At 39.3% G+C, this 144179-nt stretch overlaps 2 long non-coding RNA genes across 2 annotated transcripts; one reads left to right on the top strand and one right to left on the bottom strand.

The window, feature by feature from the left end:
* Positions 1 to 31122: 31122 nt before the first annotated feature.
* LOC132346118 (uncharacterized) lies at positions 31123 to 61695 on the bottom strand. Its single transcript, XR_009495834.1, has 4 exons — positions 61520 to 61695; positions 57782 to 57881; positions 56987 to 57146; positions 31123 to 31307 (listed from the first exon to the last, which is right to left on the bottom strand). It is a non-coding gene; the product is annotated as an uncharacterized lncRNA (long non-coding RNA).
* LOC132346117 (uncharacterized) lies at positions 60158 to 111761 on the top strand. Its single transcript, XR_009495833.1, has 5 exons — positions 60158 to 61013; positions 61099 to 61242; positions 106077 to 106294; positions 106863 to 106979; positions 111330 to 111761. It is a non-coding gene; the product is annotated as an uncharacterized lncRNA (long non-coding RNA).
* Positions 111762 to 144179: the final 32418 nt, after the last annotated feature.

The raw sequence follows: 144179 nt of genomic DNA, 5'->3' as shown, positions 1-144179 counted from the left end.
GAAAAGAAAACACACATCTTCACAAAACCATGTACACGAATTTCAGAACAGCACTTTCCCTAATAGCCAAGACTTGGAACCAAACCAAATATCACTCAGTTGATTAATGAGTGCAGTGAATCCCATACAACAGAATATATTAAGATATAAGAAAGAACTGATAAATACTACAATATGGATGAACTTGAGAAACATTATATTGATAAATAGTGAAATAAGCCAGACACAAAAGGCCACACATTGTATGATTCCATTTGTATGACACGTCTGGAATAACAAATCCTCAGAGACACAAAGATAATTGGTAGCTGCCTGTCACTGGAGATGTGAATGCAGGCGTGTGACTGCTAACAGGTTCTGGGTTTCTTTTTAGGGTGGTGAAAATATTCTAAAATTAGATAGAAATGATGATCGCACAGTTCTGTGAGTGTGCTAAAAAACACTGACATATACCTTAAAGGGGTTACGTGAGAGATTTTTAAAATAGTAAAGTACTCCAATGACTCAGTGGGTAAAGAATCTGTCTGCAATGCAGGAGACACAATATTTGATCCCTGCACCAGAAAGATCCTCTGGAGAAAGAAATGATAACCCTCTACAGTATTCTTGCCTGGGAAATTCCGTGGACAGAGCAGCCTAGCAGGATACAGTCCAAAGGGTCCTGAAGGTTGGACACGATTGAGCCACTAAGTACGTGACACTGTCTGACAAATACAAGGCTCTGAGCAACATTAGAGGTAATCATTAATTGAAATAGATTATTCTAAGATTTTTTTTGATGAGGACCATTTTTATTTATTTCATTATTGGAGTATAATTGCTTTACAATGTTGTGTTAGTTTCTGCTGTTCAACAAAATGAATCGGCTACATGTATACATATATCTTTGTTGAGCTTCCCTCTCACCCCTCTAGGTCTTCACAGAGCACTGAGCTGAGCACTGATGCTGACCATTTTTAAAGTCTTTATTGACTTTGTTACAATATTGTTTCTGTTTGGGTTTTTTGGCCATGAGGTACCTGGAATTTTAGCTCCCTGACCATGGATGGAACCTGTATCCCCTGTATTAGGAAGGCGAAGTCTTAACTACTAGATTGCCAGAGAAGTCCCTGAATAGAGTGTTTTGTCAATATGTCACTAAGAATAGAAACACAAATGAAAAAATAACTACATTTTCTGTGGGGGAAATAATTCACAGAGTATTTTACTGAGACGTGAAACGGGTTTCTGAAAGAGTGAACAATCCCTGTGTCACGTGGGAAGAGGACGAAATCCTGTTGTGCCATACGGGGTAGACGTGCAAAACACTGGTGCTTCCCTGCATTACTCAGGTGATAAAAAGCCATCACTTAAACAAATAAATCTCTAATACTCCCCGGTGGCTACTATGCAGAGCCACACTTGTGAGAAGCAGCCTGGTTACAAAGTGATGCTTTCTTTTCTGACAATTCTGCTGTGGTGACTTCCAGTCAGGGGTTCATGATGACGATCCGACCATGATTTATTTCCCTTTCAAGGGCATCCATAATAGCCTGGCCCTTCAGTGAACTCTGTTTTCAGCTGTCCTGGGGGGTGACGGCATGATTCTTTGAGGTACAGCCATAGGGTGGACTCTTCATAGGGTAGACAGACTATATTTTAAATCAGAGAAGCTCACACTTACCCTCTGAATTTGGTGCAAACTTCTCTCATGACTTTCAAGAGATACAGAAATTTAATACAATTTATTTGTATTTTAAAAAGCTTCCCTTAGTATTCAGTATGATAGACAATGGGGAAACTCCAATGGGATAAAGTTGCATGCACATCTGTGGCTCTGAGAGTACACAGGAGTGTACTCAGACTGCTAGCCCTTCTGAAACAGGGCAAAATCTGATTCACTAGGCTAAGGAGACAGGTTTTGTCGGTGAACAAAAGAGGCAGAGGAAGATAACACTGGCAGAAGATGAGTACAAATGAAGGCACACAGAAAGAGTTTCTTGAATGGCTAGGGAGGAAAGTCTCTGGATGGGAAAACAGAAGCATTTAGGTTCCTGGCCATTATCTACATGTGCGTGCTCAGTCGCATAAGACTCTTTGTGACCCTGTGGACTGTAGACTGCCAGGCTTCTCTGTCCATGGGATTCTCCAGACAAGAATACTGGAGTGGGTTGTCAGTTCCTTCTCCAGGGGATCTTCTCAACCCAGGAAACAAACCTACATCTCTTACGTCTACTGTACTGGCAGGTGGATTCTTTACCAACTGTGGTACCTGGGAAGCCCCAAGGCTTCCCCCTCATCTTCATGAAATTGTTCTTCATATGTGGACAAAGTCACAGGCAGGGAGAAATCATTTTCCACATTCAACACAACTCCCTTGAATATCTAGGACTATGACGCCATTCCCAAGAAGGTCAAGGTAATCATAGATGAAATCACTTTCTTGCAGCATCAACCTCTTCAAAAAGAAAATGCCAAAGCCTTTCCCTGTGGCAGAGAAACTAGGATTTCACCACACTGTCTATTTGTGGGTGTTTCTCTACCGCTATGGTTATTAATATGTCTGTTTTCTCTAAGGCTTAAAATTAGAACACCAGTCCCACGTTTGTTTACAGTTCAGCATGTGCAAGGCCTGAACCACACAGCCTGGCCACCAGGAAGCGTGTGTGCAGGGCACCGCCATGCTCCACGCAGAAAGCATCACATGGGGTGTGTTTAGACAGCAGAGCCCAGAAAAAGGAGCACACCGTAAACGTTGCCAGTCATTCAGAAACTGAGATATCTGGAAGTGATAAAAACTGCGATTGATAAAAGCTTCCCTTGTTAAATGTAGGCCACACATACTCCAAATAAAATATACCACTTAGGAAATGATTTGTGTTGATAAAACTTGATGGAGCTGTTTTTCCAAATGTCTTCTCCCTGCTGGGAATTTCACACTTTGGCAGGCTCTCCTCAGGCCTCTGCAAGTTGCCCATCTCCTTCCTCGACCTGACCTGGTGTTGTTTATACGGCTGTTTACACATTTCTTAACAACTTTTGCAAAGGGCCTTTAATGACTTTCACTCCTGGCAGTGCTTAGCTTTAGGCAAAACTCCAAAGGCTGCCAGTGTTGCTCTGTTTCTTTGTGCAGTGCCCTCCCCTAGCTACCCTCTGCACCCTACCCCTACTCCATCCTCCCCAGAGACAAGCCTGGAAAACATGATGCAGGTTTGATAGCTGTAGACGAGTGTTAAGATCTGAGCTGTGGTTGTTAGTAATGAAGTATGGTATTGCCCATTTAAATAATTCAATTAGAAAACTTCATCATGTTTCAAAGGGGTGCCATTAAAGAATCTAACATCAATCTTTGAGTCCATTTGAAGAAATAGCATGAAAGGTCCCAACTCCAATATTCAATGGTTGTAGAATAGAGGAGAAGTTCACCATCTTTCCTGGGCCTTGGCTCCCTTGTCTTCTAGGTGAAGGGATTGAATTAGATTGCTACCATTTTGCATTTGGCTATAGATTATGAAAGAGAAAAATTTGCTCCTGCAGAAGTCTTGCAGAATATTACCAGAAGAGAATTTGGCTTTTAGGCTAGAGTAATATTTTGGAAGGAATGATGCTAAAGCTGAAACTCCAGTACTTTGGCCACCTCATGTGAAGAGTTGACTCATTGGAAAAGACTCTGATGCTGGGAGGGATTGGGGGCAGGAGGAGAAGGGGACGACAGAGGATGAGATGGCTGGATGGCTTGATGGATGTGAGTCTGAGTGAACTCCGGGAGTTGGTGATGGACAGGAAGGCCTGGTGTGCTGTGATTCATGGGGTCACAAAGAGTTGGACACAACTGAGCGACTGAACTGAACTGAATATTTTGGAGTGTGCTGAGGGTAACTGACAGTCTAATTATATAATGCAGGCCATGAAAATGCATGTAAGATAAATTATCTAGAGTGATTTTTTTTAACTGGATGTTGCCAACTCTTCCTTTTTACTTTGTAGAGACCATTGTAAAGTCATGGAGAAACCAGGAATCCATCATGAAATGAAAGGGGGCAGAGTCAGGAAAGACCATGAGCATCTGGGTGGGCAGAGCAAGAATATTCTGGAGGAAGAGGAGTTCCATGTGTGGCGGGCAGGGTTCTAGGTACTTACAACAGAGCAGTGCCCGACTTCCACCACATTCACACCAGCTGAACGTGGCACTGCTGAATTCAGTGGCCTTCGTATCAGCAATGTTTTTATACCAAGAACATGACGCTCATAGAAATACCAAATAAAAATATCAAACTGAGTCTATTTGACCTTAAAGCAGTTTCAGAGATTTCTTATTTTGAAGAGAGAGTAAGACATGTTGGAATCACGTGATATTTCAAAACATGGCCATCGGTCATTGTGGCAAGTGGACTCACATATCTGAAAGATTTCAAACTATTCTAAATTCAGAGAAAGCATGCTAAAATGAATGAATGTTAATGTGGAGATCTCGCCTGTTACATGCCAATTACTAGAGGAATATTCCTCTCTGACTTGGCCACTCCCAAATCTTCATGATCTCATGATACATTACTTTGGTGGAAGTTTCTTAAAATGATGATGTGAGTGTTGCCGGATTCCCAGGAGGTATTTATTAGACATTGTTGCACTAGGCCTGAGAATACCAAAACGAAGACTACACGCATAGGTTATGTCTCTGTCTCAAAGAGCTTAAACTCTAAAGATAGAAAATGCCAGATAATTTTGAAATGCTGTAGAAACTCTCACTGAAGTTAGCAAATGCATCCATGAAGTTTATTTCCTTGAGAAAACTCTTTTTTTCTAAGAATTGGGGAACACATGCACTCTGAATGTTGTCCCTCATCACATATACTTGGGCTGTTGGTTAACCTAGATAAGGAAAGCAGCTTACTTTAAATGATTTTCTGTCTGGTGTTTTCTATAGCATTATCCATATGGATGATCCTTGCAGTAGTGGAATCTCTCAGTTCATTGAACTCTTCTCTTCTGGTGATCATGCCTCTCCCCTACCTTACTCTCTGGGTCATTACTGACCTTGTCATTATAAAAAACTGCAACTGTTTTATAACTTCTCCTCAGCAGGGTTTATCACTCTTATGGATTTGTAACTGCTGGGTATATTCCAGGTTTTTTTCTCTTTTTTCTCTTTTCTCTTTGACTTATTTCAAGTCAAATGTCTGACTTAGTCTCACCATTGTGCATTGGAGGTGTGTTTATGGCTGGGTGGGATGAGGATGGCAGATGTCTTTGTTTAAAGGTGGATGGTCCACAGGGAACGAAACCAGATCTAATAGAGAGGAGTGTACAGTGTTCTTTTCTAGGAGTGGGAGAAAAATATGATGGATGTATGGGACTTTCCTGGTGGTCCAGTGGCTCAGACTCCATGCTCCCACTCCAGGGGGCCCAGGTTTGATCCCTGGGCAGGGAGCTAGATCCCACAGGCTGCAACTAAGTGTCTGCGTGCTGTAATGAAAGATCCTGTGTGCCACAATGAAGACCAATGAAGACCAGAGTCCCCATGTGCCTAAACTAAGACCCGGAGCAGTCAGATAGATTATATATATATACATACACACACACACATAAGATGCATGTATATTTTTGAATCTTCTTTCTTTTTTACTTTTTAAATTATGAAAGTATGATGACACATTTATAGGAAATTTGGAAAATACAGAACAAAGTTACATATAGTTACATTATTTATTACAATTATTTTTTTAAGTAGAAGTAAACTCTGCTGATACCATAAATTAGAAAGAGATGAGTGATTAGGAGAAAAATAAACCAGGACAGGAGGATTAGTTACATGGGAGAAGGAATTTTGTTGTTGCTAGTGAAGACTTTGCTGGAATCAGGTGGAAAACATGAGAGGAAATCCTGATCCAGAAGAATATTTCACAAGATCCAATAGCTGAAGAATAGGATTTTCAGCAGAGAATTTACAGAAAGAAGAAATATTAGAAGACACTTTCCATAGTTAGTGGGAGAAAATTAACCAGTTTTTCTACTTTATAAAGGATGAGAATCAAGTTGGTATCAGATTCTTCATAACTGGCAGTGAATAATCTAAGCAATGCCTCTGAAGTTTTGAGGAAAACCTATTTTCAATCCGGAAAATATCAGCCCAGCCAAACTATTAGTTAATTGTGAAACCAGAATAAAGAATTGCAGAACTTAGACAGCTTACCTCCCCCAGTGTTAGTAAACAGGAGAGAGGAAGGCATGAGCTCCAGTAAACAGTGTATTTTGTCAAGAAGACAGGGAAGGGAGTCCAAGGATGACTGACCATTTCATAGAACTAGAAGGTAGTTAGTCTTAGAAAGAACTAGAAAACATTTATCTAGCAAGAAGACAGGACAATAGAATCTTTGGGGGTGGGGTGGGAATAAGGTAAAGTCCAACTTTAGGGGACATACTTGAGACATAGAGAAAAATGTAAGGATATGATAATAGTAAATAATGCAAGTGATGAGAGGAAAAGCACACTAGAAACTCTAGAGAAAACAATAATAAGTGATTAGGAAATAGCATGTTACTTGATACGACAATTATCGATCTGCAGAATCATAAAAGATGATGACATCGATTCTTTTTTTACATTTAGAATCAAGTTACATGCAAATACAGAGGACTTAACTATGAGTATAGAGATCAGTAGACAGGTTATTTACCTTGAGAATACAACAGTAAAAATATGTATGTCAGGAGTTGAGAACTTGAGAAATGAAGGCTGCAGAGCCAGAGGCAAGTGTAGAGCTCCTAACACCCTCTTCATACAAATAAGATGCCCAGAGAGTCCATGGATGATGCACATTTAGCTGCTGAAAACAGCATTTAAAAGACAGAGAGAGAACATTTCGGATCCATTTTGAGCATACAGTTAATAGGATTTAACAGATACGTGAACAGATATAGAGTGTGAATTAGATGAATTCACTAATGATGAATTAGAATAAAATATGGCCTCAAAAGTTTTGTCTCTGGATGAAGGAGACTGATGGCACCATTACGTTTGATAGATTCCTTGAGAACAGGTGCCATCTCTTACTGCACTTGTAGATGAAAGAAGCACAGAAATTGTGAGTGTGCATGAGAGAGAGAGAGAGAGAGACAGGAGAGACAATGACTGATTAACCAAGGGTGTGGTTAATCTCATCTCATGAAGGGAAGGGACAGGCTTAAGGACATACTGAGATTATAACCTTGAAAAAAAGGAAGACAACAGAAGATTCATGACTCACTAAGATTACAATAAATTTAGAGGAGGTGAAGATTAATCAGATAAGAGCAATAAGATTAATCAGATTCTCAACTTTGGCTGCACATAGAATCACCTGAAGAGATTTTAAAAATGACCATATGGCCTGGCCACACTCTAAGCCAATGAAGCTCAGTATCTTCAGACATGGAGCCCAGGCATTGGCATTCTTAAAGCTTTGAAAGTGATCACAAGAGCAGCCCAGGTTGAGAAGTACTGGGTTAGGTGATGTAGATTGTGCTGGTAGGAGGTGAGGCCACCCGGGAAGAGTCAAATGGAAAAGACCTGAAAAGAAGGAGAGCATTTATAGCAGGAAAACCAAATAAATCTTAGCAGAGAAGAATAAAAGACTTGGTCAGCAGCAGTGAGGACTCCCTATTGCACTGCAACCCGATTTTCCTACTACACCCTCTCAAAGGAGGATTCTTGATTTGGGGATGAACTCAGTATTAGAAAGAGTGATTTTTTTTTTCTTTCCCTACCAGCAAAGGGTAAATAGAAAAGAAGTGAGTCCCTACCAGCAAAGGGTAAATAGAAGAGAAGTGAGGTTTAAGCAGGCTGGTAAACAGGATGTTATGAGTATCAAGGGGATGTGTAAACCTAGGAGCTTGCTAGTGAATTGTAGAAAGATTAACAGTGAGGTCCGAGTTGGTAGGGATACAAAAGTCAGGATAAAGGGGCTGAAAGTCATGTGACAAGTGCAATAGATAAATTCAAAGTAAAGAAATATCTTGGAGGACAATAGATTTCGGTTGGAGGGATGTCATCAGAGTTTGAGCTGTTAGCAACTTAGATCAACTCTACATCTCAAGCATACCTATAGTGCTGAGTGGCTGAAATAAAATGAAAATAAAGGTCATTGAAGTCAAGGAGATAAAGGGGTTTTGAGAATCTTCAACAAGCTGTTAGAACCAGGAAGAATGATGTAAAAGTATAGAGTGGAGAAAGGTGATGGACATAAACCAGGGCACCTGCAGAAGATGCCAATAGGAATGGGGAAGGGATTGCATGCAGATGTGTGAGGGGCCAGGGAACACATGCTTCCTTTGGGATTACAATCCACTGAGAAATTTGCTTAACAGTTAGTAAAGTCATCTTTAGAAATTTTGGAAAACTGTAATATGTGCTGTGCTTAGTAACTCAGCTGTGTCTGACTGCGACCCCAAGGACTGTAGCCCACCGGGCTTGTCTGTTCATGTAAATTCTCCAGGCAAGAATACTGAAGTGGGTTGCCGTGCCCTCCTCCAGGGCATGTTCCCAACCCAGGGATCGAACGCAGGTCTTCCACATTGCAGGTAGATTCTTTACTGTCTGAGCCACCAGGAAAGCTCAAAATGTAATACAGAAGTCAAATAAAAATTTACCATCACACATGAACTCCTTCTCTGTAATGTAATATAGATAAGGAATATGTTCTGTTAATGAAGACATTTAGAAATATGTCTTAATGCTGCTTCTTGTAGGCTTCCCACGTGGCTCAGTGGTAAAGCATCCACCTGCAGGAGATGAGGGTTTGACCCCTGGCTCAGGAAGATACCCTGGAGGAGGAAATAGCAACCCACTCCAGTATTCTGGCCTGGGAAATTCCCTGGACAGAGGAGCCTGGTGGGCTACAGTCCTTAGGGTTGCGAAGAGTCATACACAACTGAGCAATGAAACAAGAGCAACAAGATAAAATAAATAGGATTAAATATTACACACAGTGGGTATTATCATTTAAGAATGAGCTAGCGCCCACAATAATAATGCTTTGAGAAGAAGGAGCAGTGGGGAGGAGAACGGAGAAGGAGGTGGGGAAAAAGCAGAAGAGGTAGGAGGAGAGGAATGCTATAGAGTAATACCTAGAATATGGCTCTGTATGTATACGTTTTAAGACCCACGTATGTGGTAGTAGCACAAATCAACGACTGGGCAAATATCATCCGATTCATGATACTGGTTGCTTCCGGAGGGAACTGGTGATGATGCCAGAGAATTTAAACCGTAGGTTTATTTTTTTCTATTTTAAAAAGTAAATTGTTTGAGGAAAATATGATCATATGATAATATTAACACTGGTGGATCAGCAAATGAGTGTTTGAAAATATTTTGTCTTGTATTTTTGGTCAAGTACATGAATACAAAGGAAGTGTTTGTAGAAGTATTTGCATTCAAAGAAAATTCCTTCTATGGCAACATCTGTGTTCACAGATGTTAACTCTTTAGATCCTTCCCTACATTCTTGAGAAGGACACTGTCCTATTTATTCCCACTTTACAGGTGACAAAACCAAGACTTTGGAGATATCTTTATCTTTTTGGAGATAAAAAGAAAGGGGGAAGAAGAGCTGGGGCACAATGCGGAATGTCTGTAAAGAACCTAACCCAACACTCCTTTCAAGAAAAAATGCACTTTATTTTACCCTTCCATAAATAATTTATATACACAATTCCAACTGAGTCGTGCTCACTCTTCTAAGATTTGTGCTTTCTGAGTTTGGCTCAATGAATGATGGAAAGTAGCCTTAGGCTGTGCTATAGGTTAGTATTTTGAGTCTGAGATTAAAAACAAACAAACAAACCTGAGATCATTTTCTTCATCTCTTTTCTCAGAACTTTTACCTTTTCAAGGAAAAAAAAATCCTAATTTCTACCTAATGCATTGTTTAAAAGGTCCTCTTTTTTCCAGTACATTCACTGTCACTCAAACATAAGAGCTTTATATTCTATTTCAATAGTTAACTTTTCTAGAAAACTATGAGTGTTTTATCAGTCCGCAAGAAGTCAGGATGGCAGGATTTAGGAACATCCCACTTGTCTAGGGAGATAGTCCGGTGAAGCTTTTATCTTTAGGTTGAAGCTACTCCCTCTCTACGACAACTAATTGTGGACCTGTATTTCATACCCATCATCAGCAAAAGGAGTAAACCGTTAAGTGGCACCAAATTAAAGAATGAATGTCTCAGTGACTGCTATGCTGCATTTACAGAACCAGTAGCCATTTGTAAGATCAAAATCAGCTCACTAGCTCCTTAATTCCAAGTGCATGAAATCATACAAGAGCTATGTAATGCACTGTGGTCAGAAGAAGAAGAAAATTTTAGTTATTCAGCTAAAAGGATGCTCAGTGCAGGAAATTTTTGCAGATTCATTTCACTGAAAGCAATAACACTCCTGGTGCTACTGAATTTGGATTGGGGTAACGAAATAATCCTGACTTATTCTACCTCTGTCTTTTGGATAAACCACTAAAAGCCTATTTTCCTTTCCCCATCTTGAAAATAACAATGCTGCTGCTAAGTCGCTTCAGTCGTGTCCGACTCTGTGCGACCCCATAGACGGCAGCCCACCAGGCTCCTCTGTCCCTGGGATTCTCCAGGCAAGAACACTGGAGTGGGTTGCCATTTCTGTCTCCAGTGTATGGAAGTGAAAAGTGAAAGTGAAGTCGCTCAGTCGGGTCCGACTCTTCGCGACCCAATGGACTGCAGCCTACCAGGCTCCTCCATCCATGGGCTTTTCCAGGCAAGAGTACTGGTGTGGGTTGCCATTGCCTTCTTAACAATAGTGGATTTTAATCAAATGAGATCATGAACATGGAAATATGTCAAGAAGGAGAAAGTACCAATCTAAGTTTAGCTGCTCCTGTTCATTGATGAAAATTATTATTATTGCTTTATTTTTATAAAGACTTTATTGTTTTAGAATAGTTTTAGATCTTCAGGTTTTCTGTACTGAAAAGTGCAGAGATTTTCCATACACTTCATGTCCCCAAACAAATACTAAGAGGCATATATGTTTACTTTTCAGTAATTTCCGATCAGCGTATATCCCTATGTAACCACCACCTCAGTCAAGATACAGAACATTTCCATCATTCAATAAAGTTCCCCTAGAGTCCCTTGGACTGCAAGGAGATCCAACCAGTCCATTCTGAAGGAGATCCGTCCTGGGTGTTCTTTGGAAGGACTGATGCTAAAGCTGAAACTCCAATACTTTGGCCACCTCATGCGAAGAGTTGACTCACTGGAAAAGACTCTGATGCTGGGAGGGATTGGGGGCAGTAGAAGGGGATGACAGAGGATGAGATGGCTGGATGGCATCACCGACTCTGTGAACATGGGTTTGAGTAGACTCTAGGAGTTGGTGATGGACAGTGAGGCCTGGTGTGCTGTGAATCATGGGGTCGCAAAGAATTGGACACGATTGAGCGACTGAACTGAACTGAACTGATGTATCTTTGTAGTCTTTCTCTTTTTGTAAAAAAAAAAAAAAAGATCTGATTTCAATCTGGAATTCATGTAAGATGTACACAAATACAACTATTTACTATCTGTATTTTTTCAATCAATATAATGTTTTTGACCTTCATATATGTTGTATTATATAAACACACACATGTAGTTGAATTTCAAAGATATATATCCCACAAAATGTCTATCCATTCACTGACAGATGGGCATTTGTGGTTATTTTCAATTTTCAACTATTTTGTATAAAACTGCTATGAAAAGTCCCAGTATGAGTAATTTTGGAAGTTATGTGTGTCCATTTATGATAATTATTATTCATGATCTCATATGAATGTGCAAGCCATACTTAAATATGTACTGCCTTATTTAACCCCCATAGCAGCTCTAAAAGGCAGGCTCTGTGGTTTTGTCCATTTTACAGATGAGCACAACATGCAGATAGATACAGATAACTATCTATCTATCTGATTTATACCTGTGGCAGTGATACAGAGATAGTGTCCTTGCCCTCAAGCAGTCCACAGTTGAGCCCCAGAACCAGTCAGGGGTGCAGACAGAGTGCAGCCTGATAAGTGCTTTGCCCAGGACTGACTTCGATCTGTGCTGTCATACAAAACCCTGCACTTTGAAGAGCTCCAAGTTTGGTTTAATGGTCTGCTGTTGCTTTTCTGCCTGGAGAAGAGCATGGCAACCAACTCCAGTATTCTTGCCTGGAGGATCCCACAGACAGAGGAGCGTGGCAGGCTACAGTCCATAGCATTGCAAAGAGTCATAAAGGACTGAAGCGACTTAGCGTGTGTGTGTCACAAATTCTTGATGATTTCTGAACAAAGCCATTCTTCTTTTTCTTCTTTCCCTGGGCCCCATAAATTCTCTAGCAAGTTCTAGTTTTGACAGAAATACAAGTGGTGTGTTATGAGGGTGAGGCATGCGGACAGTTAGAAAAGGGATCTTAGAAGAAGTTCTCCTTGAGTTTAATTTTGAAACATAGGAAGGAGTTTGCCTCCTCCCTCTCCTACTCCCCTCTCTTCTCTTTTCCTCCTCTATCTCCTTCTCTTCTCTTTCTCATTAGTCCTGGGGCAGAATGATATGGGCTTCGGTGTCAGAGAACCATGGTCTGGATTCTTCTTCAGACAGCAGGATACTCTTGGTTAAGTTACCAGCCTCCCCAAGCCTCAGTCTCCTTACTCAAATCGTGTGGCTAAACCGTTCTTGGAGGATTTGGCATATTATATAGAAAACAACTAACACTGTGCTTGCCTCATAGTAGGCACCGACCAGTTCTCATGCCCTTCACGCCAGCTGGCTTTCTGAAGACACCCTTCCCCTTGCTAGACTGTCAGCACCCTGAGGCAGAAGCTTGTGTCTGTCTTCCTCACACTCGAATCCCCTGCTGTCAGGATTCTAACCTCTATAGAGTGCCATTTAAGGATCCATTTGGTTTGACCCCAACTTACTTTTCTTGTTGTATCTCCTGCACACTCTTTTGTATCCTCTATTTTAGTCAAATTAAATGGCTTGTTCTTCCCTCACACTTCATCTACTTTTCTTTCAGCTCTGTCAGTACTCTGGACTCTGATTCCTCCCAATTCAAGCTGTGTTCATCTTTTCAAGCTCAGCTCACAGACTGCTGCCTCCATTAAGACTATTCCAATCCTCCCAAGCACACTCTTCTGACGTTATTGCAAATAACCCCCTTTCATGGCATTATATGTGTTGTGCCGACGTTATCGGGTTTCATGTATTATAAGATGACTTTTGAGGGTAGGGATGTCTAATTAAAGTTGATATATCTTTGGTTCATTCTCCTGGACCACAGAGCTCATCCAATAAACCCTGGAATATACTTGTGAGTGCATGAAAGAACCCTAATTCCCCTACTCTGGGGCAAGGGAATTACCTTAAAAGGAAAAATCCTGACAAGAAACTATACGTGACTTGGGGTGATCCAAAGTTGCAGTTCTGAAGTTGAAACTGGATTCCCCCAAGTGCCAGTGGCAAAGACAATCTGTGTGGAGAACAAATGCACCTTGTTTGTAAACAGAGTTTGCAAAGATAAACCCATATGCTTTTTGCAGCTGGAGCTCATAAGCAATTTCCCCAGGGTTCAGCCTTCAGTGTCGAGGAGTGCTCCCTGCAGATGAAGCCTTGCTGTGTTAATTCTTAACACACCTCTAGACTGGGTTACAATGTGGAAGCTCCACATGCTTCTAGGAGTTGGTTTGCCTGGAAAAGGTATCACTACAAGGATTCTTCTATGTCTGTTTCTTGCCTCTAACTGAGGGTTACTATACATACTTCTGAATATAGCTATATAAGTGGTCTGTAGATTTCTCACCGTGCCTTAGTCCCAAGTAAGTGGTGAGGCCCAAGCACCAGGTGATACTGCCCCCTGTACCTCTATGTTACACACTCTTGGTTAAACTAAACAGAATGGATTCTGTGACTCACAGCAATCACATCATAGTTAAAGAGTAGCAGCATCTGATCAATTACAAACTTTAGCAGGCCTTCTGTTCACCCTCTAAGAATTAAGATATGTTGGGTATAAAAAAGCTGTTCAGATGGAAAGTGGATTTCGCTCTCATTTTCTATGATATATCCACTTCTATGATGTATTCTTCCAGAAGAAGTACCCACTTGAATGCTGGTTCCAGAAATAATTTCTGTAAAACCCAAGGTGACTAGTCATTCTGGTTTGTCTGGGATAGAAATGTTTCCCAGGATGTGGGATATTCAGTGCTATAATTAGGAAAATCCCAGGAAAACCAGGACGACTTGGTCACCCTAATAATAGCTGGTGGCCTGAAAAAGTTACATAACAGAATCTCTTGCTCAGACACCAAAATTGTTCCAAAATATTTGTTTAAATACTGTATATCAACTCCATATAGATTTTTTTAGGCATATATAAATGTGTCTATGTTTCATCTTCATATCTTTTATCTCTATATGGCTATTAGATTGAATCACGTAAAATTGACAGAATTCAACTATTTTTTGACCAAAAAATTCTCACAAAACCCAATCTTTTCATAGAGTTCAACCTATTCTTATTTATTGGAGAAGGAAATGGCAACCCACTCCAGTATTCTTGCCTGGAGAGTCCCATGGACAGAGGAGCCTTGTGGGCTACAGTCCATGGGGTCACAAAGAGTCAGACACGACTGAGCAACTAAACAACAATTCTTATTTGTATCTATCATCTTAGGCTCTATGTTGAGCATCTTCCATGTATTAATATATGTAATTATCTAACAACCTTTGGAAATTGTGTGACTACATCATCTGATAACAAAGAAGCTAAGAGGTTAAGTTAAGCAAGATATATAACAAGTAACAGCAAATTAGATGCTACATTTTCCCACCTAAGACCAAGTATCCTCAATTCTTTTTTTTTTTTTTTTGCCAAGCCACCCAGCTTCCAAGATTTTAGTTTCTTGACCAAGGATTGGACCCATGCGCTCTGGAGTGGAAGCTCAGAGTCCTAATTGCTGGACTTCCATGGAAAGTCCCATTTTCACTAACTTGTAAGGTAGGGATTTACCGAACTTGTTTTGTAGATTAAAGCAACGACATAAAGAGAGTTTGCACAGAGCGCTCAACTTTTTTTAGAGATTATTGTCTCATCTCATGCTGCCCTTCCTGAGACCAGTTTTCTTCTAAAAAATGTACTGGCTTTAGGAATGACCTTGGTCTTCATGTGTTTAATTAAATACAGTTGTTTCTCAGCATTGTCTTGCAAAAAATTACAAATACAGAAAATTTGTAAGAAGTTTATAGTGAACACGTTTATTTCCATGCCTAGATTCTATCATTTTAACATTTTGACATATTTGCTTGATTGTATATCTATTCAACTGAGCATCTGTTTAACCATCAAGTCATTTTACTTTTTGATGCATTTCAAAGTGAGTTATAGACATCAGTAACTTTCACCCCTAAACATTTCAGCATGTATATCATTAGTGAGTTCAATATTGGTTTATAGTCTTTCCTTTTTAAAAAATTGAGACATAATTGACACATATTAGTTTTAGATGTTTTCAGGCTTCTTTTTAAAGGTAAAATTTGTGTGTGTGTGTGTGTGTGTGTGTGTGTGTGTGCTCAGTCACTCAGTGTCCAACTCTTTGTGACCTCATGGACTGCACCCCACCAGGCTCCTCTGTTCATAGGCTTCTCCAGGCAAGAATACTGGAGTGGGTAGTCATTTTCTTCTCCAGGGTATCTTCCCAACCCAGGAATCAAACCTGGGTCTCATGCATTGCAGGTGGATTCTTTACAGCCTGAGCCATCAGTGAAGCCCAAAATTCACATACAACACCTAAATATTAAATATACCATTTGATGACTTCTAAGAGACATGTATGCCTGCATATAATAGCCCAAACCTTTATAAAGATGGAGAATACTTTTATTATCCAGAAGATTTCTTCAAGCAACTTTCTAGTTGAACTTGACCCCCACTTTCACCTTCATGGGTAACTAATGTTCTGATTTTTTTTCACATAGATTAATTTTTTCTGCTCTGCTGCTGCTGCTGCTAAGTCGCTTCAGTTGTGTCTGACTCTGTGAGACCCCATAGAAGGCAGCCCACCAGGCTCCCCCGTCCCTGGGATTCTCCAGGCAAGAATGCTGGAGTGGGTTGCCATTTCCTTCTCCAATGCATGAAAGTGAAAAGTGAAGTTGCTCAGTTGTGTCCGACTCTTAGTTTCTGCTCTAGAACTCCATATAAATGGAATCAAACAATAAGAGCTAGTGTGTGTAATACTTCTTTCACCCAACATAATTATTTTGAGATTTTTATCCAAGTTTTTACACAAGTCATTGCTTTATTGCTTTCATTGTTTTCATATCCCCATTCAATGACATGATCTAGCTATCCATTGCCTTGTTGATAGGAGAATAGATTATTTATTGGTTGCTTTGTTTTTTTACTGTTATGAATAAAACCTGCACTGAACATTCTTTTATAAATTTCTGTGAAGACATATGGCTTTATTTTTCTTGGGTAAAAACCTAGAATTGGAACTATTCAATTACAGAAAGGTGTATGCTTAATTTTATAAGAAATTGGCAGACATTTTGCCAAAGAGTTTGTGTCCCATGAGTAATGCATGAGAATTCTGGCTGCTTTATCTCCTCATAACTCTTGATATTAATGTTTTTAGTCATTCTGGTTGCTGTATGTCAGTATCTCATTGTGGTTTTGATTTGCATTTCCCTGATCATTAATGATTTGGTCACTTTTTCCATGTGCTTATTGGCCATTCACATATTTTCTTCGCTAAATGACTGTTCAAATTGTTTGCTCATCTTTTTTTTTTTTTAAAGTGCAAAAGAGACACAGATGTATGGAACTGTCTTTTAGACTCTGTGGGAGAGGGAAGGGAGGGATGATTTGGGAGAATGGCATTGAAACATGTATAATATCATATAAGAAATGAATCGCCAGTCCAGGTTCGATGCAGGATACAGGATGCTTGGGGCTGGTGCACTGGGATGACCCAGAGGGATGGTATGGGGAGGGAGGTGGGACGGGGGTTCAGGACTGGGAGCACGTGTACACCGGTGGCGGATTCATGTTGATGTATGGCAAAACCAATACAATATTATTAAGTAATTAGCCTCTAATTAAAATAAATAAATTTAAATTTTAAAAAAAATTAAAAAAAGAAGAAAAAGAAAGCTACAAGGATATATTATATGACATGGGGAATATAGCCAGTACTTTATAATAATTATAAATGGAACAGAACCTTTAAAAATTGTGAATCACTATATTGTATACCTGTAATTCATATAATATCATACATCAACTGTACTTCAATAAAAATTTTTTTTAAAAAAGGAAAAAAAAGTGAGCATGAATTCTCAATGGCAGCCATATCACTCCCAAGTGGGCAAAAATTGGCTCTTGAGAGGAGGGGTGAAAACTTCTTAAGTATTACAATAGTTTGTAGCCATACAAAAGGCCACAATACATAAAATATATACAGTGTTTTTGTAGTATTAAATTTTAATGGAGACTGGGAGATTAGTGGCAAAAATGTTTAAAGAGTCTCCTAGGGGGATCTGTAATGAAAAAAAGGTTGAAAAACTCTGTGACTGAGTTGTGCAAATTTTTTTAATATATATTCTGTACACAAGTCATTTTTCTTTTTTGTTTTTTTTACAAGTCATTTTTCAAATGTATTTTAACTATATTTTCTCCCAATCTATGGCCTGTTTATTCATTTTCATTATTGTATCTTTTGACAAGCAAAATTTTAAAGTTTTATAAAGGTTATATTTTTAGTTTTTAAAAAAGATTTTCTGTATCTTGCCTATGAAATCTTTGCCTACTTTAAGCTTTTGATGAAATCAATATTTATAAATTTTGCAGATTTTCTTCTGTTGTTAATTTCCAATTTCATTTCATGTGGTAATAGAAAATATTTTGCATGATCAATCCTGTACATTTATTGAGACTTGCTTTATAGCCTAACATAAGATGGTTTGCCCTGGAAAATATTCCATATATACTTGAATAAATTGTGTATTCTTTTTTTGTTGTGTGGATACCTGTTAGTTCTAGTTGGTTTATAATGTTAAGTCTCCTATTTCCTTATTGATCTTCTGTCTATTTGTTCTGTCTATTATTAAAATAGCTGATTTAAAGTCTTTGTCTAGTTAATCCAACATCTGAGTTCTCTCAAGAACAGTTTTATGGACTGCATTTTTTCCCGGATATGAGTCTATATGAGTTAGAATTCTCCAGTAAAACAAAACCAATAGGGGATCTATCTGTCTACCTATCTGTCTAAATGTATCTTCTGTATATGCAATTGCCACATTCTTTAATTTATCCCAAGTTCAATTTCCCCATGTTATCACATGTGCTAGGCTATGTTCCCTTCTGTTTCCACTCTTTTACTTGTTTTTCACTTTGGTCTCTGCTCTTAAGGATATGACCCAGACTTCTTGGTCTTCTCAATGCCTCCACCTAATTGGAGAATTTTAGATTAATGGTGTAACTAATCATTTCCTTTTTCTGATCTTTGCTGACCCCTTTGACTATCCTGAATTACAACTATACTTTCAATTCTGGCTTATGTTTAATACCACCCACACCCTCTCCATTCATTTCTGATTTTCAGATGCATTTAGCTCCTTCTAATTTATTGGAAGAAGCTAATAATGTTTCTCAAAAAGGCAGTCTGATACTTTCTCAATTACATGCTCTTTCTGTATGATATTATATTATTTCCTTTTTCTATTTCTTTCTTACATAATTGTAAGATGAGCGACAAAATGCTTGGGTTTTCCCTGTGGGAATTACTGGGCATATTCATATTGTTGATGCTGAAAGACTGTCTTTTAATCTTTAGACTTCTCACTTCACTGAACTTGCATAAAAACTGCATGCTTTATGTCTATATACACAAACTGAAACCCAGAAGCACATAGAGTAACAATTCATTTCAAGAACTGGCTACTTTAAATTGCTAGCAAAAAATTCAAACCAGTAAGATCTTTTTTCCCCCTACACTCTTCTCTGAATTTGAAGATGTGTCATATAACACATATCTGAGATAGTGTGGGAGCAGCCTGGGAATGGTAACTGTGCATTCTTAAAACAACAAAAATGTCATGTAGCACTTTGGTTTAGATAAGTGAACATTTGGGCTGAGGACAAGATGTAGGCAGAGGATACTAAAGCTCCAACTAATTAGGGAGTTATCACTTGAAAAGTTACATAGCTCTGGGTCACTGAAGTTACAGCTATCAAAGGAAACTTCTGGAAGCCATCTTGCTTTCATTTCACAATCTTCTGATGACAGAATAAGCAGTATGATATGGTAGCACGTTCCTGGAAATATCACTGCCTTTTCCATGTCCGTGACAGAATACAAAGATCATGAAGAAACGGAAAAGCATTCCAATAGTTTGAAATGCTGTGACTTTTAAATGGATTCTATTAGAATTAACTAGACTCAGCTCAAATTACATAAAATTAAGCTCCTTAAAAATGATAAAAGCAAACAGTGCTTACTGTTCATTGAAACTAAAAAAAAAAAATTCAAAAGATTTTTGACATTTCTTTGTCTCAGAAAGTATAAAGACTTTTCCTAATGATCTTGGAAAATCAGAAGTTAGAGCAATAAAGGATGTGATAACTTTTTTGCTTTTAAAAAATTTATGAATATAATATGTAGGCATAAAGGGGCCACAAAACTCCTTTGTCTCTTTTTGTTTAAGCTACATTATTGTCATCTCTAATGTATAATAAATTGATACATGTTTTGGAGTCACACACATATACACATGCAGAATACATTTTTAGATGATGTTTACAATCTGAAATATGGTTGTAAAATATGAGCATTTTGACAACTAAATTTAGTATAGAAATTAAGATAAAGAAGAGGTTATTTGGGGATTCGGTAGTCAGGAAGAGTTCATGAAGGATGTAATCCTTGAAAGATGAACATATTTAGAGGCAAGCAAGTGGCACACCACAAACCAAAGTTGTAGGTTGCAACCTCGTTAAACAGGAACTGCATAGGAGACCAGTTTTGCTGTCAAAAGGAGTTCATGTAGAGAGTGCTGGGAGGAAGCGTCTTCTGAGGCCGTGCTGTAGCTACAGATCAGACCTGGTCTATATTTTGTGTCAGAAACTGTGAGCAGCAGCAGTGACAGTGCTTCAGCATCCCTGTTGCTTGTCTTGTCTGCCATGCTGCTCCTTCATGGCAAGACTTCCATGGCTTCTTTTGTTTTGCTATGCTATGCTAAGCCACTTCAGTCGTGTCCGACTCTGTGCGACCCCATAGACGGCAGCCCATCAGGCTCCCCCGTCCCTGGGATTCTCCAGGCAAGAACACTGGAGTGGGTTGCCATTGCCTTCTCCAATGCATGAAGGTGAAAAGTGAAAGTGAAGTCGCTCAGTCATGTCCGACTCTTAGCGACCCCATGGATTGCAGCCTAACAGGCTCCTCCATACATGGGATTTTCCAAGCAAGAGTACTGGAGTGGGGTGCCATTGCCTTCTCTGTCTTTTTTGTTTTAAATATCATTTATTTATTTATTTTGCTGCACTGGGTCTTAGTTGTGGCACCCAAAATCTTAGGTGCAGCGTGTGGGATCTAGTTTCCTGACCAAGGATTGAACTCAGCCCTCCCTACATTGGGAGTGTGGAGTCTTAGCCACTGAACTACCAGGGAGTTTTTCCCATGGCTTCTTAAATAGTTGTCTATCTCTCTGCTCCTTCTTCTTCCATTGCTTCTCCTTGCTGGCCTCATGCAACATCCTATCTCACCTCTCACAGCCTATTTACAATGCATATGATTGAATCCTTTTATACTGCTGGAGCCCTTTTAAAATTTAACTTCCTTTCTTCTGGAAAAGAAAAAGAAAATGAGGTAGTGTCCCAAATCACACAACATAGTAAGATTTAAAAATATTAAGACATTAGCACCAAAAAATATTTTAAATGCATAAATAAATAAAGGCAAAGGCAAAATAAATTTGAACTACTAATGGTGGATTTTAAATTTGGATCTCAGCAAGCAAAGTGCAGGGCAACAACACAGCATTTACAGGATTTACACAGCCTAGGACTCATTAATCTGTAGGTGTCTATTTTGATGTAGCCCAAAGTCTTCAAGGCTAGAAATAAAAAGCATACTAGCCCAAATTCTAGTCTTAGGTCTTTCAGTAATGGCTGTGGACAATCATGCAATCTCATGAAGTCTTAGTATCCTCATATGTTTTTTTAAAAAGTTTAGTTTGAACAGTCAGTAAAGCTCTTCCCAACTTGAACATTCACTTTATATACTCTGGCATATAAATTTAAAAATTACAAACATGTCCTTGAGAAAACCCAACTAGAAAGGAATGAAAAGTGAAATAGAAACTCTTCTAATGCAGGAGACATAAGAGACACAGGTTCAATCCCTGGGTCGGGAAGATCCCCTGGAGAAGGAAACAACAACACACTCCAGTATTCTTGCCTGGGAAATCCCATGGACAGAGGAGCCTGGAAGGCTACAGTCTATAGGGTCTCAAAAGAGTAGGACATGACTTAGTGACTAAACAACAACAACAAATGGGTCTTAACCCAATAGATCACTTTTAGGGAAGTAACCAGACGGGGTCATATTTAGCTTTGAATAAAAGAATGTGTATTCTGGTCCAACAGGATTGAGAATAGGCTCACAATTGTACAGGAGGCAGTAATAAAGACCATCCCCAAGGAAAAAAAAATGCAAAAAGGCAAAATGGTTGTCTAAGGAGGCCTTACAAATAGCTGAGAAATGAAAAGACACAAAAGACAACAGAGAAAAGGAAAGATATACCCATTTGGATGCAGAGTTCCAAAGAATAGCTAGGAGAGATAAGAAAGCCTTTCTCAGTGATCAATGCAAAGAAACAGAGGAAAACAATAGAATGGGAAAGACTAGAGATCTCTTCAAGAAAATTAGAGATATCAAGGGAATATTTCATTTAAACATGGGCACAATAAAAGACAGAAATGGTATGGACCTAATGGCTGCTGCTGCTGCTGCTAAGTCACTTCAGTCGTGTCCGACTCTGTGTGACCCCATAGATAGCAGCCCACCAGGCTCCCCCATCCAGAAGCAGAAGATATTAAAAAGAGGAGGCAAGAACACACAGAAGAACTATATAAAAAATATCTTCATGACCCAAATAACCATGATGGTGTGATCACTCACCTAGAGCCAGACATTGTGGAATGTGAAGTCAAATGGGCCTTAGGAAGCTTCACTACAAAAAAAGCTAGTGGAGGTGATGGAATTCCAGTTAAGCTATTTCAAATCCTAAAAGATGATGCTGTGAAAGTGCTGCATTCAAAATGCCAGCAAATTTGGAAAACTCAGCAGTGGCCACAGGACTGGAAAAGGTCAGATTTCATTCAAATCTCAAAGAAAGGCAAGCCAAAGAATGTTCAAACTACTGCACAATTGCACTCATTTCACAGGCTAGCAAAGTAATGCTCAAAATTCTCCAAGCCAGGCTTCAGTAGTACATGAACCGTGAACTTCCAGATGTTCAAGCTGGATTTAGAAAAGCCAGAGGAACCAGAGATCAAATTGCTAACATCTGTTGGACCATTGAAAAGGCAAGAGAGTTCCAGAAAAACGTCTACTTCTGCTTTATTGACTACGCCAAAGCCTTTGACTGTGTGGATCACAACAAACTGTGGAAAATTCTGAAAGAGATGGAATACCAGACCACGTGACTTCCCTCCTGAGAAATCTGATGCAGGTCAAGAAGCAGCAGTTAGAACTGGACATGGAACAACAGACTGGTTCCAAACTGGGAAAGGAGTACATCAAGGCTGCATATTGTCACCCAGCTTGTTTAACTTATGTGCAGAGCACATCATGAGAAATGCCATGGTGGATGAAGCACAAGCTGGAATCAAGACTGCCAAGAGAAATATCAATAACCTCAGATATGCAGATGACACCACCTTTATGGCAGAAAGCAAAGAAAAACTAAAGAGCCTATTGATGAAAATGAAAGAGGAGAGTAAAATATTGACTTAAAACTCGACATACAGAAAATTAAGATCATGGCATCCGGTCCCATCACTTCATGGCAAATAGATGAGGAAACAATGGAAATAGTGACAGACTATTTTTTTGAGTTCCCGAATCACTGTAGATGGTGACTGCAGCCATGAAATTAAAAGATGCTTGCTCCTTGGAAGGAAAGCTATGACCAACTTAGACAGCATATTAAAAAGCAGAGATATTACTTTGCCAACAAAGGTCTGTCTAGTCAAGGCTATGATTTTTCCAGTAGTCATGTATGGATGTGAGAGTTGGACTATAGAGAAAGCTGAGCACCGAAGAATTGATGCTTTTGAACTGTGGTGTTGGAGAAGACTCTTTAGAGTCCCTTGGACTACAAGGAGATCCAACCAGTCCATCCTTAAGGAAATCATTCCTGAATATTCATTTGAAGGACTGATGCTGAAGCTGAAACTCCAATACTTTGGCCACCTGATGGCAAGAACTGACTCACTGGAAAATACCCTGGTGCTGGGAAAGATTGAAGGCAGGAGGGGAAGGGGATGACAGAGGATGAGGGGATGGCATCACGGACTCTATGGACATGAGTAAGCTCCAGGAATCATTCATAGATAGGGAAGCCTGGCGTGCTGCAGTCCATGGGGTCACAAAGAGTCAGACACGACTGAGAGACTGAACTGAACTGAACTGATTCTGGTCCAACAGGATTGCGAATGGGTCACATGGCAATGTCCAGGGAGAGACGGAAGATGACTGCTCTATTTTCTACCAGCTCTAAGTCAGTTTTAGTCCCTCTCTCCACCACCACATCCTTATTCCTGCCACACCAGCCACAAGAAAATATACCAGTTATGCTTTATATCTTAAAGTGCAGGTACAAGCAATCATCTCCCTTTTATTCATACTCTAAGATAAAATTTTCCATCATCAAATGTAGGAATGAAACGGTAGCTTAAATACTTGTAGTTCTTACTCCACTGGGTTTTCAGTATTCCACTTATCATTGGGTTAAAAGTGCAATCAGAGAGTGTAGCTTTTCCTGGCATACTGTCTAGCAACATCTCCAGGACACACCAGCCTGTAAGTGATATTCTTCAGCACACACCACATTTTTCATAGTAGCAATTTTGCTTTCAGCTGATGAAGCAAGACCTTACATTCTTGCTGTTTGGGCAGGACTAAAAGATACCGTCCTATAAATGAAAGCAGTACAGCGCATCATGGTGTGGTAGTTCCACAAAGCAAGCATTATTATTTGATAATGTGTTTCACTGCAGGCTTCCCTGGTGGCGCAGATGGTAAAGTGTCTGCCTGTAATGTGGGAGACCCAGGTTCAATCCCTGGGTTGGGAAGATCCTCTGGAGAAGGAAATGGCAACCCACTCCAAGTACCCTTGCCTGGAAAATCCCATGGACAGAGGAGCCTGGTAGGCTACAGTCCATGGGGTTGCAAAGAGTGGGACGAGACTGAGCGATTTCACTTTTCTAAGTTTTCGATGAAGATTAGCTACACCCTTATTCAGAGGATCATTCTGAAAAACATTTTCAAAGGAGTACACATTCAAGGCATCTTCAGGAGAGAGGCAGAACCCATAGGGCTGGGAAGCCCACCTCTGATTCCTGGGTCCAGAATGGAGAAGCAGGGTTTAGGCTAACCCATAGCATCACATAACCTTCAGTTCAGTTCAGTTCAGTCTCTCAGTCATGTCTGACTCTTTGCAACCCCATGAATTGCAGCACACCAGACCTCCCTGTCCATTACCAACTCCCTGAGTTCACTCAGACTCACGTCCATCGAGTCAGTGATGCCATCCAGCCATCTCATCCTCTGTCGTCCCCTTCTCCTCCTGCCCCCAATCCCTCCCAGCATCAGAGTCTTTTCCAGTGAGTCAACTCTTCGCATGAGGTGGCCAAAGTTCTGGAGTTTCAGCTTTAGCATCATTCCTTCCAAAGAAATCCCAGGGCTGATCACATACCTTACTCTTCTCCAAATTGTCTTATAATATTCTTAAAGTCCAAAGAAGACATTCAGAGGTGTTTTTTTTTAATCACTTCCAAACTTTAATTACTAAATAGACAACAGAGATGTCCCATATATAAATATTTCTATTTTCATGTTAATATAGATTTTTGAAAATCTAAAAATCAAGTAATAAAAAATTTAATATCTTTTATATCCAAGAATCTTTTTAAAATTAATTAATTTATTTTAATTGGAGGGTAATTACAATACTGTGATGATTTTTGCCATATATCAACTTGAATTAGAAACAGAAAGCAAATACTGTATATTAACATGTATATATGGAATTTAGAAAGAGGGTAATGATGATCCTACCCTCAGGGGAGCAAAGGAGATACAGATGTAAAGAACAGACTTTTGGACTCAGTGGGAAAAGCGGAGGGTGTGATGATTTGAGAGAATAGCATTCAGAGGTTTTTAAAACATCCTCAATTCAACACATTCCTTTTTTCAACTTCCAAAAGGAATCAAACAGTTCCCTTCCATATGCAAAGTCCTTTTCTAGACTCACAGAAGGATAGAGAAAAGCCGTAAAATATGACCTTCCCCTGAGGTGACCGGGAAAATAGGAACTAGCTTTTCTGAGCTCTTAGTACATGCCGAGCACTGTGCATTTTCTTGTTTGATTCACAAGACAATTCTGACAGGTAGGTACTGTTATTATCCCATGTTACAGATGAAAATCCTGAAGTTTAGACTGTTTAAAAACCTCAGTAAACAAAACAGTTGGATTCAAATTCTAGCCAGCTGGCTCCAGAACGCATCTCTTCCATGATGCATCATCAGTGGGGTTGGAAACTGGTCTAAAAGGTTGCAGTGTGATGAACCAAAGAACTGGTGATAAACGCTGCCCAAAGCCGGTTGAATGCAGACTTTTTTTTTTCCCTTACTTGGGAATTCACAGATACACAATAGTCTCATAGTATTAGGGAAATACATAAAAAGAGTCCTGCACAAAAGTCTTTTGAGTGCTGCAGAGACTGATAAATATGCCCCCTCCTTTCATTCACACTAAATGTAGTATTTCTGCTGCTTAACATGGACCACAAGAACAGTAGGTCTTAAAGAGAAAATAGTTTAAATTTCTCTTTCTAGATTAATTTCAAACTGTGTCTTTATCCAGGGCTGACCATATTTATAATATCATGTAGTCACCACGGCCATTTCTAGACAATATTACTTCACGCTATCTGCCTGCAATGCAGAAGATCTGGGTTTGATTCTTGGATCAGGAAGATCCCCTGGAGAAGGACATGGCAATCCACTCAAGTATTCTTGCCTGGGAAATCCAATGGACAGAGGAGCCCGGTGGGCTACAATCCATAGGGTTGCACAGAGTCGGACACAACTGAGCAACTAAAACACAACACACTTACTCATTATGTTCAAGGTCCAAGAAAGGTGTTCAGTTTTCCTTTCTATTTCTAATAGCTCTGCTAGCAAAGCAGATGTTACATTTTTCTCCTTTTTCAGATATATACATTTGGATTTCCAAAGAACTCATGTTGGGAAAAAATTGTGTTCTTACTCATTGAAGTATGCCATTTTTTAAAGGCAAAATATTGTATCTGAAGAGTTTTAGGTGCAAAATTCAATGGCCCTTATAGCTGCTGATCAATCAGGAGAGGACGGCACTGTTAGGGTACTAAAGGACTTGATCTCCTTGGAGATTTTCCAGGCTAATTTTGCCTCTGGGGCTTACAAAGCACAATTCTGTCATAGATGTCTCATATGTGAGCTGTTAATGCCATGAGCCGTTAAAATCACAGGACCACCATTGCCCACTCCTGGAGCAGCAGCATTTTTCCAACTGCAGTCTGGTAATACTTGGTACAGATTTATCTAAGGAGCTAATTTTTTTTTTTTTTTTTTAAATGCAGATTCTTGTGATTCTACCTGAAGTCCTAGGTGAGGCTCTGGAATTTTCATTTTAAGTAATCTCAGGGCCTGCGTGCTAAGTCACTTTAGTCATGTCTGACTCTTTGTGACTCTATGGACTGTAGCCCTCCAGGCTCCTCTGTCCATGGGATTCTCCAGGCAAGAATACTGGAGTGGGTTGCCATGGCCTCCTTCAGGGGATCTTCCCTACCCAGGGATCGAACCTATGGCTCCTGCATTGCAAGAGGATTCTTTACCACTGAACCACAGGGGTAGCCCAAACAAGCTTCTCAAGTGACCTTGCTTTGAGGAATCCTGATCTCAAAGTAGTTCTGTGGGCCTCGAGAGAATTGCAAGCCAGTGTGCCTTCAATGCATACATTCTGAGAAATTCCAAAAGGTTTCAACATTGTTTTCTAAAGTAATTTCTGCAGAATGAAAATCCCGAGAGATGATTTGTAATGAACAATTAAATAAGTTAAATTTATTTATCCACTGTTAAATAAGTTTAGGAAAATTCCTTTCAAGAGCCTTCCTCTTAGAGGTTCCTAGCACACATATTAAAGGTTCTGAGACGTATTGCAGGAAATAAACCTGTGCAACTAAACCCAAGTGTTTCCCAGGTAGGTTACACAATAGGACTTTTTTGGAGGGGATAACACTTGCCATGGAACTAACAGTAGTCTTTAATCTTCCTTTGGAGGAATGCCAGTTATAGGCTCATGGTAGAATTTCCAGAGGAGATGAACTAGGTTTGGAGATCCAGGGACTCAGCTTTAATTCTTGTTTCTTAGGAATCGTTATGGAAAGGTGAGAAACCCTGTAGCTTATTCATTACACTTCACATCTGTGTGGTTTTTATAGTTCCACAGGCCCTTTTTCACACCTTTTCTCATTAAAGAAAAATCCTCATTTGATTTCTGTGAGCCAAGCAGATTAGGCATTACTATCCCCATATTACAAGTGAATAAATACATTTATAGAGGGTAGAGTTTGCTTTCTGAGGTCATGAAACTCTGCCTCTTGTGCTTTCTTCATAACATCCAAGCTTTGGAATGACCTGGCAGCTAAGGTTCCCAAAACATATCAGCCTATAAAATTTTGCTGAATTCACTAATAAGGTATTATCTTTTTAATGGAACTGGTAATGATACTGATCAGCTATTGGTAGAAAGACCTGTGAATTATTTTTACAATGGGGTGATAAATTGACTTGAACTCAGGTCTGCTGGTTCATCCCTCCTGTATCTATCTGGTGAAGTCCAAAGGTCCAGGTTATTATATTTAGTCATGTCTGGGGAGAGGGGTTTGTAATGGGGAATTTATTTTCCTCAGTGTAGTTCTGTTTGGTCTTTATAAGACATGAATTAAATTGCTCCTACACTATGTCCTGATCACATAAGCTAACGTATTCCTTGATGTAATTGTATTTCTTTTAGCAAACAAAACCAAGGATTTGGGGAACTTCCCAGGCCATCCAGTGGATAAGACTGCCTTCCAATACGGTGGGTTCAGATTCCATCCCTTGTCAGGGGGCTGAGATCCCATATGCCTTGAGACCAAAAAATAAAAACATAAAACAGAAACAATACTGTAACAAATTAAATAAAGACTTAAAAAAAAACCCCTAAGGCTTTTAGGGGTTATTATCTTAGTAACTTTAGTCTTCTTGTATTTTTGTGACCTTGTTTTTTTTTTTTTTTTTTACATTTTCTACAGCTTGACTTCTCTAGGGCTTATTCTAATTTCTTTCAGTCCCAAGACTTACAGGTTTTGATTCACAAACATGACTATCACAGAAATATTTAGACCAATAGCAAAATTATAAGATGATGTTTAAATACATCTGTAATGAATGATTCCAAACAGTGAGCATAGATCTGTGTGTATCTGGGGAAGTTTTCTGCATGTCTAACTTTCTTGATAATGTGGATAAATGACAGATTCCTCGATTCAATATATCTTCCCCTGCTCTCTCTCATATATCATTCACAATTCAGCTTTTAATTTTGTGACAAATTTAGGATATGAATGTAGCTTAGTATAAATTTCCAAGGATTATTGAACATGTGTAATTGAACAAATTTCCCCTAAGTTTTAGTTTCTATATTTTTTTCAATGTCCAAAAATTCACTAGGTTGTTCCCAACAACTTCTTTTCTTGTGGATTAAACTGGCTTTATTTTATTAGGAATTTTAGCTAAAAAATATTTCTAGAAGCAGTCTATTCTCCACCTCAACCCTATAATCTGTTTTGTTCTAACTGATCCAGAAAAAATAAAAATGCATCATGTTTGAAGTCTTCACCATTCGAGGGTAAACTGGGTCTCACTTTGAGTCATATTATATGTTCATTATATCTACAAAAACAATTTGGATAATAAAAGTGCCAAATGTTAACTCCAGCTATAAACATACAATGGCATATTTACATCATGCATCAAACTTTTCTAGATTTCTTTGCTTAGTGCTTCTCATCTTGCACTAAAATTCTTAACCCATTTGTTCCATGATTTATGGGATAGATTAATTATTTTTGATGAATAAAAATTGGAAACTTTAATTGGATGCTATTCGAGGTTTGGTTGCATTAAATGAATCTACTGGTGATCAAAAATGTATTTTTAAAGGGAGTTTAGGCTAATATATCAACAAATGAGGAGCTATAAACATGATTAATATACACATTAGACTTTCCTTATCACATTCTGCTGGCAGTTTTTATCCGGTCACAGCTGAAATTCCATTGAGATCTTTCTCCTTTTGTATAAAATACAGATTATGTGGAGACAGCAGTCTGAGCAACTGGAGTTTCATCATGTCTGCCCATTAATTATTAATGCTGTTTCAGTACTTCTTATCTATCACTGCGAGAGATGAAGGGCTGTATTTTTATAGTCAGTTTCCAGTAAGAAAACAGGCTGGATGGTGCCTCTGTACTTGGCAATACAGAAAGGATCAAAAGTACTTCCATTTTTATGGAACCTTGAAAAAGGAATGTTCTAAATCATTCACTTTACTATTGCCCTGAAAGGTGGTATGATTTTTGAAGCATAAATAAAAACTGAGAAGAGCATATGTCTAATTTGGACATCTTTTTTTTTTTCTCCAAACTGCTGTGATTTCCAAGGTATTGAATCCAAGCCATGTGGAGAATTGGGAGATTATGCATTGTTCAGATTATGTCAATATGTCAATGTGAGTACAATTGAGCTCTAAGGACTTGACAGTCCTATAGATGTACAGTTTGTGATTAGAGTCCAGGCTGCAATGTAAGGATACTAGCTAAGCCAAGCAACAGAGTATCGAGTCTCAATTCCCTCATTGTATGAGGATAACTTTTTTACCGGGCGGTGAAAAGGTTTAAATAAAATAAAGCATTTCAATGCACAGAAAGTTTCAAGCAAGGCTAGTAAACTCTGAAACTTCATTGCTATTGTCTGTTTTGTTTACTAAGATCAATGAAATGTACAACTCTAATGTTCAATAGGAAATATAACAAAAAAGTGGATTCAAGAGTACTTCAACCACTGGACTTAATTGAAGCTGGGGGCTGAGAGGGAGTGAGGGGGAAAACACAATAAAATTGCTGGACTATGATTTTCATCAATTCTGATGAATAATAGAAAAGTATAACAGGAGATCTGATTTAGTAAGTAGAATTGGATTTTAGATATGGAGACACATTTCTATAATTACTTGATGACTTTAAACAGATTACCTATATTCCTGCCCATGTTCAATTTCTCCTTTATTAAATGTATCGAGTAATCCTTGATATTAGTGAATGTGTGGAAAATCTCAGTGAACATGAGAATACGCACATACCACACACACAGCCTTGTCTTTACATATACCACAACAGCTCCAGCCTCCTCTGTCCATGAAATTTTCCAGGCAAGAATACTGGAGTGAGTTGCCATTTCCTCCTCCAGGGTATCTTCTCGATCCAGGGATTGAACCCGCATCTCCTGCATTGGCAGGTGGATTCTTTATCACTGAGCCACCTGGGAAGCCCTTGGGTTTGGGGTAGTGACCCTACATCAACCATGTGGACAGGATAAATTCCTAGCAGTGTGCAAAGTAACAACATGGACGGGACCTGAGCCACTGGATGATCCTGCGAAGAAGAGGCACCTATCCATTTCATCCACAAATTATAATGTAGAAAAAAATGAACCTCTAAAGCATTTGATGCTTCCATTTGGAGTTTCTTATTTATTTATTTTTTTGCAGCACCTTACCATAACCCTAACCAAACAGTGGCTGTTTTCCTAGGTGTTAGGTCTCTTACTGTAGACGACTAGCTGATGGATATATGTAACTTGAAAGAGTGGATGTGCTTCGTGATGCAGATGACTCTGGTCAGTCATTGTGACTTGCAGCAGAATGCAGTTTCTAGTTCAAAAATAAAAAATATATTCTTTGGTACACACAGAAAATGTTATGACATTTATTCATTCTTTATCTTTTTATGTTTGGGGGACAAATAGATGGAGGAAGAGAGACCAAGGGCCATACAAATAGAAATTTCTTGCTGATGTTGTGACCTGGATTTTGTGGTAAGAATGCATTTTAGATACTCTGGGACAGAAAGTAATACTGACTGTCAAATCTGACATAAATAGCAGCTGCTGATACCAAAAAGAACAAAGTCTCCTTGTACAAATCCGTAATTCCTTTCCCTAATGTATTACTACTTCCCTGAGGACACAATTATTATTTTGATTCACAGTGGTGTTTTACCAGCCAATAGAAACACAATAATATTAGTGCACATACTAGGATTAACACAACTCCAAGCTATGATAAGAACTAAATGCCTTTGAGCTGTCTGCATTGAACCTAACATGTGACATGTCATAAAATAATAATATTTTATGAAATGTTAATATATTATAATGCAATAAGATGAAGCACAAGCTGGAATCAGTTGCTGGGAGAAATATTAATAACCTCAGATACACAGATGACACCACCCTTATGACAGAAAGCAAAGAAGAATCAGAGAGCCTCTTGATGAAAGTGAAAGAGGAGAGTGAAAAGGTTGGCTTAAAACTCAACATTCAGAAAACTAAGATCATGGCATCCTGCCATCACTTCATGGCAAATAGATGGGGAAACAGTGGAAACAGTGGCTGACTTTATTTTTGGGGGTTCCAAAATCACTGCACATGGTGACTGCAGTCATGAAATTAAAATACACTTACTCCTTCAAAGAAAAGCTATGACCAACGTAGACAGCATATTAAAAAGCAGAGACACTATGTTGCCAACAAAGGTCCATCTAGTCAAAGCAATGGTTTTTTCCAGTAATCATGTATGTATGTGAGAGTTGGACAATAAAGAAAGCTGAGCACAGAAGAATTGATAATTTTGAACTGTGGTGTTGGAGAAGACTCTTGAGAGTCCCTTTGACTACAAGGAGATCCAACCAGTCAATCCTAAAGGAAATCATTCCTGAATATTTCATTGGAAGTACTGATGCTGAAGCTGAAACTCCAATACTTTGGCCACCTGATGGGAAGAACTGACTCATTGGAAAAGACCCTGATGCTGGGAAAGATTGAAGGCAGGAGGAGAAGGGGATGACAGAGGATGAGACGGTTGGATGGCATCACCAACGTGATGGACATGAGTTTGAGTAGGGTCTTGGAGTTGCTGATGGACAGGGAAGCCTGGCAGGCTGCAGTCCATGGGGTCGCAAAGAGTCAGACATGAATGAGCAACTGTACTGAAGATAATATATTATGATAAAAACAATAATGACAAAATTGATACTAAGGGAGTGATAAAATGATCCCTCAAAAGCATGGGTCTAATTCACTCCCTACATTTCAAAAATTTAACATCTTTCTAGTCATTTTTCTAGAATTAGTTTGGGACCAATGTAGTGGTTCATCCAAATTCCCTTTATAACATGTATGTGTAACTCCTCTCCCAGCAAGGGGTTCATGTGACACTAATTAACCTATACATGGATTTAACAGGAAAAAGAAAGTCTAAATAACTGAGCTAATCAAACAAGCTATGTCTGGTGGTTCTATCTGTAAAGACTCTGCCTGCAGTGCAGGAGATTGCCTGCGATGCAGGAGTGCTATGTTTGATCCCTGTGTTGGGAAGATCCCATGGAGAAGCAAATGGCAACCCACTCCAATATTCTTGCCCAGGAAACCCCATGGACAGGGGAGCCTGAGGCGCTAGAGTCCATGAAGTCATGAGAGTCAGACACAACTTAGAGACTAAATCACCACCATGTTAAAAGTACATATGCGGAATTCAAAATGCTATAGTTGATTTCCTACTACCATAATTACATCATAAGTAGTTAAGAAAAGGAATATCATACATACCTAGATCATTGGGAAGGCATTAATGGTTAATTGCCAGTTCAAATCTTTGTGAAAAATATTCCCAAAGTATGCAATACTCTTCCTATCAGACACTGATGAGCAAATAATGGGCATTTAAGTATTCTCTGGTGTATCTGTGGCCCAAGACTTAGTGAGGGGCAAGAATTGTGTTTTAACCACCAAGTAATCATCCTGCTCTGATTAAACATATACTTTAGCAACAATTTCTAGAAGACACTTAAGTTTTCATGCAAAAAACAATTGAACTGTTGCTGAATTCCTGCCTATATGGTTTCTCTTTATAGCATCTGAATTAGTTTGACAGGTGAAGCTATAGTTGACCTCTAAAATGTGGCAGTGAGAAATCTGGCTTAGTGACAAGAAGACTCAAATCAGGAAATGAGGGAAAATAGCAATCCAGAGAATAATGGCTGAAAGAAGAACATTAATACTAAATAATGAAGAAGAATGTAAACAGATAAGCGATTCAGAGAGCCCTAGATATTTAAAAGGCTGAAAGAGGGATGGTAAAGATAAAAAATGATAAGACCTGTCATGAAGAACAAAGTCAGTGTGTGTGCATTATTCAGTTTAAGGAATTAGAGTCACAAGGTCAAGTGTGGGTAACATTAAATATGAATAATGAGGAATAATATCAGTAAAAAGTAAGTTAGTTTCATAAATCAATTCCAGAGCAACTTGGCTGGGGGATGGAGAAAAGGAGAACAGAGGATAATCCACTGTAGCCTGTTGAAATGTCAGGATCTATTACCAATTACCAAATATCAATATGGTCATGCAACATGTCAGTGTTTGGGGTCATCAAACGGTGCATTCCATTGACCAGTGGGACCTACAGGATTTGCACTTTGAAGTGTGTTTAAACAAAACAAAATAGAACTAAACAGAAAACACTGGCATTTCTAAGAGGAGGGAATCGTATGTGCAATGGCAGATGGAGACAAGAACACATGGGCTCCCATCACCATGTGTTATCCCAGGACGATCTCTGAGGCGACCTTGGAGGGAACCCTTTTTCTGCCATTTTGCAGTGTGGACAATGCCAAGGAAGAAGCTGCTATAAAGGGTAAGCAAGAGGGGAAGATCTGGAATGAAGATTTGGGCAACAGTCATACTTCAAGGTTAAGGGCCAGAGCTCCTGCTCTTCATGCTCTCCCACTGGGAGTAGTCCAGGCAGGAGGAACGGGGATGGGCCCCTTGAGGAAGAAGGGGGACACTGGAGTCAGCCACTAACAACAGATTAAAGCCAAATGTAAATAGTGTGCCGGACACATGTGGGCTGCAGAGAGAGGGGTGATGAATAAGCACGCATCCAGACAAGGACTTCAAAAAGAAGGCGGCTGAGCGATGATGATAATGATTCAGTGCCTTCACCAATGACTTGGGAGGAGCAGAGAATGTGAGGAAAATAAAAAAGAAGTGTCTGCATTTATCAAAGCATTTGACAAAGGAGAGGGGGCTGCACAATTAGAGGGAACAAATCATCAGGACAGGAGAGGGAAAGAGGCTGTGGGCCATGTGGAAAGAAGAAATCCAATGATGGGAGAGCAGTGTTATAAAATGATAGATTAATCCACTCTCACTGAAATGTACTGAATACAAACTAATAATACAGCTTTAATCCAAGAGAGTTCTGAGTCCCATCTGGCTAGCACTGGTTTCTACCTGCTTTGGGATCATCTCTATTCATAGGCTCTTTCTCCCTTTAGAGAAGGCTGATATCCAGCAGGTACCCATGGGCAGGGCCTGACCAGGTGTTAACTGTGCCCATACCATACCTAATTGGGCAGTGTTTATATACTATGCATTGCTACAAGGTTTGATTATCATCCATGCCTTCAATTGTTCTATGATAATACAGATCTTTCTTGACTTACAATGGAGTTGTCGTTGTTTAGTAGCTAAGTCGTGTCTGACTCTTTGTGACCCCATGGACTGTAGCCCACCAGGCTCCTCTGTCCATTGGATTTCCCAGGCAAAAATAAATACTGGAGTAAGTTGCCATTTCCTCCTCCAGGAGATCTTCTTGACACAGGAATCGAACTCACATCTCCTGCATTCTTTACCAGTGAGCCACCATGGAAGCCCAAATAGAGTCACATCCTGATAAACTCATTGTGAGTTGAAAACATAATTCAAAAATGCATTTAATAACCTAACCTAGTGAACATCATAGGTTAACCTAGCCTTCCTTAAATGTACTTAGAACCCTTACATTAGCCTAGGACAAAAATCACTTAACACAAAGTCTACTTTATGTGTTGACTATATACTTTATTGAATACTGTACTGACAGTGGAAAGCAAAAAAAAAGAATGGTTGTATGGGTACAGAATGGCTTTAAATGTATTGGCTGTTTACCCTCTTGACGGCAGGGATGACTGGAAGTTACAATCCCTTGATGTTGTGTCATGGAAGAGGATTGTTACACATTTAGCTAGCCTGGGAAAACCTCAAAATTCAAAATTCGAAGTATAGTGGCTACTGAGTGCACATCTCTTTTGGACCATTGAAAACTTCAGAAATCATTAAGTTGAATCGTCCTAAGCCCAAGACTGTCTATATTCTGAACCCATTTGAACTAAGTATTTCTTAAAATTATAGTTGATGCACAATGTTACGAGTTACAGGTGTATCATAACTGTATATTCACATTTTTTGAAGGTGATACTCCATTTATAGTTATAGCTTATTTTATGCATAATAGTTTGTACTTCTACTCCTATATTGTCCCTGCCCTTCCCTCTCCCCACTGGTAACCACTAGTTTGTTCTCCGTATTTGTGAGTCTGCTTTTTCATTTACTCACTAGCTTGTTGGATTTTTTAGATTTCACATATAAGTGATATCATACAGTATATGTCTTTCTCTTCCTGATTTATTTCACTTAGCATAATACCCTCCAAGTCCATCCATGTTGTTTCAAGTGGCAAAATTTTATCCTTTTTTTATGGTTGAGTAGTATTTGATTGTATCTATGTACCACATCTTTATTCTTTATTCATTCCATCTGTTGACAGACACTTAAGTTGCTTCCATGATACAAAAATGTAAATTATGCTGCTATGAATATTAGGCTGCATGTATCTTTTCAAATTAGTGGGGTTCTTTCCCCCCATATATATATCCAGGAATGGTATTGCTGGGTCATATGGTAAATCTATTTTTAAGTTTTTTGAGGAGAATCCATACTGTTTTCCACAGTGGCTGCACCAATTTACATGCCCATAAACTTTGTATGAAGTTTACCTTTTCTGCACATCCTTGCCAACATTTATTATTTATGTTCTTTTTTATGATAACCATTCTAACGGGTATGAGGTGATATCTCACCAGATGAGATATGCAAGTAGTTTTGACTCGTGTTTCCCTGATAATTAGCGAGACTGAGTATCTTTTCATGTGTCTACTGGCCATCTGTATTTTCTCTTTGGAAAAATATCTATTTGGATCTTCTGTCCATTTTTTAACTGGCTTGCTTGCTTTTTGGATGTTGAGTTTGTACAAGCAGTTTGTGTATTTTGGAAAAGCTCTTGTCAGTCAAATAATTTGCAAATATTTTCTCATACTCTGCAGGTTGTATTTTTGTTTTGTTTATGGTTTTTTTTGCTGTGCAAAAACTTCTAAGTTTGTGAACAATCTAAGTGCTTATCAAGAGTAAAATGAATTCTTATTGGTCTGTTTCTGTATGAGAATGAATGAAATTCAAAATATGCAACAACACAGGGTACCTCTCATAAATATAATACTAAGTAAAAGAAACAAGACACATTAGGGTACATAATTTATGAATCCACTTATATAAAATCCAAAAATCATGTAAACTAATCAATGTTATTGGCTAAATCAAGATGGTGGTTTCTCTTGAAGGAATAATGGGGGTAGTTACACAGTGTGTTCACTTTGTATATATTATACTTCCAATGAGCATTTCCCTGCATGTATATGGTTTTTCAATAAATTCAATTTAATACAATATTGGGGAGAAAAAAACTTTCAAGTTTAATTTCGTTATATTTGTTTACTTTTGTTTTGATTTCCATTATCCTAGGAGATGGATTCAAAAAGATCTTGCTGCAATTTATGCTAGAATGTTCTACCTATGTTTTTCTCAAGTAATATTACAGTATCTAGTTTTAGCTTTAGGTCTTTAATCCATTTTGAATTTTTTATAATATGGTGTTAGAGAATGCTCTAATATTTTTACACGTAACTGTTCTGTTTCCCCAGCACCACTTATTGAAGAGACTGTCTTTCCTCCATTGTATATTATTGCCTCCTTTGTTGTAGGTTAATTGGCCATAAATATGTGGGTTTATTTTTGGATTCTCTGTTCAATTCCACTCAGCTATGTGTCTGTTTTTGTGCCAGTACCATACTCTTTTGATTATTATAGTTTTGTAAGTAAGTCTTAAGTCAGGGAGTGCGAATTCTTCATCTCTGTTCTTCTTTCTCAAGATTTTGGCTACTCAGTCTTCTGGCTATTTAAGGTGTTTAGTGTTTACATACAAATTTTAAAATTATTTGTTGTAGTTCTGGGAAAAATGCCATTGGTATTTTGATAGGGATTGCACTGAATCTGTAGATCATTTTGGGTAGCACGGTCATTTTAACACTTAATTTTTCCAAATGGCCCATGTACTCTTGAAAAAGAAAAATGGAGGCAGAGGAATCAGGCTCCCTAACTTCAGACTTATACTACAAAGCTACAATAATCCGGACAGTGTGGAAAGTGTAGTACTGGTACAAAAAACAGAAATACAAATCAATGAAGCCAGATAGAAAGCCCAGAGACAAACTCATACACGTATGGAGGCAAGACTATACAATGGAGAAAAGACAGTCTCTTCAATAAATGGTGCTTGGAAAGCTGGATGACTACATGTAGAAGAATGAAATTAGAACACTCCCTGACACCAAACACAAAAATAAATTCAAAATGGATTAAAGATCTAAATATAAGGCCAGACACAATAAAACTCTTAGAGGAAAACATAGGCAGAACACTCTTTGACATAAATCACAGCAAGATCATTTTTGACTTACCTCCTAGAGTAATGAAAATAAAAATAAAAGTAAACAAATGAGACCTAATTAAAGCTTTTGTGCAGCAAAGAAAACCATAAACAAGATGAAAATACAATTCCCAGAATAGAAGAAAGTATTTGCAAATGAAACAACTGACAAGGGATTAATCTCCTAAAATACACAAACAGCTCATTCACTTCAATATTAAAAAACAAACACACACAAACAACCCAATCAAAAACTGAACAGAAGACCTAAATAGGCATTTCTCCAAAGAGGACATACAGATGGTCAATAAGCACATGAAAAGCTGCTCAACACCACTAATTATTAGAGAAATGCAAACAAAAACTACAATGAGGTTTCTCCTCACACCAGTCAGAATGGCCATCATCAAAAAATCTACAGGCAGTAAATGCTAGAGAGGGCGCAGAGAAAAGGGAACTCTGTTACACTGTTGGCAGAAATGTAAATTGATACAACTACTATGAAGAACAGTATGGAGGGGCCTTAAAAACTAAAAATAAACTGACCATATGACCCAGAACTCCTGGCAATATACTCAGAGAAAACCATAATTCAAAAACATACATGCACCCCAATGTTCATTACCGCACTATTTACAATAGCCAGGACATGGGAGCAACCTAAATGTCCATCAACAGAGGAATAAATAAAGAAGATGTGGTACATATATACAATGGAATATTACTCAGCTCAAAAAAGGAACAAAACTGTGCTTTTTCCAGACATGTGGATGGACCTAGAGACTGTCATACCATGTGAGGTAAGCCAGAAAGAGAAAAACAAATATCATATTTTAAAGCATATATGTGGAATCTAGAAAAATGGAATTAGATAAACTTATGACCAACCTAGATAGCATATTAAAAGGCAGAGACATTACTTTGCCAACAAAGGTCCATCTAGTCAAGGCTATGGTTTTTCCAGTGGTCATGTATGGATGTGAGAGTTGGATTGTGAAGAAAGCTGAGCACCGAAGAATTGATGCTTTTGAACTGTGGTGTTGGAGAAGAGTCTTGAGAGTCCCTTGGACTGCAAGGAGATCCAACCAGTCCATCCTAAAGATCAGTCCTGGGTGTTCATTGGAAGGACTGATGTTGAAGCTGAAACTCCAATACTTTGGCCACCTTATGTGAAGGGTTGACTCATTGGAAAAGACCCTGATGCTGGGAGGGACTGGGGCAGGAGGAGAAGGGGACGACAGAGGATGAGATGGCTGGATGTCACCACTGAGTCGATGGACATGATTTTGGGTAAACTCCAGGAGTTGGTGATAGACAGGGAGGCCTGGCATGCTGTGATTCATGGGGTCACAAAAGGTCGGACACGGTTGAGCAACTGAACTGAACTGAATTTAACTGAAACTTGTTTATATATATATATATATATATATATATATATATATATATATATATATATATAAAAATATGGGTTGCCATGCCCTCCTCCAGCAGGGATCAAACCCAGGTTTCCCACATTGCAGACAGGTTCTTTACCACCTAAGACATCAGGAATGTATACTACAATGTATAAAGTAGATAACTGATAAGAACTTGCTGTATAGCACAGGGTACTCAATGCTCTGTGGTGATATAAATAGGAAGGAAATCCAAAAAAGAGGGGAGATATATATACATATCATTGATTCACTTTGCTGGACAGCAGAAACTAACATAACATTGTAAGGCAATTATAATTCAATATAAAATAAAATAGACTTTCCAGAGAGACTTCCTTGGCAGTCTAATGGATAAGCTTCTAAGCTTCCACTGCAGGGGCTACGGGTTCAATCCACAGTCAGGGAACTAAGGTCCTGCATGCTATGCCTTGCAGCCAAAAACAGAGAAAGTGTAAAATAATACAGACTTCCTGAGAAGAGTGTCTTACCCTGAGGATTTTTTTTTTTTTTTATAGGAAGCTGTAAATTTTACCAGGTAATAGTGAAAAAATTTGAGGGCTGATGAAACCCTCTTTACCTCTCAGATCTCACTCCATGTCAATATGTCTGCATGGCACTGGCCCTTCACCTTGTCCTGTCCTGACCTTCCACTAGATGAAAGACTAGAGCACTTCACTCCATTGCTTACTTATTCTTCATGATATTCAAGTATCAGACGGATATTTTAAAAAATTCTTTCTCCTTCAGTTCAGTTCAGTTCAATTCAGTCGCTCAGTCGTGTCCAACTCTTTGCGACCCCATGAATCACAGCACGCCAGGCCTCCCTGTCCATCACCAACTCCCGGAGTTCACTGAGACTCATGTCCATCGAGTCAGTGATGCCATCCAGCCATCTCATCCTCTGTCGTCCCCTTCTCCTCCTGCCCCCAATCCCTCTCAGCATCAGAGTCTTTTCCAATGAGTCAACTCTTCTCATGAGGTGGCCAAAGTACTGGAGTTTCAGCTTTAGCATCATTCCTTCCAAAGAAATCCCAGGGCTGATCTCCTTCAGAATGGACTGGTTGGATCTCCTTGCAGTCCAAGGGACTCTCAAGACTCTTCTCCAACACCACAGTTCAAAAGCATCAATTCTTCAGTGCTCAGCTTTCTTCACAGTCCAACTCTCACATCCATACATGACCACTGGAAAAACCATAGCCTTGACTAGACAGACTTACTAAATATTAATGCCACAAAAAATAAAATAATTGTCTTAATTTTTTTTAGTTTTGAGAAGATAAATTTCTTGGTTTTCTTAATTGTAAAGTGCAAAATTGCTATTATCTCATAACTCTGTGTTTCCTGTAGACAGCAGGTATAATGGAGATTCAGCAGAAGAAGCTGGGTTTTGGAGTCAGGTTGTCCAAGATTTGAATGCTAGCACATATACTTTTGAGAAAGTCGCTTCTCTGAGGCTCATTTTCCTCACCTGTAAAATGGATATAATGATACCACATTCCAGGATGCTTTTGGAGATCAAATATTCCTGGCAAATAGAGGGCACACAGTCAATATTTATTTCCCCTTCCCACCCAAGAGGAATTTTTGTGGGGAAACTTCTCATTAAAAAACCACTAATTCCTTTTAAATTAAATAGGTCTTCATTGACGAATCTATTAAGTTACAATAAGAAGAGTAAATCCATACTTTGCCAGACTTTTGCAGATTGGCAAAGGGCTTTTCATCCAAGGCTGTCCCATATTGGAGTATGAAGCACTAGAGTTGTTAACAAGTATGAATGCGGCTGTGCCCCATCATACATTTTGGCACCACACTATTCTGCCTTGACTCGTATACAAATATGTCTTGGATTTGGGAATCTGATTGAATGCTAGAAACAAATGTGATTCATTCCAGCATCACCCTTGAGACACTTCACAGCCAGATGAGTTCATTCCATGGCTAAACCAAGTGACCCTGCAATTCACTGAAGTTGCTGCAGCAGCTACTGGAAGCATCTGTTACCAAGAGGTCGGTATTCCAAGATGGGATTACAGAAAATTGGGCCAGCAGACTGTCTGCACTGGAGTGCAGAATTATTCCTTTCTTTACCAGCTTTACTTAATGCTATTTATTCTGCCTCTAAAATACATCCGCATCATGACTCTACAGGGGCAACTTATCAAAATTCTGTACAAGATTCACTTCCTTCATGAAAAGAGCTGACCATCTTTAAAAATCACTCTTCCAGCCTACAGGTCTCTCTGCAGGCATTGCATAGGTTTGGGAGTTTATACTCCATTTATTTGTGTCATTTACTGTTTTTATTAGTCTTGTCTTCTTAAATATTGTATATTGAATATTTCATGAGGTCAGCGGTTATTTCTTTATTGACTTTGTCAGTTTCCTTAATGTTTAACAAAATAGCTACAAGATTAATTCACTCATAGAATTATTTGCCAATTTCTTATCTCCATTTAAAATAAGGTTTTCTTCACTTTTCATTATTTCCTTCCTTTTTTCATCCATTTTTTTATTCAATAAATAATTATTTAATGCCAGTTAAGTGCTAAACATTGGTCTAAGCCATTAGGAAGCACAGCTAAACACTATATATTCCTCCCTCAAGAATACTGGTTGCCATTTCCTCCTCCAGAGGATCTTCCCAGTCCAGGGACTGAGCCCATATCTCCTGTGTCTCCTGCATTGCAGGTGGACCCACTGAGTCACTGGGAAAGCTTGACTGAGTTAAAAAGTTCACAAAGAGAACCCTGGGGAAGGTGACACTACGGAAGCATCCTCGTTTACACATCTGAATTCTTCATATGAACAATATCCAGGGGAATTATATTCCAGGAAAGAGTAGAATATAGTCATCCCTCAGTATCCATGTGGGATTGGTTCCAACATTCTGCAGGTACCAAAACCCATGGATGCTCAAGTCCCTTAGAAGTCAGAGTTATACAGCTTCACACAGGGATACACATTCCTTTTACAGATGTGGAACCTTCACGTGTGGAGGGTCAACTACATGTATGTGGTAGCATTGTGTGCTGAACCATGAGACATGGACAGCAGGAAATCAGTGGTGGGAAGTGAGGTTAGTGAAGCAGGCAGGGGGGCAGAACTATGAAGAATCCTGGAAGCCACTGGCTTTCAAAACTAGATGTTTGGGCAATGGGTCTTCAATTTTTGTTCTAGATTTAAGAAAATTTATTTCCTAAGTTAATCATGACCTCAAGCAATTTAGTAAAGTGCAACTTTGTGAAAAAAACTTTTTTTTCTCCTTAAAAAAACCCTAGATGTATTAAGGGTTAGTCTCTGGTGCAGCTCTTAAATGTTGAGGTGCTACATGTGGAGTTCAAATCCTTTGCTCCTCAAGAAGAAGCTGAGAGTTGTGAGTTCTCTCCCAATTTTAGGTCCCCATACCAGTTTAGTTTAAGGTGATACTGTGTTTCGTTCTCTCTTACCTCTGTGATGTGGGTTTGTTTGTTTGCTCGATGCATAGAATTCGCTCAGCTAGCTTTTGCTTTATACTCCTCAGAGGAACTTTCTCTGTCCATGGTTATAGATGTGGTGTGTCCCCTGGAGGAGATGGGTTCAGGATCCTCCTATCATTACATTGAATCCAAATCCTAATATTATTTTTTATAAGGTTGAATTTTCATCTACCATGTAAGCTTTAATTTTCTGTATGTCTCAATCTTTTTTCCTCCATTCCTCTTTTTTTTTGCTTTCTTTTGTATTATGTACATATTTTCAAGTGTGACATTTTACTTGCTTTACTGATTTTTCTGTTTTATTTCTTGAGTTCTTGCTCTAAAGCTTGTGATATATAACTTATCAAAATGCATTTTGGATTTTTACTTCCTTAGCTCCAATGAAATACAGAAACTTTAATGTAAACTTTACTCTCATTCCCTCCTTCCCTGTCTTTTTGGGCTATTATGTTACATGTATTATGCTTGCATGTTTTATAGACTGAACAATATATTGATCCAATTATCATTTTATGTAAACTGTCTTTTAAAGAAGCTGAGAGGAAAAAAGAAAAAATATACATTAACTGAATTTGCTATATTAATTTTCTTATTTACTCTGCCTGTTTTTGTTTGCTTGTTTGTTTCTTCCTATGGATTCAGGTTGCAATGTGGTGCTATTTCCTATTTCAGTATCGTTTTGTTCCTGTCTTCCTCCTTTGCATTGTGATTGTCAAATATATTACATGTCTACGTGTTATAGAACCAGCATCACAATTAAAAGCATATTGTTTTATGTGATAATGTTTTAAGTCAGTTAGGAGAACAAGCAGAAGAAACATGCCATTATTCTGCTTTTCACAATTATTTCTACTGATGCTTTTGGTTTTTTCATATGGATTCAAGTTACTGTGATATCACTTGCTTTCTGTCTGAAGAACTCTGCCAGTTAGATTTTTGTCCTTTATCATTATATATGTGTGTGACTTGGAGGCTTTTATTACAGTTCAGGGAAGCCTATTCCAAAGATAAAATCTGTGTCACTGACTGTACCTTTACCTGAATCACGCGTCCTCTAAGACTGACTTTAATGAACAACAACAGGTGGTAGGAAACTGAACGTGTTATGGGAAAACTTGTGCCAACTCTTGAAATGGTAAATCAAGACACACTGGCAATTTTACATGTAATAATAAGTTAGTTAAGAGTATTGTAACAAGTGTGCCAAAATCTTCGAAGTATCTTAATTAATGTTATGATTACTAAGAAGGAATTTGTATTCAACAAGGCAGTCAAGGTATCTATCTCAAGGCAGAGTAATCTTAGAAGAGAAATATGTATGTGTATAAAGTAAAGTGAGTCAACTATTTCAGAGAAGAAGTAGAATGGGAAATCTAGATTGACTGACCAACAGATGGTCAGAGTCCTTGATAGAATGTGGCTGGCTTTGATTGCTACCTCTTTCTCCTGCTCCTGCCATGTACATGATGATACCTCCATAAGATTAGTCAAAAGTTCTCTGTCATCAATTTGAGTTACAAGGTATTTGCCCAGTTCTATGTGTTTAATACTTTTTGCGCATTTATAGACTGCCATTGTACTAGATATTGAACAGAATTTGTAGACAAATAAAAGAATGCCTAGTCTGTATTGGTGATTATTTATGGATAACTAAATCTAAAGCTGGGGACTAAGTCAGTCTAAGCATGGTTGAAGATTTTGAGGTCGCTTACTGATGGGAGGAGAAGAAATTTAAGATAAAAATGAGAAAAGAAAAGGGGACATCAAAAAAGTCCAGAAGCTGAGGGTAGGGTTGGGTATGGGTTGGAATGAGGAAGAGGCAGAAGAAGCAAATATCAAGATAAGTTTTGGACAAATACAGCAAGGCTCACATAGTCTCTTTTCTCTTAATACAAAGCTGTTTCATGTCACTAAGGGGATATCGGTCAACACAGACTTTTTTCTATTGTGCAGTTTTTTTCTCAGATAGGGGCCATGGCCATATACTTAAAAAAATTTAAATATAGCTGATATACAATATTATAGCAGTTTCAGATGTATAGCATTGTGATTCAGTATTTTTATATGTTATATTCTATTAAAAGTTATTATAAGCTAATGGCTATAATACCCTGTGCTATATATATATATATATATATATATATATATATACACACACACTTGTTGCTTATCTATTTTACACATTCTAGCTTTTATCTCTTATGCTCACACTCTTAATTTTCTCCATCTTATTTCCTTCTCCTCTTTGGGAACTGCTAGTTGGTTTTCTATATCTGTTAGTCTGTTTCTGTCTTGTATATACATTCATCTGTATTGTTTTTTAGATTCCATGTATAAATGATATCATATAGTATTTGCCTGTGTCTGACTCATTTCACTAAGCCTAATATTCTCTAGATCCATCTAGACTGCTGCAAATGGCAGACTTTCATTCTTTTTATGGCTGACTAATATTCCTATATATATATATATATATGTATATTTCACATCTTATTTATGGATTTGTCTAAAGGTAATTAATGCAAGAAGAAGATGTTATAATCATTAACATAAATGTACCCAATTCAAGAGCATATAATATATAAGGCAAGTACTAATAGACATAAAGGGAGAATTGGACAGTAATACGATAGTAGTAGGGACTTTAATATCCCACTTACATCAATGGACAGATCATCCAGATAGAAAATCAATCATCTTAAATGATACAATAGACCAGCTGAACTTAATAAATATAGGATATTACAACCCAAACCAACAGAGTACACACTCCTTTCAAGTGCGCATGGAACATTCTCCAAGATAGAGCTCAAGGACACAGAACAAATTTTAACAAATTTAATAGAGTAGAAGTTATAGCAAACATTTTTTTTTTCTGACCACAATGCAGAATTCTAAGAGCTGGATTTATTTCATTTATCCCCCATCCCCAGAAACTTTGATTTTGCAGTTTAGCAATTTAGGCTATAATCTGTCTCAAGAATTTTTTTATATTTTTTACAATATTAAATCTACTTAACTAACTCTAGGGGTACTTTCCTGGTGGTGCAGATGGTAAGGAATCTGCCTGAAATGGAGGAGACTGGATTCAACCCCTGGACCAAGAAGATCCCCTGGAGAAGGGAATGGTTACCCACTCCAGTATTATTGCCTAGAAAATTCCATGGACAGAGGAACTGGCAGGATACAGTCCGTGGGGTGGCAAAGAGTTGGACACAACACCTAAGTGACTAACACTCACTGTGAAACTACCTCTAAAGTAACTATGGTGAGAGAAACTTCTATAGGTTAATTTCTTGGCCATAGTGTCCCCATTTATATTATTTGAAACAATTAAGAATGATTATTTGACTAAATTCATTGAAACAGAAAACAGATACATGGTTGTTAGAGGCAAGAGTGTAGGGTGAGCATAATGGATGAAGGTGGTCAAAATGTGCAAACTTATAGCTATAAAATTGACAAGTCCTAGGAATATAGTGTCAGAGAAGGCAATGGCAACCCACTCCAGTACTCTTGCCTGGAAAATCCCATGGACTGAAGCCTGGAGGCTGCAGTCCATGGAGTCGTGAAGAGTCGGACATGACTGAGTGACTTCACTTTCACTTTTCAGTTTCATGCATTGGAGAAGGAAATGGCAACCCACTCCAGTGTTCTTGTCTGGAGAATCCCAGGGACAGGCGAGCCTGGTTGGCTGCCGTCTATGAGGTCGCACAGAGTCGGATGTGACTGAAGTGACTTAGCAGCAGCAGGAATATAGTGTACGCCATGGTGATTATAGTTAATAATACTGTATTAAACATTTGAAAGTTGCTATGAATGTAAATAGATTTAAGGGATTAGGTCTTATAGATAGAGTGCCTGATGAAATATGGACAGAGGTTCAGGACATTGTACAAGAGTCAGGGATCAAGACCATCCCCAAGGAAAAGAAATGCAAAAAGGCAAAATGGTTGTCTGAAGGAGGCCTTACAAATAGCTGTGAAAAGAAGAGAAGCGAAAGACAAAGGAGAAAAGGAAAGATATACCCATCTGAACACAGAGTTCCAAAGAATAGCAAGAAGAGATAAGAAAGCCTTCCTCAGTGATCAATGCAAAGAAATACAGGAAAACAACAGAATGGAAAAGACTAGAGATCTCTTCAAGAAAATTAGAAACACCAAGGGAACATTTCATACAAAGATGGGCACAATAAAGGCCAGAAATGATATGGACCTAACAGAAGGAGAAGATATTAAGAAGAGGAGGCAAGAATACACAGAAAAACTACACAAAAAAGATCTTAAAGGCCCAGATAACCATGATGGTATGATCACTCATCTAGAGCTAGACATCCTGGAATGTAAAGTCAAGTGGGCCTTAGGAAGCCTCACTACGAACAAAGTTATTGGAGGTGATGGAATTCCAGTTGAGCTATTTCAAATCCTAAAAGATGATGCTGTGAAAGTGCTGCACTCAAAATGCCAGAAAATTTGGAAAACTCAGCAGTGGCCACAGGACTGGAAAAGGTCAGATTTCATTCAAATCCCAAAGAAAGGCAATGCCAGAGAATGCTCAAACTACCGCACAACTGCACTCATCTCACACGCTAGCAAAGTAATGTTCACGATTCTCCAAACCAGGCTTCAACAGTACGTGAATCATGAACTTGCAGATGTTCAAGCTAGATTTAGAAAAGGCAGAGGAACCAGAGATCAAAATGCCAATATCTGTTGAATCATTGAAAAAGCAAGAGAATACCAGAAAAACATCTACTTCTACTTTAATGATTAGACCAAAGCTTTTGACTGTGTGGATCACAACAAACTGTGTAAAATTCTTAAAGAGATGGGAATACTAGACCACCTGACCTGCCTCCTGAGAAATCTGTATGCAGGTTGAGAAGCAACAGTTAGAACTGGACATGGAAAAACAGACTGGTTCCAAATTGGGAAAGGAGTATGTCAAGGCTGTATATTGTCACCCAGCTTATTTAACTTATATACAAAGTACATCATGTGAAGTACCAGGCTGGAGGAAGCACAAGCTAGAATCAAGATTGCTGGGATAAATATCAATAACCTCAGATACACAGATGACACCAACCTTATAGCAGAAAGTGAAGAAGAACTAAAGAACCTCTTGATGAAGGTGAAAGAGGAGAGTGACAAAGCTGGCTTAAAACTCAACATTCAAAAAACAAAGATCATGGCATCCTGTCCCAGTACTTCATGGCAAATAGATGGGGAAACAATGGAAACAGTGACAGACTTTATATTTTTGGGCTCCAAAATTATTGCAGACGGTGACTGCAGCCATGAAATTAAAAGATGCTTGCTCCTTGGAAGAAAAGTTATGACCAACCTAGATGTCATATTAAAAAGCAGAGACATTACTTTGCCAACAAAGGTTCATCTTGTCAAAGCTACAGTTTTTCCAGTAGTCATGTATGGATGTGAGTTTTGGACTATAAAGAAAGCTTAGCACAGAAGAATTGATGCTTTTGAACTATGGTGTTGGAGAAGACTCTTGAGACTCCCTTGGACTACAAAGGAGATCAAACCAGTCAATCTTAAAGGAAATCAGTCCTGAATATTCATTGGAAGGACTGATGCTGAAGCTGAAACTCCAATACTTTGGCCACTTGATGTGAAGAACTGACTTCTTGGAAAAGACCCTGATGCTGGGAAAGATTGAAGGCAGGAAGAGAAGGGGATGACAGAGGATGAGATGGCTGGATGGCATCACCGAGTCTATGGACATGAGTTTGAGCAAGCTCTTGGAGTTGGTGATGGACAGGGAAGCCTGGAGTGCTGCAATCCATGGGGTCGCAAAGAGTCAGACATAACTAAGTGACTCAACTGAACTGAACTGATCTGATGAGTATAAATTTGTCATCACAAGGAAAAAAAGTGTAAATTAGTGTGGTGATGGATACTAACTAGGCTTATTGTGATGATGATTTCACAACATACATAAATATCAAATCATTATATTGTAACATCTGAGACTAATATAATGTTATATAACAATTCCAATACCCATTCATGATTAAATAAAACCACTCAACAAACAAAGTATGGAAAGAAATGTCTTCAAACTGATAAATGGCATCTAAGAAATGGCCACATTTACATCATGCTCATAGTGAAAGAGTTAATGCTTTTCCCTTAGATGAGGAACAAGACAAGGATGCCAATTTCACCACTTCTATTCAGCTTTGTGCTGGAGCTTCTAGCCAGGGAAATTAGGGAAGAAAAAGAAATAAAAGGCATTTAGCTTGGAAAGGAAGATGCAAAATAATTTCTATTTTCAGATGACATGCTAATGCAATCTTGTATACAGAAAATCCTAATAAATCTAATTTACAAAAAACCTTAAGTTTAGCAAGTTTGAAGGATGAAAGATCAATACAGAAAACTCAGTTTTACTTCTACACATTGCCAATGAACAATACAAAAATGAAATTAGGAAGACAGCTCCATTTATAATAGAGTCAAAAATGATACCATACTTAAGGATAAATTTAACACAAGAAGTGTCAGATTTTTCCATGGAAAAAAATATTGTTGAAAGAACATCCCGTGTTTATAGATCAGAAGATTTAATACTGTTAAATGACAACACTCCCCACATTTATTTACACATTCACACAACTTCTATCAAAATTTCAGCTGATGGTTTTCGATATGTTGACATGCTGGTTGTAAAATTCATATGTAAATGCGAGGGACCAGAAGAGGCAAAACAATCTTAAAAAAGAAGATGAAGTTAAAGTACTGATCTCCCAGTTTCAAAAGCCACAGTGAGAAAGACAGCGTTGTCCTGACACAGAATAGACAAATAGATCAATAGAACAGATTTGAAAATTCATTGACAACCCTTACATTTATGGTCAATTGGTTTTATAAAAATGTATCAAAGCAATTCAGTGGGGAATACTATCAATAAATATAGATTAGATATACACCGGCAAGATAATGAAGTTGGGTTTCTTCCTTTTCTTCAAAGAAGGTATACAAATGGCTAGTAAGCCCTTAAAGAGATACTCAATGTCATTAACCATTAGGGATATGCAATTTAAAACCACAATAAGATATCACTTTATACCACTAAGGAGACCATAATAAAGGACAAGCAATAACAAGTGATGACTAGCATGTGGGAAAATGAATTCCCTCCTACATTGAGGAAGAGAATGTAACATGGTTAAGATACTTTGGAGAGCTGTTTGGCAGAGTGGACTTTTGTTTCATTTAATTAACAAATATTTCTTAAATCTGTAACATGTGCTAGCCATTTGTACTAAATTCTCAGGATATAAGATAGCTAAATTATCATCCTTATTATTATATGAAGACAGACCTGTAATCAAAAGATTGCAGTACATTGTGTCAGGTCCTATGTACTAGGCTTGATGTTGGAATAAAGGAAGAGAATAGAAAGGAGCTCAGAATGACTGAAGGGATATGACAGGAAATTGATCCCTGCAGAGCAAATTAGGTTGTAATGCTCTAGATCACCGAGAGCCACGGAGTGATGTCAAGTAGAAAGTGGTAACAGCACATCCGCCCCGTCAAGGAACACGTATGCTGATGGCCTGGAGCATGAACTGGAGAGAGACTATGAAGATCTCACCTAAGGAGCTATCCATGGGGTGTGCAGAAATAGACAAATTCAAGCAACATTTCTGAATTAAAATCTAGGGGGATTTAGTAATTACTTGAATGTAGGGCATCGCTGGTGGCTGAGTGGTAAAGCATCTGCCTGCCAATGCAGGAGATGCAGGTTCAATCCCTAGATTGGGAAGATCACATGGAGGAAGAAACTGCAAGCCTCTCCAGTATTCTTGCCTGGAAAATCCCACAGACAGAGTAGCCTGGCAGGCTATAGTCCATAGACTAGTAAAGAGTTGGATATTACTGACCACAACTTCCCCCACCCCCACCACCTCACCCCCCCACACACCCACACACAAAGAATGACAGAAGTGGAGAAATAGTAGACGGTTCTCAGATAATGGTGTGCTGATAAATGTTCAACAACTGGATCCCTGAAAAAAAAAAATGTGTGCATATATAAAAGTACATGAAGTGAAGTGAAGTGAAACTTGCATCCGACGCTTTGCTGTACAGGTCATGGAATTCTCCAGGCCAGAATAGTAGAATGAGTAGCCTTTCCCTTTTCCAGGGGATTTTCCCAACCTAGGGATCAAACCCAGGTCTCCCGCATTGCGGGCAGATTTTTTACCAGCTGAGCCACAAGGGAAGCCCAAGAATACTGGAAAGGGTAGCCTATCCCTTCTCCAGGGGATCTTTCTAACCCAGGAATCAAACTGGGCTCTCCTGCATTGCAGGCAAATTCTTTACCAACTGAGCTATCAGGGATTTATTATAAAGTTAACTGATAGGAAGTATATGTAGTACATAATTTTAAAATAAGAAAATATGCAATAATCTTCCCTGTAAATTTCTTATGGCTAATTAATTGTCACAGAATGCTATCATTAATTTTTGCTGAACCCTTATAATTATCAGATCAGATCAGATCAGTCACTCAGTCATGTCCGACTCTTTGCGACCCCATGAATCACAGCACGCCAGGCCTCCCTGTCCATCACCAACTCCCGGAGTTCACTGAGACTCACGTCCATCGAGTCAGTGATGCCATCCAGCCATCTCATCCTCTGTTGTCCCCTTCTCCTCTTGCCCCAATCCCTCCCAGTATCAGAGTCTTTTCCAATGAGTCAACTCTTCACATGAGGTGGCCAAAGTACTGGAGTTTCAGCTTTAGCATCATTCCTTCCAAAGAAATCCCAGGGCTGATCTCCTTCAGAATGGACTGGTTGAATCTCCTTGCAGTTCAAGGGACTCTCAAGACTCTTCTCCAACACCACAGTTCAAAAGCATCAATTCTTCGGCGCTCAGCCTTCTTCACAGTCCAACACTCACATCCATACATGACCACTGGAAAAACCATAGCCTTGACTAGACGAACCTTTGTTGGCAAAGTAATGTCTTTGCTTTTGAATATGCTATTTAGGTTGGTCATAACTTTCCTTCCAAGGAGTAAGAGTCTTTTCATTTCATGGCTGCAGTCACCATCTGTAGCAATTTTGGAGCCGAGAAAAATAAAGTCTGACATTGTTTCCACTGTTTCCCCATCTATTTCCCATGAAGTGGTGGGACCGGATGCCATGATCTTAGTTTTCTGAATGTTGAGCTTTAAGCCAACTTTTTCACTCTCCTCTTTCACTTTCATCAAGAGGCTTTTGAGTTCCTTTTCACTTTCTGCCATAAGGGTGGTGTCATCTCATATCTGAGGTTATTGATATTTCTCCCAGCAATCTTGATTCCAGCTTGTGTTTCTTCCAGTCCAGCGTTTCTCATGATGTACTCTGCATAGAAGTTAAATAAACAGGGTGACAATATACAGCCTTGACGAAGTCCTTTTCCTATTTGGAACCAGTCTGTTGTTCCATGTCCAGTTCTAACTGTTGCTTCCTGACCTGCATACAAATTTCTCAAGAGGCAGATCAGGTGGTCTGGTATTCCCATCTCTTTCAGAATTTTCCACACTTTATTGTGATCCACACAGTCAAAGGCTTTGGCATAGTCAATGAAGCAGAAATAGATGTTTTTCTGGAACTCTCTTGCTTTTTCCATGATCCAGCGGATGTTGACAATTTGATCTCTGGTTCCTCTGCCTTTTCTAAAACCAGCTTGAACATCAGGAAGTTCATGGTTCACATATTGCTGAAGCCTGGCTTGGAGAATTTTGAGCATTACTTTACTAGCGTGTGAGATGAGTGCAATTGTGCAGTAGTTGAGAGTCCCTTGGACTGCAAGGAGATTCAGCCAGTCCATTCTGAAGGAGATCAGCCCTGGGATTTCTTTGGAAGGAATGATGCTAAAGCTGAAACTCCAGTACTTTGGCCACCTCATGTGAAGAGTTGACTCATTGGAAAAGACTCTGATGCTTGGAGGGATTGGGGGCAGTAGGAAAAGGGGACGACAGAGAATGAGATGGCTGGATGGCATCGCCGACTCGATGGACATGAGTCTGAGTGAACTCCGGGAGTTGGTGATGGACAGGGAGGCCTGGCGTGCTGTGATTCATGGGGTCGCAAAGAGTACGACGTGACTGAGTGACTGATCTGATCTGATCTGATCTTGAGCATTCTTTGGCATTGGCTTTCTTTGGGATTTGGAATGAAATCTGACCTTTTCCAGTCCTGTGGCCACTGCTGAGTTTTCCAAATTTGCTGGCATATTGAGTGCAGCACTTTCACACCATCATCTTTCAGGATTTGAAATAGCTCAACTGGAATTCCATCACCTCCACTAGCTTTGTTCATAGTGATGCTTTCTAAGGCTTGACTTCACATTCCAGGATGTCTGGCTCTAGGTCAGTGATCACACCATCGTGATTATCTGGGTCGTGATGATCTTTTTTGTACAGTTCTTCTGTGTATTCTTGCCATCTCTTCTTAATATCTTCTGCTTCTGTTAGGTGCATACCATTTCTGTCCTTTACTGAGCTCATCTTTGCATGAAATGTTCCTTTGGTATCTCTTTTCTTGAAGAGATCCCTAGTCTTTCCCCTTCTGTTGTTTTCCTCTATTTCTTTGCATTGATCGCTGAAGAAGGCTTTCTTATCTCTTCTTGCTATTCTTTGGAACTCTGCATTCAGATGTTTATATCTTTCCTTTTCTCCTTTGCTTTTCGCTTCTCTTCTTTTCACAGCTATTTGTAAGGCCTCCCCAGACAGCCATTTTACTTTTTTGCATTTCTTTTCCATGGGAATGGTCTTGATCCCTGACTCCTGTACAATGTCACGAACCTCATTCCATTGTTCATCAGGCACTCTATCTATCAGATCTAGGCCCTTAAATCTATTTCTCACTTCCACTGTATAATCATAAGGGGTTTGATTTAGGTCGTACCTGAATGGTCTAGTAGTTTTCCCTACTTTCTTCAATTTAAGTCTGAATTTGGCAATAGGGAGTTCATGTTCTGAGCCACAGTCAGCTCCTGGTCTTGTTTTTGCTAACTGTATAGAGCTTCTCCGTCTTTGGCTGCAAAGAATATAATCAATCTGATTTCGGTGTTGACCATCTGGTGATGTCCATGTGTAGAGTCTTCTCTTGTGTTGTTGGAAGAGGGTGCTTGTTATGACCAGTGCATTTTCTTGGCAAAACTCTATTAGTCTTTGCCCTGCTTCATTCCGTATTCCAAGGCCAAATTTGCCTGTTACTCCAGGTGTTTCTTGACTTCCTACTTTTGCATTCCTATAATGAGAAGGACATCTTTTTTGGGTGTTAGTTCTAAAAGGTCTTGTAGGTCTTCATAGAACCATTCAACTTCAGCTTCTTCAGCGTTACTGGTTGGGGCATAGACTTGGATTACTGTGATACTGAATGGTTTGCCTTGGAAACGAACAGAGATCATTCTGTCATTTTTGGGATTGCATCCAAGTACTGCGTTTTGGACTCTTTTGTTGACCATGATGGCCACTCCATTTCTTCTGAGGGATTCCTGCCCGCAGTAGTAGATATAATGGTCATCTGAGTTAAATTCACCCATTCCAGTCCATTTCAGTTAGCTGATTCCTAGAATGTCGACATTCACTCTTGCCATCTCTTGTTTGACCACTTCCAATTTGCCTTGATTCATGGACCTGATATTCCAGGTTCCTATGCAATATTGCTCTTTACAGCATCAGACCTTGCTTCTATCACCAGTCACATCCACAGCTGGGTATTGTTTTTGCTTTGGCTCTATCCCTTCATTCTTTCTGGAGTTATTTCTCCACTGATCTCTAGTTGCATATTGGGCACCTACTGACCTGGGGAGTTTCTCTTTCAGTATCCTATCATTTTGCCTTTTCATACTGTTCATGGGGTTCTCAAGGCAAGAATACTGAAGTGGTTTGCCATTCCCTTCTCCAGTGGACCACATTCTGTCAGATCTCTCCACCATGACCCTCCCATCTTGGGTTGCCCCACGGGCATGGCTTAGTTTCATTGAGTTAGACAAGGCTGTGGTCCTAGTGTGATTAGATTGACTAGTTTTCTGTGAGTATGGTTTCAGTGTGTTTGCCCTCTGATGCCCTCTTGCAACACCTACCATCTTACTTGGGTTTCTCTTACCTTGGGCATGGGGTATCTCTTCACGGCTGCTCCAGCAAAGTGCAGCCATTGCTCCTTACCTTGGAGGAGAGGTATCTCCTCACCGCCGCCCTTCCTGACCTTCAACGTGGGATAGCTCCTCTAGGCCCTCCTGTGCCTGCAGAGCCATGGCTTCTTGGACGTTGGGTTGGTCCTCCCAGCCACCACCCTTGGCCTCGGGCATGGGGTAGCTCCTCCCACCCGCTGCCCCTGGCCTCAGGCTTGGGGCGTGGGGTATCTCCTCCTGGCCCCGCCCCTGACCTCGGAAGCTGGATATCTCCTCTTGGCCGCCCCCGCTGACTTTGGACGCGGGGTAGCTCCTCTCGGCGGTTCCTGCGCCGTCGCAGTCTGGTACTCTCGGCCACTGCCCCTGACCTTATAATTATAACCCTTATTAATTATTGCTGAACCCACCTATAGTTGCAATCCACCCATAGTTTGACAAATGAAGTCGTATCCCAATCTGCTGCCTCTTCAACCAATAGAATTCCTTTCACCAAGTCTAATAGGTAGCTTACTATTAAACTATTTCCCACCCCATACAAGTAATATTCATTAAATTGAAACTTCTCTCAACTTCAGTACTAGATACAACATACTTTTAAGTTTAACTTGCATTATTAACACTTTTCTCCATCACTTTCTTAAGACTAGACAGCCAACAACAACAACAAAAATTCCCATCGAGCCCTCACTTGTATTTGGCAATTTCCATGGTGAAAATATTCCCACTGTAACTCATTTCAAGTTACCTATGTCACATTGCTAAACAGGGAGTTAGTAAGAGATGCATATAACACCTACACAGTACTTCTAACATAGAGGTATAATATAAATGTGAGGGCACAGAAAACAGTAAAACTATTAGGAAATGGTAATTTTCAAATATTTCTTACCCTTGGCATTAACATAATTTATTACATTATAATTTTTATAGTTTAAATTTTACTGATGGGTGTATTTTAACAACTGGTTTGCAAAGTTTTGAATTTGTAAAAAGTGGCTTCTGTGAGCTGGGGTGAGCTGGCTCCACACATCACTGATGACAGATGTTCTGGCTTGAGTGACAATTAAGAGCTAAGGATAAACAACATTCAATATGTTGTAATAAACTACAATGGAAAAGATGTAAAAGAATATATATATATATATATATATTCTTTCTATATTCAGAGTACATATATGTATATAAGGGGAAAATTCAGGTATATATACATGTATCTATCTATATATATATCTGAATCAGTTTGCTGTTCACCAGAAACTAATACGTCATTGTAAATTAACTACACTTCAACTTAAAAAAAAAACTGTAAAATAAAATTGAAAGAAAAGACAAACAGAAAAAACAGGAAGCACATGTACTTTGGATTAAATATAGCATCACAACTCAGAGGGATGGGGTGGGGAGGGAGTGGGAGGGGGGTTCAGGATGGGGGGAGACATGTGTACCCATGACTGATTCATGTTGATGTATGGCAAAAACCACCACAATATTGTAAAGTAATTAGTCTCCAATTAAAATAAATTAATTTTAAAAACCACAAAGTTTATCTTTTTAAACATGCATAGTAATATTTGATTCAGCTTACATCAAGACCACCACCAAAAAAACTTCTGACTTACACAAGATAAAAGTTGGTTTCTCTCTGGTATATCAAAACGGAAGCTGCCTCGTACCCACAGGGTCATCAAGGCCCAGGTTCCTTCTGTTCTTATGCTTTACCACCTCATGGTCCAAGACGGCTGCCTGAGCTCAGATGATCACATCTACTTTCTAGCCAGCCTAAAGGAGGGAAAAGGTAAAAAGAAAGACAAGTCTCTGTTATAAGACACTTCTGGGAGGTAGCAAAAATGTTTCCAATTAAATATCATGGGCTAAAATATAGTTACATGGTACTTGTAGAGTCACGAAAAACTAAGGAATATAGTCTTTTAGCTGGATGGCAATGCCTAGCTATGAATCAGAGTTTGTATTAGTAAGGATAAATGGATGAATGAATATTAGCAAGCAGCTTACAGTCCCTTCCCCCAAAGTTTTCATTTTTTTCTCCACTGACTTACCAATGGTAATGAGAAGAAAACACGATATACCTTAAAAGAGCCCAACCCATTCAGAGAACAACACTTTAGTACCTAACATGTGTTCTGCCCCAATCCAACCTGCTCTGCCATCATCAGACCTGGCATGGGCTGTGCCCCAAATAGGCTGGAGACATTTTCTCCTCATTATCACCTTGTTAAGCAACCCCCTGCCTCTGAGGCATGTTCTGGGATCTTAACGAGGTGATAATGAGGAGAAAAATGATGTGGCAGTCCTTGGTCTGGTCAAGTCTTCATAGTTCAGAGGAGACCCAAGCTTTAATTAAAAATACTTTCCTTTGATATAAAATGCTCAGAAGACATACATTTTTGATGTACCTGAAGAGAAGCAAAACAAGGAGAAATGTATGTTTCTATTCATGCATATCTTGGAGATGGCTCTTCATAATCCAAGCAAAGAGAGGTGCATTCCTTGACCCTACAAGAAGAGACACAAAGTTGAATAGATAGGGGTAAGGAAAGTGGGGAGAGAAAACAGGCTTGAAGAAAAAGAAGTCTGGGGTGTTCTGTATCTTATAGGTAGAAGATCTAGATTTTCCCTCTATTTTAAAAAAGTATTCATTTTATTTATTTGGCTGTGCTGGATCTTCATTGTTGAGTGGACTTTTCTCTAGCTGCAGCAAGCGGGAACTACTCTCTGGCTGTGGTTTATGGCCTCATTGTAGTGGCTTCTCTTGTTGCAGAGAAAAGGCTCTGCGGCATGTGGGCTTCCGTAGCTGTGGGACCTGGGCTCAGTAGTTGCGGCTCCTGAGCTCTGGAGCACAGGCTCAATAGTTGTGGCTCATTGGCTCAGCTGCTCCTGTGACACGTGGGATCCTCCTGGACCAGGGATTGAACCCACGTCTCTTGCAGTGGCAGGCAGACTCTTCACCAGTGAGCCACCAGTGAAGGCCCTCCCTTAATTTTTTCTGGCCACTTGCTGCTCTATGGGATTACTCTCTCTAGAATAGTGTTTTATTATGTCTCTGTGTTTGGTCCATTAGTGCTACTTTAACTCATTATACAAACCAGATAATTCATTCCAAATGCAATAGGTTCATATGACATTTGAAGAGGATGCTTCACAGTGATTAATTTGGAGGGTTTCCCTTATTTCTTTAAAATGTAATTCTGGATTGTTTGTAAAAGGTAAAGATAGCTGCTTCATTGCCTACAAATGATTTTAAAATCAACCTACTTCATCAATGTTTAAGATAGTCACTGATCACTTCTTTTTGATGGGGAAATCCCTCATGCATTTAAATGGTCTTTCTTCTGAAGAGGTCAAAATACTTCCCTTTCAGTTTATCTCAGTGAGATAGTTAATAAATAACGAAGGAAAGAAAGAAAATTTATAGCCACCATGTTACCGATGGTGACACGCACGGAGTGCTCCTTTTCAAGAAGCAAAGCACTGGATCACAGCCCGGAAGACCCATCGGCTCTGTTTCCCAGTGGCTGTCTATCTTCATGACAAATCCTGACCACCCAACAGTCCATTTGGCTGTGGTGAACACAGGAAGATGAAGAGAAATGGCCAGAACTCACCATGCTGACATACCATCATGCCACAGTCCATTTGTTCATTTGTGCTTGCAGTCTGAAGCAAATGGAGTTGAAGCAACTTTCCCAAGGCTGATTCCTTGTAAATGACAGAGTCACTTCTTCATTTATTTGGCCGTATCACGTAGTTGATGAAACGATTCCACAGACAATCCCACTGTATTATTATAAAGTCATTACACCCTCGCTTGATTTGATTTCTGGTCAATCCCTCAATGGTCCTTCAGTGTCATGATCACTCTTCACTACACACATCATCATCAAGGGAAAAAAAATAAGTATTTTTCTATCTGAACTAAGCCATTTATCAATAAGGAACTTTCAAGATTGTTAATGCATGAAGTGTTTTGCTCACATCTGATCTTAATTTCTTCTATTAGCTTCATTTCCAGTTTTCTAAATATTTGATTAAAACTTAAGAAAAAGGAGTTCTATGGCTTTGTTTTCATTGGCATGTGAAAGTTAGAGATAGTTTCTAAATAAGTATAATCAACTCTAATCGTCTGTTTTCATGGAGAAACACGGGAGCAAAGATTATTCTAAGTAGTAGATGATCAAAGACATATTCATGTCTTCCTGAATAATCATAATTTTCTTGTGCAGATGCTACATTAATTTTTATCCCCTGGCCTTTCATCAAGCAATCACGAAGAAAGAAGTATAAAAATCACAATCTGAATAGTAAAAGAAAAGCTCAAACATTTCCCCAACATAAAACACATTGGTGATGAGTGAACCTCAGTGGAACACTGAGTTTTCTAAATATATTTTACACTTTAAAGCCAGAATGTTTTCTATCTTTAATAAGTGTAAGACACAGATTTGACAGACACAAAATCAATATGAATAGCATTTGTTTAACTTGAATCTAGAGAAACAGCCTCTTCTTTCAGAAAAGCATTCCTGCTAAAGAAAACTATATTCACTTTCATTTCTCATCATTTGGAAAATGACAAGATTGAATTAATGCAAATGTTCAGATTTTTACATAGTCAAATACCCTCAAGCCAGGATCTACGCTGGCAAATTAGAATGCTGTATTTCTCTAGCAAATTTACAATCAAGTGGATTATTTTGCTGTTTAAATAATCAGGATTGAACAACCTCTACAACCAGCAGGTAACTGTGAACCCCTGTGCTAGTGTTTCTTCAACATCAGCTGGAGCACCAGTGAGGAAGTATAAATGGCAAGAGAGGTGGATGTTCTGTTTGATTTCTAGTCCTAAATCGGCCACCAAAGAGACATGTGGCCCTAGGCAAATTACTTCACCTCTGTTGGCCTCAGAATCCTCATCTATAAAATGTGAAAGTTGCACTAAATGACTTTTAAAATCACTTCTAGTTCCGTGGGTTTTATGCCTACGAGGAGAAAGTGGGGGAGACAGGACCCCTCGAGCAACAGGCTCAGAGTTTTGTAATAAAATCCAGCCGGGAATCATCCTCCTGCCTTCGCTCTAATTATGTCCTTTTCTTTCCCACGCACTCCCCAGCACACTATTAGGAAATACAACGAGGAAGAAAGCAAACCTCCTGTTGCATGCAAAAAGCAGCTCTTCCCTCTGGTAAAGGGCTGGGTGAGCTGGAGCCTTTCGCTGACCATATCGGATTATATTTTAATTAGATGTCAAGTTCTAAAACCACGAAGCCGACATGATAAAGAGCAGGCTAATTCAGGGTCCTAATTTCAGAGCCTCCAGTATCTCTTAATTTATGTACTGATAATCTCCTGGTAATTCTCCGGGTGCTGCCGCCGCGTCCAGGATCCAAATTCTCCTGCTCCGCAAGGACTCGCTCTCCGGCCATCCCCGGGAGTTTCCTCGTCCTGCTCGCCGGGCTCACGTAGAACCTCCGCTCCTCGCAGCCAAACCGCCGGCCTCCGCGGGAGCGAGGGAAGCGAACCGCAGCGCATCTGCCGCCGAGCCTTTGGTGGAAGTGTGGCCAATTAGTCACACGTTTGGTGTTCTAATTAGGCGAGGCTGGGACTTTGGAAAATGTGCTGTTGATTTAGGTACTTCCTCAAACAATGCGAAATTGTGTTATGTGAAATTCAATTAGTCTTTTTCTAAACGTTTCCACATCTGTTCTTCTTTAAGCCGAAAGTGATGAGGAGAGAAAGAGAAGTGAAAAGCCAGAGTCTCCACTGGTGAAATATGTTAGGCCTCAGAGACCAGCCCTTTTCCAGCATTTGACCCTGAACAGTGATATACAGGAAGGAACAAAGTTGGAGAGCTATCATGGTGAGGCCCTTTTAAATAAATCATTAGAGAAGAAATACGGCGACTGCACGGGAATGTAATCTCAGATGATGGCTATAAACTCAGCTTTGTTTGAAAATGGATGGCATGGGGGAGGAACCATTAAGAAGTAAATGATTATAAATTCTGCCTTAAAGGTACTGTTTGTGGCCATTCTGGCTTGTTTTTTTTTTTTTTTTTTAAGAATCTTAAAAAAAAAATCCTTCCGTTTAATATTTCATGTCTAGGTTCACTGTCGTGAGTTTTTGTCTCCTCTTACCCACTGAAATTTTCCATAGGAAGCTGAGAACAGCCTGAAATCTCAAAACACTTGAGGATTCAAAGAAAAAGAAGTAGGGAGAAGACATAGAAGGAGGAGGAAGAGGAGGGGGAGAAAGATGGGGAGAAGGGAAAATTCACTTGTTCTGGAAGGTTTCATAGTTTCCATCTGAGCCACTATTGTTACCTCATGACGCCATGTTGCTTTGATCTTTCCGGCTCTGTGGCAAGCTGTGCCAACCCCTTATTCTCCAATTTGCTAGACATGCTGGGTTATTGCTTCACAGCATCTCTTAATTCCAGCACTTTCCCAGCAACGCATCTAACACCATGTCCACTGTGTGTTTTCATGCGATATCACGCTAGGCATATCCACTGACTTTGCCAAGAGACCAAATGGCAATATGTTTTTGTAAGGTGGCACGGCTCAAAACCGCAGGCTGCCACAGGTGAAGGGCTACATGCATTTGATCCTTGTTTCTGTTATCACCTTTTCAGTGACTAACATTTCATTTCAAAATCTTATCTGTGGTTGGCAGGCCATGTTTCAGGTTTTGTCAAAGCCCGGATATAGACTGTGTGGTTTTCAGATGATATATCTCCTTAAGATTTGTGGAATGCTATAGATGGAGTTGTCAACACTACTTTATGGCACCTTGGTGCATGTCAGAAAAGGAAAATATTTTCAGAAGTGATAGCATTATTTTGACTGATGACATGCTTTTTTAAGACAAAGACTCATTTAAATTAAAAAAATTCAAGAAAAGAAGCCCAAACGAGTCATTACCAGTAAGCAAGGTGATTAATCTGATGTCCAGGATTCATCAACAAGAGAAAGGAAGATAACAAAAACTAGAATGATAACACTTTGATAACTAGTCTGGGTTTGTAATTTTTGTAAACTAAAAAGCCTTCTGGATTTGATGATTGTATTTAAATTTAAATTCCCATTCACTAAAGGGATTATGCTTCTCTGAAACAACAAATATTGCCAGAATATAATAAACCAAATGAGCAAAAGGAAGATGCTAAGGGTTTAATACATTTAAATAAAATATGAGCTCTGTGGTTTTCAGAATCAGTTTAAAGGACAACAGCAGATGTAAATAAATAAGATTTCTACTCTAGAAGATATCTGTAAGCCTGAAGATGTCAATAATATTGTATTAAATCTAGTTTTGCAGATACATTGGTTGTTAATTACGGTCTATTTATATTTGTCTCACTTAATGGATTATTTACCAATATCATAATATTCACAGCTATTGTTGAATAACAATTTTACTTTAATTCCTCAATTTATCTTTACCTACTTTGTTTGTGACTTAATAAAGCTGGATTAACTATGAGCCAGCATTCACCTCACAGAGCTGCACTATTTGATTTTTCAAAAACTTTATTGAAAGGAAAAACAATCTAGATAACTTTAAGCTAAATGTTGATAAAAGAAAGCATTTAAGTCATGGTTCTGTAAAGACAAACAAGTCTTGTGTGGTTTAAAGGCTCAATCAGATCATCCAGCATCGCTGAATTTATGCTCTTCTTATAGCACTTAAACGACATCACTGTGGACCTGTCCACTCTGGCTATTCTGAGTAAAACTATCTTGCTTACGTCATCAGTTAACAAAAAGACATCACTCATCTCCATGTTCTTTGAGCATATGTGCTATGACTAGTACAAATCAAAAGACTTGTAGTGATCGCAGGCACAGATTCAAAACCGTTCTTCCCTCTAAAACGCCAGTCTTGGGGAAAAACATCATCAGAACACTGTGGACTAACTTCATGTACCAGAAACCAAATGTCTAAACTAGTTTTCTCTGGGCTTCTCTGGTGGCTCCAATGGTAAAGAATCCGCCTGCGATGCAGGAGACCTGGGTTTGATCCCTGGGTTGGGAAGATCCTTTGAAGGAGGACATGGCAACCCACTCCAATATTCTTGCCTGGAGAATCCCCATGGATAGAGGAGCCTGGTGGGCTACAGTCCATGGGGTCGCAAAGAGTCGGACATGACTGAGTGACTAAGAACAGTTTTCTCTAGGTTATTGGTTCAAGCCCGAATGAAACTTTATGTAACAATGGCAAGTCTCTGGGGAGAGGTGGGAAGCAGGTCTGCAGATGTCGCTACTCCAGACTGCCCCTTGCCTTCAGAGAGATGTGCTTGGTCAGCTGAGGGGCGCCCTCACCCTTCTTATTTTTACAGAGTGGTGTTCAGAGTCGGTTTTCAATGCATTCCACATGTGGTTGTCTTTTGCTGGCTCTGAGTTGGCCTTGTGCTGAGCCAGGCCTGACTCTGGGGTTATCTTTTATTTTGATAGACAAGATGTCATGTTTTGTTCTCCTTTCACAGCACTTCTGGGAATGATACCAATCAACAATATATGTAGCTTTTTGTCATGGATAAACAATAACTTGAATGGAATTTTTCATGTTTTAAATTTTTAAAATTGTCCTCCTAAACTCTTGATTTTTTAATTTAAATTGTAGTCTATTTCCTGGCTTATGTAGAGAGTGAATTCTATAAGGGCAGATATTGCTTTCCATACATGTCTCTTTCCTTGTGTGGTAATTACTGAATGTATATATCTATTAATTTGTTTTGATTGATGATCCTAAGTGCTGCTGGGTTTGTGCCATAGCACAATGGCTACACATTCCACATCTCAAGATGTTGGAACCACCTCAAATCTGGATTTCAGACCACAAACAACCCTAGTTTCTTTTATCACCTGTTGTTAGGCTGGTGTTACCAGTGATTTTCATGTGTATTTTATACTTGAGGTCTGGAATGGCTGGGAAGTGATAGAAGGATAGGTTTCCTAGACACATTCAGATGGGAACCAACTTAACAAAATTAAAGCATAGAACAGCATTCAGGATAGGAAGGTATGTTGATGGATTAAGAAAAAAAAATTGTTCATCTAGAAAGAACTAAACCATAAATAAGGGTTAAATTGTCAAATAAAACACAGTCACAAACAACATGGCATTAAGTACCTGTCTGTGATAGGTGGGTAGGGTGTGAATAAATGAAGGAGCTTAGAGAAGGTATTTCTAGGCATTTCCAGTACAGAGATTGACATGAACTAAGGCAAGGAAGCAGTTAAGATAGCTGTCATACCTCATGGGTTTCTCTCCATCTTCTTTACTGCTTCTTCTTTCTCTTCCTCATCTCCAAAGGTTCAGTCTTCAGAGTTCTTCTCTGCTTTATGTGCCTTCACACCCTAGGGGATGCCATTCAGTTCTACTGGTTTTTTTTTTTTTTTTTTTTGACCATAATTGCTTTACAATGTTGTTTTAGTTTCTGCTGTACAACAAAGTGAATCAGCTATATGTACGCATATATTCCCTCCATCTTAGATCTCCCTTCTACCCTCCCATCTCACCCTTCTTGGTAATCACATAGCGCCAAGATGAGCTCCCTGTGCTACATAGCAGCTTCCCACTAGCTACCATTTATACATGGTAGTGTATATATACTACCTACGCTCCCAATTTGTCATACCCTCCTCTTACCTCCCATGTCCACAAGTCTGCTCTCTATGTCTGCATCTCTATTCCTGCCCTGCAAATAGATTTATCTGTACCATTTTTCTGGATTCCACACATATGTGTTAATGTATATTTGCTTTTGTCTGTCTGTCTTCACTTTGTTTGTATAATGATAACTTCCCAATTTTTATTAAGCCAGGAGAGTGCTCCTGGCTTAGATATCCTGCTTATTCAACATTTTTATTTGTATGTCTGATGGCATGTCAAAGCTTTACAAAACTGCCCCAAATCAAACTTTGGATTTCCTCTAAAAACTGCTCCCAAAATCATTTCATGAAAATTCTATTCTTTTATTTGCTCCTAAAAAAAAAAAAGAAGTCTTAATCATGCCTAACTTTTCTTTTTTCTCATTCTTCATTTAAGTCGTCAGCCAACCTTCACAATGCTCTTTCACAATATTATATATACAGAATATAATGACTTCTCATTATCATCCTGCCACCATCCTGGGCCAAATTGTTCTTCCCTCTCACTGGGTTGATAATTCGTAATTGGTTTCTTTACCCCAACCCTTTTAAGCTACTCTAACACTGACCCAGAGTGTTCCTCTTACGAAGAACATCAGGTCATGTTATACTTTTGCTAAAACTCTCTCATGGATTTCTATTTCTCTCACTGGAAAAGTCAAAGTCCTTATCATGGTTTAATTTGTCCAACCCAAGTTCATCCTCCCACTATTTCTTTATTCCTATCACACTTTCCCCAATCACTCCATTCCAGTCACACTGGTCTCCTTGCTCTCCTTGAATATTCCAAGCACATTCCCACTGCCAGATCTTGGCACATGCTCTTCCGTCTTCCCCAGGCTATCCACATGGCCTGCAGCCTAGCTTCCCTCCAGCCCTCTCTGCTCAAATATTTCCTCACTAGAGACTATCATGACCTCCCCTCCCTATGCGAAACATGTCCCAAGCTTTGATCGCTCTCAGTGTATTGTATTTACAGCCCTTATCAACACCAGCCATTAAATTTATGTGTTAGAATTGTATTTATTTGTTTGTTTACAGCCAATCTCTTCCTGCTGCTGCTGCTGCTAAGTCGCTTCAGTCGTGTCCGACTCTGTGTGACCCCATAGAAGGGAGCCCACCAGGCTCCCCTGTCCCTGGGATTCTCCAGGCAAGAATACTGGAGTGGGTTGCCATTTCCTTCTCCAATGCATGAAGTGAAAAGTCAAAGTGAAGTCGCTCAGTCGTGTCCGACTCTTAGTGACCTCATGGACTGCAGTCTACCAATCCTCCATTGGATTTTCCAGGCAAGAGCACTGGAGTGGGGTGCCACTGGGGCATGAACTTCATCTATGTTGTTCAGAGACTTAATTTTGAGTGCCTAGAACAAAGCCTGGATCATAGTAGGTGCTTAAAGAATATCTGTAAAATAAGTGAATAAATGAAGGATGACAGTGAGTAAATTGATTTTTAGGCAGACAAAGAATTTGCCTTGGGAAGTGCTGAGTCATGTTGGAAAGTCAGCATGGACTCAAATGGAGGAACACCTTTAATATTAGAGGGAGGAGTGTGGATTTTCTTCTGTAAGTAAAGTGTAGCTACTCACATATTTTAAGTGGGAAGGTACATGATTAATATAAAATTTGGAGATTATCAGTCTAGTGATAACCTATTAAGTATATTTTAAAGTTTGAGACTTTCTCAGTAGTCCAGGTTTTCATCCCCATGACCAAGGGTATAAATGCAGACCTTAAGTGAAATTAACTACAAATTGAAATATACTTATTATTTCAAAGAACTATACTTTTTAAAGCAGCAATAAGAATATCTAAGTCACTGAAATCATGCTAAGGCCAAGACTGTAGATTTGAACTGTATCCTCTTGGCCACAAATATCCAGAGTGAGACGTAAAAAATCTCATTTAGCTATCCAGAAAGATTGTCTTCCCAAGGCTCAAAACAGCTGCATTTCTAGAAAAAATGAGGGTCTATTTTTCTTCTGCACCATTACGCTGGGTTCAGTTGAATGGGTTCATTCAACTGGGTTCATTCCTTATCTGTGCTCACCTGAGCAGCCCAAGGTTTCTTGGACAAAAGATGTGACCTCAGGAGAAGAGGAGTTGGAGGGATGAACAGTGATGAGAACTTACCAGGGGAAGGTTTCACCAGGCTATCAGCTCTACTGAAAAGACAATCAAGAGACTATGGTTCTTGGGCTGCCACAATCATTGAACAAAAAAGTAATGAAAAAGACATAGATTCTGGGAATTCTCCTGGCCTTCCCTCCAGTGTTTCCATGTTTTACTGGGTGACTAATTTATCCTTCTAAGGAGCTCACTTCTTAAACTTTATCCCAAGAATCAGAGATTTATCTATCTTCATCACCAGAGGTTACACGTCTGCTTTCTTAATTTAGCTTCTTGAAGATCTTGAATTTCTCAGTGACTCTTTCCAGACATTGGCTTTTATTGTGGGTAATTCAGTTGGGGGAAGTTTGGTTGTTATTGTTGTAGCTTTTCCTATGTTAAAAAGAGGTTCTCATTCCAAAGAAATGCATGAAAGAAATGCATATTGCATCAGTATGATTGTAGTGAAGATTTTAATGATGTTATGAGATCAGAAAATCCAAGGACTTCCCTGGTGGTCCAGTGGCTAAGACTCCAAGCTCCCAGTGCAGGGGACCTTGGTTCAATCCCTGGTTGGGGAACTAGATCCCACATGCCACTACTAAGACTTGGTGCAGAAAATCCAAATGCCTCTTGTATCACCAGTAGGGGAAATTCAAAATGTTTTGCTTTATCTAGAGGCTGAAGGTCCATTGTGGCTCTGAGTGGGGCAGTGAATGCTGTCCTCTCACTGAGGCTCTTTGTGGTCTCTAAGCCCATCATTAGTGACTCAGCTGACTCACAGGATTAGCAGGTCCACCCATCAGTGACTGTAAAACATTTGGAAGATGTCTGGGAAAGTGGCTGTCATTAGTTCCCTATGAAACAGTCATTTTCTGTGGAATGATGCAATATATTATGATGAAGGGAAAGGAATCCTATGAGTTGTACCAAATGTGACCACTGGTACAGGCACTATCATGTTTAAGAAGTCTGTGTCCTTAATAGTTTGGAATGTGGTAAAATCTAGGATGATCTAAAAATAAAATAGTTATGTGATCTATGAGCCATCAACCACAGAATCCCAAAGAGATTTTTCATTCTTATGACCTAATTCCAGTGTCATCACAACATTGTTCCACCTCCTGCTTAGAAGGCAGGACACAGGAGAAAGGTGTATTTTACCCTGATTTTGGGAGGCACTGCTCATGGAAAGAACCTAGTTTGGGCAGTAGAAGGTTGGGGGTAAAGTACTTGCTTTGCAGTTGTATGAGTTTCTCAATTCAATTAGAAGTTAGGAACTGACTTTTAGGAACTCTTTTTGTCTGTAAAAGAGGTGATAATAATGCCTGCCTTACTGATAGCAACAAGATCATTAGCATGTGAAAATAAAATAATGTGTGAGAAAGGGCTTCATCAGTTATAAAGCACTATGAAAAAAATGGCCATACTTTCTGTAGGTGATCATTGTGTTTAGTTTGGATTAATTTTATGGGAAAGGACCGCAGTTACAGAAGGAAACAAATGCCTTGGATACCCTAATAGCTACCCTTGGAGCCCTAGTTCCCTCCCAACCCCATCCTAGAGTTCAAGGGAGGTGATCTGTAGATCATACTTAAATTGCTTCTGCAGTAGTTAAGCAAGAAACTAAGCAAACAGGTGCTGACAAAATTGAAGGCTGGGGCTATAACAATGAACAAAGCAGAACTGGTCCCAGACTCCTTGGAATTTTCATTTGAGTAAAGGGAAGAGAAAGTAATGAAACAATCAGCCAAAATTGCAACTGTAGTTAGTGCAAAGGAGAAGAACATGGTGTCATAGCACTTAGAAGGAGTTCTCTCCTGGTCAAGTAGGTCTGGAAGGCTTCCCCGAGGAACGGGTCATTCAGAGCTGAGATCTGAAGGATGCATGGGTGATGACAGGGTGAAGAGGAAGAACAAAGCGTGTCTTCTTTTTAAAGAGGTTTTATGCAGGGAAGGAACTCAGTTCATTCATGAACAGTTAGGTTGGACAGTACAAAACTGCTGATATTCAACTTCTTTTAACTTTAAAAGGTGACATTTCGTATTGTAGTTGTTTAGTCGCCAAGTTGTGTCTGACTTTGTGATCCTCATGGACTGTAGCCCACCAGGCTCCTCTGTCCATGGGATTTCCCAGGCAAGAACACTGAAGTGGGTAGACATTTCCTTCTCTGGGGGATCTTCCCCACCCAGGGATCGAACCTGTGTCTGCTGATTGGCAGGTGGATTCTTTACCACAGTTAAACATAATAAGAGTATGTAAAGAGTATGTAATTTGGCTAAAGGACAGAAAGTAAGAGTAAGCTTGGTTTAGGATGATATCGGAGAGGTAGGGAGGGGCTGCTTGTGGATGGCTTCATAAGCTATTAGGAATCCTAGGCTTGGTCCCCATAACAATAGAAGTCTCTGAAGACCCACGCTTGGTGAAGATGACCTTGGTCCTGGCATGGGTGGTGGAACAGCAGGAGTTATTTGTACTTATTAGGATGATACTGGGGTCACCTAGGAAAGCATTGCTGGTAGCTTAGAGCCTCCCTACTCACAAAGGGTGCATATAGACCAACAATATGGGCATCCCCGAGGAGCCTATTAGAAATGCAGACCTGCTGATTCTGATCTTCATTTTACCAAGCTCCCCAGATGGATCACTCATATACATAATGGAACTGTGGCTTAGACCACACCAGAGGTTGGTAGATGGATGAGAATGGACTCAAGAAATATTAAGAGAAAAAAGGCATACATATTGTGACAGCTCAGACATGGAGAAGCAGTGAGGAAGAAGGAGAGGACAAGCTGAGTTCAAAATTTCTGTTTTGTACAATTAGATTGTAAAGAGAACCTTCTCTGAAAAGGTTCCTGGTGCTCTGGAAAAGGACCAGGTTTAGAGGAAAGGATCATGCATCAAGTGCTGGGTTTGCTGAGTTTGAAATCATTTCAAAGCACTCAGCTGCAGAAGTTGAAACAGCAGTTGGATCTATGTGTCATAAGTTCTGAGGTAAAATACTATAATTCTATATTTGAATTATACACAGAGGTAAATGTCAGCCATGAAAAAAGTAGGAGAAGAGTATTTAAGTCAGAGGCAATAGTAAGAAGTGAGAAGTTCCCTGAGGAAAGAGAGCACATCCTTGACTTAGAATTGAGAGATCTTCAGACAGCCTTGGAGCAGAAAGTGTGTGTGCATGTGTGGGGTGGGAGAACATGGTGAGCTGTGAGGCAGAAAGGTAGACAGAGGCCCGACTCATCCTTCATATCAATGTTCTCATCCCTGGCTAATCTCAGAAATCTCCAAGATTCTGAAGGGATGGTTTTCTTTAAGACAGAAAGAGATGATCTGATCAGATTACTTCCAAAGGATTATCAAGGCTGTCCCTGAGAGAAAGGACTAGAGGCCATCGGTCGTCTTCTAGAGGAAGAGTCTATGCCATCAGGCACAGGAGGCTCCAGAACTTTCTTTTGTTGGCTCCTGAGCCAGGACCTCTCCCCTTACCCAGCTCCACTGCCGCTGCCCACACTAGAAGCAGAGGGGAACAGGTCCTCCATAATATTGTCCCCAACTTTTAGATTACAAAACAGCATTAATTTGGCCCTAGATTCACATAGAAATTCTATGAGATGGAAGAAAACTTTGTTCCAAGTTTAACGGACCTCTTTCTCACTGAAACGACTGTCACATATGCTAATCTACCAACCGTAACTTGGTCTGTAACTTTTGTCTGCAGTGTATCAGCATCACTCCATTCTTTCCAGTCACCCAAATTGTTTGAAATTCCAAATTATCTACTCTGCATATGCTTCTTCACTCTATCAAGTCTGTTTTTTCCTACCTGGAAATGAAATCTGGCTGTTTGAATCCAGAGCACAGATCTTTATAGGAAGACTGACCCACATGTGCCAATTAGTCTTTGATGTTACCTGAATACAGACACGTCACAAGAAAGGGGACAACACAAAGTCTGTGGAAATACTTGCTGAGGATTGGAAGCAATCCCTAAAAAGTTATAACTTTTCATTCTCAACAGATCACTTATTACTCCTGTAGAATAACTAGAAATTAGGGAAGTACGTACCTCCTCTGCTTGGCTCATGGTAGCTGCAGAGCAGTCTGGCCACCTGGCGCAGAACTGAGGTACAAATGGTAAAAACCTGCATGTACAGCAAAATAAAGAGCTCAAAGTAAAGAGCCAGATGCCTAGGTCTGAATTCTGACAACAATATTTATGATTGGCATGTGTGCATGCTAAGTCGCTTCAGTCATGTTTGACTCTTTGTGACCCTATAGACTATAGCCCGCCAGGCTCCTCTGTCCATGGGATTCTTCAGACAAGAATACTGGAGTGGACTGCCATGCCCTCCTCCAGGGAATCTTCCTGACCCAGGGATTGAACCTGTGTTTCCTGCAGCTCCTGCTTTACAGGCAGATTCTTTACCACTGAGCCACTAGGGAAACCTATAAATAGCATAACTGGTCAAAATTAGTCAGGGTGCCTCAGTTTCCCCTTGGGTAAAGTATAAACTTGCTATGAAGAGTAAATGACTTAATATTCATAAAGTGCTTAAAAGAGTGACTGACACAATATAAGTGCTTATTAAAGAGAAACTTTCATTTTTATTTGTTTCAAATAACCAGATTTTCAAAAGCCATCATTAATGGTTCTTGAAATAGAACTTCTTTTCCATCAACTGAAAGTCTTCCCTACCCATCAGCCTCAAGGAGTTATTAGCTGTAGGTGGAAAGGGTATGGAAAGATTAGAAATCAGCATCCTTGGCGTCCAAGAAAATTTCCAGTGGGTTTAGATTGGACCTTGGATCCACCAAATAATTTCATTGTTTTCTCAAATACGGGGTAATGGTGATGTCTGTGTTCCCACACAGATCTGCAGCAGCTCACTCTGTCACTTTAGAGTTCCTTTGAAATGAAGGTTCGTACTTCCCTGGAGGTTCAATGGTTAAGACTCCACGTTTCAAATGCAGAGGGCTAGGGTTCAGTCTCTGTTTGGGGAAATAGGATCACACATGGTGAATGGCACAAAGATTAAGAAAATAAAATGAAATAAATGTCAAATCATTCTCATGATACACAATTTCAAACCCATGTAACTCTTTCTCTTCAGATGCCACTTTTACATAAATACACACACAATGTTCTCTGCTGTCTCTGTGCAGTGTATAGAAATTGTGAAAACAGCTTTTCTGCCAAAGTTACCATCATGTCTCTTTTATTTTCAACTCAGGCCTGGGATAGAAACCTATGAGGGATTTGTGTCAAAAGTACCTTTACTTGACTTGAGTCAGCCTTTCTTTCACAGACCTTTCAAAAACTAAATGTCAGTGCTCCTCCTGAACCTGTTCAGGCAAAATACACTTTCTTGCAGAATCTTCTGGTAGACATAGTATATAGTAAACTATTCATGTCTGAGGCATTTTTGAAACAAAATGGCCTCAAAGACAAACACATTTACTATTGAGGAGCTGTATGATTGTCAGATGAAGGGAGATTACCATATATAAGAAATAATCATTTCTTGCCACATAATGAACAGGTGCTCAGCTAAGTTCAAAAAATGAATTATTTCGAAAGCATTTGGAAATATTTTCTAGCAGTCCATTGTGAAATCCTTCAGGAAAATTCTCAAGAATAACAATTTGTTCTATTCATGAAGCCTTAAGTGATTTTAGGAATCTTTGAGGAACTGCTTCAAACCCAGATTTAAACATTAAGAATTAACATGTCAATTTTAAATGTAATATCAAATATGTTCCAAATGCACTCACTTGATCAGTTTAGTCTAGGAGCGTTCACAGTATTCACTTGGGTTTTTCGATTTGCTTTACTTTCATGGTTTGTATCTTAATTTTGTCTTAGTCTCTCTCTACCTTTCAAACCTTTTTTTTTTTTAAATTTACAAAACTAAGGCCAAGTCTGTACTAGCAAATTGAAGTTGAAAAGTAAGGCACTTTTGAGGATATGTTCAAAGAAAAACTATCTTTCTAGTTACTACAGTTTTTGAATTACTGGCAAATATCCTTGGATTGTCTAAGTTCTCCACATTTTGTTTGTGTTTTAGACTTCACAAGGTAAACCTCTTCCTAAACCTTGGAATAGTACAACAAACTCTATTCCATTTAAAATTCCTATATAAATAAGAGTTTATTGCTTTTTCAACATATGTATATATTTCATGTCTTATTCTAAATGTACGATTTGCACAAAAGTATTTATATAGAACTCTGCCTTTTTTCAATAGCTTTAAATTTAAAAAAATAAAAAAGACATGCCAACTTACCTATATATAATCTCCGGTTAAAAATGCAATAATAATATAAAAACGGGAATACACAGACTCAATCTCAGCATGTCCTAAACAACTAAATAATGATTACATTGTTTTGCCTTTTTAATTAGTTATATCTCAAGATAACCAGATTCTTCAGTTTGTTCCACATCAATTTAAATTGAATAGCTGTGTTCCTTTTATATACCTTTGGAAGATAGAAAGAAATATATCTCCTTATTTTGACTTATAAATTACAAACCAAAATTCTATCATTTTGCTTTGTTTTGGTGAATTCTAGCTTCAATGAAAGGAAGCAAAGTTTCCTGACATCCTAAGCTGGCAGCACCAGCTAAGCCTTGGTGTTCTGTGGAGCATAAACCATTTCAAAAAAAAAAAAAAAAACCAACATCAACCAAGGCATCCTGTGTCCATGTGGATCAAGACAAAAATGAGAGCACTCCTGATCTTTCCTGAACACAGACAAAACCAGGAATATTTCCAAACCACAAAGATGACCAAAATTTCCCTTGTCTTGGCTACACAAGTGACTGCTGCTTCTTTACCAATTACAGCTTTGCCTTCTCTAGTTTTCCTTCCTTTTAGAGAAAATATATTAAGATGTAGAATTGATTGGATCCTGAAGTGATCCAATCAGAGAAAAGTGCTGCCTTCATGAACTATGCCCCAAATCACGGTACACAAGCCCAAACCCTGTGATGATTTCTAGCACTCTCTCATTGCGATGCCCACCATCTCTGTGATGTACATTGTTCCTCATTGCCACAAGTCAACCTGCTCAACTCTGGGTTTCTGGTGGTCCTAGAGTGGAGACAGTGACACAAAGCAAGACCCTAGTTCCAAAACATATTTTAAAACAGTTTCAAGGGGCTTCCCTGATGGCCCAGTGGTTAAGACTCTGTGCTTCCAATGCAGGAGCACAGGTTTGATCCCTGGTCAGGGAGCTAATATCTCACATGCCACATGGCCCCAAAATAGAATAAATAAATAAATAGAAAATTTAAAAAACAGTGTCACTGGAGGTAGGAAATAATTTTAAGCAGGTATGTGGTATGGAGAAATTTCAAGTCTCGTGTTAGAATTCTAAACAATTTATGGTAATGTAAGCTTTGGAGATCCAACCAGTCCATCCTAAAGGAAATCAGTCCTGAATATTCATTGGAAGGACTGATGCTGAAGCTGATACTCCAATATTTTGGCCACCTGATGCGAAGAACTGACTCACTGGAAAAGACCCTGATGCTGGGAAAGATTGAGGGCAGGAGGAGAAGGGGACGACAAAGGATGAGGTGGTTGGATGGCATCACTGACTCAATGGACATGAGTTTGAGTAAACTCCGGGAGTTGGTGATAGACAGGGAGGCCTGGCGTGCTGCAGTCCATGGGGTCGCAAAGAGTTGAAAATGACTAAGCGACTAAACTGAACTGAACTGAAGCTTCTGTTTCTTATTTAAAAAAAAAAAAAAAAAACCAAGTTCCCGTATTGGTCAATCACTTTTATCTTTGTTGAGATCTTTGTGGGATGTGCCTGACAGCTAAGTGGGCAAAGATGAGCGTGAGCCCACACAGATTATCTGGAAGTCTGTGAGCCTGCCTCCAATATTCTCTAGGAGAGAAAGAATTGGTTTGGTGCTTCATGGTCCTCATGTAGAAAATCGAGGGTAGAAGGATGCCATTTTGCCTAATTTTGGTACAAAGTAAAAATTGCGCTTTGTCCCTCCCTCCCTTCCTTCCTTCCTTCCTGTCTCTGTGTTTGCCTACTTTCCTCCCTGCCTCTCTCTTTTCCCCACTTCTTTCTCTTCTCCTTTCCTTTATTGCTCTTACAATGCAGGAAATGAATATTAATAAAACACCCTCAATTTTTATTTTCTGGAAAATCAAATTTTCATGCAATACACACACAAAGTAGATGCAAAAGGATCATAACAATATGTGAAAATTAAAGCTGCTCAGTCGTGTCCAACTCTTTCTGACCCCATGACTATATAGCCCATGGAATTCTCCAGGCCAGAATACTGGAGTGGGTAGCCATCCCTTTCGCCAGTGGATCTTCCTGACCCAGGAATCGAACCGGGGTCTCCTGCATTGCACATGGATTCTTTACCAGCAGGGCTATCAGGGAAGCCATAACAATATATAAATGTGGTATTTTGGTAACAGAGTAGCTGAATGATCTTTGACCATTTAAAAGAAAAAGAATTGTATATTGAAATATTGTCAGTTAGCTTGATTTTATAATTTCTAATAAAAAATATTTTTTTTCAGTTCAGTATGAATAGCCTCCCTCTCTCAGGCCCCTCTCTCTCTTCAACAAACTCTTTCCCTTCAAGTGGTGTAAGTTGCTTTAAAGTGCAAACCAAGGTGCTAGAAGGCAAAAAGTCAAAGAAATCGAAGCTTCTCCTGCTGTTTCTTCTGTGCAGCCTGGACTCCTGCTAAGTCCCCTTCTCTGCAGCACTTTAGAGAAGAGTGTTGAGCCCCTAAATTCACTAGCAAGGCACATAGCAGCTTCCCCTGTCTGTCTGTGTCCTTTCAGGGGCTCAGGTTTCGTTCTGTGCCAGAAGTCATACATCACACTCAACCGTGTGTCTCCAGAGCCAACTGAGGAAAGTGCAGAAAAAGTACTGTTAACAAGGGAGTCATTACATTCGACCTAAATTAATTATTGGCCACTCAGGACTGCTGAGCAAGGGCCACACAGATGGCCTCTGACTCAGTTCCCACCTTTGAGGAAAGAAATATTCCAATTTGGTGCACATGACCGCATAAGATAACAAGAGGCAGGTTATTTCTGGTCTACTGATCTTGAATTTACCATATTTGCTAGTATGACAGGGGGCTTATTTGCATTAACACTGTAGATACATTGTATTTTGGGGGGAAAACATGAATGATAGTCACTTGGGACGGAGGTCATTTCATGGCAGTCAGCATTGGGACCAGTGAAGCTAAGGCAGGGACCTTTAAAATGCAATCCAGTCAAAAGAACAGGTCGTGGATCAGTGAGCAGTTGATGGAAGGTGTTCGTGAGGAATTTAGATTAGCCCAAAATTCAAACAAACCACAAGAAACAGGCAAGAGAGAGAGCAGGGCAACCTGGAGAGCAGGAAGCCATGGTCTCAGCAGGGTGGAGAGGAAGACACTGATGTCCCTGGATTCTATGCTCTGTGCTGGCAAAGGTATTGATTTCTCATTTGCTCTGTTTCCTCAGAGCCAGCATGATTGGCACACATTACATGAAAATGCAGTTGTTTGTACTGACTAGTCAATTTGTTCTATTATTCATTTGTGAAATGTCATGCTCTCCCTAGACATCTATATAGAATCCACTCAGCTCAATAAATGCTCTAGAGAATATACTATGTGCCAGGCACTAGAGAATATATAAGCCATGGCTTCTGTTCTCAAGAAATTTACAGAGTGGTGACTGAGGCAGAATGTAAATAGGCAATCACTAGCCACTCTGGCAGCAATAATACCAGAAGAACTAAGATGGTAAATGGGTGGAACAAAGTAATTACAGATTGACTCTGTCAGAGAAAGTCTTCCTGGAATAATTTTGAAGTATAGATAGGACTATGTCAGATGAACACATTGCAGAAAGTGCAGTAGGAAAAAGAAACAGCGTGAACAAAGGCAGCGAGGACTGAGCAATCATAGCAAGCTCAGGTAACAGGTAGTTCATTAGTGCTGGAGAAAACTAAGAGCCAGTCATAGGTCAGGTCAGAAAGGGCCTTGAATGCCAGTGTAAGGTCTTTAAGCTTGGGCAAGTGTATTGGAGGACCCCAAGCAGAGCTGAAAGCAGAGAAGCATCTTTTTCCTCTCCTGTATGAGGTCATTCGCTTTCTCTTATTTAAACAATATCGGTGACACCCACTGGAGTAATTTTCTCTCAGGTAAAACTGATTGTCCTCAAGACCTCAGACCTCATATTGGTGCTTTCACACCCAGTCTCTAACAGGTTGACTGGTTGGTTAATTAAAACCCAGAATCAATGGTGGTCGATGTTAAATAGTGAGATGACATAACTTCCTTGATAAAATCTAGAGAAAGAAAGTCACAGGCATATTGAGGCAAGAATGCTGGAGATTCTCTAAGCTCAACCTTGTCACTCATTCCTTAACTCTGTTCTCCAATGGGCCCACCATACATTCCTTTCACCAAGATTTTGAAAAATATATTAGTGAAAGGCAAACTGGCATCATTGATATTCTGTGTAGTGACCCTACCCTGCAGGTCATAGAAAACAGCAGCAATTAACCACCAGAAATTAGGTATGTATGCATGGTTACTCTAAAGAGTGGTGGGGCTGGAATATCAATGAGAATAGTTAGATTCGAACAGAGCTGTGGTGGTAGTTAATTGATCATAGTGTCTCTATGATTGAGATAGGTGGACAGTCTATGTGTGCATATTTGCTTAGTCAGTCAGTCATGTCCGACTCTTTCGATCCCATGGATTGTAGCCCGCCAGGCTCCTCTTTTCATGGGATTCTCCAGGCAAGAATACTGGAATGGGTAGCCATTCCTTTCTCCAGGGGATCTTCCTGACCCAGGGATTGAACCCAAGTCTCCTACATTGCAGGCAGTTTCTTTACCATCTGAGCCAGTGGGAAGCCACAGAACTTTGGTGGTAGTTAATTGATCATGATATCTCTTTGACTGAGATAGGTGGACTGCCTATGCAAGTCTTACTTAGCAAGTGGTAAAAATTCTAAGTCTGATGAATAGAAATCTATTGTGTATCATCACAATAGAAAACCATAGCTTCATCCAACTCTCAAACCTGAGCCAGTTCATAGAATCAGAAACTCTTGATGAAAGGAGTGGCAGAGTCTGCTTGAAGACAGACTCAGCTACACTCCCAGAAGTTGATGTGAATCTTCCTCATCTTCTTTCCAAAGTGAGCTGGTTCAATTTACCAGGGTGACTTATCATTGGAATAGTGGACATTTTCAGACCTTTAGCAAATATACTGGATACTAGCTTTGACCTGCTGATCATTCTTAGGGGTCCCAAATCACACTTCATAAAAGTGGAGAAACAAATGGATTTTTGATCTGGGTGCTGAACCCACCCCAAGGTTATCTCCTTAGTGCCTGAATGTATAACTGGAGTAGACATAACCAGATACCAGCAGAATGCCCACATTTGTTCCTTAATCTGCAGAGAAATATTTATTTTGGGAGGAAAAGCCAAGTAGAAGCCCCTAAAACTGCTTCTCCCTATCAAAATAATACAAAGTAATGAACTGAATCAATTCTACCTTTCTGGAGAAATTTGAGAAATAAGTGTATCAGTAAAGATTTCAAAGTTACAGAGTTCAAAGAAGTTCAAAGTAGATCTGGCTGTGTCCTTCCCTTGCTTGGAGCAATTCTGGTCCCTTCTAGTCAACAAAGGCTGAACTGCCCCTGGTCATTCTTTTTTTTTTTTTTTACTTATTTTTAATTGGAGGATAATTGCTTTACATATTGTGTTGATTTCTGCCATATATCAACATGAATCAGCCATAGGTATACATATGCCCCCTCCCTCTTGAACCTCCCACCTCCCAGCCCATTCCACCCTTCTAGCTCTATCACAGAGCACCTGATGTGAGCTCTCTGCCTCAATGTCACTAAAAAAGACAATTATAGGCCAATATCACTGATGAACATAGATGCAAAAATCTTCAACAAAATTCTAGCAAATCGAATCCAACAACACACTAAAAGGATTATACATCATGATCAAGTGGGCTTTACCCCAAGGATGCAAGAATTCTTCAATATATGCAAATCAATCAATGTGGTACACCATATTAACAAATTGAAAGATAAAAGTCATTTGATCATCTCAATAGATGCCAAGAAATCCTTTGACAAAATTCAACACCCATTTATGATAAAAATTCTCCAGAAACTAGGCATAGAAGGAACATATCTCAACATAATGAAGGCATATACCACAAAACCACAGCAAACATTATTCTCAATGGTGAAAAACTGAAAGCATTTCCTCTAAGATCGGGAATAAGACAAGGGTGCCCACTCTCATGACTATTAGTCAACATAGTTTTAGAAGCCCTAGTTATAGCAATCAGAGAATAAAAAAAAAAAAAAAAAAGGAATCCAGATTGGAAAAGAAGAAGTAAAACTCTCACTGTTTTCAGACAATATGATACTATACATAGAAAACCCTAAAGATGCCACCAGAAAATTACCAGAGCTAATCAGTGAATATAGCAAAGTTACAGGATATAAAATTAATACAGTGGTCATTATTTCTTATTTCCAGCCTTGGAAATAATAGATATATGGTATATCTGTGTCATACTTGGGCATTGTTCCATTTCTGGTGTACAGTGATGCTGGTCTTATTTTTGAGCTTCCTATGTATTTAAAATTTTCTTTTTCAAAGTTCATTCATCGTTGTTATGTGTTTGGAGCACAAAGAGGTATATCAATGCTTGAATTTACTGTGCTTCTTAACCCAACATCATCAACCATTAGGTTTGAAACAAAATCATTAACCTGGGCAAAAATCTGCTAATTTACAAATTGTAGTGAGTAATAACCAGTGCATTGTTTTTTTAGTAATAGTTCTTTCATAGGACACTGGCATCTTATTCTATAACACTTCTGTGCTTACCAGGATGTAGCCATAAAATGCAGCAAGATTTCATTTTTTTAAATGATACTGGAAAGAATATATTTTAAGGAATAAGCCATAAATAGTTTTTACATGAGTAAAATAGCCCAAGTGAATGGATTCTTAATAATTGCAGGAGCTTTTTATTGCAAATGGATTCTGGCAATGTGGGAATTCCTATGACAAAAGTAGAAATGGTTTTTCCTGTTGGGGATTTTTAAGTTTTGTTCTGTGGCTTACTTTGAATGTTCCTAGACATAATTTGGTGACTTAAACTGTTTAAGACTGAGTTCCCAAAGTTAATGCATCTAAATTGTCCCAAATTTGGACCAGGACTTAAATATTTTTACTCTATGGTGCCAAGCAACATTCTACAATAACGGGTAATTTGGGACTGCAACTGGGGCTTTTCAGTTTTGAGCACTTAGTTCTGAGATTTTCTGAAATGCAACCTCTCAAAAATAGGGTCTACTTTTCTTGTATTCTCACTTAGTCTATCACTGGAATTGATACCCAGTAATCTTAGGTGGCTCTAGTGGTAAAGAATCCACTTGCCAATGCAGGAGACATAAGAGACTCAGGTTCAATCCCTGGGTCAGCAAGATCACCTGGAGAAGGGCCTGGCAACCCACTCCAGTATTTTTGCCTGGGAAATCCCAAGGACAGAGGAGCCTGGCTGGTTACATTCCATGGGGTCGCAATGAAGCAGACACAACTGAAGCAACTCAGCATGTGTTTAGCACACAATCACACACACAAAAATGCTTATTCAATGAATAAATCAAGACACAACCATATATAAAAAGTGTTTGGATATAAGTCAGGCCAAAAAAGGTAGAATTTAGTTTGATTTATCCAGGTCATTTCATAAGTTTGGTTCAGAAATAATCAAAATGCCTGATCTACAACATACGCTGAATAATCTGACATGTAGTAAGTGTTTAATACATGCTTATTATTAAAAATATGAAAAATATCAAGCAAACCTTTTGGGGCTTAAAATAACCAATCAAAAAATACATTATTCACAATATAGATACTATTATTGAAAGAAATAATAATGAATAAATTTGTACATGTAATGAAAGTTTCCCTTTTACTCATTCTCTAAAGTTTCTCTTTTCAAAGGAATAAGTTTCTATTGGATTGAAATGATTGGATCAATTCTAAATTATATATTAGAAAAATAGTTCCAAAGAACATACTGTCATTTGGGAAAAAGATTTTTGCTTTCTTTAGTCTGTGATTAAATCTGAATTTACTAGACATAAAGTTAAGAGATAACATAGCAATTATATCTTTAATTTAGGGTATACAGACAGCTGTCAGAAGATATTTCAGGTTCAATGCACGATGCTGGATGCTTGGGACTGGTGCACTGGGACGACCCAGAGGGATGGTATGGGGAGGGAGGAGGGAGGAGGGTTCAGGATGGATTTTCTTTTAAAAATTTAGAAAAAAATAAAAATAAAATAAAATAAAACTCATTAAAGATACCATTCTTTGACATTAAAAAAAAAAAAAAAAGATATTTCAGGGGACCAAAACCCAAATTACCCAATGCAGAATACCTGCATTAACCAGTAACTGACAAGTCTGCCCTGCTCTTGTGACTGTGTTAAATAGGACCAACACATGTAAAGATAAGGGGGTAAAATCCACTCCTAGCTCTTTGTTCATTTATTTACATTTTGGAAAAGCCTCCTTCCACTCAAGTCACAAACAGTACTTTCTATGAAAATGATACAATTATATCATGGGTTTGTTCTAGAGGAGAATTATCTTGTTCCATATGGCAGAGACAATGCTACAGGTACATCAAACCATTTCTTTCTCCTAGTGGACGCAGAAGGTGGTGCACGTGGCTAAAGTTAGCCATAGCCAATGGATAGGCAGTAGGTGGGTGGTGTGTGCTATTCCTGGCTCTTCTCTCAGAACCTCTTGCACAATTTCTAGGGTCTCTTCTCCAACCATCTCCATTCCAGTCACAGACAATCCCTCACTACAGCATCAGTGAGATAGGAATTTTTTGTTCGTTAGTTTGGTTAAGCCACAGAGATTTGGAGGGATAGTGTATTAGCAGCTACCTGGCTCATGCGATATGAATCATAGCACTGTAGCCCATTCTACCTTTGGGAAGGGAAGGAGGGGGTTGTGCTTCAAATAGAAATGTAATTTGTGTGTACTGTGTACTTAGTTGCTCAGTCGTGTCCAACTCTTTGTGGCCTGTGGACTGTAGCCTGCCAGGCTCCTCTGTCCATGGGATTTCCCAGGCCAGATTGCTGCAGTGGGTTGCCATTTCCTTCTCCAGGGGATCTTCTGGATCCAGGGATCAAACTCTAGTCTCCTGCATTGACAGGCGGATTCTTTACCCCTAGCACCACCTGGGAAGTAGATGTGTTGAGTAAATTAAAAAATACTCATTTTCTTTAAGGAAAGGCTAAATATAACATTCTGTTTTAAGTCAGTTTAAACTGTATTAACTATCAAATATAAACTTTCCTTAAGGATGTATTTTGTGTATTTAAAAAAAGTTTGTGGAGCTCTTTTTAGCTTTACAATTATTGTGTGAGTTATTAAATTTACAGTTTTCAAACTTAGTTTTCCTTAAGCTTTTAAGTTTAGCATGCAATCGTATTATTTTGTTTATAAGTCCAGTATCTGTTCAGCAGTCACTTTTAACAAACTTTGAATAATTGACAAACTTGTTAATAAAATTCCTATAAATATATTAAATGGCGTATGTGCATTTAATATATTTGATTTCTTTTGTGGTGAGGTAACTCAACTTTCTGACTTACAAGCAAAACTTTCCCAAATTTGTGACATAATTCATATATCTAATGATTTAAATTTATAAATGTGATGAGAAGTAACTTCTCTTAAATCTTATAATGCTATATATAAATTTAATATTTCAACTTAAAAAGCACAGCTCTAAAGCAGTTACTCAATTATTCATTTTAAATTGAAAATTTAAAAAACAAATCTGATTAATATGTAAAATTCTCTCACATATTGAAAATATATGATTTTAAGTATGACATATTCTTAAGCAGAAAAATATTAATGATATCCTTTAAACATGTTTATACTTAATTACAAACCATCCTGAACTTAAAAGATTCCAGCCTACTAAGAAAACAATGATGTCTCACCAAGTAAAATTTGAAGAGTCCCTTCTTATCCAATTAGGGTTATATGATAGCCATAAATACTACTAGTTTCTTTTTTTCATTTTAAAAAATTTACTATTTTATATTGGACTAGAGTTGATTTACAATATTGTGTTAGTTTCAGGTGTACAGCAAAGTGATCAGTGTGTATGTTATATATATATTTTTTCTCAGATTCTTTCCCCTTATAGGTTATTACAGAATACTGAGTAGAGTTTCCTGTGCTATACAGTAGATCCTTGTACATATATATATATATATATGAACCACTTTAAAATTTTTATTTTTTATTGGAGTATAGTTAATTTACAATGTTGTGTTAGTTTCAGGTATACAGCAAAATGATTCAGTTATATATATACATGTACTAGAGTCTTGATTGTGACACTGAAGGGTTTACAGCAGGGCTTGCTTTATAACTTATTCCTTAAGTTGGTCTTGTGACCGCCTTTGTAGTCTTCATCCCTAGAGAACTCAGAGAAGGCTGTTTATTTGATTCTTAAATTCAAATGGACATTTAAGCTTTTAGTGTTTCATTTTCTTCCTGTCTATAGGACTATACAAATGAGATCCAGTTGAATTGTGGAAATCTCTCATGGCTTAGATGAATCACAACCTCCAAGGCCTTTCTATGACAGTAACATCAAACCAATGTTGCCCCATACACAGGCCCTTTCTGATGGGATTAGTGAATGTGATTAAGCCTTCTCACTATATACTTAGACTGAGAACTCTACCCCACTGAGGTACATACATTTGGAATCCCATGAATCATTGCATCTCCAACAAATAAAGACCTGACCATAGGGCCCACATCACTGGGCCTTCAAACACACTCATCTTTGAGTGGATCTTGAAGACTGGCTCAGAGCTGCTTTGTTTGACTCTAGTCACAGAGGATAAAAATGAAATGTATACAGAGAAATGTTCTGTAGACATTACTAGTTAAGGGCAAGGCTAATACTTTCTCCATGAACTCCCGAGTCTGGGTCATTGTTCTTGCTCAGCGAAGACAAGCCTAAGATGTGCAGAGGATCAAGAACCTCAAGACAGAGAAAGGCAGGTATATAATCTCTCAGCCTCAGAAACCAGACCTTGTTCTGGTACTGCCAGGTCATCCAGCTCCCAGCACAAAGGCTGAAGGACTAGACCTCTCCTATCACCTTCACAACATTGCTGTGAAACTCTGCTGTGGTTGAACTTTTTTCCCTGAAATGAGACCCTTAGAACTGTTCAATAATAAGTAACTTCAGCTGCAAACATCTGTGATGTCTAAGTTGATTATGGCTCAACAGATATCAATGCTGTGAATGCACAAAAGTTCAGTTTCAAAAGAAGACATTTCTAAGATGTTAGTTAAGGGTTAAAAGGAAGAAGAGACAGAAAGCTGTTTTGCTTTCCCAGAGGACTGACACCACTAGTGACTACTTCAGGGGAAAAAAAATATTCTTGAACTGTAATGACTGCAGTTCTCAAACCCAAATTTGAGAGAGATCCCACGATTATTAAAATTAATAAATCAGAGAGAAGAGAGAGATTCTACTTGCAAATCTGGATAACTTTTGCATTTTTCCACACACAGAACTTAAAGGGTTTCTTTCCCCTTTCCCTCCCCGCTTCCTTTACCTCATTCACCACGGGTATCTTAAAAACAGCAAAGAGGCTCGTGGGACGCACAGTTCTATGAGATGTAATTATGGTACCTTATTTTTAAGAGTTTAAAAGTGCATCTTTATGGCCTTCTGCAGCCATAGTAACTTTTATATGTTTGATTGACATAAAACATGCATTGGCATAAAACATTTCCTCGAGTTGTAGAAATGTGGAGATCTTGCTCACTCAGCTCCCCCCTCCTCCAAGGGGTGTCCCCTCTGTTCTTCCTGTCCCTCCTCATTTGTTTGGTAATATTGATCAGCTGTAGTTAGCAGAAGGCAGTCGGTGACCCCAGAACAGCTCTTCTGGTTGTTGTAAAAGCTAAAATGAACTGAAACAAAGGGCATGTGATTCATGAGCTACGCATGCCTGTGGAACTCAGAAGGCCCAGCATTTACGGATCATTTTAAAGGTGATCTTTCGTACGTGAGGTTTACATCGTCCCAATTTAACTTTTGATTTTTTTAAGTGAAAAGCATTGCCTTTCCCTCTCAGATAGAAGAGGTGTTTTTGTATAGCCGATATAAATACTTCTAAAGTTTTATAGGGTGACTAATACCCTGCAGAGATAAACTAGGCTGTCAACTTTCCTGAGATTTTTGGCTAGAACTCCATATGTTGGCTAAAGGCATCAAGGCAAGATTCTCATCTTAGAAAAAAGGTTTTCTATCCAGCGACCATAAATATGTGTATATGGAGGAACACATGTACATTTATTCTTCCAAAATAGTGTAAAGTCTGGATTCTGAGAAAAATTCAAAGTAAGCATGTATCAACTATATTTTTTAGCAGCTGCTATTTTATTTTTAACTTTTTATTTTATATTGGAATATACCTGAATAGTTTCAGGTGGACAGCAACGGGACCCTGCCATGAATATGCATATATCCATTCTCCCCTAAACTCCCTTCAATCCAGGATACCACATGATATTGAGCAGAGCTCCCTGGGCTACACAGCAGGTCCTTGTTGGTTATCCATTTTAAGCATAGCAATATGTACGTGTCGATCTCATACTCCATAACTATCCCTTCCCTTCATCTTTCCCCCTTGTAACTATAAGTTCATTCTCTAAGTCTGTGTATATCTACTGTATTTTAATTTTCACTTGAGTATAACTTCATTAATGTTGTCAAAAAGCATAATAAGCTTTGACTCTTTTTCCTTGAATATTACTTAGGATTCCTTAAAACAAGATTGTCTGCCTCATGAAACAGCCTCCCATCTGTCAGAGTTCTCAATTGGAAAGGAGGAAGTTCTCTGACTTCATATTTTAAATTAGTAATTGAAATTTCAATAACCTCTCTATTGGTAATAAGGGCTCTTTTTTGTTTGTTTTTGATGATTTCCCAAAAAAGCTTACCTCAAACACTTCTTCACATATTACAGAAATATCTTGTGTAAGTGTTTACTGAAAGCAACCCCAGTTGTTCCTCTTTCTTTAAGTTTTTCTGACCAGATGTCTATTTTCAGTGACTGTGTGTAGCCACTAATAACTCTTCCCTCGGGTGACTGAGGAAGCACGGTGGCCTGGTTAATTTGTTTTGCCTCCCCGTTTTCCCACAAGTAGACCAGGAATTGTTGCCAATTAGTCAACGAGGATTTGCTAAGTGCCCACAGAGTAAAAGTGGTATGCTACGTTGGGCATTTTGGTCAATACATCCTGAGAAAACATGTAGAGGTTTAACACAGAAAACCCCAGCTTCCTAGTGTCAGAGTTCCCAAGACCTTCAGGTCCCCAGAACAGTAAGTCCAGAAATAGCTAGAAAAATGAACAAAACTCCTGCAAAGCAGTCCTGAATTTCCAATAACCGATAAGAGACAGCAAAGAGGAGCCAAGATCCAAACACACTGTAACCGGTCTGTTAATTATGCAGAAAGTGAGTATATGATTGGCTTGTGATATTCTAAAAGATCACTCTGCACCTTCCAGCACCATCCTTTTGCTAATAACAAGTAGGAAGCAGAAGTGAAAAATAGAAAATATAGAGAAATAGAACTTACCTGGTGGTCCAGTGATTTCCAATGCAGGTGGTGTGAGGTTCAATTCCTGGTCAGGGAGCTAGGATCTCACAGGCCTTGTGGCCAAAAAACCAAAATGTGAAACAGAAACAAGATTGTAACAAATTCAAAAATGACTTTAAAAATGGTCCACATTAAAAAAAATACCTTAAAAAAAGAAAATACAGAGAAAAGAAAGAAGGAAGAATCTTATTAGATCCTCATGAGGCAAACTGATATTTTGAGATTATTAATAGCTGGATTCTTTCTCCTTGTGCATGTCCTTGTCTCCTTTCATTTATTCATGAAGTTAGCAAGCTCTGTGTGTCCTTTCATCACGAAAGAGCAGAGAGTCCAAGAGTTTCTAGATTGGTTTTTAAGAAGTTAATTCCTTTTCTTAATATTTTTGCAGCAATGGTTTCCAAAAGATTTAGGAGTGAAAATCTTTGCCCAGACAACCAGCAGTGGAATATCACACACACACACACACACACACACACATGTGCAACAGCCTGGGCAGGAAGGGGAGTTTTGTGGTTCCAAGGAAGGACACCATGAGCTCTTTTCCTGGGCAAAAGCCCAAAGGCAAGAGAAACAGCCCTAGGGTGTACCCAGGATGATCACAGGAATTGCATCCCCGGCCTTGTCAAAAAGGACTGAATCCCAAAAGTGGATGCTAGTGAGCTCCAGGTGCCTTAGACATACTGCTGGCTTAGACATACAGGACATCAGTGATTCTCATAAGACCTTGGAGACTAGTAGACCAAAATACCCTTCACACTTTCCAGACAGCATGCAAGCCTTCCTGGTTACGATGGGAGTAGTTCCAATGACGAATGGGTTGGAATCTATTACAGGCCAGACAAGGAGGCCTGGGGTCAGAAATGAATGTGCATTATGGCAAATGAACTTAGATGTCTTAGATACTTGAATTTAGAGAATGAGACTCACACCTCCTGCACTCACAACAAACAGGTGATGAGTAATATTATGGCTATTTTAAAGATTAGGAAACTTAAGTGAGTCATTAGTAAGTTGCACTAGGTTATGCCATTAGTATGTGAGGGAACTGGGATTTGAAGACAGGGAGGGGATGGCAGAGGCCAGCAGCCTAATGAGGAGAAAAAATGGAGCAAGAAGCATTGCTTTAGGAAAGGGTGGAAAATGGAGATAAAGAAATCCTATGTCCTAAAGGACCAAAGAACCTGAAGATTAAGAGGAAAAGTCTCAAGCAGTGATGAGAAGCCCCTAAGGGCATGTATTCGGCCTAATAAAGACAAGAACCATGTAGCAGTGGTTCTGTTATTGTGCAATGACATCATCATGCTGAGAAATGCACTTAGAATCTGGCTCCATCAACAAATTAAGGCCATAGACAGACTTCTGGGTGCAGGCTCACAGGGAGCTCCATGCAGTTCAACAGAGTTCTTGAGTAAACAGGGATTATGTTTTTTAATGATGCTTGAACTCAAAGCATATTGATAGCAGTAATAAAGGGCGTAAAACCTGAGAGGAGGTTGCTTCAGTTTTGACTTGCTAATTTTATAGCAAGACATTTAATACTTTGACCAGCATCTAACAGACTCTATTCAACCTTAATACCAAAAAGAAAATGTACCACCACTGGTTCTCATGAAAAAAAAAAAAAAAAGTAAAAAAAGAGGGAAGGAAGGAAAGAAAGAAAGGAGAGGGAGTGAAGGAAAAGATAAAGTACTTTTCATCATCAAGTGCTTTATCAAGTTCCAGAATTTCTTCAGAGATTCATGACATTTTAACTCTTTGTGCCAATACTATATCCCTGATAATCATAACAGAGATCATAAAATATTAAGCTATATTTAATGAACTCTGTTATGGTAGTGGAAATTCTCATGCATTACTGTGCCTGTGTATATTGATAAAAATAAACTTCTATAAGGGCTGAGCTGGTGGCTCAGTGGTAAAAATCCGCCTGCAAATGTGGGAAACACAGATTCAATCCCTGGGTTGGGAAGATCCCTTTGAAAAGGAAATGGCAACCTGATCCAATATTCTTGCCTGGGAAATCCCATGAACAGAGGAAACTGGTGTGGTACAGTCCATGAGGTCACAAAAGAGTAAGACTTAGTGACTAAACAATAAACTTCTATAAGGTAAATGGACAACATGTAGCAAGAGTTTTTAAAAAATGCTCACATTCTCTTACTCAGAATTTTATTTCTTGGACTTTATCTTGTATCTGTAAAAAAGCTACTTTCATGAAGAGATCAACCATTGTACCATTTGTAAATCGAAAATTGATATTTAAGTTTTATATAGTCAACCATGGAGAAGGCAATGGCACCCCACTCCAGTTCTGTTGCCCAGAAAATCCCATGGATGGAGGAACCTGGTGGGCTGCAGTCCATGGGGTCGCTAAGAGTCAGACACGACTGAGTGACTTCACTTTCACTTTCCACTTTCATGTATTGGAGAAGGAAACAGCAACCCACTCCAGTGTTCTTGCCTGGAGAAGCCCATGGACAGAGAAGCCTGGTAGGCTGCAGTCCATGGGGTCGCACAGAGTCGGACACGACTGAAGCAACTTGGCAGCATAGTCAACCATAGGATAATTAATTGTAATATTTTATTTTTAAGTAAAATTAGAGATACAAAGCCCATATAAAACATGGAAAATTGTTCTCATAAAGCCTAGTGAAAATCAGTATACAAATTTTAAACATTGATTACAATTATGTTAAAAATACATATGCACATGAGAAATGATTGGAAGAACATAAACTAGTAGTGTAAAATACTAACCATGATTTTTTTGAATGAGGCTATTACAACAGATTGAGTTATTTTTTCTTTATTAATTCTGTTTTCAAAACTTAATTATTAGGTTTTAAAGCATTCTGTTTCTTGTAAAATATTTCTGTTTTGACAGGGTATAAAGCTTAAGTCAAACTGGAATTTTAATGAGAACTAAATTTAATGTTGAAATAGATTCAGGTAAATGTTTATTATATTTTGCAATGATTTTTCTTTATATTCTGTTATATATATATATTTTTTATATATATTCTTTATATAAATTCTGTTATATTTACAGAATTTAAAAGATTAATTTTGGGTGTTTGGGAAAATAAGACTATCTAGAATGATAAAAGTCAAATTTTGGGGCTTGTCTGGTGGTACAATGGATGAAAGTCGATTTGCTAGTGCAGGGAACACAGGTTCAACCTCAGGTCCAGCAAGATGCCGAGGAGCAGCTGGGCCTATTTGCCACAATTACTGAGCGCATCTTCTAGAGCCTGAGAGCCACAGCCACTGAGCTTGCATGCTGCAACTGCTGAAGCCCGTGCTCTGCAACAAGAGAAGCCACCGCAGGGGAAGCTCATGCACAACAACGAAGAGTTGCCCCCACTAGCCACAAGCAGAGAAAGCACAGGCACAGCAATGAAGACCCAGCACTGCGAAAAATGAATAGCTTTTTTAAAAATCAAATTTTTACTGAAAGGCAAAATCAATCACATTTCTCTACTAACAAATATTGCTATGAGCTTTAATTTCTGTATACACATGAATATGTTGCCAGTGTGTGCAAATCTGAGATAAAAACATCTAAGTATACATTTATTTCTGTTTTAGTATTTCCAGTATTTGCCTCACACAAAAATATATAAAGGAATATGGAGGCCAGATTCACACATGCAAATATTACCTGAAATCTGGATAGATCCACAAAATAAAAACTTAACAAGACTTTTTCAGCCAGATTTCTTTCAAATTAACACATACATACAATATCTGAGTTTTAAAGATGTTGAAATTAATCATTTGTAAAAGTTGACACAGAGTTGTTGCTGCAGTCTTGTTTCCATTAATGATGATGTTTAATTCATTTACTTCCTGGAGAATTTTTACACTTCAGCAGTGAATGAAAGAAATGAATCATTAATAGTACAATCTCATGGTGGAAAAATCTGGGGTCCTGAAATTACATGCTGAAGATAACCATTGATTTAAACTTTGCATAATGCTGCTGATAGCTATTTGCAAGTACACAGATACACTTCACAAATTCAGATATCTCAACACAAATGCATCTAATGTTTGAGTTTAGAGCTTTGGGGAAACTTTTCTGATCCAATATTACCAAGACTGTAAACCCATCTGCATAACATTTGGAAAGAACAATTTGTTTTGCAGGTTAGTGAAAGAGGAGAGTGAAAAAGTTGGCTAAAACTCAGTATTCAGAAAACTAAGATCATGGCATCCAGTCCCATCGCTTCATGGCAAATAGATGGGGAAACAATGGAAACAGTGACAGACTTTATTTTTGGGGGCTCCAGAATCACTGCAGAGGGTGACTGTAGCCATGAAATTAAAAGATGCTTGCTCTTTGGAAGAAAGGCTATGACCAACCGAGAAGTGAAGTGAAAGTGAAATCACACAGTCATGTCTGACTCTTTACGACCCCATGGACTGTAGCCTACCAGGCTTCTCTGTCCATGGGATTTTCCAGGCAAGAGTACTGGAGTGGGTTGCCATTTCCTTCTCCAACCTAGACAGGATATTAAAAAGCAGAGACATTACTTTGCCAACAAAAGTCCCACTAGTCAAAGCTATGGTTTTTCCAGTAGTCATGTATGGACGTGAGAGTTGGATTATAAAGAAAGCTGAGTGCTGAAGAATCTTTTGAACTGTTGTATTGGAGAAGACTCTTGAGAGTCCCTTGAACTGCAAGGAGATCAAACCAGTTAATCCTAAAGGAAATCAGTCCTGAATATTCATTGAAAGGACTGATGCTGAAGCTGAAACTCTAATACGTTGGCCACCTGATGGGAAGAACTGACTTATTGGAAAAGACCCTGATGCTGGGAAAGATTGAAGGCGGGAGGAGAAGGGGACGACAGAGGATGAGATGGTTGGATGGCATCACCGGCCCAATGGACATGAGTCTGAGCAAGCTCTGGGAGTTGGTGATGGATAGGGAAGCCTGGAGTGCTGCAGTCCATGGGGTCGCAAAGAGTCGGACACAACTGAGTGACTGACTGAACTGTCTGACTGACAGTTCAGACTGAACTGAACTAATACACATGACCTTGTAATTATCTTTCTGCATGTCCACCTTTTGTCTAAGTTTGGTAGTATAATTAATATAGATGGGAAGTTCCCCTGGAGGAGGAAATGGCACCCCACTCCAGTATTCTTACTGGGAGAATCCCACTGACCCAGGAGCCTGTGTGTTCGCAAAGAGTTGGACACAACTGAGCATCTGAGCACACAGCATTAATAAACAGCCCAATTCTTCACTTAGAAGATCTGCAAAGGGGAGGAACCTGATAGACACTAGAGAACTGAGAACAGAGAACTTTGATGAGAGAATTGAGAACAACACCTTTGTGTGGCTAATGATGTAAAGAAAACTGATAACTTTGTTCAGCTATTTGTTGATTTTTCCAGTCTTACACCTCAGACTGGTCAGGATTATGTCCTCAACAGAGTTTCCAATAAATAAAAAGTTCAAGAACATCGACAGGAAAGAAAGTTGAAATTACTGGTAAAATAAGGTCTGGATTTCATAGCAATTAGCCTCTGCAGGGTGTTATCAAGTCTGTAATCCATTATTATTGATAATTATGAGCTCACTGCATAATTTATGAGTTTGCCAAATGATTTTACAGGTCATGTTTGTATGTGTGTGTGTGCGCTTCAAATTTCATGCCCTCGTAGCTAAGGACTGTGTTTGTCTCCCTTACTGTACTTAGTACTTTGGGAACTTATGCAAAGGAAGTCTACTTTGGGGATGGCGATCAAGATGATACAGGTGGTGGTCTTTTGTGGTAATACTCCTCAATAGTCCATAAAAACAATGACAGTGGTGGAGATGCACCATTTAAATGGCTGCAACGTGTCTCCTTGTCAAGTTGTGTAGGTAGTCAGTTGTCTAGGGTGTATACTTGGGAGCAAAATAACTAGTTGTAGGACATGTATATCAAAATCATTATTGGCATAAACAAATTATTTTCCATAGTTATTGTGCTGACATACTTATTGCCCAATCTCCTTATCATATGTTCTCAGACTTTAACATTTTTGCCAGTCTGATAAGTATGAAGTGGCATTTTATTTCACATTTTTCCATTTCCTTCTGAAGTTGGCCATCTGTGTTTATATTACTGGCTTATAATATTTGCATTTCTCCTTTAGTGAATTGTTCTTATATATATTTAAATATATCTTTTTCCAATTCCATTGGCTGTTTGACTACATTTAAAAAATTGATTTTAGGAAAAATCTTTATACAGTCTTGACATTAATGATTTACTTTTATGTTGTGCAAATATGTTTTCCCAATAAGTTGCTTATTTTCTCATTTATTGCATTTTGTGATATACAATTTTCATCTTAGGGGGGTCATTTATTTTATTTTTAGAAACATTTTCAGTTATATGTATATGTATATATATTATTTTTAAGTATTCTTTTCCATTATGGTTTATCAGAGGATATTGAATATAGCTCCCTGTGCTACATCAGTCAGTCAGTTCAGTCGCTCAGTTGTGTCTGACTCTTTGCGACCTCATGAATTCCAGCACGCCAGGCCTCCCTGTCCATCACCAACTCCCAGAGTTCACTCAGACTCACGTCCATTGAGTCGGTGATGCCATCCAGCCATCTCATCCTCTGTCGTCCCCTTCTCCTCCTGCCCCCAATCCCTCCCAGCATTAGAGTCTTTTCCAATGAGTCAACTCCTGTGCTATATAGTAGAAACTTATTGTTTATCTATTCTGTATATGAAAGCTTACATGTGCTAACCCTCCTCCCACTCCACTCTCTCCCCAAGCTCCTCCCCTTAAGCTGGTCATTTTAATCCATCTCTTCTTGCTTCTACTTCCTGTGCCCTATTTAAGGGATTTAATTCTTTTCAATGCCATAAAGATGTTCCTGTTTTTTCTCTGAAGATATTCAAGTTTTGCTTTTCAAATGAAGGTATTGTTGTTGTTGTTGTTCAGTCACCCAGTCATGTCTGACTCTTTGTGACCCCATGGACTGCAGCACACCAGGCCTCCCTCTCCCTCTCCATCTCCTGGCATTTGCCCAAGTTCGTGTCTATTGCATCAGTGAAGGTATTATATCTATCCATATTAATTTGTGCGTATGCTGTAGATTGAAGATAGCATACCCCAAAATTTATATTTTAATTTAAATTTTTGTGTAATTTACATTTGGTGGCTCAGGCAGGTAAAGCATCTGCCTGCAATGCGGGAGACCCAGGTTCAATTCCTGAGTCGGGAAGATCCCCTGGAGAAGGAAATGGCAATCCACTCCAGCACTCTTGCCTGGAAAATCCCATGGATGGAGGAGCCTGATAGGCTACAGTCCATGGAGTCACAAAGAGTCGGACACGACTGAGCGACTTCACTTTCACTTTCACTTTATATCAATTTACATTTTCCTGTATCAATGGCTTATTGTGCCAATACAACTTATTAAATAGTCCCTCATTTCCTGTATAAAGCCAGATCTGTCACAAAATGCTGTTCCATAAATGCATGAATCTATTTCTTAGATCTTTCTCAGTCTCATTGGCTTACTTGTCTTTCTGTGTACCAATACCACACTGTTTCAATTATTATTTTGTTGTATAATTCTTGACTCCTTTTTCTTTTTTTTCTGAATTTTTATTGGTTATTCTGTGCCCTTTATTCTTCCACATAAATTTTAAAGTAAGCTTTTCAAGTTTCACAAAAAATCCCTTTTGGAATTTTGATAGGAATTATATTCATTTATAGATAAAATGTGTAAAGGTTGATGTATTTGTAATATAATCTTCATGGTATGCTGCTCTATTTGTTTAAGTCTTTTATGTCTTCCAACAACACTTTACTATTTTCTCAATAAAGGATTTGCACATTCTTTGTTAGATATGTTATGAGATACTTTATAGTTTCTGTTGCTTAGAATATTTAATTGCTATGATGTCATCAACATTGGTGAGCAGTGAGAGTTTCTATAGAATGTCAAGATGATCAAGGTCCCTGTGAATTATATTGTGACTTATAGCAGTTACCAGAGTTCAGGGGCAAGCCAGTAAATCTATGCTACACTCCATGTCTTTTCCACATAGCCCTCTGATTGAAGGCACTCTGGTTGCCCTTCCAGCTCATTGTGCTACAATTTATTTAAGTTGCTAGGTCATTTTTGGCAGTTTCCCATCCTCTCATTTCAAAGTTTGTTGTTTTGTAATCTGTGGGTGAAAATATAATATCTAAAGTCTTTGCTGTTCTATTATCTGTCTTTTTGCCTACTTTTTGTCCATAATGCTCATATAATTGCTTAGACTTTTTTTTTTTTTTTTTTTTTTTACCATAATCTACTCATTTTCTTTGGAAACTTTTGTGTGGCAATCTTAGAAACCTAAAGTTCAGTCTTCCAAAGCAAGATTTAGTCTTGCTTCTACAAGGCTCCTGTCACCACTACTTGAAGGTGTGGAACCACTTTAAATTTATAGCTTGAAATGTTTTGGATTACCCAAGTGATGTGAATATGGGCTGAAAATCCACGTGAGAAGAAATTATTAATACAACTCACTTATGAATCTTAATCCACATTTTGATTTGTATGGCAATAAGGCAAGTTTTCCTAAATGTGGCACTGTGGAGAGATTTATTTCTTGCTCACTGTTTCACCATGAATGTAGACTTTTAAAGTCCAAGCTTGAGGGGAGGGAACCTATTATGCTATTAGTCTCCCACCTTGAGAAGCCTTGGACCATGTTTCCTGAACTTCATCAATTAATGAAGTTCAAGAATTAACAAAAATAAAAATGCAAGTCATTTATATTTGAGAGAGAACCTCTAAACAAAAGTTGCTTTAATGTTCCTGGGGTTTATCTCTGAGGATACATTTTGGCCTCACAAGTCTTTTTTTTCCCCTACCTTTCCTACTCTCCCCTGTCACACAGGGTAGTATCTTCCCTGCTGCTGCTGCTGCTGCTGCTAAGTCGCTTCAGTCGTGTCCGACTCTGTGCGACCCCATAGACAGCAGCCCACCAGGCTCCCCCGTTCCTGGGATTCTCCAGGCAAGAACACTGGAGTAGGTTGCCATTTCCTTCTCCAGTGCATGAAAGTGAAGTTGCTCAGTCGTGTCCGACTCTTAGTGACCCCATGGACTGTAACCTACCAGGCTCCTCCGTCCATGGGATTTTCCAGGCAAAGTACTGGAGTGGGGTGCCATTGCCTTCTCCAAGTATCTTCCCTAGTCACACCAATTAGACAGGTTAATACTTTCCCACATCCAGCCCCATAAGTATTGATTGGATTTCTATCTTTTTTGATATTACTAATAAAGCAAAATTTAAATACTTAATATATATTTTTTGGTTTTCTCCCAGTGGGAGAAACAATATGAATATCTAATAATGCATCGTGCAAAACACGAAAGTGTACACTTACATTTTTAACTTGCTTATTTCACTCAACAAAATCTAACATTACACAAGGTCCTGAGAATATTTACAAACATTCTAAGGGAATTCTTCTATTTCTTTTCCTAAATGTCTTCTTATTATTGCTTTTAGTAATACCTATTTACTCTATGTTACTTTTCTATTGCTGCTGTAACAGATGACCACAAACTCTGTAGCTTCAAATAATACAAATGCATAATCCTACAGTTCTGTAAATCAGAAACACAATACAATTCTCACTGGGCAAAAATAAAAGTGTAAACATGGCTACCAGAGAGAACTTGTTTTCTAAGCTTTTCCAGCTTCTAGAGACCACCCTTATTCCTTGGTTCATGTCTCCCTTTATCTTCAAAGACAACCATGACAAGTCACATCCTTTTCACATCTCATTCTCTCTAACTTTTCTGGCACTGTTGCATCTTTTTCTCTCATGGCATCCAAGGAAGAATCTTGGATTTTAATGATTCATATGTTCAGATCAGATGGCTCCTAGGAAAGGAATATCCCGAACAATCCAGTAGAATCTCCCCATCTCAAGGACCTTAACCTTATTCATATCTGCAAGGTCCCTTTTACCATGTAAAGTAGCATATCCAGAAGTTCCCTTGTCGTTTTTAGGTGGGGAGAGGAGGGTGCCATTTTTCTGCCTACTGAATCCCCAGTCAAAATTTATTATTATTAATGTCATTTCTTACTTATATTTACCAATATATTTTCCAGGTTCTTTGCTCACTGCTGCCTCTCCCTTTCTACATTTTTGGATTAAAATTATTTTCTTGAAAAAGAGTATATTTTATTGATTTTCTTAACAAAGACCTATAAATTATCTTTTTAATGTGTCTATATCTATTTTTGCCATATAAATGATGATTTACCAGGGTATGGAATTCTAAATTCTAAATTCTCTTATTTCTCCTCCACCTATCTGTTGTTGCTCATGAGAAGTCAGCTGTCAGTCTGATTGTATTGCCTTGCATGCAACTAATTTTTACCTCTGGTAGCTTTTAAGATTTTTTTCTGTGCTTCTCTCTAGTAACTTTTAAGATGTTTCTTTTTGTGTTGATTCCTCAAATTTATTCTCATAAGTTTAGTCTTGAATTTATTTGTATTTCTCCTACTCAAGACTCAGTATATGCCACCAAGTTAAAGACTTATGTCTTTCCTCAATTTTGTAAATGTCCACATTGTTGATGCTAAGAGCCCACTCATTAGAAAAGACCTTGATGCTGGGAATTATTGAAGGTAGGAGGAGAAGGGGACAAGGAAAGGAGGAGATGGGTGGAAGGCATCACTGACTCGATGAACGTGAGTTTGAGCAGGCTCCGGGAGATGGTGAAGGACAGGGAAGCCTGGCGTGCTGCAGTCATTGGGATCACAATGAGTCGGACACGACTGAGCAGACTGAACAATGAATAACAACTCTGTTTTATTACCCCAAATATTATCTCGCCCTATTTTTATGATTTTCTTCTTTCAGAAACCTTAATAGATGTATTACCTATTCTATCCTAAGTTTTTTTTAAATCTTCTCTTTCATTTTTTTTAAATCATTTTTCCTCTTTGCCTACATTCTGAGTAATTTTCTCTTGTCTGTTTTTCAGCTCATTAATTCTCTCTTTAGTTGTACATAATCTCTATTACCTTTATACTTTAATTCCTATTCTCTCTAATTCCAGTAAGTTTTTAATTTTAAATACTAAGGCCTGTTGTTCAGTTGCTCAGTCATGTCCAACTCTTTGCGACCCCATGGACTGCAGCCCGCCAGGCTTCCCTATCCTTTACCATCTCCTGGACCTTGCTCAAGCTCATGTCCATTGAGTCGGTGATGCCATCCAACCAGTATTTCTAAAGCTTATATTTTAGAAATACTTTTATTCATAGCATTTGTTCTTACCTTAGGGTTTCTATGTTTTCTTTTATATATATATATATATATATATATATATATTCTGAAGTCCTATTTACTCTTTAACCTTCATTAATCTTCTCTGTTTAAAGGACTCACTATCTTGTCATTTTTCTTCAAACTATACTTATCCAAGTGATGGAGCGCACTGAAAATTTACAGCCAATGCTCTCTAATCTCTAGTTTGCCAATGCGTATATCTCCTTCTAACCAGCTGAGGTGTACACTTATGGAGAGTCCATTGTGTTCATCCCTAAAACTGATCATTCATCAAGCACCCAGCATATGATATACTCTTTCACAATATTTTCCTCTAGACAATGCAGTTTGCAAACTATTTCTCACATATTTCTAAAGGAATTTACATAGCTTTCACCATGTGATTTTTATGATAAGTTCATAATTAGGCACTTTTACGTGTGGATGAAAATGCCACAGATTGTTTAGAATGAAATGTAGGAACTGTCCCAGCGCCAGTTAGAGGCCTGTTTGCCATTAGGTCTGTTTGATGTGCTTCCCTGCTCTGCTCCATGTTTCAGGATCGGGAGGTGGTGCAGCAGAGGTAGAATGTCGGGCCTTGCATGCTGTCATCCTAACCTACATATAAACTGGCTTTCAAAGGCGTTTGGCCAGTGGGAAGCATAGCCAGAGGCTGAAGAGAAAGAGCGAATTTAGGGGACTTCTGTTTTCTTTCTTTCCTCTGGTGATGACTTTGCAGTAGCTGTAACTCCAGCTCCTGACTTCTGCCATGGGCAACACTAGCATCCTTTCCTTCCTTTATGTCTTCAGCTGATGAGTGTAAATGGCTTTCTGCTATTGCTAAATTTTATCTTAGCAGCCTCTGTTTAAATTCCTAGAGGCCCCATCATCTGTGTAATCAATCCTACACTAAATCCGCTCTGTGGGAAATATTCCAAATTCTTTATATTCCTGATAAGTCTGCTACTGATACAAGGATTAAGTCACAGTGTCCAAATTCTAGAATTTAAACTTTTTGAAGCCTTTCCTGAAAAATTATTTAAATCCTACTGTATTTATGGGCTGTAAGGTGATATTTAGTTCAACACAATATTTTTGCTCTTAAAATATACTATTTGGGGTGATTTAGTCATTAATTCATAGAATTCTACAGACTACTGCTTGGATTTTAATTGAGATGGATAGACATTATGGTTGACTCTTGAACAATACCAGGGTTCAGGTCACTGATCCTGAGCAGTTGAAAATCCACATATAGCTGATCCTGGATATCCACAGGGGATTGATTCCAGGACCCTCAGTGGAAACCAAGATCCACAGTTCCAAAGTCAGCCCACTGTATCCCCAATTCTGCATCTGCAGAGTCAACAAACTGTCAGTGTGTATCACCGCTATTCACTAGAAAAGTCTCTGTGTACCTGGACCCTTGTAGTTGAAACCCATGTTGTTCAAAGGTCAACTGTAATTAGGTGGCATTGCTAGTCAGATAATTCCAAAACTTTTGAAATTAAGTAAAATGACACATATTTAACTACAGAGCTGACCACTGATCTGTGTGTATAGTAGATGTGAAAGTGTAATTACTGATTTCTTTTAGAATCAGTTGATATAAATGAACTGAATAAATCACAGTGCATTTTTGTGACTGCTGCTCAGTCACTTCAGTCGTATCCAACTCTTTGTGAGCCCAAGGACTGCAAAGAGTCAGACATAGACAAAGCCGCCTCTGTCCATGGGACAGCAAGAATACTGGGGTGGGTTGCCATGACCTCCTCCAGGGAATCTTCCTAACTCAAGGATCAAACCAGCATTTCCTGTGTCTCCTGCATTGCAGATAGATTCTTTACCACTGGGCTACTGGGAAGCCTATGTGCATTTTTACCCCTTCCTATATGCCAAATTGTATCACATTATAATTGACACTATTTCAAGCTCTATCAGATGTATATGACATAGGGAGGGTGGGAATGTAAAATTGAGTTCCACAGTTAATTTTAGTTTTTCTCTTTAAAAAAACTTGACAGAGTTTTTTTTAAACTTTAAAAAAATGTTTACCAGAGTTGCTAAGATAGAGAAATTGATGGTTTTAAGTTCTTTCTTTTTTCATGTTCTCTACAAGATCTGTGAAGGAGACATTAATGAAAACATGAAATCCTAAAGCCCTACCTCCAGAGAAGTGGAAAAGAGCAGGAAGGGAATGAACTGCAGGCTTTTGAATTATGATGCGTTGACTATAAACACTTGCCTAGACCTACTGAACTGCTCTGGGTTCTTCCCTTGACAGAAGCTTCAAGGCCAGCTGCTGATGGTTTGAGAATTTAATTTCTGTACTTAAGATTCGCCATCTCATGCAAAGAGTTGACTCATTGGAAAACACTCTGATGCTGGGAGGGATTGGGGGCAGGAGGAGAAGGGGACGACAGAGGATGAGATGGCTGGATGGCATCACTGACTCGAGGGATGTGAGTCTGAGTGAACTCCGGGAGTTGGTGATGGACAGGGAGGCCTGGCGTGCTGGAATTCATGGGGTCACAAAGAGTTGGACGTGACTGAACGACTGAACTGAACTGAATTGAAGATTTAAACACTGGGTTTTTTAATTTTCTGGGACAAAAAAGAAAATGCTCTCATATTCTTATACCCAAGAAACACAATAATGAAACAAGAAAAATGAATATCCAATGATATCTCAGCCATTCAAAATATTTCATTCTTTAAAATGGAACTATTTGATAAAAAAAAAAAAAGCAACTCTAATGATGTGCCGGTCACAAGGAAAATTATGATTATTCTTGGATGTCTCCCTAAATAATAGAATAATGAGGACACCTAACCTTTGACTCACTGAAGCAGAGACTATTCCCTATGGGAAAGCACATTTTAGAGCAATGAGATACTAAAACTGAGAAAGCAATTACCTTTGTTCTCCTGCCATCTAGAAATAGCTAGTTGGGCAGCTGCATGAAGTAGACTCTTGAGTACATGAAGAAGAGGACTAAGAGGAAAGCAATGTGATTTGGCAGCCTGGTATCTAAACCACAAAATTATGTCAGTATTGTTCATATAACTATATAATGAACCAAATCGATGGGTGATCTGAATTAATCAGAGCAGCATTTGCATGTCTGTAGACCTGAGCTCTCTGACACAACTTCCTTCCCATGTACCAGGTGGCCAGGTGTCTGTTTCACTCTGATGCATGGTAATGTAACCACAGGTAGTATCTTCCTTCCCAGAAGTGAGACTTAGCAATGCCTGGGTGAATAATCTCAGTAGGTCTTAAAACTCCTGTATGTGGCAGCACTCAGTCAATTTAATTGAGTATCATTTAGGTTTTTTTGTTTGGTCTGGTTTTGAGACTAAACACATCATGAAGAAAAGATGTGATGTAATGCTTATACTCCTTGGAGAAGAAACAGCAACCCACTCCAGTATTCTTGCCTGGGAAATCCCATGGACAGAGGAACTTGGCAGGTTACAGTCTATGAGGTCGCAAAAGAGTTGGATACAACTTAATTCCACCACTCTACTCATGACTCATGTTAAATTCCAGTATTATGTGCTGCCTTGACATCTGGGGCAATGAGGAGGCCTCCTCTGGCCTAACTGCAAAATCCCCTCCATATTCTATTCTGTGGGTCAGGTCCCCTAGCCAGTTGGCACTCTTTATCCAGGGAACCAGGCACAGTGCCTGCTTATTCCTGAATTGTCATTGTTGTTCAGTCACTCAGTCGTGTCTATTTGTGACCCCTAAACTGCAGCATGGCAGGCTTCCTTGTCCTTCACTATCTCCTGGAGTTTGCTCACTCATGTCCATTGAGTCGGTGATGCCACCCAACCATCTCATCTTCTGTCTCTGCCATCTCCTCCTGCCCTCAATCTTTCCCAGCATCACGATCTTTTCATGGGCTTCAGCTCCCTGCCAGTCTAAGAAATTATTCAGCCACATCAATTATATCCTCTTGTGGAAACCAGAGTGTACTTCATCACTGGATACATCTGCAGCCCCTGATTTATCACCCTGTTCCTGAGCACAACCCTCATGTGGTTCCCCATCCCTGCCATGGCATGTGGTGTCCCATTCTCTGGGTTGTGAGCATATGTGACTAAAAAACTGCCATTGATCTCATCTGTCTAGTGTCAGGTATTGTTGTTCAACCTTATAATCCTAGGGCAGTGATTCTTCAACACGATAAAGAGAAGGTGATTAAAAGAGAGTCAAAGTTAATAGTTCTTCTGAGCTGATGAAAACATGTCAGTGTTGAGAGTATTTTCTAGACATGAGACTAAGTTTTTATCTGATCGGATAAAGAACTTGCTTTCATAATTTTCTGAGGATCTGTCTTCATAGTTTATGATAATTACTAACACTACTGCTGCTACTATCACTACTATTACTACTAATAGTTTTTATTTATTATATGTCATACATGCATAATTCTATTTAATCCTTACTCTCATTTTAAAGCTAAAGAAACTGAGCTAGAAAGAGTTAAAATAATTTGCACATGGTCATAGGGTTAGTAACTGGCAGTTTCAGGTGTAAACCTAACTGGTTGCTTAGTTTGCTTGTCTTCTATCGTCAGAGCTTCTGTGCTTAACCACAAGATTCTACCACCATCATCATTTACTATAATCATTATACTTCTTAGAGCCTCCAAATCATAATTAGAACTCACAAAAATTTGCTTGAAAACCAGTGGTAAATGGCAAACCACTTTAATTCAATTGAATTAATGAAAACGTAGGACTTCCCAGGTGGCGCTAGTGGTAAAGAGCCTGCCTGCAAAAGCAGGAGACTTAAGAGACATGGGTTTAATCCCTGGGTCAGGAAGATCCCTTAAAAGAGGGCACGGCAACCCACTCCAGTATTCTCGCCTGGAGAATCCCATAGATAGTGGAGCCTGGCGGGCTATCGTCCATAGGGTCTCAAAGAGTTGGACGCCACTTAAGCAAGTAGGCACAATGAATGAAAACTTAAATTGTGACAAAATAATGGATACAATGTATGGTTGTTAAATTTAATTAATGATTTCTTATTATGCACTTATGTCTAGAGTTAGAAAGACATTCTACCAAGTCAAATAAAACTCCCAAGCGGAATCAATAAATAGATGTAAAGTGAAAGACTGTATGAAAGAATGAAACTAGCATTCTTGTTAAATAATGTACAAATTACTATCTAAATGACCAAAAGTGCTCTAAAATTTATAGAGAAAATACTGGCACATAAGAATATAAAAATACAAAAAAAAAGATAAAAGGAAAACAGTGTCATATTTAGTCACTAACATATTTCTAAGATGATTCTAATTTTAAAACATTTTCTCTAGAGACTCTTGAATTCCCCATCCCAGGGTTTTATTTAGAATTTGAACTTTGTAAGAAAGAGAATTTTTTTCAGAGTCAGCAATTTAGAAAACAAAATAAATGTTACTGCTTAGATGACCTGGCTTACTTCACATGAAACAAGGCAAATGGAGAGTGAAAACTTCTGTTTCTTCACTTTTATGGATAGAAGATGCACCATGGAAAAGTTTGCCAGTTATATTTTTGGTCCTACACACACTTCATGGCCATGACCACTTTTCCAACATTTTCTGAATTGGATCTACTTGGTCCTCTTTGATATATAGTCTATAGTATCTTATTTACCTCTTTAAGAGAAAAATATTGCTACATTTTGCCATATATTCATGAATAACTAAAATAAAGTGGATGTGTGTTTGCCTGCTTGCTGTTGGGTGACTGGCTCCATAGCCTTCTTGACTAGATGGCTTCCATACTACTAACACTGTTGCTCTTCAAAGTAGAGAGTCTCTTCATGTGTGAACAGGTCATGCACCTGAGGCAATACTTGTGTGCAGAAGTGATTTTCAAGATATGTAACAAGTTTTCAACCAGGGCAACACAGGCACCACTGAACAGAAAGGACAATGGAGTAAAGGCCGGAGCCATTGGCTTTTTTTTGGCTAGCTTATGGGGACATTCAATGGGTCTGAAGGGCAAAGATAGAGTTACTCATGGAAGGCTTGGTGCAGTGAATATTTTCTGTTGGACAGATTTATTTCAATATTTTAGCAGGAAATGTTGTTATACTTGTATATTCTTAGTGAATATCATTCCTAAATGTGTGTCCATTTATAATATATACATGCATATATATTACATACATATATATTATAATGCATGTATTTACAGAAGGGTTGAAGGGGCTTTTTAAGTATCTGGAATTTTTTTTTTACATTTATAAAGCAAAAGCCTCCTATATCTTAATTAGTTGTACACCAGAACTCTTTAGTGAGACACTGATAGATGAGTACTGATGAGGAAATTTATCCAAGATGGTTTTAAAAGTTAATAGAAAGAAAATTTTAAATGTTTTGATGTGGCTGCTTTTGGGGGAGACCTTTTTGGGATAAGAAAAGGGAATTAGAAAAAAAATTGCTGATGTTCTTTTCATCTTCATCATAATTAATTCTACCTGTGCATCATTTTGGGTCCAGTTTCCTATACATATTTGTAATGTGGGTTTCATTTCCATAAAATGGGAACATAATAAATATAAGGTTTACTAACGATTGTTTTATGTGGTTGCCAATCTGCCAAGTCGCATTCTTAATTATTGCCAGGAAACTAGGCATTTTTCAAACATATGTTTTCGATTTAAGACTAATATGTCATGTCAGCCCTCTCTACTGGACTGATGGGAGCCCAGTGGGACTTCAGAGTGTCTGCTTTGGTGGGTGACTTTTGGGGGTTAGATAAAAGCCCTAATAGGAGGAGATAAAGCAAAGCATCAAAAGTTTCTGAAAGCAGATTCTACAAAGAAATACATCAAAGAGTTATGCTTTCATTATAAGCTGATATTTTACTAGACAAGGATAGAGATCGATCTTCCTCTGGAAGCCATGGAGTAAAGGAAACCAGACCCTAAGCTACATTAATGAACCTAATTGCAAGGCTCTTGTCTTCTTTGAACAGCCTAACCAGGAGTTTTGCCTCAAATTAATAAAAATAAAAAAAAAGTATATGTGGCTTTTTCATTAGCCTGTGCAAACCTGGTATGTTCCATCAAAGAATTCATTCCATGACTTGGAAAAAAGGAAACTGGAAATCAAAAAGATCTGGTCCAAATGAACTATATTTCTGAATGTTCCCCTCAAAAATGTTTTTCAGGTCCATGGAAATACCTTTCGGTGGTTTGAGTTTGCTCATCCAGCACATACTTTGGTTATGACCCACAGTTCCCTGATCTTGGCCAGAGAGCTCAGATACCTGTTAAGTACACATGCAAGCATGAAAAAATTTATCATTGGCATGAAACTATATCTTGTTGTTCTGAATTGTTTCTTTTAGAAAAAAAAAATATTTTAGTGTGGAATACCTCAATTCTGCCTTTGGATGTTCAGAGTACTGTTCCTATAGGACTTTGAAAAGATAGCAATTTTTCTCCAATTCTCTCAGCCAGTTGGATAGTTTTCTATTAGACTTATTGTAAGTCTTTTGAGTATTTTTTAAGATGAGAATTATAATTAATTCATAGAAGACTGAATGCAGATATTTTATTTGAATATTTTATTAAATGGGAATTATTTGAACACCATTCTAGCATAGTCTTCATGTGACAAGGTGACTTCTTTTTAAAATTTTATTTAATTTTGGCTGTGCTGAGTCTTCACTGCTGCACTCGAGCTTTCTCTAGTTGCAGTGAGAAAGATAGCTGCTTCTGTTGCAGAGCAACAGCTCTATAGTGCGAGGGCTTCAGTAGTCGTGGCACATGGGTTTAGTTGCTTCTCTTCATGAGGGATCTTTCCAGACCAGGGATTGAATCCATGTATCCTCCATTGACAGGCAAATTCTTAACCACTGGACCATCAGGGAAGTCTGCAAGATGTCTTCTATAATGACAAGATCAAATGCAAAAGTGAACGCTGGACATTTGCTGGGCAACAGTTTCTATTCATAACATTTTTTGTCTTCTTGAGAAATGGAGAACGATACATGCAGAGTTTGCTTTTTCCCACCAAACACATCAAATGATTGACTCTGCAGCCAACACTTTAGAAATGGTATGTAAACACATAAATACATAAAGATGACTTAGTATTTAAAATAGAAGGAAACATCAGTGGTTATAGATGACCAAGCATATTTGGAAGAGAAAAATTGTAGAATAACCTTAAGGCTCAAGACTAAGTAAAAGCCTTGGAATTCAGTATTGTCATTATTTATTGTGTATATATTATAGTATATTGAATATACTATTGTCGGTGTATTGAGCTGAAAACTAGGACTCATCAGTCTGGTGAATCACACTTACATCTGATGCTTAACTTTAATAAACTACATGAGACCATTTAATAAACAGTATGTGAGATGACCGATAATGATTTATGTAAGATATTGTGCTTCACTCCTTTAGCAATAAGGATTGAGCTGAGAAATGTCAGTGGAAAATTAACATTTTATTTCAAATTTCTTAACAATTAGGACATTAGAAGAAGAAAAAGAATGACTAGGAAAATATTTATTGATAAAACTAAGGAATTTAAAAAACCATCAATTAACACTAACCAGTATGATTTTTTTTGTCATCCTCCTCCTCTTCCTCCTTCTCCTTCTTGTCCTTCACTTTAGAATTCTGGGGCCATCAATAGAATGAGTTTAGAAAATAAATCTCCGCAAGTGAAAATATTTACAAATAAAACCTAGCCTATCTTCCAACCAGCCTGAGGGATTTGGCAAAACTCTGGGGTAAGTGTAATTTTCTTCAGTGTCATGCAAACACAAGCAGAGGAGGGAAACTAACTTCTCCCTTAATGCATTGTTTCAGATCTTACCTTATGAAGTATTTCCCACGTACGTTTTTGTTAATAGTGTCAACTATTGGTGGATTCGTTTGTTTCCTTAGCAATAAGGCTTTCCTTTAGCAAGTGTGAGTACCTCTCAAATAATATAATATTTAGAATCGTCACAATCCCAAATAGATAGAACACAGGCCCTGTGGGTTTGAATCTGAGTTTGAATCTGTTAAGAGCCTCAGCAGTTTTCCTAGTCTTTCTTATCCTTTGTTTCTTGATAAGTAAAAAAATATATTGTGTATGGCAGTACTTCCCTAGAAGTGCCACAAGGAGCAAACGGGATCGTGCAAGTCGAGTGGATGCATAGCGCCCGGCCCTTGGGCAGCCTACAGTGAATGGCAGGGATGATTCCAATAGCTGTGGATCCTTGCTTTGCCAACTACTGCTTCTGCACAAGGCACAGCTCCATGGTGTTGGTGCCCAGCAATCTTGTTAGAAGAGTATTCTCCACCCAAAAGAAAATTGCCAGGGATGACACAGATCTTCTCTTACTGGATATATGTCTCCCTCAGGGTTTATGAACTTATATCCAGCATGGATTGTGGGTATGAGCTAAAGTATTTTATGATAAAATATTCAGAATAAAAAATTCCTTCAACCCACAGTAATCTAGAGATAGCAAACACTTTAAGGGGAACTTGGCTGAATTTCAGGGTTTGGGGTGCTGAATTTTAAATTCTTCTTGTCCAAGGACTACAAGCAGTTGAGGCCAGGATTGATCATCTGGATTGCATCATCGACATTTGTTTGTATTTGTGAATTTTGTATTACTATGCACTCTTTTCATCATCATTGAATAGGAATTCCACTGAAATTTAAATTATAGCAGCAACGATAAACTGTGTCCTAGAATTTACATTAAATTCAGTTTTTTTAGCTATATAAAACTTATTCATTGTGTTATTCATTCAGTCATTAGGTTCTACCCAGATAATTCTGTTCTTTTACCTGGAATAATGTTTATCTCTGCCAGTCAAACTCTTACCAAGCCCTCAGGGCTCTTTCCTCCCAGAAGTCTATAATAAGCTCTCCTAGCAGGGGCAATATATCCTCTCCTATGAGAAACTTCATAGAATTCAGGTGTTATGTGTTACCCACTGCCTTGGATAGAAGTTTTATATACAGTGCATGTTTAACGTCTGTCCATGAAGACATGTTGCTTGAAGACAAGAACCTATTATCTTTATACTTTCCACAGTACAATACCTTGTATATATTTGCTTCTCAATAAATGTTCATGTGCTTCTGTGTCTGCCAAAAGGTTAATAGCTATTGACATCAAAATGATTTTCTTGTTTGTTTGAAAAAAACTGTATTATTTCTGTCACATTCTGAAAGTAAAGAAAGAAAAAGATTCTCCGACTAATGGAGAAATTGTAGATAGTTTTTTTTCCAAGGGAAGGGAGAACAGAGGTGAAAAATATTGTTCAGCTCTTCCTCTTCTTCTGCCATTAAAAGTGTTTGGACTCAACTGTGATATGTCTTTAACATGTCCCAGCACATCAGAGAATCCCTGGATAGAAATGTGCCATGAAATACAGACAGAAAGGATATTTCTTCTTTCCCTCTACTTTTGATAAAAATTGATAACTTTTAACATAACATAGTCATTGTTTGGATTCATTTTCCAGGTCTTTTCCCCCAGCCAAAAGGTGGTATAGAATGCAGATCCATGGGTGAATGGGTACACAAATTTTTTAAGTAACAACAACAAAAAAGTAAAGATGTTGATTGAAAGGGGATTTTGAAGATCGAAAAACAAGCAAACCGAAACCACTACCCAACTCTAAGGCTCGTAGTTGTCACCTTGAAGTCTGCTTTCCGAGCTCAACACCAGCAAAATGACTCCTGAAGAGCAGCGAGAGGAAATAGCAACTGCTTCGTACTGTCACCACCTGAGATGGGTCAAAAAAGGGTACCCTCTCCTGAGTCTCCCCCAGATGTGTGTATGTGAGAAGAAAACAGAGCCGCTTGCAATCAATTACAGCATGAAATTCAAAGTTGGCAATAAGAAATTTGATTGAGACAGAAAATATCTGTAGTAAAGGAAGTCTAGGAATCCTGTCTCCAAAATTCAACTAAATGCCATCGAAACAATGAACAGGATTGAAATTGAACACTCAGCTCCCAGGATATGCTTAGGACAATCATCTAAGATACAGAAAAAACATTGTGTCTATCAGGAAAGTGAAACATTGGACTACACTCTTAAAGAGGAATATGGCACTAGCATCCCTGAAAATCAAAGAGAATAAACCAGCGTCTGTGTGCATAGCCTGGCAGCTGTTCACCCTCACAGGTCCATGGATGATGGCACAACTCATTCCTAAGCCAGGCTTAGTCAGAAGAGAGGAAAGACCCTCCAAAGGATATATTGACTCTACTTCCCTGAAAATGAAGGAAAGTATATCCTTAAAGAGAATACATCTCCATAGAATATAAAAACTAATTTGATACTCCTTTTAAAGATTTTTTTTTGATGTGAACTATTTTTAAATTTTGTAATAAATTGAATTTGTTACAACATTGCCTCTGTTTTATGCTTTGGTGTTTTGGCCTAGAGGCATCTTAGCTCCCCAAAAAGAAATGGAACCCCCACCTTCTGCATTGGAAGGTGAAGTCTTAACCACTGGCTGCTGCTGCTGTTAAGTTGCTTCAGTCGTGTCTGACTCTGTGCGACCCCAGAGACAGCAGCCCACCAGGCTCCCCTGTCCCTGGGATTCTCCAGGCAAGAATACTGGAGTGGGCTGCCATTTCCTCCTCCAATGCATGAAAGTGAAAAATCAAAGTGAAGTCGCTCAGTCATGTCCAACTCATAGTGACCCCATGGACTGTAGCCTACCAGGTTTCTCCATCCGTGGGATTTTCCAGGCAAGAGTACTGGAGTAGGGTGCCATTGCCTTCTCTGTTAACCAGTGGACCACCATTAAAAAAAATGAACTAAACACAGATCAAATGGAAGGCAGGGGCATTGTGCATCAAGAAAGGATAACTCTTAAGGAAGGATGGTTCTTACAATACTGATGGAAATCTATTAAAATGGAGAGGAACTAAAGTAAATAATCATCTTTTTTTCTTTTTGTAACTTATGTTACTCATTAAGATCAAATAGTGCCAACTTATGCTGAGAAATAGTTTATTTGGAGTATAAATGAATGCGTCAATGGATATATTACCTCATTTCATTCACACAGCAGCCCTGACAGTTAGCAATTATTGTCCCAATTATATGAGTAAGAAAACAGACTTATAAAGGTTAGATAAGGAGCCCAAGGACACACAGCGAATAAGGAGTCGAGCCACATTTCCACCCCAGATCTTCTGATTGAAGCTGAACTTTTTGTTCAACAGGAAAATCATTGCTTCCCTTTTAAAAAATAAATCATCATTGTTGGCAACATTGTGCTATGGGTGGACAGATGATTCAAAGACTTGTCCAAAGGAGTTCTGGATCTACCTTGAGACCTTTAGAATCAATCACCAGAATGGAAACAATTTAACTACAGTCTGGGCAATTACCCCATTATATCCAACAAACTGGGGAGAATGAGCCTTCAACTTGACTCACAGGATTTAACTGTTGTTTTAGGACAGGCCTGAAAGGAAAAGAGGTTTTGTCAATTGTGTTTTAACAGAGTGACTAAGTTGTGGGCATTTCCAAAGAGATCGTTTATTTATTTATTTTTTCTTCAGAGTTTGGTTTTACTAGCTTTGGAGACAGTGACTCAGACATTCTCCTTCCTGCTCTGCTCTCTAATTAGCAAGTTTGAGAGACCTCACCTTCAGAAAGGGAGGGGAAATAGCCCTGATTTTGTGCAAAACCTCACTCACACCGTTTGCCTAGACAGACTTCTAGAAATGTTATCAAGCCGTTAAAGGAAGTTGGTGAAAGAAGAAAGTACATGACCTGTTACAACCAGCTTCCTGAGAAGCACCAGCCGGGCCCTCTGACACTATCTTTCAAAGGCTCTTAGTGTTTTCAGACACACATTTAATCAAACACCTATTTACTCCATGACCCTCTGGAGTACCAGTCAAGTGCTGGTAGGTTGTAAGATACACAGTTTTTATCACTGCTATTCTAAGGTGAAGAGAACCATAACCAGAGCTTGTGATGGGGTAGAAGACAGGAGAGGAAAAGGTGAAAGCAATTTTTCCAAATTGGCCTAAAGCAAGAGTTGGGCTATGCAATTTCTCTTTTAGTCTGAAAACATTATATTAAAAAAAAAAATCTGTTTTATAGGTTTTTGGAAGAAACTACCTCAACACTGCGTCTCAGGAGCAGGAGCACATCCCTGTTCCCGGGACTTCAGGCAGGCGGGGACATGGCAGGGGTGCAACCGAGTGCCGCTGGGGAGCCAGGGCGGTCTGTGGACCCACTGTGATAGTCAGCCCCAAGAGAGATGGATTGTCAAGGTATTGAGGCTTCATCATCACCCAGGCGTTTTCAACAGAGTAAAATTCCTGATTACAGAGGAATGTGACAAGGTTTGTCTTACACAGTTATCGAAAACTTCCAACATTTTAAGAGACTAAGCGCTGAATGTTACCCACTGGCAGAGTGTGGGATGATGGTACTAATGAGTAACCGCTCTTTAGAGCAATAACTAAGGTGCTGTATGGAAATACCAGAACAGGGCACACAAAGGATCCGCCCATTAACCAGACAGCTCCAGCAGACATGGTTTCTGTTTTACTTTCTTTCTTGGCTTTAAGGGTTTTGGGGGAAAAAAAATTAGTCGCAAAAATATTAAAAATCAGGAAAAATTATGCAAAAATGCAGATATCTGGTTCCTCTTTTAAAACAGATCTAGCAACATGGGGAGGGCCACATCTCAGCATGATGTCAGCAAACACCAGAAGCTGAGAATCTGTTGACCCTTAGCCGGGCGTGGGAGCCCTTAACCCGCCTCACTGTTCCCACGATTTCCCTACGTCCGCTTCCTCAAGCTGTCTAGGTACATGCCTGGCCCTGTATTTGGGTTTGAAACCCAGTAAATAAATGGAAGCCAATAACCTGACCCTCAAAGTTAGAAGGTATAACTTCCACTTAAGAAGCAGCAAGGCAGCAATTAAATAGCAATCTAACAGGAAATAAAACTTTAGAGGGCAGTTTAAATCATTCTAGGCCTGCACTTTTAAAGTTTAGAATTACCTGAAAAATGAATTGGTTGGAATGAAAATGTGTTACAATAAGAGAAAAGAAATAGGAGCATTCACCCCAGACTTTGAAAATGGGCAACTATAGAAAGAGGAATTTAGTTTTCCTTTCTTACTCTTTAAAAATAAACTCACTGTGACTCTTTTCACAAATAATAAAGTCATGATTAGCTTTGATTATTCTACCTTGTCAATTTTGCCAAACCACCTTTTCCAGAAAAACTTTTCTAGTCGGAGTCTTTAGTACTTTATTTATTAAAATTTCATTGCACTATAGTTGACTTACAATGTTGTGTTCATTTCTGCTGTATAGCAAAGTGACTCAGTTACACATATATTCACTCTTTATTAGGTTCTTTTCCCATATATGTCATTACAGAGCACTGAGGGCTTCCCAAGTGGCACTAGTGGTAAAGAACCCACCTGCTAATACAGGAGATGTAAGAGATGAGGGCTCTATCCCTTGGTCGGGAAGATCCCCTGGAGGAGGGCATGGCAACCCACTCCAGTACTCTTGCCTGGAGAATCCCATGGATAGAGGAGCCTGGCAGATTACAGTCCATATCGTTGCAAAGAGTCAGACATGATTGAAGCGACTTAGCATGCATGCACTCACACACACACACACACACAGAGTATTGAATAGAGTTCCCTGTGCTATACACTACGTCCTTATTAGTTATCTCTTTTAAGTATGGTAGTGTGTATATATCTGTTCTAATCTCCCAGTTTATCCCTCCTTCCCTTTCCCCATTGATAACCATAGGTTTGTTTTCTACATCTGTGACTCTCTTTCTGTTTTGTAAATAGATTCATTTGTACCATTTTTTAGGTTCCACAAATAAACAATATCTTATTTGCCTTTGTCTGACTTGTTTCACTCAGTATGACAATCTCTAAGTACATCCATGTTGCTGCAAATGGCATTATTTCATTCTTTTTTACTACTGAGTAAAATTCCATTGTATATATATACAACATTTTCTTTAACCATTCCTATGTTGATTGATATTTAGGTTGCTTCCATGTCCTGGCTATTGTAAACAGTACTGCAATGAACACTGTAGTGCAGGTATCTTTTCAAACTATGGTTTTCTCTGAATATATGCCCAAAAGCGGAATTGCAGGATCATATGGTAGTTCTATTTTTAGTTTTTTAAGGAACCTCCCTGCTGTTCTTAGTGACTATACCAGTTTACATTTTGACCGACAGTGTAGGAGGGATCCCTTTTTTCCACCCTCTCTCCAGTATTTATTGTTTATAGATTTTTTGATAATGGCCATTCTGACATGTGTGAGGTGATACCTCACTGTATTGATAGTTTTGATTTGCATTTCTAAGTAACTAATTCCAGGAGACATTTCAGACTATCTTGGTATTCATCAACACTAAGGGTCTTCCCTGTTACAAGCTCAAACGGTAAAGAATGTGCCTGCAACTCAGGAGACCTGGGTTCGATTCCTGGGTCAGGAAGATCCTTTAGAGAAGGGAATGGCAGTCCACTCCAGTATTCTTGCTTGGAGAATCCCATGGACAGAGGAGTCTGGCAGGCTATGGTCTGTGGGATCACAAAGAGTCAGACACGACTTAGCGACTAACACCACTACCATAGAGATCAAGACCCATTTCAGCTATCCAGTCTACACTCCAATTGGGTACCTACTAACATATTTTTATTGATCATCCCTCCAAATCTCCTTCTGTACCAACATTCCCTATCTCAGTAAATGGCTGTACTAACCCTCAGACTCATAAAAAAAGCTGGTCAACCTGATACCTCCCTTTCTCTTTACCTATACATCCAGTAACTCCTCAAGTCTTGTTCTTCCTTTGCAGAAATAGCCTATTCACTTCTTTTCCTAGTTAGTTTCTCACCACACCTTCTCATCTCTCTGCAACAGCACAGGTAACCTCTATAAACCATTAACCCAGTAATAACCAGCTCCTTAGAACTTATCATAGCCATTGCTTCTAGAACCATTTAGAATTCCTAACATGACCCTCAAGGCCTCCCATGAAACCGCTTTCCCCACAGCTCCCTTCATGGCAGCCATGATGGTTTTGTGGTTGCTTCTCACCGGAGGGCTTTCACACACATTGTTGTCTTTTCTAAAGTGCTTGTCTCTCCACCTCTCCCTCCCTGATCTGCACCTTTCACCTCACTAACTTCTAATTCTCCTTCACGGCTGAATTTAATATCACTTTTTAGTGAAGCCTTTCCCAGCCTCTATGGATATAAACTTCACAACGCCTGAACTTTTCCATCATAGCACATATCTGCATTATAATTATCTGGTTGCTTATAAAACTTTGATATGTCTGTATTCCTCTTTAATTGTAAGGCTCTTTGAGTGAATGAATGAATAAGTGTCACCTACCTGTTGGATATAAACCTTAAATGTATAAGACCACCATGATTCAAGGCATACTGTTTTTAGAGATGCAAAACAGCAATAGAAAAATGCAGGTCAAGCCATAATTCCAGACACTAAGCCATACTGCCCAATAACTCTATTTGCACGAACAACTAGTAAGATGATTAAAATCACAAACAGAATCTTTCTAAATAAAAAGAGCATATATGCTGCCAACAAAATCATCATAGAGAAGCATTGTCTGCACATTAAAACCTTGATATCTGTATATTTTCTTAGGTTGGCTATTATGGCTCAGTGACATCGAGGTTTAGTTTTACTTTGACTATTAATATTTTATACATGTATGTCATATGTTGATGTTTCATATATTGCTTGTTACAAGGAAGAGCTAAATGATTCCAAACTAACTTGATTCGATATTAACATCTCACTCCATATTATTGTGTTGGTTAATATGAAAAAATATTAGCTGCTTAATATTTTCAAATGATTTTCAACTATAATTGTCTGAAGAGGTTGGTTCTGCCCATAGACACAGGAAATTTTTCTTCAGTTATTCCTGGGAACTTTCATTCCAACAGTGGATCTTCTGTAGTTTCACTGACTGTTCAAATATGTCCACGGCCTTAACACAGCAGTATTTATTGAATGTGTCAATCAGTCAGTTCAGTCACTCAGTCATGTTTGACTCTTTCCGACCCCATGGACTGCAGCACACCAGGCTTCCCTGTCCATCACCAACTCCTACAGATTACTCAAACTCATGTTCATTGAGTCAGTGATGCCATCCAACCATCTCATCCTCTGTCATCCCCTTCTCCTCCCGGCTTCAATCTTTCCCAGCATCAGAGTCTTTTCCAGTGAGTCAGTTCTTCGCATCAGGTGGCCAAAGTATTGGAGTTTCAGTTTCAGCATCAGTCCTTCCAATAAATATTCAGGACTGATTTCCTTTAGGATAGACTGGTTGGATCTCCTTGCTGTCCCAAGAGACTCTCAAGAGTCTTCTCCAACACCACAGTTCAAAAGCATCAATTCTTTGGCGCTCAGCTTTCTTTATGGTTCAACTCTCACATCCATACATGACTACTAGAAAAACCATAGCTTTGACTAGACTGACATTTTTTGAAAGGTAATGTCTCTGTTTTTTAATATGCTATCTAGGTTGATCATTGGAGAAGGCAATGGCACCCCACTCCAGTACTTTTGCCTGGAAAATCCCATGGAAGGAGGAGCCTGGTAGGCTGCAGTCCATGGGGTCGCTAGAGTCGGACACGACTGAGCGACTTCACTTTCACTTTTCACTTTCATGCATTGGAAAAGGAAATGGCAACCCACTCCAGTGTTCTTGCCTGGAGAATCCCAGGGACAAGGAAGCCTGGTGGGCTGCCATCTCTGGGGTTGCACAGAGTCAGACACGACTGAAGCAACTTAGCAGCAGCAGGTTGATCATAGCTTTTTCCAAGGAGCAAGCATCTTTTGCTTTCATGGCTGCAGTCAACATCTGCAGTGATTTTGGAGCCCAAGAAAATAAAATTAGTCACTGTTTCCACTGTTTCCCTATCTATTTACCATGACGTGATGGGACTGGATACCATGATCTTTGTTTTCTGAATGTTGAGCTTTAAGCCAACTTTTTCACTCTCCTCTTTCACTTTCATCAAGAGGCTCTTTAGTTCTTCACTTTCTGCCTTAAGAGTGGTGTCATCTGCATATCTGAGGTTATTGACATTTCTCCCAGTAATCTTGATTCCAGCTTGTGCTTCATCCAGCCCAGCATTTCTCATGATGTACTCTGCATATAAGTTAAATAATCAGGGTGACAATATGCAACCGTGCAATACTCCCTTCCCGGTTTGGAACCAGTCTGTTGTTCCATGTCCAGTTCTAACTGTTGCTTCTTGACCTGCATACAGATTTCTCAGGAGGCAGGTCAGGTGGTCTAGTATTCCCATATCTTGAAGAATTTTCCACAGTTTGTTGTGGTCCACACAGTCAAAGGCTTTGGCATAGTCAATAAAGCAGAAATAGATGTTTTTCTGGAACTCTCTTGCTTTTTTGATGATCCAACAGATGTTGGCAATTTAATCTCTGGTTTCTCTGCCTTTTCTAAATCCAGCTTAATCATCTGGAAATTCACGGTTCATGTACTATTGAAGCCTGGATTGGAGAATTTTGAGCATTACTTTACTAGTGTGTGAGATGAGTGCAATTGTGTAGTAGTTTGAACATTCTTTGGCATTGCTTTTCTTTGGTATTGGAATGAAAACTGACCTTTTCCAGTCCTGTGGCCACTGCTGAGTTTTCCAAATTTGCTGGCATTTTGAATGCAGCACTTTAACAACATCATCTTTTAAGATTTGAAATAGCTCAACTGGAATTCCATCACCTCCACTAGCTTTTTTCGTAGTGATGTTTCCTAAGGCCCACTTGACTTTGCATTCCAAGATGTCTGGCTCTAGGTGAGTGATCACACCATCATGGTTATCTCGGTCAGGAGTATCCTTTTTGTATAGTTTTTCTGTGTATTCTTGCCACCCCTTCTTAATATCTTCTGCTTCTGTTAGGTCCACACCCTTTCTGTCCTTTATTGTGCCCATCTCTGCATGAAATATTCCCTTAGTATCTCTAATTTTCTTGAAGAGATCTCTAGTCTTTCCCATTCTATTGTTTTCCTCTATTTCTTTGTACTGATCACTGAGGAAGGCTTTCTTATCTCTCCTTGCTATTCTTTGGAACTCTGCATTCAGATGGGTATATCTTTCCTTTTCTCCTTTGCTTTTGTCTTCTCTTTTCTCAGCTATTTGTAAGGCCTCCTCAGACAGCCATTTTGCCTTTTTGCATTTCTTTTTCTTGGGGATGGTCTTGATCCCTGCCTCCTGTACAATGTCATGAGCCTCTATCCATATTTCTTCAGGCATTCTGTCTATAAGATCTAATCCCTTGAATCTGTTTGCCACTGTATAATCGTAAGGAATTTGATTTAGGTCATACCTGAATAGTCTTTTCATAGTGGTTTTCCCTACTTTCTTCAATTTAAGTCTGAATTTGGCAATAAGGAGTTCATGATCTGAGCCACAGTAAGCTCCTGGTCTTGTTTTTGCTGACTGTATAGAGCTTCTCCATCTTTGGCTGCAAAGAATATAATTAATCTGATTTTGGTGTTGACCATCTGGTGATGGTCCATGTGCAGTCTTCTCTTGTGCATTCTCTTGGCAAAATTCTGTTAACCTTTGCCCTGCTTCATTTCGTATTCCAGGGTCAAATTTGCCTGTTACTCCAAACACCTCTTGACTTCCTACTTTTGCATTCCAGTCCTCTATAATGAAAAGGACATCTATTTTGGGTGTTAGTTCTAGAAAGCCTTGAAGGTCTTCATAGAACCATTCAACTGCAGCTTCCTCAGCATTACTGGTTGGGGCATAGACTTGGATTACTGTGATATTGAATGGTTTGCCTTGGAAATGAACAGAGATCACTCTGTCATTTTTGAGATTGCACCCAAGTACCGCATTTTGTACTCTTTTGTTGACTATAATGGCTACTCCATTTCTTCTAGGGGATTCTTGCCCACAGTAGTAGATATAATAGTCATTTTAGTTAAATTCTCCCATTCCAGTCCATTTTAGTTCACTGATTCTTAAAATGTTGATGTTCACTCTTGCCATCTCCTGTTTGACCACTTCCAATTTGCCTCGATAAATGGACGTAATGTTCCAGGTTCCTATGTAATATTGCTCTTTACTTCCATCACCTGTCACATCCACAACTGAGCGTTGTTTTCTCTTTCACTCTGTCTCTTCATTCTTTCTGGAGTTACTTCTCCACTCTTCTCCAGTAGCATATTAGGCACCTACTGACCTAGGGAGTTCATCTTTCAGTGTCCTACCTCTTTGCCTTTTCAAACTGTTCATGGGGTTCTCAAGGCAAGAATACTGAAGTGGCTTGCCATTCCCTTCTCCAGTGAACCATATTTTGTCAGAACTCTCCACCATGACCTACCATCTTGGGTGGCCTTACATGGCATGGCTCATAGTTTCATTGAGTTAGACAAGGCTGTGGTCCATGTGATCAGTTTCCTTAATTTTCTGTGATTGTGGTTTTCATTCTTTCTGCCCTCTTTTGGGTAAGGATAAGAGGCTTATGGAAGCTTCCTGATGAAGAGACTGACTGAGGGGGAAACTGGGTCTTGTTCTGATGGGCAGAGCCATGCTCTGCTGCTGCTGCTGCTAAGTTGCTTCAGTCATGTCTGACTCTCAGTGACCCCATGGACTGCAGCCTACCAGGCTCCTCCATCCATGGGATTTTCCAGGCAAGAGTACTGGAGTGGGTTGCCATTGCCTTCTCAGAGGGCCATGCTTAGTAAATCTTTAATCCAATTTTCTGTTGATGGGCAGGGCTATGTTCCCTCCCTGTTGTTTGACCTGAGGCCAAACTATGCTGGAGGTAATGAAGATAATGTTGACCTCCTTTAAAAGGTCCCATGCTGCACTCAGTGCCCCCAACCCTGCAGCAGGCCACCACCGACCCACACCTCCACAAGAGATTCCTGGACACTCACGGGCAAGTCTGTGTCAATCTTTTGTGGGGTCACTGCTCCTTTCTCCTGGGTCCTGTTGCACACAAGATTTTGTTTGTGCCCTCCAAGAGTCTGTTTCCACAGTCCTGTGTAAGTTCTGGCAGGTCAGTGGTGGGGTTAATGGTGACCTCCATCAAGAGGGTCTGCTGCAGGTCTGCTGCACCCATAGCCCCTGCCCCTGAAGCAGGCCACTGCTGACCAGTACCTCCACAGGAGACACTCAAGCACAGTTCTGGCTCAGTCTCTGTGAAGTCTCTGAGTTCTGGTGCACACTAGGTTTGTTTGAGCCCTCTAAGCATCTCTGGCAGATATGGGGTTTGATTTTACCCTTCCTACTGTCTTGCTGGGGCTTCTCCTTTGCCCTTGGATGTGGGGTATCTTTTTTCGGTGGGATCCAACATTCTCTTTTCAGTGGTTGTTCAGCAGCGAGTTGTACTTTTGTAGTTCTCACAGGAGAAGATGAGCACACGTCCTTCTACTCCACTGTCAAGATGGCAGAGTAGAAGGACTTATGCTCATTGAATGTGTACTCTGTGCCAAATACTGTTCTAAGAGCTTTATATGTATTATCATTTAATCTAACAAATCTGAGAAGTGGGCACTATTGCCAATAAATTCCACATTTTACCCCATGAGAAAACAGATGCACAGAATGATAGGTAAGTCATCCCAAGTTATACAACCAGTAAATCATGAAGCTGAAATTTGTACCCAGGCATACTCTTCACAGGACTTTCCAGGTGGCTCACTGGTAAAGGATCCATCTGCCAATGCAGGAGACCCAAGAGTCCCATGCATTGGATTGGGAAGATTCCCTGAAAAGGAAATGGCAACCCATTCCAGTATTCTTGCCTGGAGAATCCCATGGACAGAGGAGCCTGGTGGATTATCGTCCATAGGGTCGCAAATAGTCGGACACAACTGAAGCGACTAAGCATGCATGCATTCTCTTTATAGGACCTTCTTTACGTTCAACCTCTGTGTTACGGCAATAGGTATTTAAATGAACACTTCTTTTTTTAAGTTTAAATTTTGTTTCTATTCACCATAACAGTGCCATATATTTCCTTTAATTTTCAGGGATATGTTTGAAAATTATGTCATAGAATGAGCTATTATTTTTATGTCAATGCAATGACTTTCTATGTCATACAATAATCATTTAGAATCTTGGCTTTATGTTGCCAATATGTTATAAATAGGTCACCAGTAAGATTGTTATCTGATCACTTATTTCAGTTTCCTAACACCTAAAAAGGGCTTCCCAGGTGGTCCAGTGGTAAATAATACACTTGCAATGTAGAAGATGCAAGAGGTGCAGGCTTGATTCCTGGGTCAGTAAGATCTTCTAGAGTAGGAAATCGCAACCTGCTCCAGTATTCTTGCCTGGAAAATTCCATGGACAGAGGAGCCTGGTGGTCTACAGTCCATGGGATCACACACAAGAGCTGGACACGACTGAATGACGAAGCACACAAACAACAGTTAAAAAATAGGAAATATGATCATTTTTTTTTAAATTTTGCTCTGCCTTTTCTGATTCCATAACACAAAGGTTCATAACAGGCTATTTTATAAAATCTATGATACATTGTTCTCTAGATGAGGCAAAGGTTCAGCCTAATAATTTTGGGATTTCCTAAGAAGCTACATGGTGTTAAATTTTAGACTTGTAGCTCATGTCAGACTCTATGATTACCTTGTGACTTATCAAATTCTTGTCATCCCAATCAACAGAGAGAAAACTTTATCCCTGGGTTATTTTTCTGGTAGCTCGAACACTGAAAGAAAGGATAATGTCAAAGTGTGCTTAAGCAACATTTACTTCACATTAAAACATAAGAGTATTAAATAAGTCCTAAAGGATGCACTTTGCCCGTGTGAAGTCAAGCCCTCTGTGAAAGCAGAAAATGACAAAACTGCTTAGAGCAAAACTGCCTGTTTCCATCCAACCACTCAGCCAGAATCAAGATCCTGAGACCTGACAGCTTCCTTGCTAGATTCCAGCCCACCCCAAATGAGCCATGTACTCACAAAACCAAAGAACCAGAAGAGACCTCTGGGACCCTGAAGACCGACAGTTCCCCAGTATTCCCACAGTCCAGACTCCATTTATGTCCTCCCTCTCTTTCCAGCCATGGACCATGGCTTTGGAAAAAACTGTTGACCTGAAATGAATACTTTAAATATAATTTGTTATATTTGCCAGTGTTGCTCATCAAATATGTATGTATGTATGTATGTGTGTGTGTATATATATATATATATATATATATATATATATATATAGTATGAACTTCTGATCCAAGATCTCCAACCCATAATGACTTGAAATAATTACTAAGCCAAAGCAAGGAAACTTGAGACTGCACAATCTTAGAAATAAAATTCAGAATTGCTCTTAGAATGGACTGTTGTCTTCAAGGATGTTTAGATCTGGAAAATAATGATATATTCAATCAGGCATTTTACTGAAGACCATAGAGACATAATGACCTGCCCCGGACTACAGAGGAGAAGACCAGAAACTATACATACAATATATCCCAATTCTAGACAGCTCAACAGGGTCAAGTCACTTGGGAGAATATTTGCTCAAAGCTGAAATGGACTGTTCTGCCAAAACCCGCTACTAGGACCAATTTCATATCAGAAGATGAGAAACAGCATCTAAAAGCAATTTGCAGGAGTTAGATTTGTTGAATATAATATGACACTCTGTGAAGAGGAGTGAAAATCCAGAACTATGAGAAAAGCCTGAACGTGGTGATGAACTTTCATGAGAAGTGTGGTAGATTGGGATTCAGCTGACAAAGACGAACACAAGAGGTGAGAAATATTTAGAGTGAGTGTTCATGTCTTTATGGAGGAGAAAGAAACCCAAGGAAAACAAATTACATCAGTTAAAGTGAACAGGATAGAGATAAGAGAAGCAAAAGAGCCAAGGGAGATAAGGTAAGCCCAGAGGGTTAAAGAGGATTAGGAGGGCAAATCTATCAGGAGGAAAGGATGATGAGAGAGAAATTGGAGCTTTTAATAAATGAGCTAGAGCACAGAATTAATCACAACTCTGAAATACGCTGAGCTGCTGAACTCATTTTTTAAGTCAGCCCTTTTGGTGGGGGGTGGGGTGGTGAGGGGGGTACTCAATATGTAAGAAAAAGAAATATGGTGACTTTGAAAGGAATGAAGGTCTTAGAAAAAATGCCACTGACATAAAACAGAAGAGGGTTATCCTTACGAATGAGCCTGCATGAGGCCAGCCCATCTCCCTTCTCCGTAATGGTGGCAGTAACTGCAGGAGGGTATGAAACAATGCAGAAATCAGGGCTGCTGCTGCTGCTGCCGCTACTGCTAAGTCACTTCAGTTGTGCCGGACTCTGTGTGACCCCATGACAGCAGCCCACCAGGCTCCCCCGTCCCTGGGATTCTCCAGGCAAGAACACTGCAGTGGGTTGCCATTTCCTTCTCCAATGCATGAAAGTGAAAAGTGAAAGTGAAGTCGCTCAGTCGTGTCCGACTCTTAGCGACCCCATGGACTGCAGCCTACCAGGCTCCTCCATCCATGGGATTTTCCAGGCAAGAGTACTGGAGTGGGGTGCCATTGCCTTCTCCGAAACCAGGGCTAAACAGAATCAAACTGGTTATTACTAGTTTCTAAGTTAAACTATTTCATTGAATTAAACCTTTTCTAAGGGGCATAGATGCTAATTTTAGACCTAGAACAAATCTCTTGGTCCAGTCCTTTAAATTTTAGACAAATAAACTCACTTGTGTTTTGGAAATAAAGTAACAAGTGTCACAGAGATACTTCATAGGTGCTGGAATTTAGACCAGAGTTGAAGAACTCTACTCTCAGGCAGAACTCTTGGGATTTCAAACTCATGGTTATTGAGGACTAACTCTTCTCAGGTCCCCATCACAGGCCATTACTGACCACACCATATTACATCAAATCCACTCAATAATCTTGTGACTTATGTTATGAGAGCTAAGGAAATTGAATAAATGTCTAACTTTACAGTTGGTATGTGAATATTGTACTAGTTACTACTGTCTAGGAGTCTGATACAGGTGCAGTCTGTTTTCAGATATCTTACTAAGGTAAAGAAGAGCTTAAAAAAAAAAAAAGATTATTCACCTTTCAAGAAGATAGAAAACAATGACCATAGCATGCCTCAATTTCTTTAAGTATCTTAATATCTATAGATATTAAGTTCCTTGCAATTTTATCATTTAAAAATGCTAAGAAGACAAATGGAAATATTGGCATCAGAATACTAAGTTTCAAATATAAATCAATAAGCCCAAATGTGATTATACTGAACTTTTCAGGAGTACATCTATTTCAAACAAAATAAGACCTTCTTAGTAACTAAACAACAAGATGGAAACTAGAATCAAAGAGAAAGTGACACTGTGATTCCACAGCTTCTGTGGAAAGTTCCAGCTATGCTCCCAGGCAAACAAGAGGACCAGTTGAGGAAGGAGACACAGAGAAGACCTTCTAAGTTTCAAATATAAATCAATAAGCCCAAATGTGATTATACTGAACTTTTCAGGAGTACATCTATTTCAAACAAAATAAGACCCTGTTAGTAACTAAACAACAAGATGGAAACTAGAATCAAAGAGAAAGTGACACTGTGATTCCACAGCTTCTGTGGAAAGTTCCAGCTATGCTCCCAGGCAAACAAGAGGATCAGTTGAGGAAAGAGACACAGAGAAGACCTTCATAGCTCACGGAATAGGAAGTTTACCGGGGGATTCTCTGCTAGCATCACAGCAATGAAGCGGTCACCTGAAGCATAGCAGTCACTGCATCCCACTGATTATTCCACGAGTCACCTGGATGTCAACTTGCCAACCACCATTCCCTTTCCCTAGCTCAGAGAAACAGGAAGTCACACTTCTTAGAGCCATAGGGAAAAAATCCAGGTGTGAAATGAAAAGAAATGTTTATCTCTTGAACACCTTCCTTGTTGCACAGGAAAGAAATGGCTTGACAGTCTCTACAATAATAAGATATCTTACCAACTAGTCAGTTTCATTTTTGCCGAGAAGCACAAACACTTAATTATTCTTTCATATTGCTTTGTATCTTTGAAGTAATTTGCTTCTAAAGCAGCCACACTAAGGTGTAAGTAGGTGAGCTCTGGGTCCTGTCTCTGACATTTACTCCACTAAACCTTCTTTTAGATCCCAGTGCCCTCAAATGTAGAATGAAAATAGTAATGCTACCCCACTCATGATCATTGTAATAATTAAATGACAAAACACATGCAATCCAGACTTCCCTGGCAGTCCATGTTTAAGATGCTGGGCTTCCACTGCAGGAGGCATGGGTTCAATCCCTGGTTGGGGAGGTTGCACAGGCAGATAAACAATAGAAATTATTGTAGTTTTTAAAAATTAATTTAGCAGTCCACACCAATCCACAATCAAAACATGTTTTTCCCTCTTAAGGATAATTTAAATTTTCCTTTTTTCTTCTCAGTTAAATAAAATTCTCATTTTCTTTGGTAAAGTGATTAAATATGTACCATACCTGTGTTGCATATTTTTGAGAAGAAAGTATTACAAATACGGTTGATACAGGGATACCATGAATGTAGACCAAGACATCTCTACCATCTTTTTCTTTATCTGGGCAACCAGCTAAATTCACACTCCATCCTCAGGGTTTCCTTAAGTACAAACATTTCTAATCTAATCTAGTCCTAAAAAGAGAGTAATTGTCTAAGCAATGATTTCCTTGGTGTGTTATACTGACACAGGGAGATATAAAGCACTAAGCCTGATTGGTGGATTAACCATGTCCGACCTTGAGCTTGAATTTCATAGAAAACAGGGAATGTTTTCCAAGACTTTTGGAGAAATGGGTACAGACTGCAGGAAATTCAATACCAACTGTGGAGTTGAACATGATCAACATGCAAAAAATGAAGGAGCACAATAAAAATTTAGTATAATTGCTATTTATAAGGAATTTGACTCCATGTCTTTGCCTTCATTATAAATCTTTCAGGGAAACAACATTGTCTCTTAAGTGGGCTAGCATCTTAAAAGCAAATGCCTTCTGCCTCTGAGACATTTTGGAGAATGAAGCCAAGAACCCATCCGATGCTTATGTAATGCATGGGTGTTTGGCATTTGCCAAGCCCTCTGCCAGGGAAATCCAGACACTTTCAGCCAAAAAGTTAATAGCAAAAGAAGGCAAAAGACTCTGAAAAGTGATTAGGGAAAGAAATAATGACTAAATGTCCAACTCAGTAGAACCTAGCAGGCTCACTGGCGGACTTCTGAAAGGAAGGAGTGTGGGAATGTGCAAAGCCATTGAATGTCTTGTGTAAGGACAGTGTGGTCACCAGAGGATAAGTTTTAGTATTACTCAGAAAGATAATAAATGCTCAGCCCTGGAGCATGTACCATTGTTAAAGCTGATTTTCCATCATTAAAGTATTTATGATGACACAAAATTTGAATTTGTTCATTCTCAAAGCAGGCGCTGTGGTCCCACAGGGCCAGTTTGAAATCCTCTGGGCCCGTGTGCCATGTGTTACTCAACCACCAGTCTTTGCTTCTCCCACTTGCCACTACTCATATACACAGTGCTATGGTATCTCTTGCTGCTGACCTAATGAGCTCACAACTTCTCTAAAATTCACCTAAAGGTGACGAATGAAACTAGAATTTAGGAACACATTCACCAATCATTGTACTGGTTTTTAAGACAGCAACCCAACTCTCTTCTGTCTTGGTGTTTCCTCCCATAAACTCTAATCCAAGAGGAAAATGTAAGCAGCTTTTAAATTTAATTTTGGGGGTCTAATTAAGGATTGGCCACTGTAGAGTTTTCATTTTTGTTCATTAATTTGTATTGGAATATAGTTTCTTAATAATGTTATGTTAGTTTCTGCTGCTGCTGCTGCTAAGTCACTTCAGTCGTGTCTGACTCTGTGCGACCCCATAGATGGCAGCCCACCAGGCTCCCCCATCCCTGGGATTCTCCAGGCAAGAACACTGGAGTGGGTTGCTATTTCTTTCTCCAATGCATGAAAGTGAAAAGTGAAAGTGAATTCGCTCAGTCGTGTCTGACTCTTCGCGACCCCATGGACTGCAGCCTACCAGGCTCCTCCGTCCATGTGATTTTCCAGGCAAGAGTACTGGAGTGGGGTGCCATTGCCTTCTCCAATGTTAGTTTCTACTGTACAGCAAAATGAATTAGCTATACATACATATATTCCCTCTTTTTTGGATTTCCTTCTCATTTAGATGACATAGCACATCAAGTAGGGTTCCCTTTGCTATACAGTAGGTCCTCATTAGTTATTTGTTTTATGCATATAATGAATAGTTTATTTATGTCAATCCTAATCTCCTAATTCATCCCACCCCACTACTTTACCCGCTTGGTATCCCTACGTTTGTTCCCTATGTCTGTGTCTCTGTTCCTGCTTCACAACTAAGATCATCTATATCATTTTTCTAGATTCTACATATATGCTTTAATATATGATATTTGTTTTTCTCTTTCTGAATAGCTTCGTAGGGTGTTCTATGATTTTTAGTTACTAGAGACAGAAACACAACTGCATGTGAAAAGTCCACATAGTATACAGACAGTTTTATGAGAAATCCTAGGGTAACATAATCTTCCTTTTGGTTATCCTATTGGGATTACTGAATGCAGATCTGATTTTCAAGTGGCAGTTATTCAGACAGGATTTCTATAGTCCAGGCTCCCTGCTCCAGTTGCTCATCAGGGACAAGAAAAATTCCTCAGCAAAGTTCAGTGTGATTCTAGGCCAGAGACCAAACATAATTCCTTCTTCTCTTCACCACTCCTATTTAAAACATAAGCTTATGAGTGCTTGTCCTCCCAAAGAGTGTTCCTGCTGGCCCCACCGGGTGCCCTGCCCACATGGTGGCAGCTGGAGTAAGGTCTGCACCCCTGTCCTCATGCAGACCCCCACTCTTTCCTCAGCCATCTGCTTTTCTGGAATGTCCTCCCTGACTCAGCCCCCCCACCAAGATTGCTGTTATCAGGGCTCAAATACCAGTCACTCCCCTGTGAAGTAAGAAGAGATACCTTGGCAGCCCCAGCAAGGCAGGAAAATGCAGGCATCTCATCAGTTTTCAGGGTTAGAATTTCACTGTCAAGCTCACTATCTACTCTTCCCTCTCAGATAAACAGGAGATGGAGGCTCCCAGCACATTCTTTTCACACTCACGAATTCCCGAAGACCACTCTGCAGTGGCACACAGAGAATCTCCTGAAGTCTCACTCAGGTGTTGCCTCGGGTAGAAACTAGGAAAATATTCTTCCTATCTTCTCATCTGGGATGCTGTGGACAAACCAATAGCCTTATCAGTTAATATTCAGGACTGGGCATTTTACACTCATAAGAAACCTTATGTACAATTCAAGTAATGATATTTAACAATAAGATATACGTTGGAGGGTCACACGCATATGAATCCTATTGCTAAAATTTCTATCCTGAAACCAAAAAAAAGTACTTATCCTATTCTGGAAGTTTAACATGATTTTTTAAAATTTGTTATTACCTTTTATTGGAGTATGGTTGTTTACGATGTTGTTAGTTTCTTCTGTACAGCAAAGTGAATCAGCTATGTGTATACATGTTTGCTGTTGTTTAGTTGCTAAGTTATGTTCAACTCTTCTGCGACTCTATGGACTGTAGTCCACCAGGCTCCTCTGTCCATGGGATTTCCCAGGCAAGAATACTGGAGTGGGTTGCCTTTTCTTTCTCCAGGGGATCTTCTGGACCTGGGGATGGGAATTCTGTCTCCTGTACTGGCAAGCAGATTCTTTACTACTGAGCCTTCTGGGAAGGCCCATGTATGTGTAGGATTTTCAGGCAAGAATACTGGAGTGGATTGCCATTTCTTTCTCCTATATATATATATATATATATATATATCCCCTCTTTTTTTGATTTCCTTCCCATTTAGGTCACCACTGAGCATTGAGTGGAGTTTCCTGTGTTATATAGTAGGTTCTCATTAATTATCTATTTTATGCATAGCAGTGTATATGTCAATCCCAATCTCCCAATTCATCTCACCCCCTTTCCCCTCCTTGATATACATACATTTGTTCTCTGTGTCTCTAATTCTGTTTTGTAAATAAGATAAAATGATGTTTTTAGAAGTAAATGAAATTAAAGAGTTAAAATCTCCCATCTCACCCAAATTGATTTTAGACAACTTGCCAACATTGTCACATTCCATATGGATTCCCCCCCTTCTGTTGAGTTAAATTCTACACTCAGAATGCTTTCTTAACAACATCAAAAAATCATTCTTTAAATTGATCATACACCTTAATTCTCCCTTCTCTGAAGTCTCCTGCTAAAGACAAGGGGAGGCATACGTGCAGAATGGAGGTAGGTGTCTGCTTGCAGCATCTGCTTTTCCCTTCAGTACCTTCCCAGCATCTCAGATAAGATTCTTTTTTGAAACCCTCTCACACCATTTCGCTCACCACAGATCTTCTCCATCTTCTCCATTTTCTCAATCATCTGTTTGTTCTTATCCCATGTTTGTGAACATTCTCCTCCTTGGCCCTCATCTCATCTGTGTTGAAACTTACCCTTACATCAAACATACCCCCTTGAAATTTCTCTCAACTTCTCAGGATTCACAGATCAAAACCAACCTCCCAATCTTCACCTCTCTACCCATCGTTTCCTCCTGATTCTCTTCTTTCTGTTCATGGAAACTATTTTCCTAGAGCCTCCTCTCTAGACTCTAAATGTTAGAACTGTCTTGGAATGAACTTCTCTCCCACTCTATTTGACCTCTAATCACTATGTCCTCAACGTCCTTCTGATTTTCCCTTACATTCATACTGTCTCCACCGTCAGTATGGAGAAAGTCCTTCATTATCTCTCTCCTACCCTGTTGTAAGTGCTTTCTGGCAGGTCTTCCCACTTTCAGGCTCTTATTTCTCTTCATCTCACTTGATAGGAACACAGTTCACTTCCTGATGCCTGGCACTATTCTTAACCTTGCTCTGCTCAAATGCCTCTGGTCTCTTCCCATTCTCCATGGGAAAAAAATCCAAAGTTTTGTTCCTGACAGGTGTGACCCTCTGAGGCTTTTTCCCCCCAATCTATGTAACACTTCATTTTTCATCCCATTAAACCTTTTTAACCTACCCCCACCCCCGCCACACACACACTTTTTTTTTTTTTTTAGTTTGAGGGAATTCCAAGTACTTAAAGATATACAGCTCTCAACTTTACTTGGCCAAACTTATTATAAGAAAAAGCCTCTTTCCTTCTTTGCGTGTTGAAATCCTACCTACTTTTCCATATCCAAATGCCATGAATTAATCCCTGATTTCTCCGAGGGAAGAGAATCTTTTTATCTTCTATTCTTCACAGTACTTCGTACTTCCACTGTGGCACATACTTTGTACTTGCACAGCACTATCCTTCCATATAGTAGGAACGGCTTCTTTGAATTGTAGTAATTTATTTCTCCATTCAATAACATCTTCCACATTGCCAACTTGAAGCTTACAGTTTGTTCTTGTATACAGCCACAGTAGCCAGTAAAGAGACATGAATTCAGTAGAGAATACTTGGGATGAACAAATGCATCACCTAAACATGCAAATCTCCTCACATATAAAGAAGATTGCATGGTCCATAAAGCCTCAATATTTAAATAAAGTAGCATTTCTTGCAATATGTGCCTTTTTTTCTCATTCAAATATGATGTGGTGTATGGATGAGAAAAGATGATGAAGTTAAGAAACATGCCTTCAGCAATCCTGAATAAAAGAAGTATATACTCCTAATCTGATCCATTAAATGGTGTGCTTCATTCCACTCTGTAGAAGGCAGAATAATGACTCCTCAAAGATGTTCCCGCCCTAATTCCCAGAACCTGTGAATATGTTAGGTTATAGTCCAAAGGGACTTAACAGATGTGATTAAGTTTGTTAATCAGATGACCTTAAAATAGGGAGATTTATCCTGGATTATCTGTGTGGGCCAATGTGGTTACATGAGTTCTTAAATGCAGAAAATGTGGATTGTCAGAGTCATTAGGAGAGATATAGTAGAAGAAGAGGTAGGAGAGACTCAAAGTGTGAGGAGTCAACACACAATTGCTGGCTTTGAAGTAGCAGGAAAGGGGCCATGAGCATCTAGAAGCTGGGAACAGCCCTGAGCTGACAACCAGGTTGTAGATCTTCAGTAATATAATCACAAAGAACTGAATTCTGCCAACAACAACCTGAATGAACAAGGAAATTGATTCTTCTCTGGAGTTTCCAAAAAGAAATGCCATCTTGGTAAAACCTAGTTTTTAGTCCCATGAGAACTGTATCAGACTTCTGACCTACAAAACTTTGAGATAATACATTGTGTTACTTTAAGCCACAGTTTGTGGACATTTGTTGGAACAGCAATAGAAAACTCCTGTATTCTCCAAGTGGTTGTTCAGATACATTTGATATACAATGGTTCGAATTGGTTAAAACTAAGAATAGAGTGTGTATACTTGTTGAATTAGAAGCCTAGAGGCACACCTGACTATTTTTTGATATGGAACCACACTAAAGCATTGTAAGTAATACAGCTTATTCAGTATCTCTTTTATCCAATCACTCTTTCTACAAGCATTCCATGAATACCCATTTCTACACTCACAGTATAATTTTTCTTGGAGTTTGTAAAATTTTATAATTAAATTTCATCACTAGCTATAGAATGGCAGGCACTCAGTAAACAGTTAAAGTTTAAGTGTGACTCTGTCACTCAGGCTCTCTCCTCTTGAAATTCTTCATTGGTAAAATATGGGTGGTAATTTATCTAATTGAGAAGTGAGGTGAAGTCACTCAGTCATGTCCAACTCTTTGCAACCCCGTGGACTGTAGCTTACCAGGCTCTTCCATCCATGGGATTCTCCAAGCAAGAATACTGGAGTAGGTTGCCATTTCCTTCTCCAGGGGATCTTCCCAACCCAGGGATCAAACACAGGTCTCCCAAATTGCAGGCAGATGCTTTACCCTCTGAGCCACCAGGGAAATCTCATTGAAAGGGTGATCTTAAAGACATATGTCTAAGCAATTTAAGAAAATAGGTCATTATTAATCCCCAAATATTATTTGTAAGATCTAAATCTTGATCCTTTGGTGCCTTGACTTAAGTATTTGTCTTTGCACTTTCTACTAGGGTCTCTCATTTCACACTACAGCTTTTGTAAAGGACTATTATTATCTGGTTTCTTTCTGGCTCAAAATTCTCAAGTAGCTCTCCACTGCCTTTAGGCTCAAGTCCAGATTCCTCAATCTGGCATGCATAGTCTCACAACATGTCTATCCAAAGAATCTTCTCTCCTAATTCTTCCCAGCTCAGCTGTACTCCCTCCTTCAATGCACTCTCCACTCAACTAAAGTTTCCCTCTGACTCTAAAAATGCCCCATTCACCCTTTATAAAATCTTTGATCCTGTGCTGTCAGGTCTGTAGTGTCCCTGTCCTTTTTTTTCAATACACCCTGTCCCTCAGAAACAGTCTGTCTTCTTTCCAAAAGTCCTTTCCTAAATATACCCACTCAGACTAACTCCCCACTCCTTGGTGTTGCCTGAGTCTTGTTATAATAATCATTTGGTTCCAGGGTTTTACTCCTACTTGTTTCATTTTGGTTAATGTCCCTCCCTAGCTGTATTACAGAGAGAAGTATTCATAATTTATGATGTTTATATCTACAGCATCCCCAACCCTGGCAATAATGCTGGATTCAGAAAAAATGATGAGAAAATGTCTAACATACATTTTGCCGAATTCTTTGTGTTTATTTCTATATATCATGAAGGTTGGTTATATTTCCTGATGCTGGAGAAGTGACCTTATATAGGAAATGTCCTATGGATCTTGGCAGTCCATTCTCCTCTTTTCACCAGAGCTACATGCTCTAGTGTGAATGTGTGTGAGTGCTCAGTCATGACCGACTGTTGCGACCCCACGAACTGTAGTCCGCCAGACTCCTCTGTCCATGGGACTTCCCAGATAAGAATACTAGAGTGGGTTGCTATTTCCTACTCTGGCAGATCTTCCTGACCCAGGGATTGAACCCTCTTCTCCTGTGTCTCCTGTGATGGCAGTCAGATTCTTTACCACTGTGCCACCCGGGAAGCCCCAGTGTGCTCTAAGGGTGCCCCCACATGGGCTGCATGGATCCTTCTGTTGTAACAGGATGGCCTTGTCTTGTGTAGTGGCTGCTGGGCAGCTGTTTGGTGGGGTGGTGTGCCGGTGTGGCTCTCTTTGGGGCCTGGGTTGTCCTGGGGTTGCCTTCAGCCCTGTGGTAGGTGGGCAAATCTCTAGCACTCAAAGGCTAGAGGGAGAACTCCAAAACGGCTCTCACCATCACCAGTGTCCTTATGGCAGACAAGCTTCTATGAATTGCTGCTGCCAGCTTCTCCATGCCCAGGAGGAGTCCCCTTTGCTTCTGCCTCTCTGGGAGGCTTCTCAAGATCAGCAAGTGCAGCCAACCCCAGCTCTTTTCAAATCACTGTCTCTGTGCCAGGCCTTGGAGTATGTAAGATTTGGGACACATTCTTTAAGGGCAGAATCTCTGTTTCCTGCAGTTCTTTGGCTCTCCAATGTGTACGCCCTGCTGGTGTACATAAAGCCAGACATGCATAAAGCCAGATGTTCTGAGTACTCATCTTTCCAGTGCAGGACTCCTGGGCTGGGAGGCCCCAGTGCAGGTCTCAGAACCCTTGCTCCTTGAGGGGAATATCTATAATTGTTGTTATCCTTTTGTTCATCTACCTGTGGGTGTGGATCCTGACTATATTGTGTCTCTGTCTCAATAACCATCTCATCATGGTTCCTTATTTGTACCTTTATTTGTGGAAAATATTTTCCACCAGTCTCCAGATTGTTCTCATAGATGTTGTTGTTGTTTAGTCACTAGGTCATGTCCAACCCTTTCATGATGCTATGGACTGCCAGGACTATTCTTTTCCAGGAGAGAGTTGCCATTTCCTTTGCCCCAGGATCGTCCCGACCCAGGGAACGAACCCATGTCTCCTACATTGGCAGGCAGGGAAGCTCCTCTCATAGCCTGTTGCTCTGTAAATAGTGGTAATTTTGGTGTGCTCATGGGAGGAGGGGAGCCTGAATTCTTCCAACTCTGCTGTCTTGGCCATATCCTACTCAATATTTATTTGTTGAAGGAATTAAGAAACTATGAAAGAAGTCTATAAAATGCACAATGACTGGACTCTGTAAAATGATTGATGATTAAAATATAATGTAGTTTATTTTAAGATAAAACCATACTTGGGAGGTTTGAGTTTGTTTTATTTTTACATAATGGAGGGTAATATGTGTTTAACAAATAATAGCAAATCAAGAATATGATGCAACACACATCTTTTAATAATAAAGTGACATTGAATAAATAATCAATGGCACAAATTCCAAATACTCTTGTGTGGATTTCAGATTATATCTATTACAACAAGCTACCCATCTAAGGCTAACCAAGGGACTGAATTTTAGTTATGTTCAGCAGAAATGTAAAGTTGTAATCTCTATTCCACTGTAATCTTTATTTTACTACAGTTACTAACCCTCTGCCCTACGGAGTTACATAGAGATTTTTTTGTTTTTGTTTGTTGTCATTGTTGGTGTCGATGGTGATGGTGGTATCTATTTTATTTCAGAAACCACTGCAAAGCTGTAAGAAAACCCCTAGGGACATTGATGTTCTGGAAGAAAATTCAGCCCACACTAAAGCTAAGGCTTTTCATGCAAGGACCCACAGGGGCTTCACACAAGTTATGCTAGTACTAATGAGTCTTCCCAAATTCATGTCTGAAACAATCGCTTGTTGTTGTTGTTCAGTCACTAAGTCATGTTTGATTCATTGTGACCCCGTGAACTACAGCATTCCAGGTTTCCCTGTCCTACATAATCTCCCGGAGTTTGCTCGGATCCATGTCTATTGAGTCAGTGATGTTATCTAATCATCTCACTTTCTGCAGTGCCCTTCTCCTTTTGCCTTCAATCTTTCCCAGCATCAGGGTCTTTTCTAATGAGTCAGCTCTTCACATCAGGTGGCTAAAGTATTGAAGTTTCAGCTTCAGCATCAGTCCCTCCAATATTCAGGATTGATTTCCTTTAGGATTGACTGGTTTGCTCTCCTTGCTGTCCAAGGAAACAACCATAACCCATGACAAATAAGGAACTAGCCCCAAATACACAAAATCCAACTTCTGGCTCCTTGAATGATGTTTACATTGTTGCCATCAACCAGGTGATAATTCTCAGCTCAGAACTCTTCATCAGCTATCTCGCACTTTTTAATGATTTATTCACACTGAAATTAATTTATAAGCTCTGTCTAGCTCATCAGGGTGATAACAAAAATAGACTGTCTCAAAAGCAGTTTAAGTAAAGGTCAAGGAAATCTTAGAAATTTAGCTTTACTGAATCAAAGCAGCTGTACGAGCTTTTCCAATCAGGATGACAAAAGTGTTATCTGCAGTCCCAGGCCCCTCGCAGACACTTTCTTTCCTTATCTCCTGTGCCATTCACCACTGGGAGAAGCGCAAGACCCGGTATAAATTGTATGGTGAACATTGTTTTCAATTAAAGATAAACAAAACATAGTCCTTCCATCTGGGAATACTTGAATCTTCTTATTTTTCCATGTGAGAAATGAGGCAGAAAGATCCCGTAGTTCTGAAATGTCATGAGTGTTTTACTGGAATTGGCAGGCCTCCACTCTGAAACGCAGACTGCCAGGGCCAGTGGCAATTCACTGCTCTCCCTCTTTCCTGGCGTCTAACTCACAGCAGTCACGTAAGGACACACTCATCCTTCTACAGTTTGCTGGGCAATGTACAGCAGTGGGCTTATGAAGATAAAAGGGATTATCAACTTGCCAACATAGAATTTTCTGCCAACTTTTGAAGAGTCATGAAGAGGAGAAAGACAGAACAACAAATGATGAACTAAGGGGAACCCACTTAACATAAAAAGCAGAGTGAACCCTCTTCCTCAGCACAGATAGATGGTTTGGCTTTAGGGCAGATTAAGAATTCTGTGGTTTATAAAACCTAGGCAATTTGGAGATTGTGGCTTCTCAGTGAACCCACTAATTAGTCCTTGAAGTTGAGTGTCACAAATTGGCCAGCCTGAATTCATCTATATTTTGGCTTTAGCCAATTTTGTTTTTTTTTTTCCAATAATTTAACTGCTCTAGGTATCTCCTTTGTGATGGAGACCCTTAGTGAAAAACAGACAAAATACACTTTAGATCAAATGTGACCCTCAGTCTTCACAGAGGCCTACATCTGCTTTAGTCTATATCCTAAAAACAGATCCCAGAACTTGGAATATTAGCAGAACATTTCCTTCAGCTGCATAAAAGTGTAGTGAAGAGGAGCAAACAACCAAAACACCAGCCTAGGTAATAGCATACAACAAGGGAGAAGGTGGAAAAAGGCTAGAAGAGGTTTGTGATACAAAAGCCCACATTGTCAGCAGAGCATATCGAGACATATTTTCTGCCTGAAACAATAACAATCATAAATGAACTATTGTTAACACAAAAATACCAAATACTGGTAAGAGCTGTCATTTTGGTTTTCTTTACACATGATAAATTACATTTGCAAATTAGTGTCTGATCTGAGATGACATGGAACAAATGGTAATATTTACATTCTGCACATTATCCTTGTCAGATTAAGCCGCAGTTGGCCAGTGTGGATATAAAGAGGCCTCAGGAGGCTTGTCTGCTAAACCAGCATGTAAATTGTCTCTAAGCTATCCACACGTCTACATGTATTATGTCCTCAGGCCAGTAACAGCCGTCCCATTTACATGTCAATTTTACCAAGTTAGGGTAGCTTTACCAGGTGAAGAGAAATCCTTCCAAGAATGTACTTCAAAGTAGATTAAGGGCTACAAGATACATTTTTGTGAGAAGCTTTTAGAGGCTTCCTATTTCTTCAGCAGTCTAAGAGGAAAGGCAGTCGAGAGGAAGAAAGTCACATTCAAGCATCCACAGTGCAGTATGCATCAAGGTGTGCCAGCTTGTAACATTTTATCCTCACACTTCCACCTCTAATAGAGGCGTTGTTATATCCATTTTACAGATAGGGAAATTGGAATTTGAAGACATTGAGTTATTTGTTGGCAGAATTAGTGAGGACAGAGTGTTTGAATCAGGGGTAGCTGATGCCAAGGTCTTGGACTATGTCATTCTGACACTGGCCTTAACTAGAAATGTATGAACAGGAATACAGGGCCCAGGGGATTTTGGAGAGTGTAGCCTGAAAAAAAGAAGAAGAAGAAGAACATTGAATTCCTGTTGACCCATCAATTTATATTGCAGAAATAGAAGGAGTACCTATTGGGTTGCCCAAAAAGTTTGCTTGGGTTTTCCAAAGGTGCTTACAGAAAAACCCTAGTGAACATTTTGGCCAACCAAGTAGAATCCCTGCTAAGCTCTTGCACAGGATACAAAGCTGACAACAAAATTCCCACCCAGCTTCCTCCATTTTCACCATAAATAAAGGCAAGGGAGGTTCAGGGAGTCCCTGTGAAAGTGATTTAATTTAACTTCATACTAATCCTGTCTTAAAATTGAGCCTCACAGACAGGAAGTACAAGATGGCATGAGAAAAGAAGTTGCCTTTCTTGATCCTAAGGTTTGTGGTGGTAAGAGAGTAGCAGAAAGAACCAATGCAGTATTCTGTGCTTGTTTCAGTGGGGAAAAAACCTCAAAACCTCATGATTCAATTGGCCACTTTCATAAAGCCAACTCTAAAATGAAGCTGTTAAAATGTAGATCTTATTATGAACCCAATTTAAACCACTTGCAAAGACATTTTGAGACACTTCAGGAATTTCAATTATGGGTCAGGTAGCATATAATATCAAAGAATTGTTATTAAAAGTGATAATGACACTGTAGTTAGATAAAAAAATGTTTTTCATTTTTAAAGAAATATGCTCAACATATGTAAGGATGAAACAACATTAGATGGGGTTTGTTTTCAAATATTTCAGTTAAAAAAAGTAATCAAAAGAAACAGAAGTAAGATGGAAAAATCAAATCATGTTAGTTCTTGAACTGGGGTAATGGCACTAAGAGGGTCTATTATGTAACTCTTATTACACATGTGCGTGTTTTTAAAAAGCTCATAAAAATTAAAAGAAAATAAAGTGCCTCGAAATACAGATCTGATTCATTCAAAACACATTTGAAACACAGTACGTTTGAAAGTGTGTTTGAATCTTCAGCCTCACTGAAGTTTACTCAGCCAGACTCATTAGCCAACAGCCCTGGGAAGGCTGGCAGCAAGATTCTGCAGTCTGTCAATATCTTCTCCTTGTTCCTTAACAAGAAACCTTAGAGAGGTTACTGTTATGACATGAGGAAGGAAGTGCTAAAATTGCCAGTGTTAATAAGACATGTTTAACTCCCTGGTCAGGGAAAGAGGTCTGTAAACTACAGAAGAGAGTGCCATCACTATAAATCATACTTTAGGGTCTAACCTTGCTAGGGCAAGCTACTGCCTCACACTATGCCTTCCATGGGTCCAATTTTCAGTCAAAGCCAGGATGCTACCCTACTTTGTGTACTGAGAGATTTCCACATGCTCCAGAAGGGTCACAGAAGGTACTTGGGGAAGAGGGGATATGAGCTGAGAACTGGACTCCCTGGGATAAAGGTCACATTTGCTATCCTGCTGATTAAGCATCCATGTTACTCAGGGAGCAGCTTAGATCTGGGCTCCACAGAGCCTGGTGTCTGGACCCTGCTCCTCAAGGACAGGAAAAGTCAGCAAAGACAGAGAGGAGTGCTGGCAGAGCCTTAGTCATCAATATATCATGGTTCCAAAAGGTTTATAACTTTTTAAAAGAAAGTGTCTTTTCAGAAGAAATTTACAAAATACCTGTTCACTTGAGTGCCAGGAAAGATGTGTAAATGTGGTCATTGGGAAGATCTGGGTGAAAGGGGGGCAAGCAGAGGAGATGGTGCTATGTGAGGGACTTTTAACAACACAAGGTATTTTTCAAAGTGAGTCAGAATTACATGTGATGCTTCTTGGAAATGTGGCTTCTTTGGCATTGCCCCCAAACTTACTGTATCAGAATTTTGGAGAGCAGAATCCAGGAAGCTGCATTTTAAGTGAGCTTCCCAGATTTTCCCATACAGTAAAGTTTGAGAACTGCCATTTCTTCTCTTTGTCTTTACTTATTTCTTCATCTCCAGTGTCTACCTTGGGCTTCCCAGTTGATGCTAGTGGTAAAGAACCCACCTGCCAATGCAGGAAAGGTAAGAGATGCAGGTTTAAGACCTGGGTCAGGAAGATCCCCTGGAGGAGGGCATGGGAATCTGTTCCAATTTTCTTGCCTGAAGAATCCCATGGACAGAGGAACCTGATGGTCTATAGTCCACAGGTCACAAAGAGTCAGACACAACCTGAAGCCACTTAGCACATGCAACGTCCATCTATTATCCACTCCCTCAGCATTTCTATTGAGGCTGGGTCCATGAGCTTCATGTTGTTTTTTTTTTTTTTTAGCTTTGTAATGCCTGTTCCCATTTCCCATCATTTTACCATAAAGTAGGTTCAGAAGGATGCTACTTGATAGAATCCTTTATGTCTTAGCTATAAGTGCCTAGTTTTGCCCCTTCTCTGAGCCCACAGAGTACCTGTTTTGCCCCAGTACAACTTGCCATGCTATTGTGCTTGTTCATTCAATTCTTGATGAACTGGGTAAATCAAGTCCATCAAGTTCCTCCCTAATACATGATTGTTACAGACCCATAATTCTTACTACTTAATGCTAATTAAGTAAAATTTCCTTCTAATTGTCCAAAATGAATGCATGCATTCTAACCATCTCACCTACTACCTTCTTTGCCTGTCACCTGTGGAATTTGGCTAGTGATTAAGCATCCAGGAAAAACATCTGGTCTACCTGGGACAATATGCCCACATCTTGGTTGCAGGAGGAAAGAATACATTGTTTTACTTCCCCAACCAGAGGACCCAAAATGGGAGAGACGCTCTTCCTCAAAATGAAACCATCATGCTGTTGGAAGAGCCATAAAAGTCGGGGGACAAAAATACCGGAAAATATCAAAGTGTCTGATGGGTTCCTAACCTGGATTTCATCACTAAGTTGTTTGGAAATTTTTATAAATATTTACATGGGTATAGTTTTCTTCAGATTTTATGTAAAATCCAAGACACAAAATGGCTAGAACCACTACAGAGCTTTGCATATGAAAACACTTTTCTCCAAAATCCAAGAGTTTTAGAAACAAGTATTTTAAAGCTCAGGAGGAAATCCTTGCTAAATTTACTTTTCCATTCTTCTGTAGTTAGGAAAGAACATTTAACCTTTCTTCAGGGGCTAGAGAAAAAAGATGCCTCATTTTGATTCAGTTTGTTGAGATCCTGATAATGAACTCCTCAGAGTTGGGCAGATAAAGTTTATCTGGGATGTGGAGCAGGGTACCCAGCCTCTTTCATCCCCTTGTACCTGCCTGCCTGGAAGAACCCAACCCTGGGTAAATCCAACCACCTGCCTTCTCTCACCACCCTCGGGCAGACATGGATTAGCTTTTAAGGAAGATGGACAAGTTAAAGACCACTGCCTTCCCTAGTCATCCTCCCATCACTATCCCTGGTTACTTCACTCCCCTTTCTGCGTAATGACTATTTCAAAATTTCTTTGCTGTCTTCAAATTTCCATGACTTCCTCCTGCTTCTCTGATACAACTTTCTTCATATTCAATTTATTGTTACAAACTAGAGCCTCCAAGCAGGATAGATGCCTATCACCATGCCTGGACAGAATCAACAAGCCTGCACACAGCAGTTTTCTTCTGAGATTCCCAGCTGAGGAAGGAGGCTGGGGGGAGAAGCTCTGTTTCTAAATGGCCCCTCCTATTTTTTAGATAAAAACAAATGCGTCTACACTAAAGAAGTGTAATCCATCAATCTGGATACAGATATTGCTAAAGAATGTCCAACTACATTACTCTCATTTGAAGATCATTAAGAGACCTTTAGATTTATAGCTTAATATTGGGTTTATGAAACAGTCTTCTATGTCTTTGGGACATAAATCAGTTCCTTAGAGCCTGATCACTACAATAGAAATAACAAAACTAAGTTTTTCAAATTGCAGTGTTGGGAACCAAATTCAGAATCTGAGATGGGCCCCAAACTTTGCAACAACCTCTAACATTCAACCAGTCTTACCTATTACCACCATGAGACAATTTTTCTGATTTTCCTCTTTTAGGAATGGTCTGACTCAGAACATCAAGTTTGACTTTTAAGGGATGATACAGCAGCTTCCCTTATTTTGTACTGATTAGTGCCTATAAGGAAAGCACAGCTTTTTTTCTTTTCTTTTCTTTGCTGTTTCCAGTGGAGGTGATGCAGGCTCCCCTTCCAGAATGTCATTCTGAGGTCAGGAAGAAGAGGTTGAATTGAGTGGAAGTGTCAAGGCTTATTCACACTATAGTCTCATTGACTTGCTTTTAGTTTCCTCTCAAAAGAAAAATTCTGTTTCTTGATGGCTTGATTTAAGCTCAGATTTGTCTCTCCAGAGCAGATATCCCTACCTGGTGTGCACTTCAGGTGGAGAACATCTCAAGCAGTGTTGTAATGACTGGCTGACCTGGCAGCAAAGGCTGGGATGGTATTTTGGTCATCTTCATAGCCTCATAATGTGAATCAATGGTAGGTCAATATGTGTTTGCTGAATAAATGAAAGGTGTGCAATCTAGATCAGTATAGGTAATAAAGGAATGGCAAAGATGAATTTGTGAAATCTGTTTAATAATTTGATTTTAAAATAAAATTGTGAATCTAAGGAACATTGGCTCTGCTTCCACTTTGGAGATGAATAGAATGGCAGTTTTTAAAACAGAATTGTAATATTAATACATGTCTACTCAAATCAGTTATTCTTTCACTGTGGCTGACTCATTTAGTGAGAATAGCAAGGTTACAAATTTATGTGTGTCACCCAGCTTTGCTCTCTCTACCAAAAAACATACAGTGAGTCACTGTGTCTTCACGCATCTGTTGCGGTGATTTTGTACTATGTCAATTTACCCAAGCTGGAACTACCCCAAATTCCCATCCTGCATGACTCCTAGTTAAGAAGGGGCTACGAGAAAAGTTTGCACAAGATTTAGAAGACACAAGTGAGGTGAGGACCCTGAAGGTTGCTACAAAGCGCCAGGCGCTATGGCAGTTTATACCTGGGGTCCCCAGAGTGCTTGCTCATGGGGAAGGAGCCAGGCCTACAGTCCCTCCTGCTGGATCTCCTCCTCCAGTCTCTTCAAGTCCTGCCTGCCTATCTGCTCAGTCTTGTCGACTCTTTGTGACCCCATGGACAATAGCCCACCAGGCTCCTCTGTAAGCTGAATTTTTCAGGCTAGAATACTGGAGCAGGTTGCCATTTCCTTCCTCCAGGGGATCTTCCCAACCCAGGGACTGAACCTGTGTCTCAAGTGTCTCTTGCATTGGCAGACAGATTCTTTACCACTAGTGCCATATGGGAAGCGCAAGTCCTGGGTCCATTGCATATGCAGCTTCATGACAAAGGCACTCTCTTCTTCAAGACTCCAAGATATTGAGGTTGAAGATAGTGAGAGATAGATGCAGGCTCCAATTTGCCTACGTAGGCTCTGGTTTGTCCTGAGAAGTGCCAGCTTGACCATGCTCTTCTCTACTTCATGCCTGGTTTATTATCCCAACAGCTGATTTCAGGACCACACCAGATTTAAAGGTGACAATCCTCCATAGATTTCTTTACCATCTCCCATCCTTATGTGAAATCGAATCTCTGTAGTAGTTCCCTTCTTTTGTATCATTCAGAGTTGTCCTAATGCTGTGGTTAAATCTAAACTGATAAACCTGTTCAGGGAATCACCTTGGCCTGCCTCGGTCATTCTGTATAGCACGTGGCTAAAGCAGAGGAGAGTCAGGAGTTAGTCTGGGAAGACCACTCTACAATTTATTATGATGTGTTTCCTAATTGGGAATTACTGGATTCATTTCAAGTTTATGAATTGCTTATAGGGCCACAACATTGCCCATCTCCAATGATACCTGTAGAATTGTCCAGTGTGTACCTTGTTCAGATGTAGATGGCAGCCCTGGCAGAAAGGAATATTGTAAAATGTTCCTCTTTATATAAAAGAGGAACATTCTTTTCAATTTGTAGCAAATAATGAATCTATTGTATGCAACCATCCTTGACTCAGACCAGATGGGATTTATAGTAATCCAGCATAGTATAGCATGCCACTGGGACTACAAATGGAAAGTACAATGCATTTGAAGGACTTTTAAGTTATTAAAGGCAGAAGAAATTAATTGAATAAGCCAATTAACTTAAGTATCCCAATAATAGATTTCCTGGAAATTAAGTCAGGTGACTTGAGCTTTGTTCTACTTCCTTGTTTTAAAGCCACTCAACTGTGAATTGGGAAATCCAAAGAATTACCAAGTCAATGGATCAACAATCAAGTTCTCCATCATCATAGCCTACAGAGGAAATTTCTCTTAAAGTTAAAAGCAAAACTAAAACAAAGAGCCAAAACCATAAAGCTCTTGTGGGCACATTTGAAACTCAAATGTCTACCCTCTACCTGAGAGGAAAATGTCTTCACATGCTAAGAGGTCACTGATTCTCCTGCCTTGTCCAATTCCGTCTTCCTTCCAAACTCCTGCTATTATTAGCTGTCGCCCTCTAGTTCTTCTCCTTGAGACCTGGGACTGGTTCTTGTGACTTGCTGTTAACAATGAGCCTTGCACATTCAGTTCAGTTCAGTTCCTCAGTTGTGTCTGACTCTTTGTGACCCCATGCACCACAGCACGCCAGGCCTCCCTTCCATCACCAACTCCCGGAGCCTACCGAAACTCATGTCCATTGAGTTGGTGATGCCATCCAACTATCTCATCCTCTGTCGTCCCCTTCTCCTCCTGCCCTCAATCTTTCTCAGCATCAGGGTCTTTTCCAATGAGTCAGCTCTTCACATCAGGTGGCCAAAATATTGGAGTTTTAGCTTCAACATCAGTCCTTCCAATGAACACCAGGACTGATCTCCTTTAGGATGAACTGGCTGGATCTCCTTGCAGTCCAAGGGACTAAGCACCTAATAAACAATGTCTATGATGAGGAGGATCTCATGTCTACCCAGGTCATAGTTCTACTCTCTGCCCATAAAGAAGATATTATGGACATTAGACCAAGAGCAATGGAATTGGAGTTATTTGTAGAACTAGCATTTCCATTTGCACAAACTTCTACTTTATCAGGGCATCTGTTTGTCCTTTCTTTGTAGATAAAGTCTAATACTCTTTTACTGCCCACAGAACAGAGGTCTCCTACGAGGAAGTCTACTGCAGTAGACTTTTCAACATGCATTCCCAAAGACAGCTGGCACTGCAGTTTGTCTTGCCTAACACCTGCCAGGATGGATCAGCTGAGACCTTCAGAGCAGTGCAACCGAGGTCCGATGCCCATCTGCTTCCTACCTTCTTTGTCAGCCAATTAGCAGATTTGATGTTATCTTGAGTTCGAGATATAAAACCACAGCAACTGACAGAGGATGAGATGGTTGGATGCTATTACCAATTCAATGGACATGAGTTTGAGCAAACTCTGGGAGACAGAGGAGGACAGGGAAGCCTGGTGTGCTGCAGTTCATGGAGTTGCAAAGAATCAGACACGACTTAGCAACTGAAGACGGAGAAGGCAATGGCACCCCACTCCAGTACTCTTGCCTGGAAAATCCCATGGACAGGGGAGCCTGGTAGGCTGCAGTCCAAGGGGTCGCTAAGAGTCAGACACGACTGAGCGACTTCCCTTTCCCTAGCAACTGAAGAACAACAACTGGCTGTTGAGAAGTATCTGGCTAAGGCTGACAGG

Source organism: Bos taurus, chromosome 9, assembly GCF_002263795.3.
Source record: "Bos taurus isolate L1 Dominette 01449 registration number 42190680 breed Hereford chromosome 9, ARS-UCD2.0, whole genome shotgun sequence".
Taxonomy (NCBI): domain Eukaryota; kingdom Metazoa; phylum Chordata; class Mammalia; order Artiodactyla; family Bovidae; genus Bos; species Bos taurus.
This window is presented reverse-complemented; position numbering and strand designations above follow the sequence as displayed.